Source organism: Hippoglossus stenolepis, chromosome 18 (assembly GCF_022539355.2).
Source record: "Hippoglossus stenolepis isolate QCI-W04-F060 chromosome 18, HSTE1.2, whole genome shotgun sequence".
In the NCBI taxonomy this organism is placed as follows: domain Eukaryota; kingdom Metazoa; phylum Chordata; class Actinopteri; order Pleuronectiformes; family Pleuronectidae; genus Hippoglossus; species Hippoglossus stenolepis.
The window spans coordinates 6,384,716-6,504,531 of NC_061500.1; the positions used below are offsets into that span (position 1 = coordinate 6,384,716).

General features: G+C 42.0%; 2 protein-coding genes across 2 annotated transcripts; one reads left to right on the forward strand and one right to left on the reverse strand.

The window, feature by feature from the left end:
* Nucleotides 1-8,412: 8,412 nt before the first annotated feature.
* Nucleotides 8,413-72,588, reverse strand: mmp17a (matrix metallopeptidase 17a). The gene is made up of 10 exons (XM_035141707.2): nt 72,167-72,588; nt 34,566-34,698; nt 33,485-33,620; nt 23,623-23,909; nt 17,638-17,814; nt 17,452-17,554; nt 15,351-15,433; nt 14,693-14,845; nt 14,317-14,574; nt 8,413-9,271 (listed from the first exon to the last, which is right to left on the reverse strand). The coding sequence occupies exons 1-10, from the start codon at nt 72,287-72,289 to the stop codon at nt 8,946-8,948; spliced, it is 1,779 nt and encodes a 592-aa protein (XP_034997598.1). The 5' UTR covers nt 72,290-72,588; the 3' UTR covers nt 8,413-8,945.
* A 26,482-nt stretch (nt 72,589-99,070) lies between these two features.
* LOC118098190 (tubulin alpha-1C chain) lies at nt 99,071-101,281 on the forward strand. The gene is made up of 4 exons (XM_035141791.1): nt 99,071-99,143; nt 99,734-99,956; nt 100,048-100,196; nt 100,304-101,281. The coding sequence occupies exons 1-4, from the start codon at nt 99,141-99,143 to the stop codon at nt 101,279-101,281; spliced, it is 1,353 nt and encodes a 450-aa protein (XP_034997682.1). The 5' UTR covers nt 99,071-99,140.
* The last annotated feature ends 18,535 nt before the right edge of the window (nt 101,282-119,816 follow it).

Consider the following 119,816-nt stretch of genomic DNA (forward strand, 5'->3'; position numbering starts at 1 on the left):
ATCTTATCAAAGCAACATTCACTTTTTCTATCACACACTACCAGCACTGCCAGTTTGAGGTTCAGCAGCTTGCCCCAAGAAAACATCATCTTGCGGACTGGAAGAGCCGGGGATCGAACCGCCTTGTGCTTAGCGGACGACCCGCTGTACCTCCTTGAGCGGATAGCCTTTCTAGAGTTACGTTCAGATGATACATGTGCAATTTAACAGTTTAACCACAAGCAAACAATCTGATGTGAATTCACAACACACAGATTTCTGTTGTTCTGTGTATTCATAGCAGAAGGGACAAAACATTTACTGAAACAAACTTGGAAATATAAATAAACTTTATTGTCTATACCTTTGTGAAGGGAGAAATTTCTCTTTGCGTACATGTGCGATGAAAGGTACATTAAAAACATCCAACAAGACATATTCAAAAGAAACAATTTCAATTAATGATCGGTGTCCTGAATTTAAAATGCATCGGCTGACCTCAAAATAACCAAATTGTAATTTTCCAAATGTGGCTCTTTTGACAGATTTCTCCAAACGCTATGAGGCTGATGTGTGAAGAAGTTGATGGATTTGTATTCAGGACACTCTCTGTATGTTAAACCACCAGAGGAGGGAAGTAGAGGACTGCAGAGGAGTCTATGCTGAACACTGATATGAAAACATCAAGGAAAACCCAGAAATCTTAAGTCCCTTTCTCAACTTTCCATTTGTGTTATCTCACCCTTTGGATATTAGTTTTCCTTCAAAAAAAAAAAAAAAACACTCCCTCAGTAAATGATGTACAATCAGCGACAGTATCATGGAATAAATTACACCTGGAAACAGAGTGGAAAGTTATTTAAACGTCTTTTTTCCTCGAAGTTGTGGAGGAACATCCCATTCTCTGCATTCTCTCAGTCGGTCCGATAACAAATTGTCTCCTGCTGCTGCACCTTAGCAGATAGGAGGTTCACTGACAGCCAGTTATTTTATAATGCCGGTGCAGTACTGTCCAGCAGCACTGTTTCCCTCTATCATAAATTTAGTCATGGCAGTTTCCCTGAGCCAAGAATCCAGCTACATTCACAGGTCTGCACAATGATGTTCCGCTGACAAGCCGCGGCTGCATTTATTTATGTATACAGAAAAAACACTGATTCAGTTTTTTTCCCTCTGCTGCTTTTCAGCGAGTGTTTTAGTGTGTCACAAAGTTTGACTACACAGCGACAGTTTGGCATATTTCGCTGTGAGCAGCCCACCAGCCACTGTCACAGGTGTCCACTCTGCAGGGGTTTGCTCCGCTTTTTGAATATTTCAGAGGCTCCGTGGCTCCTACAGAATGATTGATTGGCTCCTCCTGCCCCATATTAAGTCCCTGCTGGTGACAGTTGGTGCAAAGGACAGACTCCATAGCCTGCAGTGTCCTAAAATACATGCAAAAAACGAACTAACTACTATATCACATGTCTTTAACTTCTGTTGTATCTGCTATCAGACGTTCACATACACGAAGAGACATGTATTCAACGCTAACTACTCGTGCACATACACACACATGCAAGTCTCTCTATAGTTGTGAGGACACTCATTGACATAATGCATTCCCTAGCCCCTTACCCTAATCTTAACGATCCAAACTAAATGCTTACCCTCACCCTAACCCTAAAACCAAGTCTTAACCCTCAAACAGCCCATTGCTTTTGTGAGGACCAGCCAAAATGTCCTCACAATGTCAAAATGTCCTCACAATGTCAAAATGTCCTCAAAATGATAGTATTGAACCAAAATTGTCCCTAATAACTATAAATAGTCATGTGTGCACACACACACACACACACTGGTTCCTCAACTCATCAGATCTATGCAAGGACATAATGACCTGATTTATCTGTGTGCGTGTAATGCATTAAACAACCACTAATGATGACTCAAGGACAGCCATGCATATGATAAAACACTCTGCATTAGTTACAGATAATAATATTATAATAAAGCTATAATTTATTGTCTCAAAGGTTGATGTGTGTTGTTGCTTTTAGTGTTGGGATGCTCTCTGCATTTGGAATGAAATGAGTGTGGATTGTGTGTTTGCTTTACTTGTTCACACACACACACACACACACACACACACACACACACACACACACACACCACACACACACACACAACACACACACACACAGGAGAATTACCTCCACTCTGGAGACAGAAACTTTTTGTTAGGCCCGGTGATGCTGGTTGCAGCTTTTCTTTCTGCCAATAATCCCACAAAATTTGACTGCACGCTTCCTTGGGCCCTTGAAAACATGCGCACCAAGTCTGAAGCTGATAACATGAAAGTTTCTCCAGATATGTGAATCACATACAGACAGAGATTTCTCAAAATGACAATAAGTGTCAGTCCTCATAACTGAGAAAGTGTGTTGTTGTTTGTTGTCCTGAGAACAGTCGACTCATCTGTCATCCATCAAACTCTCTACTTTGACATTCACCATCCACTTTTTCAGTTAACTACATACACATTCATTTAAAAAAACATATTTACTTATTTAGTTGTCTTTCCTCACCCTGAACATTTGGATCGATATTATTATCATAGTATTAATCATTTTTCATGTGACGCAGACTCCATCCATCACGATCCCCCTTCACCTAGCTAACACGGAGCATTGTGGCATCGCCCCCTGCATCTCTTCAGTCTCACATCAACACATTCTCTCTCCACTTGGTGAAAACACCGCACAGCTGAATGGTGGCCAGTGTTTTTCACGTAGATTGATCGCTGCAAATGCGGCCATGAAGGTCAATGCTTTTTCAAACTCATCCCGGTCGCTGAAATGAACTTTAAAGACTTGATCAGCATAATAGTTTTGTCTGCTCGCTGCATTGCTATGCTGAAGCGTGTGATTCCCTGCCGATAGGTCATGCCAGATAATTAAAGTGAGGAGCAGAAGGAAATTCAATACGCTCTATTACAACTATGGCAGCCTTGGACTCGGGGGAGACCTTCGTATTCATAGATGTGACGTAGCGGATAAAGCATCAAGTAGCTCTGAGTGTCTGTGGAGACACAACTGGTTTGAGCGCTGACTTCAGTCGTCTTACATAACAGATCGGTATGATAACGCTGTGGCTGCACGAAGGGGACACCCTGTTAAATGCTTTTTAAACGACTGCTCTGTCTCCACGTCCCTTGACCTATTCTCTATTCATGCCTTGACTTTAAGAGCTACTTGAGCACAGAGATCGTATTGAAGTCAGAGGCAACGCAGGTTTTAACTTGTTATAAATATGACCAGCGAGACAATGGGAAATTCATTTGAACTAGTGCAGGGCTGTTTGCTTAGTCTGTGGTAGTTATGGCCTGTGGGCCGGCAGGCGCTGGTCACTGATGTAGTTTAGTCAAGGACGTAGATGTCATGTTCTACTCATTCACTGTTTTGATTTTTGCTTTTTAAAAACTCCGGAGCTAATTTGGCCAGTGTGATAATAACATTAGGTGTAAATCAAAACCAAAACCTGTATAATTTAGGCTTTTATTTGTAGCTTGAAGTACCAACATGACATTTGGGTTTCATACATTGCTTGTACCATGTGTCTGTTTTTGCTGCACCCGTCCACACATCATCTTCATCAAGCTGACGTCTCTCATCTCCTGCTCCGTCACTTCTCTGTCACACCAGTTCATTAAAAGTGAAGCCGAAAGCTCCTGCTCGAACTTCTTTCAAAACGAACCTTCCCTCCTGCTGGATCCCCTGACGTGTGTGTGGGCAAGAGTTGAATTCAATATGACCTTTGGTGGAATGTGACAGCGGAGAGCTGCCAGAGCCCGGACTGACAAGGCAGCCGAATGATCGTCTCACCACGCCAGTTTGAAACGGCTCCCTCTGACTCCTGAGTCCTCCCCTTCACAACCTTACAGCACCATGCATCAGCGAGGAGCTGGACTCATGACAGCCTCCCTCTCACACACTGACTGTGGGAACAAATGCACTGTGGCGCATGGCCACACACAATTACATATACAAACTGTCCATCAGTGGACTGCACAGGTCAGTTCTCCTGCACACACTATTTCATCTGTGGTGATCTGAGAGTTTAATATCTGTCAGCTGAGAGGCCTCTGGTGGGAGATGAAGAAGATGAAGATGTTGTTTCACGTTCCTCTGACTTCAGACGATTGAGAGAATCCACCAGTTATTTCTACATATTTCTACAGATGTTAGCCACATCAGTCCATATGTCTTCACACCTGTCTGTTTTTTATTTTTCTGTACGCTCTCTTGCTAAAACCAAAACTTCACCATCAGATCTGTATCAGTGGTTTCATTGGGAGTAACATCTTGATTATGGTTCATTTTTAACTTCATATTTGAGGCTATGTTTTCATCTGTGTTTGTTTGTTCGTTACTTAGCAGGATAACACAAAAACTACTTAATGGATTTCCAGGAAACTTGGTAGAAAGATGCAGTATCTATAGGTCAGGAAAGATTCAAGAACCAGTAAAATTTTGGTACCGATCTGGATCAGTGGGTGGATCTGTCATATTTAGGGAAACTGAATATGAAATCTATAAGTGTGCGAACTTTGGTGCAGCTTGATTGAATTCAGGGGGACGTAATGGTTTTTGACCTGCTGTTAGCTGACATGAAACTTTTTACCCTGTCACAGTTTAGGGGCGTCAGGAGACAGAGAAGTTGGCTGACAGAACTACTGATAACAAATAAAGGATTTTTTAATAAGCAACAACCTTTAATAAATTCCACTCCTCTTATCTAGTAACTACAGTAACACCAGTATATACACAAGTGGAGTTTTAATTCTATCACTTTGGTTTGCTTCAGACATCATCTCAAACAGGATCAGTTGGACGAGCGGCTGTGTGCCGTCTCCCCCCAGGGACAGGTGCTCCCCCGGTGGCCGTCCAACCACACCAGTTAATTAACACCACTCAAGTGTGTCAAGAGGAGGGAAGAAAAATGAGTGCTCTTAGTGGTGTCACAGCCCGACCTGCACCGCCAGACACAGGGAGACGCTCGGGGAATAACAATGAACACGCTTCAAACTAACGTGGTAATAAATTAGGAGAATTCTGGGAGAAAAGGTGCATTGAAAAGCAGAGCAGATGTACAGCCTGTTTACAACGAAACACAATGGCAGGTGTAATTAATGCATGTAATCTCAGGGCTGCAGCACTGAAAATACACTTGTAAATAGAAGAATAAACACTCAGTCAAGGGTCAGTGCAGTAAACACAGTAATTGATGCTTTTTATCTCCATCAAGCAGGTTATGTTTTCATCAGCGTTTGTGTATTTATCTATTTTAAATGTGTTAGTTTGCAGGATTACACAAAAACGCATTTCCATGAAATTTTACTGAGGGGTGGAAAATGAGCCAAAGAAGAATTTGTTAAATTTTGGTGCGGATCTGGATAATGATCTGGATTATGATCTGGATTGGCTGTTTGTTTGTTTGTTAGTTTGCAGGATTAGGCAACAACTACTGAACCGATTTCCTTCAAAGAGGAAGAACCCATTGAACCTTGTTGTGGATTTGGATCAGCAGCATTTTTCTTTCTTAAACATTACAGGTTCTTCCACAGTTTTGTGAATATCTCAAGAAATAATTTAGCGATCTTTGTTGAAAAGATCACACATCTGTAGAGTGCTAATATCTAGGATGAGGGGCAATTTGGTGCTGTGGTAGTGGGGCGTGGTCAGCGTCGGCTGCAGGGGGGAGGAAGTGGAGGTGGGGTTCTGGGATCGGTGCCAGGGAGAGAGTCTGATTGTACACAGGTGTTCCAGTTCAACTAATGACTCTCTCCCCTTTATCAGCACCTGGGGATCGCCCAGGAACCAGCACACAGCAAAGAAGAGACGTGTCTGGTGGTGTATGTTTGTATATGTGATCAACATTGGAAATAAAGAGACCAATAAGAAACCTACCTGATTCCCCCTTGTGTTCATGACGAGGAACCCACAGTGTAACAGGTGTTCCAGTTCAACTAATGATTAGTTGAACTGGAACACCTGTGTACAATCAGACTCTCTCCCTGGCACCGATCCCAGAACCCCACCTCCACTTCCTCCCCCCTGCAGCCGACGCTGACCACGCCCCACTACCACAGGTGCCAATCGGGATAATGACCCAGATTTAGTATTTTTAGAAGGCTGATCTTAATTCATCATGGTAACAAATATTCCTTTGAACGATGTCAGAGAACTGATATTTTGCATGTGTTTAATGAAACGGTTTAAATAGCATTTCTGTGTACAGGGTATATGTATATCTGATGCAATACATGTATATGGAATATGGTGACAAAGGGGCCAGATCAGCCTTTGAATGCCCTTCAAGTTAAAGTTATGGTACCCGAAAGTTTGGTTGTTCATTATTTGATGGAGGTCACCTTCACTTTCAACTTCTGAAATTTTTATAAAAGTGAGTGAGAGCTAAACTGTGACTCACATCGAGCTCCGGTTCAATGTTCCCGACCACTTACTTAGTTGCGACCTACAAATCACTTCCATCTTCAACCAGGCGTCACGTAAGCTGCAGAATTTTTCTATGTCAGGTGACTTTACTGCTCTTATGAGGCAGGGGTGTATATGTATATATATATATATATAAACCAGTCAGAGAATGCGTGTGTGTGAAGTGACCGACGTGACGTGGTTTGCATTCCTGACGACCATTTTAAGAGTAAACACGATTCAGGAGACAGACAGCCTCTCCCAGTTGGTGTCTGCAAGCTGTCATGTCACCTTCATCCGTCTTCCAGCCCCGGCTCCTCTTCATTGACACTAAATAATTACACACTCAGCCCACACAGCCGCAGGACTGAGTACGAGTGATGGACTGAAAACACGTGACCACACTACGCCGATAAAGTCATCCAGGTTCTTTTATTTTTCTACAAAAATATTTTACATTAAAAAAACCACAGCTTGAAATATACACAGTCCACCTGTTATTTTTTTTTCCATTTTTTTGCAGAAACCATGGAATATCTCAACTCAAATATATGTGTCTATATTTAAACTGTAGGTAAATATATCTGCAAGAAGAATACTGTAAAACTATCCTGTGAGGCCTTCGAAGGACGCCACCAGTAGGAGCTTGGGTTGACAAAGAAAAAAGGCTCAGTGAACGATAATCTGATCGAAGCAATATGGAATCATAATCTATCCATATTTATTACCCAAAAAAATACAACCAAACCAAATGCCGCCTCTGATGATGGCAGCGAATGTTTGAAATGATGAATTGGCAGAGATACAGCGGTTCCTCAAACAGGCGGGAGAACAGGAGAGGGATTAACGGGAGGATAATGACGTTAAAAGAAAGTCTGGGATCTCCTGTCAAACAGGAAATCATTCATTTGTCTTCCCTTCCCCACATCCCAGCGTGAACTTTTCTCCGTGGAGCCGCACTGGAAGCTTTTCACCTGTCTGCCTGCTGATGCCGTTCATCTTACCTGTCGACATCCCAGCATGCCGTTCCTGAGTCTTTCTGTCCACATCCCATGGGGCCTATCATCTGTAAACCTAGCTATCTAGAAACTCTACATCCCAGCGTACCTTTCACCTGTCCGCCTCGATGCATGCCAGCGTGTCAGTCACCCGTCAAACTACAGGATCTATGTTTCTAATGTCACTCTTTGCCCTGCTTTAAGTCTTTCAGGCAGCTCCTCCTGTCGGACTGATTTAAAGTCCTGCCTCTTTGATGGATTGATGGACCCGAACCCCGACCGCGGCCGTGACCAAATCCTCGACTGTAACCAATTTCACTGGTGAACGCTGGGAGGCAGCGAGCAGCTTGGCGAGCAGGCTCCGCTCACCAGGCGGCGCTTAAAGCAACAGACATTACAGAGAATACGGTTGTAATAAGATTAATAGATTTAAAAACAAGGCCACACCCGGGATTGGTTCAGCTTGGCTTGACATAAAGTCTGGAAACAGAGAGAAACTATGGACTGTAAAGATGGACGATATGGTAGCTCCCTAAAAGTGAAGCCAAATCATCTTGAACGCCCCTTGTGGCTGGCTACAGTATAGGCCCCTTCTTCCTCCATGTCGTTGGATGGGACATGGACCAAACTAAAAAATCAAAGTACACATTCAAATTTGTTTCAATCACTTAAGGGTTGTCCTTAACACACTGATGTATGTTTTAGTTAAGTTTGGTTGTAATTTGTTATTTAACGCTATTAAAACAGGGTGAAACATCGTGATAGACAGCTGACTCATGATTGGTCGAGCATGTGTATCCACATGTTGTCTTACAGTAATAATAAACATGAATTAAATAGTAATATATATATGTATTTCCCCCTTGTTTCCAGTCTTCATGCTAAGCTAAGCTAACCGGCTCCTGGCTGTCGCTTCGTGTTTAGCGTACAGACATTAGCGTTCGATCTTCTCATCCAACTCTCAGCAACATTTTCTTTAATTTCTTCGAGATAAAACCAGACCTCTGTACCTGTGTCTATCTGCTTACATCCCACAGTGCCATTCATTATTGCTGTAAACTTGTACATGAAAAAAAGTAATTATCATTGGTGCTGATAGAATACTTTTGTATTTAGAGTGAACACATCAAGTCCCAATCATCAATTTGTTTTCCTCGCAGAAACAGTTCAGCCAGTTGAGAAGCCAAAGAATAGAAGTTGTGATTCTGTGTAACTGAATTTGTAAAGTATGGTTCTACCACTGTCATTGTCAGTGACTTGATGGCTACTAGGGATGCCCTAGTATAATAACATGTTAACTGTATGCACTACCCTTACTGGAGTGGAAGGCGCTTTAGATGACACCGAATGGCATGTGAAATAAATAACAGCGAAACAACTGCAAAAAACATCCCAATTGATATTTATATGAACAAATGGTAGAGTTTGTATTTTCCTCTTGAGAGTCTGTCTCTTGCACCTCAGCTTGAGAACTGTGTCCCGTGCTTTGGTATCATAGCAGTTCGGAGCTGAGGGCCAGCGAGAGCGTCCAGAGTGGTGGCAGCAGCCAGAGGGGGGAGGTGGAGGGGCGGGCGCCCAAAGGCGAGGCGGAGTCCGAGGTGCAGGAGCACACCTCGTACCCGTTCTCCGCGTGGTCCGGTTGATGGTGCACGTTGACTCTCGTCTCCGTGCTTTTGGGCTCCGTGTCGGGAGAGTCCGACTGCATCTCCGTGCACAGCAGCCAGTCCTTGGCGATGAGGCGGGGGTAACCTGCCTCCACCTCCATGTCACTGCCTGGAACTTTCCAGTACTCCTTCCCCTTGAAGAAATAGGACGAGCCTTCACGGGGAGAAAGAAGAGAGAGGGTTGGTATATATTTGTGTTATGAGACACAGACAAAACAACATGTCCATTATCTATATCACTCATCCTTTGGACAGGTCACCAGCGGATCACAGGCCGACATATACACCTTGTTTTACACCAAAATTTGCAGGTATATGCAAGTTTTTTAAACACAGGTAAACTTGTTATAAAAAGGCTGTTTTTTTCTCCTGGTGAATCATGTTCGATGTCACAAACGCACCAAAAACTGAGGCGCTCTCTCACTTTGCTGTCTTGCCAAATTAGTGTGTTCACCCGAGGGTTGTGCTTCCATCATGGAGACAATAAGAACATTTGTCTAAAGCCGACTAATTTGACCCAGGAGTACACACCCATTGTACCCATTGCAGACAAAAGGGGGAGAGCGTGCAACCTCCACACAGAAAGACCCCGATCGAACCGTGATTCTAACCGGGAACCTTCTCGGTGTGAGGGCACCCAACAGCGGAAAACAAGTCAATACAATAATATATGTCCTATAAGTCTAAAAGTTGTTCTCACTCTCTCCCGCCCAAATATTATGGACATTTAGTATTAAAATACAGCAAACAGAAATATCTGTGCAAGCCTGTTGAGAAAGACAGATGTACGATAACAATACGGACGCTCCTCCGCTCCCTCCTTCAACTTATTTCTCTCCAGAATTGTTCTTATCACACCAACTCTCTCCCCTCATCATCTTTCATATCCATCTCATAAACCTGTGATTTCTCAGGGGCGTCTGTCTCTTAACACTCCTCTCTCTCACTGCTCACCATCACTTGTCACTTCATCTTACGTAGAGTATATGCAGGCAGTTTTGTTTCTACACACACGCACAAGCGCACACGCACGTCAGAAAGCATCGAGCGGGGACCTGTGAAGTTGGCACAAGCTCCGACACAACACAGACCTCTAAATACAACACAAAAAAAAAGAGCCTCCAGACGTTCAGCTGGGAGCCGCTGCTGGGAGAGAGATGAAGCCGTGCGCTCCCATCGAGGGCGACCTGAAACAAGGTCTGAGCAGCTCCAGCTAATTAGTGGGTTTTATTCCAGTTTTTAACATCTACAAGTTCTTTATCAGACCTTAATCTGGACAAGGGGAGGGAAGTTTTCCTCAGAGGGGACTCGCTGGGTAAAGGCTGCCAAAACAATGTGAGGTAAAGTAAACATTATTAATCCCAATGGGGGAAACGTGTCCAGAGCGTTTGACCTATTATAATTGCTCAGCAGCAGCAGCAAGGAACCTCCCGAGGTCCAAGTCAAGATCCAAAGCTCTAATGTAGTCAGAGGAACACGCTGATATGATCATTTTAAATGGTCAGACAAAATTATCATGATATATCATATTATATCTATAGTTTTCAGCAATAAAATTGAATTGATTTACATCTTAGGCTACATCCAAGCATTACCTCTGCTGCGGGAACTCTTGGCATTCTGCAGAAACAGATGAGGTTAAACTGGATTTCAACTGAACATATGTAAAAAAAAAAAAATAGGTTCTGTTATTAAAATATTCATTTTTCAGACTCATTCTGCACCCGAGTTAGGAGTAAACACAAATCTTTGGTTGTTTGAAAAGTTAGTTCCCAGATATTAATTCACCCCAACAAGATAAACCTCAATAGATTTCTTTTCTTGCTCAAAGCATGAAAAATGAGTCCCTAGAGTGAAAATGGCCTTCATCGCTTCTAATATTATTTGTGACTTTCAGAACTGTCTTATTGATTAATTTCATATTTCTGGACTCATTAAGTCTCCTACGATTGTCCTCCACATCCTCCTGTGCCGCACAGTGATTAAATCGAGTTATGAAACCAGCTCTCGGTTTCGCCCTCTTTAGTCAGGGACTCTAAATCTGAGCTTGTTAATAAACTTTTCAACTTCTTACTCTGGGAGAAACATCAGAACAAATAAGCTGCAAACAAAACAAAGACATTATGTTTACACTCAAATGATGAATATATTGTGTATGCAACCAAAATATCAAGACAAAAATGCATCAAAACACTGAACCTGCGTAAAAACTGTATTCACACATATAATTCGAAGTGACTGTTGATGAATGTTTCTAATTATTGTAATTTACTTTCCAGTACTCACTAATCACGACTCCTCATAATGTGTAATGTCATGCTAATGCCACACACTGTTACACAGGGCCAGCTGTGAACTCACACACACACATAGATAGATTTTTACACCCGCATATGTTTGTGGGGTGTTTTATAGAAGGTACTAGAAATTTGAGAGAAGCTAAAAGGCCGGGATGTTTTACAGGCACAGATGCATCTGTAGAGATTTTACAGATTCAGGCATGACATGATACAGTAATGGTCTCATTACCTCAACTCCCCCAATAAAGCTTTAGCCACTCAGAGAAGGAGTGGAAAGAGAGGAGGGGGTGGGTGGGTAGGCGGGAGGCGGGAGGGGAGGTAGATACCAAATTGATCCTAAAGGAAATGGCTAGGAATCAACTAATTATCAGTAATATTTAAGACAATTCTTAACTTAAGTGAGTACAACCTAAAACTAGAACTACACACAATTATGCATAGGTTAAAGTGTGTTTCTCTGGAGCCGTACAAATAAATATATAAGTAAATAAGTGAATAAAATAGTCAATTATTATAAGAAAAGAATGCTGAAACTTAGATGAGGAAAAACGTAACTTGAAAACAAAACCAAACATATTGTGCATAGATAGAAATGTGTTTTAATAGAGCTGGTATTCAACATATCGGGAGTTATTATACCAAAAAACACGCTGATACTTAAGATCAAGGAGAAGGAGAGAGATGGGAAAGAGAGGGAAACACACACCAGGAGATGAATATGCTTTCAAATAAAGCTTTACATCGGTTTATTAATTGTTCATTAAAAATGTTGTGGGTAAATATTGCCTTGGGCTTTCCTAAATGAAAAGTGTAATTTATTTTGAGTAAACTATTTCACTCACTTGGAAACTGTGGTAAATGTCTGATAGTGTTAATTTGTACATGGAGGAAATTAGAAAAGCAGCGGATCACACTTCTTTCAAAAGACGAATCAAACCAATCGAGATCCAACACGACTAAAGAAGTTTCGTGCTTAGTGAGTCCAACGTGAGCTGTGACCTGGAACTCGCCCTGATTGCCGATCAAAGCTCATAATTGACCGATTTATATTTTGAAAAAGGTCGCCTGTGACTGATGACGACTTTTTCTAAGTTAATGTCAATTGCTGTTTAGTGGGCGACCATATGTCACAAAGCTACGAGCCAATTCGAGGCCGTTAGCGAGGGAACAAGATGCGTGTCGTCCATCTGGCGCCCGACACTTCTTCCCTGATGTGTTTCAGAAATTACACTATAATTATATTCCGGAACCTGTTTAATTATATATGAACAGAAGGCAATGGGCCCGCTGCCTCGATCAAACACCACAAAGGTCTACTTTATCAGGCTGAAATGTTTGGAAATGCAAAGCCCTTCGGAGGCTCTAGTTGTCCCCATACACCACGTATCACCGATATTTGATCAACATCGTTTGATAATTTTTACTCGTGGAAGTTTCAAACAGCAAACATTAATTAGGGATAACTTTCAAAATGAACCAAACATAAATCTTATAAAGCGGTATTATCTGATTTCAGCCACTGAAGCAACAAAACCAGCTATAAAACAATGATCCAAAACAATGAGCTGAAAGACGATTAAAAGCAATAACAACATGAAGGGGAACTGTAGAAATGGAAAAGGACCCGATATGAAAGACTCATTCTAAACAAAACCACGATTCTTGCTTTCAGATTGTACACCAATGAAAAAATAATGTCGACTTTTATATTTCATAACTTCCAATAGATCCTCCTGAGTCCTGCACACTGTTCTGTTACATCTGGCAAAAAGCATTTACTCAACAACGGGTTTGTTACACGATTCAATGCTGACTGCTGTGAGGAAAGTAACTGATACCGATGCAGTCTGTGAATGGGAGTTTCTTTCATTCCCTTTTTCTTGCTCTGGCGCCATTTAGCCCTTTTACAAGCCGACCGACTGCTCGGCCGTTCAAATGACAAACTCCGGTTCCGCCTCGGAGCCGGGCGGCGCTGTATCAGAAGATGGATCTGCAGAACTGGATTGACTGCGAGACATCGATTGTATTTGGGTCAATGCTGGAGGAAGGTCCCGTTGGTGGGACCTCCTAAATTAGATTAGAGGTCCTGTCATGTCGGTGTTTCTCAGACGGTGCGCTCCCCCTGAATCTGACGGACTCCGCTGAGTTCGCAGGGGCAGCATGGATTAACAAGAGGAGGCGGGCCTGTGGATTTATAACAAGCAGCACGGCGCTCCACAGCGTTTGCAGTGTAAAGGTCAGGGCTCTTGTTGGCAAGCTGAGCTGCAGAGTCTCACCATCTCTTTCTGCTACACTGACTTATTGTCTGTAATCTAAAAAAAAGTTGGTTGTCTGGGAAGTTGAGCCGCTCGTATCCAGGAGGTCTCTGAAGGGAACACACGCCGCTGTAGATTTCATTTCCCACAACCGCAGCTCACAGTTTGTGGTCGTATACATCATATTAACAAGAGCCTGTATATCTGTATCTGTGGTTTTTCATGTGGCTGCAAGTGGGTAGTTGGTGTACAGTGTTCATTTGTGTTATAAAATCCTTATTTTTATTAAACAGTTTAAGCGTTTTTCATATAAAAGTTGTTTCCTTCTCAAAGAGTTAATTTTACCTGAGTGACGCGAGTTTTCCCTGATTTTTAACAGCTCCCCTCAGAGTCACATAAAACTCTGTAAATCTGTTCTCACATTTTCATTACTTTTCCAGTGATGAGGAAATTTCTGTCTATCGCTCAGTTTCAAATGTGGTTTGTTTTAACTCCAATGTCTCTCTATAGATGCAGAGCATAACGATTCATTAAATCACTCTGCAACTCGATAAAGTTTAACTTCACCCCTAAGTTTAGGCTGAGCTGCCTGGAAATTCAAAGCAGTATGCAAATGAAAGGGATCGTTTTTGAGGGCTACTCACTGTCCGACCACCTCATGGCGTCGTCCAGATGCGGCGGCAGCCCCTTCCACAGCGTGCTGTCTTTGGGGTAGCCCTGGTCCATGCGCCGCAGGTGGTCGTCGTAGCGCCAGTAGTGGTTGTCCTTGAAGAAGTAGGTTTTGTCGTTGTGCAGCCAAATAAATGCTGCATCTATGCCTTCCAAGGGCAGACCAAAGTCACTGATTGCACGAGGGTAACCTTCCTCCACGTTATTGTCTTTAAACACCCAGTACTTGAGACCTGAGGGGTAAACACAGATATTATTAAAGGGAAAAATAATAACTTTGTAGTTTGGAGTCTATACACAGTTAAAAGACTTATGGAGTATGGATGCAGATATGACACAAGATATGTTCACCTTTAAAAAACACAATTTTGTGGTCCCCAGGTCGCTCATACACGGCATCGACACTGTCCAGATTGGGCGGGAGGCCCCTCCAGAAGCGATGGATCTGAGCCGGGCGAAGAGAAACCAAATGCTTCTCTCGAGTTAGTCGCCAGAAGTACTTCCCTGTGACAGACAGGAGCAGGTTAGAGCCGTTTCATGATATCCTTCAGGAGTCAAGTACAGGAATAATCATAGATGAGTCTTATGCTGATACACATCACGTATCGTTATTTTAACAAAATTATTTTCAATTTGAATTTATTCAACAAGTTTTGGCAAATGGAAGCTGTCTTGTTTTGTGAGTATATTCAGACTCACAAATGAGCCAAAGAGATCCATTTCAACCTCAGCAGATATTAAGGTCCAGACAACCTGGCCACTACAGCAACATTTTGTTTAGGCTGCAGAATATGTGATGGTGTCTGAGTCTGTGCTTCGGGCCCTCGGAGCCACACATGACTTGGATTCCTATCGATCGCTGGAGCCACTCTGTGCTGTGCCCGGTCTCTGTCCCTGTCCCTTACCCATTCACTTTATCTTACTCAATTCACCTCTTTTCCTCCCGTCACTCTCTATCTGTCAGTCTGTCTGTCTCTCTGGTTCACTCTCTGCTCTCAAGCTTGAATACCTTTGAAAAAGAAGGCCTCCCCGCGAATTTGCGCCACGGCATCGAAGTGACCGGAGCATCTGTCTGGGGCGTCTCGTGCCAGGCTGAGAGGGAAGAAAGTTGGAGGAAGGAATAGAGTTAAATACATTTGGACACAAGAATAACCAACCATGGGATAACTGCGCCAACCCACTGACCGTCTGAACACGTGGATGCATGGGTGCACATTGTCCCTACAATTAAAACAGGATATACACAGTGAGGGGCCCCATTGCATTCAGCCCTGGGCCTAATAAGTGATTTAAAGCAGTGATGTGGTTGGCCTGCCAATGATGAAGCCATTAGCACCACAGGGCGACCACTGTGAGTGGGAGGCCGCCAGCCCTTGTATTATCAACAAAGATCTCCATTCAGGGCTCTATTAACACGACACCGCTGACTAGTGGGCAGCATTCGTGACCTTTGTCAAAGCGTAATCCAGCTTTTCCCCCTCGCATCACGTCCTGACGGAGGCGGTGGAAAACAAGTAATGAGGGCAGTGAAAAGCCTGATACTAGGGTAAGTGGGTTTTATTTGCCTGTGCAGTTTGGAACTGCTGCGTAGACTTTGCATGTTTGTGGGGGTGCATGCAGGGAGGTCAGCAAGCGTTGATGTCGATGTAGGTTGAAGCTCAGTTTGATCACTTCCCCGCGTAAGCTGCCCCCTGTTGATTGCTTTAATTCACTGTATCGGAGTGCAGGGATCTCACTGGCAGAGTCTCTGCTTGAGTAACATCTACATGATTAACACTATGCTAAATTCGAAAATTATGGAGCTGTAACTCTGCAGGATAGAAACGGAATGAAAGTCTTTTTTGTCCTGTGAGTTTAACAGGATAGTTCCAGTAATATGAAACCTCAGATTTTAGATATTTACTAGTGGCTCCAGCTGTGAGGAATGACGGGAATCAGCAAAACTCCTGAATCCAGATCATCCCTACAAAATTCATGATTGAGGCGATTTGACTTCACGTCATGTCGTCCATCTTTAGATACAGTTCGGGAGCCTAACTGATGTGTTGCATGTCTCTCTTAGGTCGGGTCTGTTGCACTGTCGAGGTACCAAACAGATTGTCTTAAAATTTATAGTCAATTACTGGCTTCGCTCTTTATCATCTTTCCTGTGGAGCCGCCCTCATGTCACTTTGCCAATAGGGACCATTTATGTTCCCCAGAGGATAATCCCTGAGGTGATCTCACCTTCATCTCCTATCTGCAGCCAAAACATCCACCTCTACATATCCACTCATCATATTTATGGTCCCTTGCCTATATTTCTTGATCATTCTGAATATTACATCCTCTCCCCTCTAATGCCCACCTCAGGCTAAATGATAAGTTAATACCCAGATGGTCGTGACATTTTCCGTTATGGTGGCCAGAAGACACAGTAAAACCGAGTTATTGTGTTGATCCGTCTGCTTTCAGCAGCAGCACATTGTCATGACGCTGAGCACGCTGCAGCTCCCGAGGCAAACAGCCTATAAATCAGATTGTTATTAGATATTTTATATATAGTTCTCCTGGAGCAGTGACTCTAAAACGGAGGGGCACTTGTAGCACAAAGATTACCTCAATTAATTTGCTAAAATATAATCAATCATTTGATCTTTTTCTGTTTTAAACTGTGGAGGAAATTGAGCACATTTTCAAATTAAAAACTATTTTCTTAAATACTGTAACATTGGTTATAAGAGCCACTTCTAGAATCACTAGTTGAACAATGAGCAGTTTTAAAATCAATGCAGGAGCACAATTGGAACACGACAGGTTGTGTTTAACTAACAGGGCTGTGGGGAAACATGGCTCCACACAGCAGTACTTAAGGTCCATTTAAGGGTCTTTTAACTTCGCCTGTCTGTGTACACAGGACATTTATGACGCTGCAACCTTTTTACTACGTCAGTGGACAGAATCACCTGCGGGAGGCTGGACAAGAATCAATCATGAGCTTGTGAGTGTTTGAGAAGGCTGGGAGAAAAAAAGGAGAAGATCGAATTTTGTTGATGAAGAGGCTGGAGTGGATCATTTCATTCGCTTTAGTGGCAGAATAACTGCATTAAAAAGATGCAGCATTTACTTACAAGACAGTTGATCTGTTTTCAGGGAGGTCCAGCAGGACGGGAGGTTCAGCTGTCTGCGAGGGGTTCGCTGGTCGATTTGTGTGGGACACTGAGTCTCTGACCCCTGAGGAGGAAATGTGATTAAAGATCAAATGAACATACAAAAAGAAACGTGATTGTGTAGTTTTGTTTGATGCTCCCTCGTACCGTAGAGCTGCCACACGCGGACCTTGTCCTCATAGGGCAGGTCGTATTTCAGAGGGTCTCCTACGGGACCCTGGTAGTACGGTCTCATGATGGACTCGATGGCGGAGGTGTGGACCAGGCCGATGGCGTGACCGAACTCATGGACTGCAACCGCAAACAGATCCATCCCATGGGTGTCTGAAGGAGACGGAGAGAAGACGATGGATACTGAACATAGATGTAAGTCAAAAGAGATCCTGAACGCAAATAAAAAGGACCCGCAGAGTCCATTGTGTTTGTATGTCTATTAAGAAATAAATATACCACATGAAGTTGGAATAATGACAAAACTAAAAATCGTCCTCACTCTCATGCTTCTGGGGAATCAGAGGTAATGCCAAGGATTTCACCGTGAAAACATAATTCTCACTTTTGATACGTTTCAGTTCTGTCTCAGCTTCAACTTCAGCCGAGATCACCTTGCTGCTTAACATTTGTGTCTCGTGTGGAAGCAACACGACCCCTGTTTGCATGTTTATCCCTTTCATGAGTGAACTCCAGAAGTTGTAACTTCAGAGGCGTGACAGACAGCTCTGGTGGCTTTGAGTGCTGTTAGGCATGTGGTGTGGTGAGATAACTATGGTAATACAGCCCGAGTCCCTGGGCTGCCAATCAAAACCTGTGTGCGGAAAAAAAAACATCCAAAGAGGCTGCAGGTTATTAAAGCACATTCACCCTCGATGTTCGGCGAAAAAAGAAAAGGCAAAGCCTCCAAAAAGTCCTTGTCTGAGTCTGTGAAGCAAAACAAAAACCCAGGCCTTGGAGATTTAGATTTGCAAAAACGCGAGTGCTAGCGTGTCGAGCCAAGCTGGCTTAGAGCTCCTGGGTGGCTGGGCTCAAGTCTGCGTTCTGTTAACCTCGTGTTGGCCTCGACTTGGGAACATCTCGGTGTCGCGCTCTTGCAGGAGACAAAGGACAGTTGGAGACGCGCACTTGCGCTCAAAACACCTGGGGTAGTCGGAAGTCAAATGCCACCTCTAATCTGCAGGAGCACGCGGTGCGGAGAGGAAAGGTGGATCAAAAGAGGGATTGAGGGTGAGAGAACAAGGGCTCAGAACAAAGTAGGTACCATGTCATCGTATTTACAGGTCGACGAAAGGAATAAATCCTTCTGCCAGCCGTCAAAGGCAGGGCTGAGAAATTTGGGTCGATGGAGGAGATTGATCGAGTTGGACACCCATGAATGAAAAGAGAGAGAGGAGAAGTGAGCAAGAAAGAGAGCGAAAGAAAGCTCAAGTGTAAACAGAAGCAAAATTGCATTATTGCATTGTTCAGGGCAGGAGCAGTAACTTATACACTATAGAACAACTCTTTTCATGGTATTATTGGATATTGCATTTTTCTTTTTTATCTCATTACTTTGAAGCAGAGTAGAAACAATATATTAAGGGGTTCGTTGCGCTTGGATTTATCATGATGTTTCCAGAATGCTACAAACATAGCCTGGAGCATCTGGTTGAAAGTTTAATAAGGACAGTGTAGCATACGGTAGATGTAAAAGATGCAGGAGCACGGCAAGCCGAGGGCCATCCTCCTTTTTTTGTTGCTGTGTTTAAAGAAGATGGTGAATGTTCTGGGATAAAAAAGCTGCCTCTCCAAGCAAGGTTATATCACAGTTCTCTACAGAGATCAAAAGTTGAAACAAAGCTTAATATAAGTAAATAGGCTTACTACCCCTTAACCCTACTTCTAGCCCCTAACCCTACTAGTAACCCTAACCCCCCTTATAACCCTAACCGTACTACTAACCCTACTTCTAGCTCCTAACTCTACTGCTAACGCTAACCTAACTGCTAACACTACTGCTAACCCTTACTCTACTGCTAACAAGTGTTTTGGAATTATTTCAATCTATTACAAACATTGATTTTAGGAGTTTATTGTTTAGGGAAAAATATTAAGGCGTCTTCATTTTTACGGAAAAACTGTTTTAGCAGAAGAACTAATGTATCGATTGAGCTTTTTCTTCTGAGACTGAAATAGTTTCATGAACTCCCTAAAAATCAATTCTGGAAATATCTGCATCCACAGCCGGCCCACATACATATTTTACGTCCGCTATTTTTTTTACTTTAAGTGTGTGGATGCCATTTATCCATATATACTATTATTGGATATCACAATGTAGAAGTTTTTTATATTCCAGGCTCTTGCACAGTTTACACTCTAACCCAGACATCATATCTCAATTAGGGGACCTGTTTTATTCTGGGTGATCCGATCACAGGTGTGAACGCACCCAAATTTAGCGTAATTATGTTGGCGTTTGGTTAATAGCTCATTTCTGTGCCGTCCCCCAAGAGGCCAAAGATCTGTCAATGCAGGCTCGAGAGTCAAAAAAGGCGAATTAGCAGATTATTGTAACAGAATAAAAGGCTGCACAAATAAGCCTTAAAATTAAAACTGCACTTGGAGAGCTGTGAAATGAGCCAAATGTCAGACTGAAACATTACTTTAGAGTTACACAGTTAATTGCTATTATACCCCCAGCTATTATCCCTTTTCAGTGCATGAGGAAAAAAATAAGAGATCTCAAATTCTTTCATTAGTAAGGTCCTCCTTGGTTTAGAGGTTAGTCCCAAACTGCTCAAGGCATTTGAGGAGATGGTGTTAAACTACAAGAGTGTGAGAAAGGACAAGCTCGCAAAAAGGTTCTCAGGTCTTTCTGTGTTGAGTTTGCATGTTCTCCCCGTGTCTTTGGGTTTTCTCCGGCTTCCTCCCACAATCCCAAAACATTCAGATTGGGGTTAGGTTCGTTAGAGAGTGTGAGAGTGAATGGAGAGTAAATCGCAGAGACTGACCCCAATCCGACAGGCATTATATCATTTAAAACATTTTGTGTGAACCCGTCTGGTATCCACATTTTAATTCAGGCTGTACCCGCCTCTTGCTCCATGTCAGCTGGGATTGCCCCCCCACCCCCCTGCGAACGGTATAGATAATGGATGAATGGAAGAATTTTACACAAACCAAAAGCAGCAGAATAAAAGCAGTGACACTGATTGGCCATCAGAAACAGGGGGGGGTTATCAGCCCCAGGAAAATTTTGACTTTTTATCATTGTGACTGAAAGAAGCCTTGAAAGCAGAAACATCAACTATCTTAAAAAGCCGTAGTTTTTACTCTATGACCGACTTCCGTTCATTGCTGAGTAATTTGCGAGTGTGATGGTGTTTTCTTTGTTTTATTTCTCAGTTTAAATCATCTCTTGTCTGTGTTGAGGATGACGTTGTTTGAAGAGAGAAGTAGATTGGCATCATAAAAACAAGAAAACACCTCTGAGCCCTCCCTCCCTCCCTCACTGCTCCGCTCCCATTAATCAAACTCCCTTCTACGCAGTTAGCGCTGTAAACTACTACAGCATTAAGCCATCATGTGCTGCCACCGGCCTGCTGGGAGGTCTAATTGAAGCAGATTGAGCTGCTGCAACATATGGTTCAGCGCTTTAAAAGGGCAAAGGCAAGAGGATGGAGTCGGTCCCTGCTGCGTCACGGACTCACCAGCTGGTAGAGTCAGCGTCATGCACACTCAAGACACAAGTTTTTCAGCTCTGTTTCCCGGGAGGAGGACACCACTAAGAGCCTGTGAGCCCGGGGCAGTCTAGTTTTCAGCCTGAGGTTCATCTTTGATCATCGTCATCATTAAGGGATAAGCAGGAAAAAGAAACATGTGTATTATCCACACATGCAAAATACATCATATTTTGTTATTCGGTTATTTTTTTATGATGCACGAATGTGTTGGCATCATTTTAATGTCAAAAATGCACGAGGTGGAAATTCCTTTAATCAGATTATAGTTACGTGCGCTGTTTTCATTACCATTCGTTTGTGGGATTGTTTTTCTGTCCGTCAGCAGAGTTCCTCAATTACTACTGAACCGATTTCCATTAAATCTTGTTGAGGGGTGTTTGGTAAATATAATAGTATATATTTAGTGTTTGTCCAACCTTATCGACCACTCATAGTGCTTTACATTCACACAATTTCACACAGTGCTCCTTTACGCAGCACTTATTCTATAATCAAACATTCACAAACTGTCGGAGGAGCAATTTGGCAATCAAGGACACTTCAGAATGAAGGAGTCAGGGATCGAACCAACGATCTTTTGGTTAGTGAACGACCCTCGCTACCTGGTGCATGACCCAAGGAGGAGGAACCACTTAAATTTAGTCGCGGATCCAGATAAACGTTCTCTAACATGGAGAGATAGGGCGTTAGATTCCCAAGTGCCCTTATAGGTTCACATAAGCTGAAGGGTTAAATGGTTTGGGCTCATATCAGTTGAGTTAATACATCATGAGGTCGCTGGTTTGACTCCCGACTGGCTTCACCACTTACTGCATCCCATTTGCCCTGTTTCCTGTCTCTATCAAATACTTTCATATGAACAACGGACATTCTAAAAAATATTTTGCGGGATAGTTTTGTGCAGAGGTTCTCAGGTGTTTGGTAACTCCAGCTGTTGAAAAAAATATTGAAATAATTCTCTTTAAGTGTCTACACGGGGATGGAAATAAAAAGTAGTACGAAAACGAAATATTCACTGCACTCACTGGACTGGGTGACTTTCCACCACGGTTCCCTCACTTTAAAACAGTGCGTGCACAACCCTGCAGATCTCAGCACTGTCTCATTGTGTCCAAATCACTCTGTTATCGATTACCATTGGAGCAGCTGTTGGCTGACATCACAGATTAGTGCTGCTCCGAGGTCTCGTAGAGACGAATCCTTTCAGCGTCTTGTCGCCACAAATCAAACCGAACACTTTACTTTCAGTTAAAAATACTTAAATGAGCCTAAATTTGCTTTTCTCTCTCTCTTTCTTCTAAATCATTAATCTGTAAAGAAATGTAAAAGACTAACTGCAGTTACAACCATGTTCTGCAATTTTGAACATTCAAGTAAGCTCAGTCATCCTTTGTTCACTTTAAAAAAAAACAAAGTCAATCAGTGGCACATTAGAACAGATTTTGTCTTTATGGGAGTTACAGGAAATGAAATGACACCTTTTATGCCTCATAAGAAGCTCATGAAAACAATTAACCACAGTTTGATTCCCTGCTGCGTCCTGTATCTGAATTGATAGAACTAACACATTAAATATTCATTACAGAATCTGGAACACGAACAAAAGGTGGAAGCACAGCGTGGCTCCATATAACACTTTCAGCGCTCTAGTTTTGGATGTAGACACCTTAGCAAACACAGAGTTTCAAACGGCGTTGAGGCGTTTTCACATGTGATTTTCACAGCAGCTTAAGACTTTAACAAACACGCACTGGACTCAGGATATTTCCCTGCAATTTTCCGCCGGGGCTGGACGTGAGAAGGCGAATGTCAAAGTAAGTGAGCCTCGCACATTTTGTGACTAAGCTAGATTACAGCAGGATACAAATTCACAGTGAGAGAGTACTGGCATTTTTATGACGTTTCTAAAAGGCGACGGATGCAAAACTTAACAAAACTAAAACAATACAAATATCTCAGGAAGAAAAAGATTTGCCATCAACATAGAAGACCCCAACGAAGATGTTTAGATGGAAAGACAATAAGATTTGAGGACTTTTGGCAGTCCAGGCCGACACTGATGTGCTGGGCTTAATTTCTGCAGCTTAATATATACGACATAGCCTCCTGCTGCTCTACCCGGGACATTTCACTGTTGTTGTGAACACATCTGACACTGACAATCTCCTGTATTCCTCATATCTGAAAGGCAAACTCCAGAAAATGTCCGGACACAGTTTTCTGGAGGTTTTCCACAGTTAATTTCTAAAAACAGCCTGACAGTCCCCTACATTCAGTACTGGGAGTCTTGGTAAGACGTTTCGTAGAACATCACTCCTCCCTCACTTACCTTCCGTCTACTTTCTAATGTCCATCAATCGATATCACACATGCATATTCAAGTGCATGCATACAGCACTTGACATTTCCTCACCTGGTGATCTGAAGGTCCACGCCTCGTCATCATCAAAGTGCGTGTCCCCGGCGGTGAACCTCTCCCCGGGGAAGAACGCGTGTGCCACGGTGCCCCCCGGCCCGTCAAACGGATACCCATCGTCGTGGTCGGCCTTGGTGAAGTCGATTTGAATGTCTGCGTCGTTGCCGGCCACCTCGTGGAAGTTGAGCGGCGCGATGTCGCTCCAGACTTTCAAGGCGTAGTACATCAGGGCTCGAACGGTGTCCCTGCCCAGTAAGGCTGAATCCTTAGGGAAGGTCCTCACTCTGAGAGAAGGGAGGGCGAGAGAAGCAGTGGACATTAGTTTCCTCACACTTGATCCGTAATGTTAAACAAGCTACTGAAAAACTTCTTCCTCTCAAGGCACATCTTTCAGCATGTAGAGCAACAAAAATAGCAGCACATAAAGATGAAATAAAGGTCTGATTTGGTCCAAAACTAGTCAAAGAGTCCGTCAGTGAAAGAACAATCGTTCCTTACATTTCTTTTTCTGTATTTAGGAAGAAAAAGGATTCGTCTCATACACTGGAGTGAGTGTTAAAGAAGGAGCACAACAGAAGCAGATAGGAAGCTGAAACATGTTTCAAAGAATTTCTTTTACTTTGAAAAAGGCAGTCAAAGTTTTCTTCTTCTTTTTTACTGCTAATAGAAGATATAAAGTTACTTTACTTTTACTTTATTATTCAAACCATATAGTCACACACACACACACACACACACACACACACACACACACACACACACACACACACACACACACACACACACACACACACACACACACACACACACACACACACACACACTTTAGACAGGAAGCAAATTTTCATGGGGTAATATTGAAAGAGAATTTCAGACATTACAGTGGTAAATTCATGAGGAAAAAAACAAATTCACAAGAAAAGAAAACTTGAATATTCTCTGTGATTATAAAATAAAACATCTGAAGGAATAAAAAAGAGAAAATCTCTGTAATTACCGAGATTTTCACGAATGCAGATGTGATGATATCGCTGGTTACATCACTTAAAATGGGATTTGTAATTAAAGTGTCCTTTACTCCCTTCAGGGTAACCCCACTTTTGCCTGTTTCCAAGCTCGCCGAAAAAAACACACCTCCCCATAACCACCTCATCTTTACTGGTCTCCTGCTCCCAGTCAATCCCCCGACTCGTGCTCCTGAGTCCACGATCACAGCTCTGACTTCTCTAGCTCCTGCCTGAAAAACCCTCATTCCCTCTTTGCCCTCAGGCTTCGTCTGACAGAAACCCTCGCCCCCCCCCCCGTAAATCCTCACTTTATTACTTGTATCCATGTTCAGCATTTAAGTTCACACACTTAAAAGTAACAGACTGTGGACTAGAATCACAAGTATTCGCAAAATCTAATTGAAAAGTACAAGTTTGAGTATTTTTCTTGTAAATGTGTGTATATATATTATAAATTGTACATGGTAAAGGATTTCTCTGTAAACTCTATTCCACATTCGTGCTGTTTATCCATTAATCAGTTAACAAATGTGTTTTTATTAACAAAACACTCATACACAGTAGAAGCAACATGAGCTTACAGCCATAAGAAAATGGGATTTTCCTCATTAAAATGAAAATGTATGCCACGGGGTCGTTTCAAAATCGAATTTAGATTCTATCCTATCCTGAGGGGAGACCAGTGCTGTGCAGTAAGTATGCATTTTTCATGCTCACAAACATGTGCCCACACTGTCCACTTACTCATACTGAGTGACCCTCACTGCAAACCGCTGCTATAGCCAAGGTCACAGCAAATAGCTCAAACTCCACAGACAATTCACCTGCTTATTAGTCCTAATTCAGACAGACGAGGGTGGTTGTGTGTGTGTGTGTGAGAATGTTTATAAGAGAGAAAGAAGGAGAGGCTGCGTGCACGTCTTGGCCAGAGCGTAAGTATGCATATAAATGTATGTGTTGGCTTGTGTGAGTGCAATTGCAGGTAAGTCCTGCAAGGTCGAGGCGTTCCTGTCCTGCATCTCATATAAGGAGAACAGTCCCAGGGAGCGGCTGGTGTTTACATAAGGAGACCGCAGGAGCATGGAAAATGAAGCAGGTGTCACTCCTCTGTGGCGCCTCCCTTGTATTTGATGAACTTAACAGACGGTGACAGGGATCTTGTCACTTTCTTAATCTTACAAGTTGATCGCTATTGATTATGTTTTAATCAAGCTGTCAGATCTTTATTAAAAGGAAATGCAAGTACGTTTTTTTTTTTTTACAATAGTTGTTCTCCTGTCGTAGACTTAAAAGATTGTGATGCGACGATTTAAAAAAACAAAATGGGTGACAACTAAAATCTTTTCAGGAATTCCAGCTCAGTCAAAAGTTCATTCCGTTTCAATTCACTTCTTGTGGCTGTGGCTCAGGAGAGGGAACGGGTCGTCCTCTAACCCAGAAGGTTGGCGGTTCGATCCCCGTCTCCCCGATTCCGCATGCCGAAGTGTCCTTTCGCAAGATAATGAACAAAACTGGCCCTGATGGCTGTATGTCAGATGGTAGCCAGGATGTCCCCAGATTAAAACGGACTAATGCCTTTTTATTCACAAATATTAAAACTATAGTTTTGATGATTAGGAGCCACCACCCAGGCACTCTCCTGACCTTCACGTGACTGATGCTGCATGGAGGTCAGGACCCAAAGCAAATCCACACCCGACGCGTAGCCACCACGGAGCTGCTGCACCACCTCACTGAACTTTGCCAGCGACATGTTTATGGATGAGGCTCCTTCCAGGTCCTCAGACTCTGCCTCCTCCACAGAGGACGCATTGTCTCCGTTCATGTTTGTGAATGTGCAGGATCTCATGAAACTGACAGGTGGATGGGAATCGACAGCAGCAGTGAAGAATCCCTTTCCTGTCACGTCACGTGGTGAAGAGGGAGCTGATGAAGCAGTTCATCTACATGTTGGCTCAAAATAAAACATGAAATGTGTTTCTTATGAATTGCAGGGAGCGTAGTAAGGGATCCACACACTTTATTTTTAGGTCACTACATTAAAGAAAACCTTATTTGTCATCTAATAAAAGTATTTATACTATTGCCAAAGTAAAACAAATGTTTATGAGTTGGGAAAAATATAAAATATGTAAGTTATTGCAGCAGTGTTGGTATTTCTATGTATTCCACAGGTGAACTAAGCAGATATATTTATCTAATACCAACTTTATAATTATAATTATTTTACTTCACATAGATGTGTAGAGGAAATACTGCAAACTCTGCCATAATGTTGACAGCCTGTTCAGATCTACTGTATCTCATCTACTATTAAATCATGTCAGTAAATTCATTGCAGCTTCACCAATGTATTTAATAACCCAATCCAGCTGAGTTGGCTGACGATAAAAAAATAATTAAATAGATTTGTGACTTCTTTGGGTGCAACAAATGGGACATTTATTCATGGATTGGGTGTCAACTCACCGGGAACAAATGATGACAGTAAAAAGTTGTGGTCAAGTGTTTGTGGGGAGCAACGCAGCGGTCGTATCATTGCACGGTTTTCCCTGCTCATCTCTGAAATAATAAACTTGTGGATGATCCGTCTGTGTGATCAAAGCGTGAAACGTTTATTTTCGGGCAATTTCCCGCCTGTGCCTGATGAGCAGTTAGAGAGTTATAATCACAAGAGCCAGCAGCGTTTGAGAGGAGAAAAAGTGCAGATCCAAGTGTTTCTGGCTGCAGCAGAAAGAAGGAGTCGTCAGCCGTAACGTGGCCGAGGGGTTGTTTAGCTGCAGCAGAGCTCCTGAGAGTGCGTCACTGACTCGCAAGTAAATATCAGAGAACAGAGAGAGTCCTGTTAGACGTTTGCACATCAATCAAATCTAATACCTTCATAAAGAGCTGCTTACATCTAAGAAGCCCCGGACACTACTGAGTCGGCAGGACTGACTGTGGATCTTCCTCGGTGGTGTTTAACTGACAGACAGCGAGCAAGAAGAGGACACGGGTGTGTAAGATGGAGAGGAAAAGAGCACGATGGGAACTGGGGTCAGTAATCAGACGATTTGGATAATTATCTCTATAAAAAATAAAGAAAATAATTTCTGCCACATGTAGAAAATGTCTTTTTTGTCTTCTTCGCCACAGAGTTAAATAGAAACTCTGCGACTTGCTTTTAATTTGAAAGGACCAAATGACTTTGCTTCTTTCTGATAAATTGGATTTGTTAAGGTTCTGGCCTCTGTTAATTTCCCCCGGTCTGAAAACCATCGTCTTGTGAGAAGAGAAAAGCTTTTAGCGCTAAAATCTATTTGACTTGTAATAAATAAGAGGAGGGGAAGGTTCGGGAATGGGTTTTTATGAGTAATACATTTTTTGGGGTGCGCAAATTAACATCTGTCCATCGTAAAGCAGACCACACACACAAGACAATCCATAGAGCTGAAGCAACAATACATGTATAATAGCACAGTAAATCTCAATAGGCTGCACATCTAATGCATTTGAATTTTTACTTTATTCCAAGTCGATGTACATCTAGTTTTCTTGTTACTGAAATACATGTGGAGAGTTTTTTTCACAGTTGTAGAGCAGATGAATTATTATAGAAAGTTTTACTTCTTATCTGACGGATGTAAAACTTCCACCTTTTGAAAATCTGTACGAAATCAAGGTCTTAAGCCGAACGTAGAAATGTGTCCTACAGGGATTGATGGGGATTTGGAAATGATGGGCACATTTCACTACATCATAATAATCCTGGTCAGATCATATCTGAGAAATAACAACAGTCCAATTCAAATATTGCATCTTTTTGTTCAGCACCAATTTTACACCCACGTATGTGGATCCATGTTCAACCTCCGGAAACTTTGAACCGATTGAAAGTATCTGAGCACAACTCGCTTCCTTCCAGCTTTATCCGTTGCAGATGAATATGAATCTTGTCTGTGTGGCGCCGGCAGTGCAGGGACCTTGAAGCCGAATAAAGGCGCAGTCGACTATAGAAGGTAAAAGTTGTGAGATTGTTGTTGAAGTTGAGTGTGTAAGCGAAGATTCTTCCACCTCGGGAATCAGCTCGGCACCAGCGTGTTACATACAGAGATATGCAAGGGAAAGGTCCATAAGGAAACATTTTATTTTACCTGTCTGAATATGAAAGCAATAGATCCACAAGTGTTTATAATAAAAAAAGCACAATAACTTCACCATCTGTTTCATGGCAGGAGATCCAGGCTGAGAAATTCAAGGTTCATGTGTATCTCAGTTTGCAGAAACTCTTGGCTGCTTTGGGCTGTTCTACAAATGCGAGAGCTGTGCATTGAAAGGTGGCTTCACTGGACTGAAAAGACAGGTTAATTCTCAAAGCCGAGCGGGGCCGAGCTGAGAGGCGGAGATGATTGGCAGCAGTAGTTTGGCGAAGAGAGAAGGAAAAATAGAAAATGTTCCAGTCATAAAACAGCGGGTCCTTACAGCAGGGTGCATGCTGGTCCCCTGAAGCAGATGTTGACTCCCTAACAACTGTCTCTGTGCAGTGGGATGCTGGATCGCTGCCACCAGGTTTTCCACAGAGCGAGAGCGAGCGAGAGAGAGAGAGAGAGAGAGAGACTCCGTGCAAAAATCACATCCACAACAAAAAATGTTCTGCACCTCAGACTGAAAGCCTCTGGTGGGTGGATGTGGAGGATTATTGCAACAAGGCAATGCCTGCAAGGACAGAGTCACCAGGTAATTTGTTATCAATACGCCACAACCATCCTGCCCCCGGGGACAAGTGATTCATCCCTCTGAACTCTGAGTCCCCCCTCAAAGTCGGAGTCTTAACTTCGGCTGCTGCAAACCAGTGTGGAGCTGAAGACTCTCTCCCTTCACTGAAGAGGGATGGCCGAGCCCAGCACCTGTAGCCAGAGGCTAAAACCTGAAACCTTGGTCAAACTTAAACTAAAGCTGGGCTCAGACTACAGATTTTGAAAACCTGAGCGTTCAGGTGAGGGGTTGTGAATATCTGTTATTTCATGGAAATACATCTGATAGCTATTTAGATATTTGATTCTTGAGGCTATCCTGAGCATTATGGCTGAAACAGTGTATGCAAATCAAGGGCTTTGCAGGATTGTTCAATGCAAAGCGCTAATTATCATAAATAACAATGATACACCAATGTAGTAGCATAGTACATCTCTTTGTATAGTTTGTAGCCTGATGCTCGTCTTGCTGGACGTGGCTTCTCTATTTTCTGCTCCTACAGCACTGCAGCCCCCTCCCTCCTCATCAGCTGAGAGTTCCTGCTTATTGACCTGTTTTCTTTCAATCCTCCAGTGTCCCGATGTTCTGCTTTCCCTCGGCATCTTGCTTCATTTTGCTTCCCCTCTGTCCTGCCTGAGCTCCATTAGCCTCCTCAGCTCATCCGTCTTGTTGCTTTGGCCCCATCAGACCTGTTTGTGTCCCATTCTCCTTAACTGCAAGTTGGTCTGGGCAAAATAAAACCTAAGACTTTCCCTCAGGTACGTAAACACTTGTTTAACTAGTGCTCGTCCACTGAACAGATCTCTGCTACATATGCTGTGTACCCACATGCATTCTGCTCGGTATACATATTGCAACTTACTGCTGCATATTATATCTTATATTGAATTTTTAAATACATCAGCAGGTTCACATTGCGTATTTTGGCTACTTTAGGCAACAAACTAGCAAACCCACCTCGACTTGATTTTATCCTTCAGATATGACAGGAGTTCATGTGTCTGGAATTGGACAAAAGGTAATTTGGTCTTTGTAAACCAAACGAAAAAAACAACCCTCAGCAAAGCAGCTTCGTCATGATGTTAGTTTGCAGGACACACACTCACAAACCAAACTTACTTTCTTGACAAACAGTATCTCGGCCCCACACATCCTCATTGCCAGGGCTCTCACAGACTACCTGTCGGTTCCTGCTGTCAGGTACGCACTGCAGCTTGTGGAGCAACACCGCGCTCGACTGAGAAGCCGTGGTGGCCTGTCAGCTGTAAACAGCCCGATCCTCCACTGAACCAAAGCAGTTTAAACTCTTACACTGGTGAAAAAGGTGGCTCAACACTAGTGGGAGAATAATAATGAAACTAAAATCAGAGAGAAAGAGTCCTGCTACGCATCATCAAATCAAATGTTGCTGTGGTTACAATGTGCCAAATGAAACAGATCCTCTCTACCACAGCTTTCTTGCTTTTCCCTTGTTATTAGCTTGTTAGCGCACCTACAATGTGCAACACATTCAGCAGCTGTTACTTGTCCTTAGGTTGAGTTTTCATACCTGTCATGCATAATTAGAAACTTTGCAGCTACAACACTTGCAGCAAGAACCAGCTTGAGCAATAAAAATTCAGTATAAGCTGAGAGAGCTACTTGATGATGTGACAAATCATGAATGAGCACAGAGCCAGAATGTGTCACAGGTGGTTTGTGGCTAAAATGTTCCTGTTAGTTCAGCACATTATCTTGCTGATATTTACTAATTGGCACAACACACAAAATACAGCTGAGGGATGCAAACAGCGGCTGCAATTTAAAGTGACTTAGACATAATTTCAGTTGGTAATAAGCATCGACTTTATATAAAGATGGATGAAAAGTCTCCACTTCCTCCCATTTGACCATTTGGAGCTAAAGTCCGCGCTGTAGTGATCGTGGTTGAGGTTCTGACGATACATGTTCTCGACCAATCACAAGTCAGTCTCCAGTGTCAATCATTATGTTTCACGCCCTTTTTATAACATCAAATAAGTAATTTAAACCAGATTTACTGGAATATGTAACCATCTTTGAGAATAATGTATTTTAAGTGTCCTTTGACTTTTTAGGTTGGTCTATGTCCTACCATCCAACACGGAGGATGTAGGGGTTTATGACCTATACCGCAGTCAGCCACAAGGGGGCAATCAGGGTAATTTGGCTTCACTTTTAGGGAGCTCATGGAGTCATGTCGACCATCTTTAAATACAAGCTAGTATATTAAGACAACAATACAGTGGGATGTAATTGGGAGATGTTCAAGCCCATGAACGAATACTATTAACACCATGAATGGTTTAAAGAGATCAGCTGGAAGATCTTAATCAAAAGTAGGCTGTCGTCATGACGACTTTGTAATGACACTAATCCTGAACAACCACCTCTCACCAGATGGAGGAGACGCAACATGGAGGGAAATACAAGTCACCATAAGCAGATATATGTGTTTTGCATTGCGTTGTGTTCCTGTGTGTTTGCATATGTTTGTTTGTCTACTGCATTCATGCGTTGTGTTTGGACACATTTGCACACGCAACATGTCCGAGCTCACCACCGCACCAGCGTACATCATCTCCTTGTTGTGTAAACGCTGATGGCGTGTGTGGGTGAATGAGCACAGGACCAAGCATATGTTCCTCCTCCTCTGCTGTCGAGCACTAAGCTGTTTCCCTGACAGATGTTCCAACTGCACTTAACATGAACATGTTATTTTATCATGAACTGTATAAACCACAGACTGACTGTTGATCTTTAGGAGTTACACAGATGCAGGACCGTGAGTTGGACTGCATGGACACGGAGATGCAATAAGTATACATGTTAAAAAACCTCTGTATTCCGTGCATTTCTCTTGCTGAAGTGTTGTAAATTATTATATATTCTATTTACACAGCGACAGGAGTGTGTTTCTTTGTATATCTGAGAGGAGAGAAGCACTTCCTGCCAGTCTCTCTAGCCAGCACGCCACTCTCAACACAATGCTCTTCCTCTGAGCCAAAAAATTGATCCAGAAACTACACATTTCTGCCTTGAGGAAGAGCCACCTAATGTAATTTATCAAGGGCTGCACAGATGGAGAGAAAAGTGGCAAAACAAACGTAATGGTTTATGACTCTGAGTTCCCTGCAGCGCAATAATGTGATGTGCTGAGGCAGAGAGAACCTGTTCTCATTTGACACGGACTGAACTTCACTGAAAAACAAACACTGATACACGGCGGTAAATATTAGTACAAAATCATACTAATACGAACAGCATGTAGTTTATTTGTGTCCTGAATTGTGGGAGGAATAGTTTTTCATTTTCAGCAGTGGTTTCGCTGCAAATATGTATTATATTATTGGATTATGATCATGGATGGATTAATTTATATTCTAATGCTGCTGTTGGGTGTAAAGGTAATAAATAACTACTTTAAGTACTGCTGGGAAGCTTAATCCATATTAGCACATAATCCTTTATTTGTTGATTTCATTTTGTATGAATAAGGTGAATCTGCAACAAAAATATTAAGTACAATTCTAAAATGAATGTTGTGTAATTCAATATCTGAATTATTATAGAGGAGAAAGTATAAAGTATAAAGTAGAATAAAATGGAAATACTACTGGACAAGTCATTCCTATGCAAAACAATTGCTGTTTGTTTCCGACACGAGTTGATATTTGTGAGCTAACGTTCACACCTGTGCATCGAGTAGATCACACTGTTTTGAGGTAAGTCAAATTGTACTTAAGTACATTAATTAAATGAATATATCCACACATGAATTTGACTGATGAGCTTGTTATTTGGTTTGTGAAGAAACACCGTCACCGACCCACCATGGTGTTTATGATGAGATCTCATCGACTCAGTGGTCACATCTCTGTGAAGCTTCATTCAGCAAAACTACAGATGTAAATACTTTATGATTTACTTCAGATGTAAATAATTAATGATTTTGGTTCAGTTTGGGTCAATGCACTTGACCAACAGTATCTCTGCATCACATATTCCAAAGCATTTGACATTTGACATCCAGGATTATTTTATTCTTTTGAGGTGTTTTGACATTGCATCCAGTAAATGTGTACTAAATTCTTCTGTACCTCCAGGAGAGATGCCTCTTATTCCATTTGTTCTGAGGGGTCGAGCTTCGTTTGCTGCGGCCCGCCGTCCCCTCGGCCTCAGACACATCTGGCAGAGAACATCTGGGTGTTTTCATTAGACCCAGTGTGGCTTGGTCTAAAGAGAGGCAGAGAAGAGCATGTGATGTGGGGGTATATTCAACATGTTTTTTTCAAGACAGGCATCTTAGAAATAAACACAGTTGACAAATAGCTACAGATTTTATTGAACATAAAGTGGTTTCATCTAGTGGAAAACATCCGATTTTAAGGAATAAACCTCACTTCAGTAGCTGTGCACTCGCATGAATACACATGTGCATCTAACGTAGGTTGTGAGAGGCCATTAAATCATACATGCTATCTATGAAAACCCCTTTTACATTCACACTCCAGCTCTGACATGCTGCTATTCAGGCCAGAAATTATACTTGAATACACCAGTGCACTATTTTAAAATCAATCACACGTAGTATCAAGCTCTCTGTCGTCTGTAGTCGTATACGTCGAGGCAAAGAATGATGTTGCTTGTAAAGGAGGATTGTGGCATGTAAATGTGAGTGAGACTGGAAGTTATTTATGAGAAACGATGTGTACAGTATATATATATGAGGAAATAAACTAATCAATATGCCGTTATTCAGTATTACAGATGCCACTGTTATCAGTCATATGGTGCAGTGCTGTCATTCCGCCCCACGTGTGTGTGACAGCGGCTGATTGGTGTTTACGAGCTGTCCCACGGTGTTTAGACGTCTTTGCAATGTTATGCAACCCAGCACAAAAGGCGTGAAAAATAAATTTCTACTAATGTTCGCCGGTTGTGCCACAATGATATTGATTCAACTCGGTGGCACTTTCCGAAGCCGTACTTTGTGTTTGTTGTCAGCTGGATTGCGCGATATTGCACTACATTGTGGGGCATGTCTTGCATTTTATCCCTAGGTGCACTTCACATCAAAGCACAATTCATCCTCTCACACCCACATATTGTCGTAACACACACATTGTGCTTCCATCAAAGGGAACTCTCCCTCCTCAAAGCAAAACACAGCCCACATACCGAAGACTCCGGTCTCCTTCAGGCCTCCGAACCTCTGCATGGCTTTGATGGCCTTGGTCAGGGCCTCCTTGGTCTGGAGCTGACCAGTCACTGGGTCGGGGGGCGGGAGGTAGCCGAACCTGCTCAGCCAGTCCTGCAGAGGGAAACAGCAGACGCAGAGGTCAAGAGTCGTCGCAGGCATTTCAGTGACTCCAAGTATCCCACAGCTGCTGAGACGGTCGGACACCTGTTGGTGTTTACGCTCTGTGGATTCAGTGTCTGCACACGTGTGAGCATCCAGGATTTGTGAGAGCTTTGTGTCGGTGTGCGACAGGTTGTGCTCTTGTCTGGAACAACAGACAATAAAGGACTCAAAAATAAAGGATATTTTAAAGCAGCACCGAGAAGGAACAGAGTCAAAATCAATGTAAGTTGGCAGATTGGACATGGGCCAAACTAAAAAGCCAAACTAAATGTCAACCAAATTCTTCTCAAAAATGGTTTCTATTATTTTAGGTAATTCCTAGAACACTGATGAATAGTCAAGTGTTTAATTTTCCAGTAAGTTTGATTCTGGTTAGTTAGTTGATTCTATAAAAACGAGGAGAAACGAGGAACGGCAGCGTTACATTGGCCAGCTGTTTATAAAGTCCTGTTGTTTAATACCGTTATTCTGATAACTGTCAGTTTTGTTTTCGCGTATTGTTCAACTTGCAATCAATGATATACTCCCACTGTTCCACATCTTTGCAAATTGTGTAAATTCTTCAAGAGTCTTTCCTTTGGTTGCTTGTAATAAAATAAGGGATATTTATTCACAGAAGCTGTGAAACTATTTCCCTTCTACTTTCAATTATCATCTGTTCCAATTAAGGCAAAATTCCCTCCCTTTCTTCTTTTAATTGATTCCGGCTGCTCCTCTCTCTTTCTTTCTTGCGGTTTCTGTCTCTCTCTCTCTCTCTGTCCTCCATCTCTCAGCTCTACCTCTCCGTGATCTAACAGCCAGTCAGGTTTTTTAACGGATTTTTGATCAGCGCTCAGCTGAGATGAATGACACAGATCAATACAGAAGCAAACATCACACCGACAACACTGTGAAAATCCCATTAACTTTAGTTTGTCACAAATCTTTATGTTGATGATATTCGCCTCCTCGTGCTTGGCTTTGCTTAACAAACGGGGAGTTTACAGAATACAGATGAAGTAGCAGTGTTGGGGATGATAAGAAAATATAAGACATAGGGTTCAGTGTTTAAACAATAAGTAAGGTTCACTATTTATAGTCTAATTTCCTCTAAAAAAGAAAAGTCATTGTAATCTATTTATTTTTCAAAAACAAACACAGATGCACATCTTTTCTGCATCGTATATTCTGTAAAGAACAAATTTCCATATCGACAAACACCCTTGTGTAGAAAGAAGTGTATTATTGAGCCGACCGATAAATCTGTAGGACTCTAGTGGTTGCATTGTTAAGTATATATGTGTGTCCACAAATTCTTATGGAGCGGGTCTAAAACTCCAGAATCGTCCTGTTCTTATGTGAAATCTGAGTTATATCTCCGATGTGTACAAACTGCAAACTCCCTGCGTAACACACACACACACACACACACACACACACACACACACACACACACACACACACACACACACACACACACACACTTTAATGTCCTGATAAATGTCAGGGACACGGGACACTTTTCACTCACTAATAAAACTGAAATCTCTGTGATGATGTGCTTTTAGTGCCGGCGCTCATGCCAGGTGGCTCGGATATAAAAAGGTAGATGAGCTGAGGTTTATGATTGAGATGTTCTGTAAATATATCACCGCACATCTACCGGTTTAAAGAAAAGGAAAAAAAGAAAATTAGGAAAGTTAATGACCTAAAAAACTATGAAGTAGTAGGTAAAAAGGTAAAAAGATTAAAAAAAAAAAAAGAGAGCTGCTTCGAAAATTCTGAACAGCATCAAGGGTTGAGCCTGACAGAGCTGACATGTGGAACCCTGAATGTGGTCTGGGTGAAAAGCACAGGGATTCTGGGGCAGGTTATGCTGAGGTTCTACAGCGAAGCACTTTGAGGTTCAAAAGCCAGCCGCCCTACTTCTCAGTGCCTGAGTGATATGTCAGCAAACTGAAAGCTCTGGCAGAATCTGCAGCAAAAAATAATGATACCGTATTCAGAAGGCGATATTGTTCCCTCGGTGTCAAACTTCCATGTCAGTTTTTTCCTCGATTTACAGGGCAGTCACATCAAAGGGTGAGCGAATATCAGCGGCTATAGATTTGGTTTCTTTCTCAAGGACCAGCTCGCTGAGACCAGAAGGATGATTTCTGCCATTTAACTGTATGTTATCTAGAAAGACATCAGTTAATACCATGGGCTGCATATCCAGACAAGCTTTCTATGTCTCTGTGCGTCACACAAAGAAAAAAATAACACAAAAATACCACCATACCATTAGTGGACCTTTTGACTACAATTGAGCAGTTTCAGCACATTGTTGAAACCACTAAGAGCATCAATCCCAAAGTGCTGTTGGATCTGAAGTGATAGTACGATAATAAAAGCAATTCAATGTGCCTTACGTAAGGTACAAAAATGCAGTCAGACACTTACAGGCACACTAGAGAGGAATCTTATCAGTTGAGGTAAGTAGGAAGTATATTAAATTACACTAAAACGACTGAAATGTTTTCACCCCTGTTCGTTGGCTTGTTCTTTTTTGTTGTTTTGCTTTGTCAGCACAATTACGCAAAAATGCTGAATGGAATTTCACGTAAAGTAGTTGAAAGATGGGACATGGGCCAAGAAAGAACGAGTTAGACATGGATCCGGACAAAGGGGCAGAACCAGGGTTGTCTTTATCACTTTCTTTAATATTCCAAGTTTGTTTTTGACATTATGTGGACTGAAAATCTATGAGTGTTTGCAATAGTTTTGTCACCTTTTATTTGCAATTCGAACATTCATTTGAAAGTGGCAGGTAAAGATCATATTTGAACTGTAATGACCTGTTGGAATTCAAAATATACAGACTAGAAGACCATGGGACCACCTGAGGTAGTTTGCCTCATGATCCACCTGAGGGCGCTCACAACCAGTATGTTATGATTTTGTGCTACAAAAATGGAGCATGCTAGCAAGCACGACTATCCTGGGTGGACAGTCTCGACACCAAAACATCTGAGATGCGGTTTGTGGAAGTATCTTGTGTTCGGCAAAGTAACAAACAAAGGTATGTTTTTTTTGTTGACCTCGTACCATGCAACTGTCTTACTCTTCAACGACCTGCAGGCTCACTTGTTAGCTTCCCACTCAATTGAGGCAGCGGAGGAGGAACCACGGACGAGTGGAGAAACGTCAAGTGTTCAAAAGCTTCTGATTACGTACATGCATGTGGGTGACGGGGCATATTCAAATGCATTACAACTAATTCTCTGTCATGTCAAATTCGTTCAAACTTCATTTTTGGCAAGTCACAGCGCTAGAGTGCAGTTTTGGTGCGGCTACTAGTATATAGTACTTCATATAGTCGTAGGAAACCTGAAAACAATGGAGGCAGTATACAATATGCAGATGCTCAGATGACACGCAACAGATGCTCAGTTATAAAAATGCATTCACTGAAGGACACATTTGATTACACTTAATTCTCAAAGAAAAAGAGGAAAAAGTAGAGTGGAGAGGGCAGACGCCTCGCTCAGCCTGTATATGATGAGAGTACTGAAGCCGCACGTGTGAGTTTCTCTGTAAATCTGTGATTAACAGCAGCACGAAGGGACTGACGCAGATGGCCAGGACGACACTCTTCTTTAATCACCCACCATTAAGTCATGCATGAGACAGAAAACTACAGCAAACAATGAGGTCTAACACTCCGGCTATCACATATTCTTCAAACTGAGAAACATATTCCGGAAAACAAAAAAACATCCGGCCAAGCCAGCAGCACTGAAGCTCTTTATCCGAACGATCTAAATCACTCTTTGTCGGACGTTGTCATGTTTCAGTTGCTCTGCTGACGTCGGCGTAAATGTGTAGAATCTGCACTTCTGAGTCACCACTCGTAGATAAGAACCAAAGAACAACTGTAAACAGATAGTAAATAAGGATCACGTCTGTGTTTATGCATCTCCTCTCACGTTTGGTCTTTTCAGCCAATAATGCTTGTGATGATCGCAAGCTCAACACAAGTCCTTCCTGTCTCACGTTTCAAAATAAGAGCCATTTTAACAGCAGTCCACCACAATAATAAATTCCTTATATGCAACATTTCTGTGGCACAATGTTCAACCAATTTGAACATTGTGCATTTGAAGCCAATGTGAGAACCAACAAGGCCTTAACTTGACAAGACGAGAAAGTACAGTGTGTACACAAGTGGTCAAGACAGAAAAGGGTCCTTTACCACTTTGTCACTGAACATCATTAGAGGTTGTGCAGATCCAATATCAAACTTCAGTTTAGCATAATTGGACTGTCTATTAAAAAGCTGTCCATCGCTGTGACGCATATTCATTGACACAAGGTCGTTGTTCTACGCCGTCGAGAACCACAAACTCCATCATCTATCCAACTGTCAGGGCTGCATGCTGCTGCTCAGAAAGTGACTGTGCCTATCAGCAAGTACAATACGGGTAAGTAAGAGTGTGTGTGTGTGTGTGTGTGTGTGTGTGTGTATGTCAAAGAAAAGAAAGATGGCGAAAGACTCGGGTAGACGGAGGAAGACGAAGAGTCTGAAGATACTCATCCTCTCAGGAGCCTCCCGTTGTACAGCCTTGTAAACATCAAATCAAACCACTGGCTATAATTTCACGCACACAAGGAGATAAACGTCATTCATGCATGAGCAGACTGAATGACACTGACCCCAAAAGAAGAAGAAGAAGGAGACAGACACACACATCAGCATCACTGGCTTTATTCCAGCTGACCTTCCTAAAGGTGGATTTATGTCCGTGGTATGAAAACAGGCCAGTGTGAAACAGGTAGCCGTGTCCTCTCATGTGTGTTTTATACCAGCTGGTAGTGTTTAGAGGATATAGGACTGTTTTAGGTACTTCTACAGCCAGACTGGTTTTATGTGTGTATTTATGTACTTTAAGTTCCTGTGGACGTTTCACTTTCCACTGTAAAAACTTTCTTATTCAACCTCTTTACAGCCACATTTCGAGCCAAGAAATTGAGAGGATTTGTACTGAAAAGGCAAATTTAATGTTTTATGGTTGTGTATATATATCTTAAATATATAACCATCAATGTGGAACGTGTTTAGGGGAACTAAGTGGAAACAGAGACTTTCCACCATTTTTTAAAAGGGGATTTTATTGTTCATTCAAGAGTTTGATGAACACAAACAGTCATTTGTATCAATTTTAGAGAGTTTAATCCAGAATGTGCTGGAAGAATAATGGGCCAATAAAAGGCTTAAAGAGGCAGCGAGAACAAACAAAGACTGGGTCCTTCACAAGGAGAGAAAATAGTGATGGGAAGCATTGGATCAATCATCTTAACAGGATATTTTTATCAAGTGATCAATGATAGATTCCTCGACAGACGCAGCTGTGGGGCGTCATAAGAAAAGAGTGTGTGGCGGCACACAAGCTGTGTCCAAATGATATGTGGAGATCAGAAAAATACACTTTATGGTTATGGATCCAACTCATTTTGCCCACAACTCTCCTTTATTAATATTATGAAATGTTGTGCAGACATTCATGCTCCCCAGATGATGAATCCAATGGGAAGAAACAAACCAAGCAGTTTTTCTTGACGTATTTTTTTATATGTCAACACTTAAAATGTCAACATACAGAATTTTCCATAAAGATTTGGGGTTTTTATATTAAGAACAAATAAGCAGCAATTTTTTCAGTAAAAGATTGCGGCCCAATGATTGAGAAATGTTTATTTGCTTATTACATTACTTTGTTTTAGTTTTATTCTTACTATTCCGACACTGGGCTGAATAAGGAAATCTACCACAATCGTAAAAATTGTAAAACATTTGAATTGCAAAGACAGACAGGATCAATTGTTTCACTTCTACCTCAGCCCACTCCCCCACATTTTTGACATGTCTCCGAACACGACTTGAATCAGTCCCCTGCAGAACAAAGGCACAGGAGAAAGAGAAAATAAATAGGAGTACAAAAAGGAGAGAGAGCGAGCGAAGAGATGGGGGCAGCTCAGACGTTGAGAGACGGGGACCTAAAGCTGGTTTTGTCAGCTGCTCCTCCTTATCGCCAGCAGGTCAAAGAGCCAGATGGACAAAAGGGAGAGCAGATCTTAAGACAAGAACAAAGACAGCGAGGGAGAGACGGAGGTGACGGGGAGGGATGTGATGTGCTACAGTGTAAAGATGGAAGACACCGTGTACTTCTTGAGCTGCATGGGAGAAATTGGTTGAATTTATGCCATGAGTTGCATAAGCATTACAAAAATTGCTCTGAATTCACCGGTTTAAGGTGTTTTTTCAACATGTTTGACACATTGCTGCTTTTTGTTGGATTTGTATCGGCCTCCTGATGAGAAACTTTGCTCTGCAGCATTTGCTTTAATTTAGAAATTAAGCAGTGTGGAGGAACCTCAGCAGCAGCAGGGTGAAGATGAAAGAACGTGAAATACAAGAATGCACGCAGAAGCAACGTTTCATCCAGAAGTGGATTCAATTCAGACTTTTTTTTTCCTGGTTCGTCTCGTCACACAGTTGCATGCTTGGCACACACGTGTGTTCCGCCGTCTCCAACACATCAAACCACTTTGTTCCCAGATTAGTAAAACCTGTTATGTAATGATGCACAGAATCCACAAGGATTAGTAAAAGCAGTGAAAGCACACAGCTAAAGTGAAAAAAAAAAAAAACATTTAGGAAGTGTTCAACGATGACAGTGATTATGTAATGTCATTATATTTCCCCATCTCTGGGCGCACAGCTCACTGCTTCAATAAGATGCACTGATTTTCACACGGCGGCTGTAAAACACTGCACTGCTGCAATATTGAGGGGAGCTCCACTGTATGTTGTACAACAGGGGCTGGGAAACTCTCTTCTATCAAGGGCCATTTAAATTTTTATAACATCCTTCGAGGGCTGTACTAAATTATTGAACACATATATTACACTAACCTCACTAATACGATGGCTGGAGCTGCTTGTGGAGCTGCTTCGGCGAAGCATCTGGTGTTAAATGGACGATACCAGAATAAGTTTCTTTCTGGGTCAATCAGTTTTGAGCAGAATCGGAACTTTGCAAGGGTCTGTTTTGAAAATAACTGCTCACAGCAAACATACATAAACTCTAACTTCTCCTTGTAAACTAGAAATACTGCACTGCGGTTGTATTCATTTACCAAACCAGTGCAGTTTCCGTGCACATCCCTGTGACCTTTGACCACTGAGATCGAATCAGATCATCTTTGAGTCCAAGTGTCAAAATTTGAAAAATGAAGCAAGTCTTGAGATATCGTGTTCAAGAGGCCAAAAACATGTTTTGTAAGACTTTGACCTTTTACATTTGACCTTTAAAAATCGTATCAGCCAACCCATGAGTCTAAAACAGCATTTGTGCCAAGTTTGGATGAATTCTATCAAGGTATTCTAAAAGATATTGTGTTCACAAAGCAGGTAACTGTGACCTTGACCTTTGAGTCCAAGTGAAGGTAGGAATGAACCAACTTTGAAGAAATTCCCTCAAGTTGTTCCTGAGATGTTGCATCCACAAAACAAAACAACGTGTTAAGTACGGTCACAGTTAACTTGACCTTTGTCCACCAAATTCTAATCAGTTCATCCCTGAGTCCAAGTGAACGTTTGCACCAAAGTCGAAGAACTTCTCTGGAGGTGTTCCTGAGATATTGCGTTCACAAGAATAGGACAGATGGACGAACAACCCCAAAAAATATGTCGTCTCATTTAAGTCCTCAGGATGCACATACAGTGAATAGGACTCCAGCAGGGGGAGGTTGTTGTACGCAGCCCTGAGCTTGTCGATGCTTTGCAGCTCAGTGATTCCATGTTGTTGGTTGTCAGGCACATCGGCTGCTCCCACGTTAAACGGTGTAGCAAATGTGTTGAGCTCCTTGTGTTTACTTTTCATGTCCTGAAACCTCTTGCCAATTGTCTGGAGGAGTTTTGCAAACTCACCAGCATAATTCAGATGTCACTTCAGGCTTTTGTTGTGGGAAAACACACAGTGTTTGCACACAATGCAACATTTGACTTTGTGTTGTTAGAGCAGCTTCACAGCGGCAAACAAGGCTCCTTCGCAAATTCTTCTTTCAGCATCTTAGCCATTAGCTCGATCACCCAAAAGAATCCGCCTGCACAGCATCGTCCCTGTCAGAATGTCGTCAAAGAGCGCTGTATTTGTCCCTGTAAGTCAGACAATGCAGCTGCATGTTTCCAGCTGTGAAGATGCACTTGATTGAACTTGTTCTCGCCGCAACTGCATCCCTGCAAACTAGGAGAAATAATTGCTGTCATGAGATTTTTTGGTATTTATAAACTGTCTCATGGGTTGGTTAAATTTGCCTCTGAGGGTGTTTACAGCCTGAAATTCTCCACCGTACGTGAAACAAACTAAACTGCAAACATTTTACTGCAACCCCTGGACAGCAGAAACCACCTGAGCTTGCAGCCAGATACTAATGCAGAGGCGCTAACATATTGAGTCATGGCCAAACAGCATGCAATTGGTTGCTTATCATGCTCTGAGCAAACGTGTTGTTGGGAGGATAGTCGACTGCACCTTGAGGATTAGTGCGACGGTAATTTGGCAACAGCGTCATCCACAAAAACAGCAGGTAGTCTCACATCAATGCCTGTGAATAAATACAGAGCAAAGGATTGATCTAACAGAAACAAAATATGTATGATCTCCTGTAGGTTAATTTATCATTTAACTTTCATGTTTAACTTGAAGGAGACATGTTGTGCTTTTTCAGGTTTTCTTTCCTCTGGTGGCTTATATGAGGTTTTTTGTGTATGTAAAGGATCTGCAAAGTTAAAAAGCCCAAAGTCAAGGGAGCTCCTCTTCCCTCAAATACTTCTCCTGAAACACCTCATCAGGAGGAGAGAGGAGCTGCAAAAATGGACAGTATGAGGACAGTGATGTGTTTTCTGAACATTAAAGCACGCAAACCTTTTCAAGTAATAACCGAAAGTAAAATGATAAACCTGAACAAAAGCCTGATACGTCTCCCATTGTACAAACAATCAGTTAAAGTAGCGGTTTCAGTGTTTTGCTGAATCCTCTATATCCTCTTGATAGTCTCTTACAGTTTTTAACTGTGTACCTATCCACTGTTATGAATCAAAACAGAAACCAAATTAAAACAGAAGCCCCAAGGTCTTGCACGACACCGTGTAACTCACTTGTGTAATATTCTAAACATTTGTAGATGCAAGCTCTGCAACATTAAAGTTCTTTTTTATCAAACTTGAGAACCGAGGAATGTTTTTATTCATGACTCTAAGATGAAAAACATGAGGTCACAAGATGATTATCGAGATGCACAAAGAAAAATCTTTCAAAAGAGACAACCTGAGAGGGGAAAGAACGTATTAGAGGCTTTGAGTCAGAAGTCGCCCACTTAAATTGACACAAACTTAACTTGTGTAGTCGTCAGTCCAGGTCTCAACCTTCTAAGTAAACCAGAAAACATAAAGCAACAAGTGAAGTCACCAGAGGGCAAATCACAACTCTTCTGATACAGCTCTCCCCAGAAAACAACAAACCCCACTTTGCATTTGATCCAGATTTCTTTATGAGAAAAGGGAGCTGAAAATCAATCTCTTTGCACTTTAGTCCTTCTATGATCTAATAGCACATTTTCTACGCTCCTCACACACTCGTACAATCACCGACGGCATTAAATCATTTGAGGTTCTGTTTGTTCTATTTCATGCTACATTATCCGTGGAAAGAAATTAGCTTGGTCTCGAAATGCGGAGCCCTGGTCATTGCAATCGCATTATATCATGAGGATTGAGCAGGTAAACGGCTGCAGTAGATATTTCTGGTTCTTTCATTTCTTTCATTACTCCATTTCTCTATCCCTATTTGTCATTCTCAATTCTCCATTTACTCGCTCTCCCTACCTGTGTATTGGCATGTTGTGATGAAATATATGAATCATACTCCCCATAGAGATGAAAGAAAAGGAGGGAAATGGAAATAAGTGTCGACACAAAATGACAGAGAGGGGAGAAAAGCCTATAAACAGAGCATTCTGTATTTAACTCCACAGCATTTCTTCATCGTTAAAGTCAAAGAGCAAGTCATTTGAACGTGCAGCACATCCCATCAGATGGGACGAGCTCCCTTCCCCATTCAGCCAAAGGTCAAAGTTCACCTCAGCCTCTGTAAAAGGCTTAATTTGTTTTGGCCCTCCTGCATTCGAGCTCCTGTCTGACAGAGCCTCCCTCTGTTTTCTCCTCCAGACCAACAGCTGCTGAGTCCCCTCAAAGCCCCGGCCTCAGTGACAAGTAATGAGTCACCAGGAGACGTTTAACCCCGCGACCTCAATGTCTCTCAAAGTTCAATGAAGTAGCAGCGGCCACTTCAGTGTTTACATTGTTCTGAGATGCCTCTGGGACGAGGGCAGACCTTGTATTTCCTGTCGGCTACATGGTTGCTGAGCAGCGGAGAGCTAATACAAAGCAGAAAAGAGGAAACGAGTTTGTATCAAGAAGCATTTGAATGGGAAAATACATTCTAGGAAGTTTTCATCCTCAAAATGGTTCCTATATATTAACATTCACAAGATCTGGGGGGTGTATTCATGAAAGTTCTTGAAATGACATTAAATTCTCTATAGATCCAACTAAATATAAAACAATTCTTAAGGAAAACTTTCACCATTGTTCTGGGAATAAGATTCAAAAATAAAGTTTGTTTACTTAAGGGCTACATGTTGTTAAGAAAGGTTCTATAAAAATAAAGTTTTTTTTTTTTTAGTTCTCCCGTTCTCCCAGAGCAATGTTCCAAATCTCTGCTTGTGGAAATGTCCTCTTTGAATTTAAATTGAATCCCGGTGTGATATGATATTAACCTAAGTATATTTAGTATAATCCTAACGTAAGATATCAAAACTATTAGCCACAGTATCACACATAACAAACAGTGTTGTCTGCAGAGAACATCTCCTATACTCCACCATCACTGTGCCGCCGTCTGTGGATCAACACAAAATCTCTGCTCTCAGCCAAGCCGATTTCTCTAAACTGTTGCTCGCCATAACACCCGGGGAGTGTATGCAGTAGCTGCTGCGATGCTATCGTTCTCCAAAGCAGTTGGAGTAGCTTTCCATTTTATATCGGCGGCTTATAGTGAGAAATCGTTTACTCGAGGCATTACACTGGGACGATATAACAAGAGGAGCAGTGGTATCTTGTGTGTTTGACTAAGGAGCTCATAAAAACATTGGAAACAATGACAGACTTGGAAAGCAAATTCAGTTTCCTGGAGGAATGAAGGATGTGGTTTCACCTGTGCAGGCAGAGGCGAGGAAAATAAAGAGGATATAAAAGATAAGAGGGGGAGAGGAACAGCTGGTGACACACAGGAGTGGTTGCACAGTCATTTTCACACCTGAGAGTCTGGATGAAGGTCCAACACATTTGATCTGGTTAGTTGTGGTTTTCACATTTCAATGTAGGGATTGACATTGATTGGTTTGGTTCATTTTGGTAATTTCGTTGCCAGTGCAATTATGGTATCACCACCAGCAGAATGAACATTGGTCTGAGGCACCTTAGACCTGGAAAGTCAGAAGGTTTGGACCAAACAAGCTATGATCACAAAATATCACATAGTGAGAATTAAACTGACCTTTAGATATGTCGTTGTGTGTTTTCACTGATGCACTTCCCACACTTGTTGTCTCACTTCTCACAAACAAACAAACCGCACTCTTGTGATGAAGTCGACTTCTTGCCAACTTGAGAGCCAGACCACATCTGTGATTTAAAGTTCATTGATTAAACGCCTCGAAACAAATTTTTCATAAATCTCCATGATCACAATTTCTTTGCTTGGATGTAACTCAAAGCCTTCGCCTCATTTAGGATCCGCAGATCTACGACTTTTACAAATTAGATGCACCTCAATCTCCACCCATCACTCAACGTGTTCTCTTTCTCCGCGCCAACAAAACATCAGAGAGCATCGGTGACTGCAAAGAGAAAGTGTGTGCAGCGGAAATTACCACTAACAGACTTACCTAGTGTGAACGTGCCAAGTGCGAATGAGAATCCCTTAATAAATAAAAACTATTCTGATGCCAGAACTTGGTTTGTTATAAAATGAGCTTCTTAAGCTTCGGTGTGTGGTGGATGTCTGAGTGAAATGGAATCCGCCAGCACCTTATTTTGAGAGGGATTTGATCAAATTGGTCAAGGATTAAATCAACAGAGAGTCTGGGTTAAAAAGCACAACGCCTTCATCAAAAAATTAATGGAGACGACTTTTCCCCTCAGCCAGGACGTGATCCGGATGAGAAGGAGAAGGGAGACGTTATTGAATTAACACACATACCTCCAACCTGTGCTGCTCCACTTACTGTGACCTGAAAACCAACAACATTTATGTACATGAAGCTGAAGGGATCATCAAGATTAATACATTTTTTTAGCCTCCACAGATTGAGGTGTAGGGCAAAATCAAAAGCACCATTCCCATAGGACTTTTTACATGATCGTCATGTTGTAATTAGAGCTCAACAGATTTTTGGAAGTTGATGCTGAAACTGACAAACCGAAAAAAAGTCTGATATCAATATATCAGCCTTTGTATAAAATCTAAAAAAATGTAATGATTATTAAACCTTTAAGACAAAAAAAATGTAATCAAGGGTCGATATTATTATTACAGTTCAACCACAAACTCTATTATAAATAACATTAATGTAAACATAAATTCACATCTTTTGTGTATTGTTAACATCTTTGTAAACATTTAATTTATGTTAACATCTAAGAAAAATCTATATTAGTAAAAACAAATTTCGTTGAGAACAAATTGACACCATTTCCAACAGCCAGAATGTTTGTGCATCTTAAAATAAAAGCAAGATAAAGATTTTCATATCAGCGCATGTCCACAAACATTAACACAGATACCAACACGTCTGTGACAGGCTCAGATCAATGATTTTGAAATAATCATAGTTTTGAGCCACAGCCTCCAGTTTATTCCTGCACACCACGACCAGATGATAGCCAACCAACAGAATCCCAGATGTGAGTCTTCGACAGTCAACACACAACTCTCTTTAATTTCTCTGCAGAGAATAGAGTTCATCTCATTTCATGGCCCTGTCTGTAAAAAAAATAAAGGTCAGCAATTCACTAAGGCCCTGATGGGTTTTTCTTAACTACAATACTTCACTTTAACCTCAATAACCATCTTAGCAGCCATTTACCCGCTCGATAGAGTTCTTGATTGTCCTGTTATTATGTTCTAATGCACATTTTCATGTAAGAATGTCTTCAAACCAAGTCCAAAGAAAACCAACGCAAGCGTAAAATGCAGAAGAATCAGCTCCCGGATGTGTCACTGGTTAGAGTGTGTGATACAGTGTGTTGAGTGAGACACTGAAACAGTGGAGCCGTGTGTGTGTGTGCGACACCAGCAGCATATGTTGACCCCCGGGGGTCACGCTTAATCCGAGATGTTCCTAAAGTATGTGTCTCTGTTCGAGAGTGTGTGCGGGTGACATGCACAGTCGTATGATGTCAGAGGGGGTAAGAGGGACGAGTTAAATGGAAACACAGCGAGCGGTGAATCATTCCCCTCTTCATCTAATGTTATGTTTGCTTCAGAGGACAGAGACGCTGCAGAGGACTGGAGGGACTGCTCACACGCTCCGAACAGACATTACCAGGGACCTTGCATCGATTTTAAGTCTTCTTCTATTACTTACCAGCTTTCTTTCTTTAAAAAAAATTAAAATGTGAAGCTCCAATAATCAATATTTCCTTCATATCAACACTGGATCAGGGGCCTTTTAAGCTTAGAAAAACAAATAAAGTCCAGTGTTCACAACTTGCTGGCAATCATTAAGAGCCAAAACACCTAGCAGGATAAAGTGCCAGATTATTTTCTTCGGAGTCGGCGGAGGCAGAGAAGGAATATTGAGCAGAAGGAGCACATATCTGATTTACATTCATCATGTTGCCAGAGCTGTGACTCTGAATGAATGCTAATGTTCTGGTCTTTGTCTGCTGGATGTGTGAACGGGCAGTTGTTTGCTGACTCTTTCACCAACAACTTTATAAAGCAACAATATTGTGGCTACGTGCTCAGATTTGCTGCGGAGTCTCGAAGGGGCCAAAAGAAAAGCAATTATCACAACTTTAACTACAATTTTACATTCAGCCTTTTCATCCCTTGCAATCGCTTTCCATTTCACTTGTTTTGCCATCTTCCTAACTGTGCTGACCTCTTCCACTTTTGAGCTGAGTCCTCACACCAGGGACCTCCTCTGTTACGTCATGCATATTCATTTTAAAAACAACGCTTTAAATGATTTAAAACAAAAGAATCCATTGAGAGAAGTGTTTTCTGCTCTGCGTCAAAAATAATCTGCATTTATACAAGGGCTGGGCGATATGACTTCAAATCGACTTTTACCTGGATTACGATTAATACACGATTATTTCTGCACATATTGGGTGGAAAAGACCAAAACAGGTTGTCTCAGTTTCCTTCCAACCAGACTAAACCCCATCCCATAATAATTTCAAACTAAATCAGAGCCTGCAGCGATTCCTAAATCTCTCTCTTAGAGGCCTGAAAGCTGCAGAGTAATGTGGACACCAGACATAAACGCTGCAAAAGTGCTGCATTTTAAACCTAAAATGAATTAGTGTGGACGTGGCCTTCAAGGTGTGTGAAGGTGATGGAAGATTTAAACCCCACCTTCCAGCCATTGTCTTGGGCAATATACATAAGGTTAAGGAAGATAGGGAGCGAGATGGATGGGCTCTCTGCCCAGGTCAAAACACAATTGGAATATTAGCAATGCGGTTTTATCTGCTTCAGAGAGACGCCTGCAGGAGAATACCACACACTCCAGAACTCAACTGGCAATTTTTCAAAATGTGTGAGAAGGCAGGAGGAAAAGATTGATACGAATAAAAGACCCCAGCACCTTTTTTTATCCTGCTAGTTGCTGCAGGATCCCAGACACACAAATACTTTGCTCTAACCTCAGCCCTGCTCCCTCCTCTCCACTTTGACCAACTTCAAGTTTTTCTACAAACCTTAAGTGACAACTCTGAGTTAAATGAGTCCTTTAACTTCTACCTGAGGCTGAGAGAAGGAGATTAAATATCACATTTACTCTCTACTCAAAAGAGGCGTCAATTTTTTTTCTTTGAGTTGTAGAGTTTATACATTGTCTGTGGTTGAAGTAATGAAATTGCTTGTTTTACAAATTCATTGTTAAACAAAGCACATATACATAATATCATCTGTTTAAAGGTATTAAAGCAGCACATATTTAGTATATAGACTGTATACAGTGAAAACTACGTCTCTTATACATTTATGCATTATATATATTTCTTTCAGCATCATACTTTGATCCCACAGATGTGACTGTGCTGAGATGGTGTAGGATCTTACGACCGTGCTCTGTGACATTTCATTAACCCTGTCCTGGCTTATTTATCATCTTTTGCTGTGTTGAAAATGAATTTTGCTCCTTGGTGGTGAACTGTGCTGCAGCTGCAGGAGTAAAAAACCCACAACACAGCAGGAAGAATATTATTGTTCTTTATGATTATAGTAAATATCATTTGAATAAATTGCAGATTTCCTTGCCTGCACATTGCACTTAGAACCATCTGAAGGTAAAATCAATTCTGCACAAGAACAGTGGTAGGTTGTTTGTTTACTTCTGCCAAGGTGGTTATGTTTTATTTGTCTGTCTGCATAATTACTCAAAAGTTAATTAACCAATTTCCATCAAATTTTGTGCAGGGGTGGATAAAAACCCAATGAAGAAGCCAATACATTTTGGAGGAGATCCAGATAAACGGTTAGATCCAAGGTATGGTGTTAGCCATGGTGGAGGTTTGCCTTCTCTGAGCGCCCCTTGAGTTTACCATCTTGTAGAAGTAGTCAAAAAGGAACCAATAACTAATCGTCAACAGAAAGGATCTCATCTCAACCAAAAAATGTCATATTACACAAAGTCCCATTCATTGGCTATAGACCGTGTTCACAGGACATTGGAAATTTGTCACATTCACAGAAATATTATGTGTTGTGGGCAAAACTAGAAACCTCACCTGAGAATTTCAGTGGATATGTTTGACCTTTTTTTTTGGAAAGATTGTGTCACATAATTTCTGTGGGCTGCTCTCTATCTGTCCATGTCACCCATCAAATGAAGATCTGACTGAAAAACACGGCAAATTGTCATTAACTGACATCTGAAATGATGATGTGAGTTCTACCTTGAAGAAATATTAAACTGGAGCAGGCGGAAAAAAAAGTGTGTAAATGCCTGTCTAGACGTTATCTGTCTTTCTTTGCATCTCTCCATCATCCCTCCGCTTAAAAACCTCTCTTGATGACTCACAGAAACATTTCAGGAAGGTGTTTTGACTGATGTATCCGATTAAAATAGAATAAGAAACAGTTTTTTGATGGATGCTTCTGTTGGTGATGAAAATGAAGCGGTTATCAAGCATCCTTCAATATGACTTATTCCCAAAATGCATAATTTACACTCAAGCTTTTGGTACAAACCGTATAAAATATCAATAATAATATCAAAGAGCTGCGCGACAGACGTTCATTCCTCCATTTGTCAGGAAGAACAGCCAGATATGCAAAAGCTTCTTTGTTTTGCACGATCACATAATAAATATGATTCAACAAAACTTGCTTCTGTTGGAAGAACTTGCTTGGGATTCAAGAAAGATGCGTGGATCTTCAAGGTTATTCATACAGTTGGTGGATGAAGACTGACAAGCACGGGGATTCAACTTAATACATTCATAATAATCACAATAAGGTGTGTGCAGCTCTTGAAAAGCCACATCGACCTCTAAATCTTAGACTGTTTAGTTATTCCTCAAAGAAAGACCTTGTTCCAAAGCTTTCCCGGAAATTAAAGTGTGCGACGAGGACGTCCATATGCAGGGATAAGTTATCAGAAAAGGTGTGTGCAGATAAAAGAAAATAAGAAACAGTTCGATTTACAATAGGAGGGGAGAAAAGGAGAGAAATATAAGTGACAGCCTGTGGCCTCCAGATTGAGGGCATATTACTTCTAACTTTGAAAGGGACAAACACAATGGAGGAATTATGGGTAATGGACTGAAATACCGGGCATTCATTCGAGAGGGGATTTGAGCTCTGGCCTGATTTCAACTCTTCTTCACTTCACACACTATCAATATTAAGACCATTTATAAAGGGTAATGATAATAATCACACGTGAAGCACTTTCAAGTCTAAACACATTTCCGTCTTCATACACAAGATGTCAATCAGCGGAGGTCCAGTTAGATTCATGACATTCAGCATCCACACGATAGGCTGTATATAAAAATGGACATCCTACCTGAAACCTGTATTCTTTAACTGACCAGCAGAGGGCAACTCAAAAATACCGTCAGTTTCTATCAAAGTTTCTATGAAAAAATGTCTCCTCTTCTCGCTTAATTTCTAACTGTCCAATGGGTGCAGGTAGCAGGCTGAGGCTTACCCATCACTTCTCTAAATATGGTTACCTCTATTTAAAAACTAAAAACAAGATGGTGCTGGACAAAAACCAGAGGCTTCGAGACGACAGCTCATAAACCGATGGGTGACGTCTCGAAATTCTCGAAAGACATTACATTCAATTCTGATGATCTTCTCGCAGCTTAAGTTCCTGCAACATTCATCAATTTCTTCATTCAGCAAGTATAATTCATGTTGTAGCAGAAATCCTTCAACTGCTACTCGATCAGTAATCTTTATCTTTTAATCAGGGTTAAAAAAAATGATAAACTAAACTCAGAAAGGCCTTGTAAAGTACAAGATAAGTCAAATTCAGCTCTGAGGCTTCATACATTTTTTCTTGCAACCAACTTCCTCATATTTATTTCATCATTAAGTCGTCCAGCTGTTGCGTTGCCCCTGGACTGCGACGAGTTCAATCCAGGGGGCAACTGGGCAAAGCACCAAACGTTCACAGCCTTCAATGCAACCTCCTCAAATTTGCATCATGCACATCTCATCGTTTCCCAACGCTCTAACCTCCTCTTGTTCTCTCTTGGCTCCGAGATGTAAACATACAATTTTAAATGAAACTATTTCTTTATTCATCAGCTCACTTCTTTGTGCAGTTTCCAGTGGATGCGAAATAGATCTTGGGTGGATTTCATTCCGAGGTTTAAAAAACATTTTTTTATGTAATATTAAAAGGATATGATCGCGATCTTTGATGAGGATCTTGTTTTTTCTTTATATAACACGATTCATCCTGATGCAGGGACACTGGTGTTGTTTGCCTAATTCAAGTCCGAGTTTATCATCTTCACATATTTAGGGGGTTTATTACTTTTCGTTTTGTTTTCGTAAACGTATGAGATCCACTGTCCTGTTCTCATCAGTAAAATATGCATGAAGACAAAACTAATCAAGTAATATAAATAAATAAAATCTCCCATGTAGGCGGACTGCAACACTGTCAAACTCATACTTTCTGCATTTGCATAGAAAAACCATAATAATGCATTTGATGGAGCACAAGAAAATGAAGAGTAGGTTGAAAGGACATTTTCAGCGTGTTTACCCACATGAAGCAAACATAACACGGGGGTGAATGTGCAGAGAAAAACTAAGTGCGTGCACACACGCACACGCACACACACATTAATATGCTTCCAGATAGTGCTCTCACGGTCCAAATCTGATATATTGCAGTCATTATCTAATAAAAAGCAGGCACCAGAGATGATACATGTACGCTCTTATGTGCCTTTACAAGTGGACGCCAGAGAGTAAATAATCACCAACACACTGCAGCTGCAACATGCACTACCTGTGCTTCCCAGTGCAATGGAAAATAAAGAGACACAATAATCTTTATGTGCAAGGCTGGGGGGGGGGGTCTGACAGTCGTCGATAACCAGTATACGTTTATATTGGCACGACCCAAACAGAGCTACAAATGTAGAAGGAAGTGATGAATAAGCAGTAGAACCAATTACTGAAAATCAAAGTTTCAATGTTTATCTTCGTCTTCACGTTGCACCAAGACACAGAGTCAGAATACAATGGTAGTGATTCTTCATTTAAGATGTTGTATCCATATAGTTTCACTGTTTGCTTCACCTGGCTCCAGGGCTGCAAATGTTGATTTCTACAAAACTTAGTGGAAGGATGTGTATGAGTCAGGGAACACATTCAATTTTGCTGCGGAAAAAAAAAGATCAGGCACATTTAGGGAACTGATACGAGTGTGAAATTGGCTGCAGCTAGATGACTGAGTGCAAGGCTCAACAGTCCCCTTTTGAAATCGCATTTAAATCCAGTACATCCATATTTTTATTTGGATCAGTTTCAAATTCCACACACTCATGGATGTATCTCATGGATGTTTTTTTATTAAAATAAACGAATTATTCTCTGGAAAATCTGTGAAAATGTCACAAAACCTCTCTCGCAATGTTACAGGAAATGAATCCGCCTCTTTATCCGGATCGACCCTAAAATGTAATTAATTCTCTTTTGTCTAATGTCCCATCCTTCCAACAAGTTTTGTGGAAATTCCTTGTGTAGTTTTTGCACAATTCTGCTGACAAACCGAGCAACAAACCAACGGACAGGAGCAACTCTTAACCTTCTTGGCCGAGGATATTAATGATCTGATTTTCTTAACTCATTCTCCCCCAGAATCCAGTTTTATTTCTTCAAACTGCTTGTTTTGTCTGATCAACAGTGAAAACCCCAAGAAAAAAAGGCAGTAAATCCTTTCATCACAGAGGCTGGAACCTACAAACGTCTGGAGAAGCGTGGGCGGTGGATTCGATCCAAGCTACTGTACGTGCAAAGGGATCAGTGCAGTGGATGGTGAAGACAGCCAAGGACTGACATATAATAGTCGTCATCTGTTGGAATCAAAGCTACAATGCCGCGAGCAGATGGCACGCACCCCAGCTCGCTGAAGCACTCAATCACCTCATTAGACAAGTACTTCCACCTAATGTGCTTATAATGGAACACATGGCTGATTTGTTGTAAGGATATGTTCTGCTGGGTGTGCTTGCTTCAACACCCGGTTCCCACTCGCAGCCAAATGTCAATGTATAATTGCAGATCTCAAACTCTCGGTTATGATTCAAATATAATTCAATTTGGTGGACCCATGTGAATCAACAAAGTGCGAGTGTGTAAGAGAAAAAAGCGAGAGTGTGACAGCGAGGATTAAAGTGTGGCTGATAAGTGAATCATTTAATCCCTGGTTTAGAGACAGCTGGTACGACAGAGAGCTGAGACGCAACTCCTGTCTGTCGAGGAGAGAAAACGAGAGAGTGAGTGAGTGAGTGAGTGAAAGAGGACGAAGAGGAGGGAGAGCTGTAAAATTGGTTCCTCTACCTCTCTTAGATCTTCAACACTAAGTGACCTAGACATTCCTGGCTAATGGAAGCTACCATTTCTTCAGTCCTGTTAAATACAGAGCACCGGGGACTGAAGGATTGATGGACATCCGGTAATAGAGTGAATTGATCTGAGAGTTAACCCACCGCTGGAAGTAACTGGCAAAGACGCCGGCGTGACATAATGTAGGTAATGACTCAAGCTGTGCACATGGGGGCAGAGGGACCTGGTGGTTATAGTTTGAAACCATAGACTGTATTTAAAGATGGAGGTCGTGCCTTCACTTCCAGCCAGTATCCAGTAACAAGAGCAAAATATCTCCTATACAATACGCTGCCATCGTGCAGAGATCACGTTATTTGTAGGCGGAGTCTGCACAGTAGCCATCAGAGGATGGAGCAGAGGTACTTATGATTATGATTTGGCTTAACTTTTGGGGTGCAGTCATGATGTCCATCTATATATACAGTCTATGATTAAAAAAACTACAATTTCTATGTAGTAGTAAATGCCGGGACAAGTCACAAAAACTATCACCATCACTGTAAATGGTATATTTGGTTATTTTTTATCTGAGCAAGATAAAGCACCTCACAGCACCTTTCATTTTATCACACTGTCACACAGTGTTAGTGATCAAGCTGCTATGAAATGCACTGTTCTGCTGTTGGGGTTCAGCAGCTTGTTCCAGAAAACCTCGGCCCAACACCTGAGCCACATCAGCCAACAGCCACTCGGCTGTAGGAGACTGTGTCCAGCTCTGGTTCAATGATGCCAACTGTACTAATACAGTAGATATTGTATTGGAAGACTTGCTGAACTGAGTGAGTTTTTGAAGAAGTGTAACTAAAGCTGAGATCCATAGTAATAAGTTCTCTTGTCAAAACAGCACAAAAGCAACGACGAAGGGGAATGTTTTGCATTCAGTGCTGGTAGTCGTGACCGATAAGAACCAATTAGGAAGCGAAGGCTGGTGACTGCATCATCTGTTTGCCCGTCCAGACTATAACGCAGGCCTGAGGTTTCCAAACTACAACGAGAACAGTAGCCTTCTCCAAAACACTGCAGTAAACGTAGCAATACTGACTCATTTTACTACTAAAAACATTAAGTGTGTGGATGTAGCCTACGAGAAAACAGAAGCACAAGAAGCGCAGCCAGGCTCCATCATGTATCCACATTACTGACCCAACTCAGGGGAAAACCATGTGTGATATTAAATGTGTTGATTCTAGGAGTAAATGCCGACTATACGAGCACCGTAAACAGCAACTTTTTTAAAAACCTGCCATAAAGTCGTTCCCTCTGCTTGCCAGGAGTCATAACATGTTTTCATGAAGCAGAGCTTTAGTGGTTTTATTGGAAAACCTGAGGTCTGGACTTTTTCCTCCTTTACAATTATGCATCAAATAAAAAAAAAGCTTTGGCCATTGAGATTTTTACTTCGAAAACATGGGATCCTGTTTCTGCGTGTCCCTCTTTGCCCTCCCTAACGTCATTACATCTGTGTTTGCTTAAAAGAGCGAGATGGAAAAGCAGTGGGCATATTCCTCTGAGGTAAAGTAAAAGTTAAAAAAAAGTGTAGTCGACGTAGTGAAATCAATTGCATTTGTAAAAAACTTCGAACACTTTGCGTATTGCAATGCAACATTGAGTAGAAATTGAAGAAAGGAAGTCAAATCCATTGTGTTGAGAGTCCGAGCTTGCGTGGGTTTACAAATCGTTCTTGAAAGTGTGGAGCACAGCACTTGCTCTGCGAAGGTGTCAGTCTATCCACAGCTGTCAGAGTGCTGTGAACTTCTGAAGAATATTGGACAAAATTATCCACCAAATAGCATATTTTATTTAGCTCCAGAGGGTATTCAAACAGAGTGCACGCAGTGAAAAAAAATAAGTCAACCTCGGTTTAAAGATAAACAAACTGATGGCTTTTTGAGCCAATTAGGCCTTGTCCCTGTAACTGAAGTTTATTTTAACAAGCAGAAGATTCTGTGGCCCCCACTCGGGGGGGGAAAGCCCCCAAACCTTCTTTGAAGTTCCCCTCTCTGTGGCATGGCACCGAGTCAAGGCCCACAAACACATGGATTGAATAACGCCTGACCAGTGTCCCTGTTGTGGCATTCACCCCACATGCCACAGCAAAGAGGAAGTATTCAGAGTCACACAGATACGGATACTGTCGTACACACACACACAGGATTGACTTTAATTCATTATCGACCAGAACCTAAAAACACTGCACATCTTAACCTTTACCTCAACCAGGACCTCAAAAATGCCACTTTGCCTCATTAAGACCAGGGTTACATCCCCATAAGGTTTCTGTGTTTTTGCTGGAAAGGGTCCTAAAGAGACAACAGAAATTAACACACACACACGCACGCACGCACGCACGCACGCACGCACACACGCACACACACACGCGCACGCACGCACGCTTGTTTGCATGACAGATCTGCTCAACTATCGCACACGACATCCTCTGCCAGGACTAATCTCTTACTTCTAAGTGTGCACTCTGAGAGCGTGAATCTGCGATTGGATTTTAGTGTTCACAAAGTTTTATGTGTGACAGTCAAAACAAATCCAGTGAATTAAGTTAAACGTGTTATATTTTTTTATTTAGCTTCACTCGTGGATTTATTGGCTCGTATTGCATTAAAGTGAAGTTATGAGAGATGGTATCTCTGTCGGCTCCGACTTCAAACAAGCTGAGGGAATTTATATATGTATATATACACACACACACACGGTAAATATATGAGGGTATTTATGGATGTTGTATGTAATTTATAGGCCCAATGGTTAAGCTATGAGGCAAGTAAATGACAACACGCACTGAGAACTGGTGGCAACTGGTCTGAAGCACACAGGTGCACGCTACACACACTTCCTGCCATGTTGGACTTTGGTGACCATGGTTTTGATTAGAGGCCGACCATGTAAAATCTTCGATACTGACACTGACGTTTCCCATGTATGTATAATTAAACCGTGTACTTTATTAAGATGAAGAATATAAAGAGAGATCTTTTCAAAATGAATGCACATATTTTCTAAATGGTAGAATCTAGCTACGAGTATTAACACTTCTGGAGTGTTTACTGATCCAACCCAAAGCTTGTGGAACTAGTTCAATGCTCAATGATACATGCGTACAAATGCATCTACCTAGAATGAGCTCAAAGTATTGGATTTATCCAGTGAATTGAAAAGGCAAAACTTGAACAAGGTTTAAATTAGAGTTTGCTTCTCCTGAACTCTTTTTCAGGCAGCACCCAGAGACATTGTCACCATGAACGCGCCATGCAACATCGTGCATGTGTGTTTGTCTATGTGCTACATCACATGTGCTGCTGTGTCTGAAGAGAAAACCTTGTTACCCGTCAGACAAACTTCTCATCCCTGCAAGGCTGCAAACTTTAGTCGGTATATTTTCACACTCACAAGCAGTTTCACCTTCCAGCAAAAAAACTTCACAGCCTGCCCCCCCCCGCAAGAACAGGAAAAAAGAAGTTCAACAAATAAAAAACAACAAAGAAGGATTTTATTGAGGAGCCCCCCCACAGCTCCCAGCTGTGAAAAGTACAACACACACCACTTGGTGATGAGAAGTTCTTGTGACACTGAAGAACTATCTGAGAAAAGAGGAGCAGCTCCAGAAGGGGAAAAAAGAGGTGGTGGTGTGTGTGTCTGTGTGTGTGCGCGCGCGCTGCACCTGCAGAAAGGCATGAGCTGTCTGGATGTGTGTGGTTTCATTAGGGAAAAGAAGCTGAGAGGAACTGTGCTGGACCTACAGCAATAAAAGTGCTGCATATAAATGACAGGCCCGCAGTGGATCAGCTGATTCCTCCACAGCCAGACACTGAGACTCTGCAGCAGGGAGCTCGTTCAACACCAAAGTCGAACTTCAAGGCTGAAACACAGAGAGTTGAATTGGACAAAACGAGGTGCAGAGGGAGCCGGCTTGCTTTGCAATTCGACACGACTGCAGCCTGGAAATGGGGTCAAGGTTCAAACTTCTCTTCTGCGCTGTGATGTAGCCGCAGCTCCGCACTCAGACAGCCGGCGTGGTCGTGTGAGGGAGTGCATTACCATGAATTTATTTCATGGGCTGTATATTTCTCTCCTATGACTTCATTCCTGGTGCACATCCCTCCTCGTGCTGCACGTCAGGCTGATGGTGTGTGTCTGTTTTTCAACTCATCTCCTGTGGATAATGCTGTGATGCTACAAGGCAGTAAGATACTTTATGGGCATAGCGGAGCCCAGCTGCATAGCTAAGTCTGAAACTGTATACCGAGACATTTCTAGCCAGTAAGTGGGAGAGAAATCCGAGTAGAGCTCATCTTACATTCGCGTCAGTCATGCGGCCAAGGCAAAAAATGATTTGAGCTCAATTACAGTTGTTTTAAAATGGTTGTAGACGGTAAAACAACATGTTTACAGGTGAAATAATACGTATACAGTCTTGTAGTTATGTGCAAACACAACAGAGAAGACATATGGTTTGAAACACCAGAGATTTGAATTCATGCACTTCCAATCCCTGTTAGATAAGTTCTGGCCTTATCCAAGTACAAAGGTGACATATGATGCTTTTTCAGTTCTTCTTTCCTCTAGTGTGCTACATAGGTTTTCTGTGAATGTAGAAAGGTCTGCAAAGTTAAATAGCCCGAAGTCTGCAGTGAAGGAAGCTCCTCGCCCACACAGAAAACTCCTGAGACACCTGGACAGTAAACTCAGCCGATACTTTAAATGTACTCACATTTGCATAATGGTTTCTACCGGCTAGTCTGGCACGCCCACTAACAAAGTCAGGTAAAGCCAGAGCTGAGGCCGAGATTTCCTACATGTGATGGAAGCGTTTGACCAATCACAACAAAGTGGACCAGCCGGCCAATCAGAGGAGGCTTTGCTTTAAGCTAAATGTCACTATAAATCACAAAATGTTAAAATGAGAAGACAAGCATTATAGAATCGTCCTTATACGAATCCCAATTCATACTGTATTGGCACATTACAGATAAGTTTTCTTGCAGAGACATCACTGCTGATTCACTTGTACAAAATCCACAAAACACCTGTCACCTGCACAGTAAAAGTCATTCAAACTCACACACACCAAATCAACCCAAGCATAAAGACCAACTCACAAAGCCAAAGCCACAATACATTCATAAGCAAGTACACATGTACATGTACTGTTTGCATAGAAACAAACTATCGTCACCTTAGGCGGAAATTCATTATCAAGCCAAATCTGCTTGACAACAGAACAAAGGATCAACACAAATAAAGATTCCCTCCGAGCCAGTGTTCATGGGAAACAGACAGAGAGAGAGTGGGAGATAAAGGAGAGAGAAAACCCTACAGTCGTGGAAAATAACGAATGTTTTTATTATCGTGCCGCCTCAATCTGATAAAAACTACTTGGTAGGTGTGGGGAGAAGCCGAAGAAGTCTAAGACGAATAATTGAGTGTGTGGAGCTACAGGGTTTGTGTTTACTTCAGCAGTACTTCAAACAATAGAGCGGCTTTGAGTTAGCACACTAGCAAGGAATATCTGCAGTGATGTAAAAATGCAACTTCATACATACAAATGCATTAAAAACTGAAATGCAGTTCAGAAACTCCACATACAAACGAGACCTTCAAGCATACCTAGAAATACAGGGTGTATAATGATGTCTTTGAAAGGATTGGTCGATTAAGCGAATAGTGGTCTAAGGGAAAAAAATAAACTTTAGAAAAATGGGTAACTTACTTTTTCACGTAATTTATCGTTTACATACAGGTTTCAGCCTCTCAGAGTTAATCATTTGCAGTACTGTCGTTGCACAAAACCAAAATATCCTGGATAGAGGTGCCACCATCTTGTGCTTTTGACGTAATTTGGAGCCAGAGTCTGTGCAGTAGTGGCCGTGGGGTCGAGGGGCGGATCATGACTTTTCACCCCATTTTATACAATCTAATTATAGTTAGAGCAAATATGGCAACTAATTAGAAGCAAGCTTAGCAGAAAGATTTACCCTTGAACAAAAGATAGAAACATCTTTACTTTGCTTTATTTGACAGGGACAGTGCATATTAATAAGTTAGGCTATTTGATCTGGGTTTCTGTAAATCATCACATTCAACACACAGAGGCCAATAAATATGTCAAAGATCAATGTCACGCAGACACTGCTCCTGAGACTCTTACACGTGCTCACATCTGTCGGTCTCATCACTTCTGCTGCAGAGCTCCACAGACCATGGTGAACTACTTACTGGCTTCAACCCTGCACCTGTATTGATGACTGAGGGTCTCAGCAACCGTGCATTACTGACAAGCTGTCTCTGATCTGAGGATATGTTTTGCAGCTACAAGGTAAAAAAAAGAATGTCAGCATGTGAAGACGAATCAGTAGACACTCATCGGTTGTGTTAAACACCTCAGACGTCTTTTAAATTCACGTGAAAATACTGTGAACTGAAGATTTTCCATGCAGTGATTCATCAGCGAAAGAATATGGTTTGATTTTCTTTTAAATGATCATAGTCATAAAAATCCCCCAAAAATTGTCTTCCACTGTCATTTAAACTCACAGCAAAAAACGTGTTACTTTTAATTACTTGCAGGTTGTGGTTGCGTGTATAAAAACATGTGCTGCTGTGACACTTGCTCGAGGGTTTGTCATCATCAACATCTCCAGCTCCTGGTGGAAAGTTGTAAAGTGAAAGTTGTATTGCGGAAATATTTTATCTCCCCATGACCCAGTTTACACACTGTACCGCTTTTATCCTGCTTTGATTCCACCGTTCGAAATGTAAACTCCATTTGGGCTGCTGGAAATAAAATAAGAAAACTCAGATTCAACCACAAGGAAACAGCTGCAGACGCTCAAAAACTCATCAGTGAGACAATCGAGAATATTTAATGAATCCAAATGACAACAGAAGAAAGGATAAAGTAATTTATTATAACCTGAATCAAATCATATTCACATTTGCACCGAGTGACGTTTTAGTAATTTTTAAGGATCGTGAAGAATAAAGTGGAAGCAGCACTTTCAGGATCAGTTAATTAAACTGGGTTAACCTAAATGGATCAAGGAGCAGAGTGGCTGTGACTTATTAATGTTACATTCATCCCAATCATTTAATAACTTTGCAGGATTCTCGCCTCCTCCACCTGAAAAGGATCTCATCACGGTAAATTAAAAGAATATGACAGCAGACGGCAGAGGTGAGTAGACGAGTGTTTAGTTAGCAGCTCGTGTTTGAGGAGCACATTGAACTTCCATATTTAGTCATGATGCCTTTTATATCTTACAATTGCCCTGCTATTGAAATGTACTATACAAATAAAGCATTACTGTCTAATTCCAGTCTAATCATCAATTTAGTAACACATTTCTTCCCCCCCATGTCTGCTGGCTACCTGCCACAAATCACCTCTGCTGTGTAAATCTTGAACTTTAATCGAATTTCTTTTTCATTCATGCAGAGTTCACTAAATCTTTTTGTGGAGGGTATGTAATTAGTTTGATTGTCACTTATTATTTGTCTCCCATGGGCTGGAGAGAGAGAGAGAGAAAACACACTGTGGATACATAATTAGCCAATGAATAATAACTGAGCTAATAGGCACCTCAAGATACAATCTTTAACATAACAGTCACTCTCCAAATTAATGTGGCTGTGTTTGGAGCTGTGGGACAAAATGATTCAGCTCTCGGTAGCAACGTCTGATTTTTTATGCCTTAATGCTTATTGCATCCAAGCTTTTATTATGATGCTGTAAACACACCACTCACAGACATTGGCCAAAACACTCGATGCCTTCCAGTTGTGTAGTTTGTCTCTCAGTCTGTCTCGCTCCGTCTTTCTTCCCGTTACTCAGACACACAGACTAATGTGTCCTCATTTTGGGTAGCGTACAGTACTGGACGTTAATTCCAAAGCACACATCAAACGCACCCTCAGTTTTTCCTTCCCCCCCTTAATTTCTGCTACTTATCCTTCAGATTGATAGGAAATAAACCAACAACCAGCTGTGCCATCACTACTGTGCCGATGTCAGAGATGAAAATCAGTATGTACATCACTCTCCGCAGAGGCAACAGCCTTTTGCTTCTCCTCGCACGCATTCAAACACACATACATACTCCACTTATTACAATCCTGCCGCAGTTTCAGAAGGAAAACTTCAGAGGAGCGCTGTTGTTGCTTTGGGGTTTCCTTCAGTTCACTTGGAGGCTCCTCTGGATTATTTTAACTTCTACGTGCGAGCAGCACAACTCCAGAAACCACCATAATTACAAGATCTGGTCAGTCCTTTGAATAGCATTGGTAACCAAAACCTTGATCTGGTCCGTGACTACAGGGGGACGAGATGCCTCGGTTAAAATAGAAAGGCCACATGGAGTTGATTTGGGGTTTTCTACACAGGGAGCTCGCTTCAAAACCACAGTTACAGTAAGCCATGCAACCAATAACAGCCTATGGGAGACGGCAAGGATCAAATACAGTGGAGGAAAATACTTCAGTACTTCTCCAATACACACCTACTCTGATAAATAGCACCAAAACTTTGTGGATAAGATTAAAACTCTGATGAGGCAGATATCTGCAAACGTACTGTGCTTGTTAGATTTATGAGGCCATGCATATGTATGGTTCGTTTTTTATAAATCCTACTCATTGTGAAACTGGGCACATTTGCACAGGCCTGATTTCCATTCCCACAGTTAGCCATAGATGAATGTACATGGCTTCAAGCTATTGTTTGCATATATAATTCACCTATCTGCTCCTTTGCTCTCTCACTGAAATATATTTTAACAAAATTGCAGTGGCACTAGAGCACCAGAGCAGTAATCTCTATATATGGCTATGGGACGCTATAAGACCCATAGGGCACTATTTTCATGATGGGGGCAATGATTAGCACAAGCTGCCCTCCAACAGTTTGTTTTTTTTCTGGACCCATTTGCTTTTGCCCATTTGTGCGGTGTTTCGGTGCCAAGCGCGGCAGCACAGGTGGAAGCAGAGGTGCAAGCAGGTGGTAGGTTCATTCAAATGAGAGAGAGCAAAATAAAATGTCACTTTTCATGGAAAATATGTCTCAGGCGTAGAAGTGGCTGCACAGAATGACCAAAATCTCAAATCCAGAGAGGCAATTTCATATCCACATAACAATACACATATTATATTTGTGTGTGTTTTCAGTGAGTCATATATTTGTAGAGTAAATTGTGTCTCATTTCTCAAAAAGACAACAGCATAATATTGGGAGTATATATATTGGCCATCAGCCATCCTGTTCTCTAAATATCTGCATCAGCCACTGGAAAATCTATACATCATTACTATGAATAACATAATTTAAATGATCCTTATTTCCCACAGAGGTTTATCTACAGCTGCTTTCAGTTCATTAGCCCTCTGCAGCCATCTGAAGGTGGCAGGTATGTTGCAGAGCCATTATGGAAAACCACTCACTTTGATTATATCACATACAAATTACACCAGGCTGCTATAGGATAACCACACATATATCTACAAACCTGTATTCTGCATGTTTATGTGCAAAATGTTCAAAAGGCTTTAGTCTCGAAATGAAAGAAAAAGATGTGACCATTTACGATGTGACATTCAGTGGCATTATCACAGAATTAGCTTTGGACTGAAGTGATCATATAATTATCATATGATATATTTATGTTATTTATTACTACAATCTTTACCTAATCAGTCCATATGCCAGAGACCTTATTCCTGCTGCACTTTCATGGCTGAAATACGGCTGAAAGTGTAATTTATCTAATAATAAATCAATGTTATCCCAGTCGGCACCAGCAAATGTAAGAAAGGTAAAGATTTCTATCATTCATATTAAAATAGAATTTTGGGCTCTACAACAAAGGACAAAAACTAAAAAGAAGTAAATGGAATTGATGAAACCACAAAGAAACAGGCCAGCATCCAATAAACTGAAAAAGAAGAAGAAGTAGAGCAGTGGATGGCAGTGATGCACCTTGACCTTGGATGGCCCCCGCCAATGGACCAAAGAAGAAGACAAGGAAAACAGAAGCTCTCAGAATAAAACTGGTTTGGACCATAAAAGCAGAGTTCAATATGCTTGAACTTGCTTGACCTAAAAAACTCAAACCGCTTAAAATTTACATTGAGAGTAAGTGGCCAGTATTTATTTTCCTATCTATTCCATTCTACTCAGGAGTCAAGAGTGAGAAACGTCTACAGACAATCGAGTTCTGTATTCCTGCTGTCGAACTGTAACTCAGAACCAGTGTGTTGTCATTGTCTGCAAAAGTCATGCAGAAGCCCAGCAGCTGCCACACATCAGTCCCGCACCCCCATGCCACAGTGCCACCAATGAGGTGTCCGGGCTCCTGGGACCCTCGCGGAATTGGTTTCTGAGGAACTCATAAACTTTGCAGTGTCGCTGACAGTCTTCTCAGAAACTTGCACATCTCTGGAGAACTTTTAGGCCTAACAAGGCTTCTCGTGACAGATCGGACAGGAGTGGATTGGGGTTTCCTGTCTTCCCAAGAAGCCGAGAATGTGCTATATAGTATATTCCAAGCTGAACACGGGCTCTCTGTCAATCTCTGTGTGCAAGTCTTCTCACACATGACATTGTTCCTGAAATAATCTTGTTGTCCTCAATACGAGTCCCACGACACATTTCTACAGACAGTGGGTCACGATGCTTAATGGAAGTGGAACAGCAGCTCTCAAAGTCTCCCAATGATCCAGGCTGAGAGTGTAACCACAGATTTGTGGTGAGTAGCATCTACAGTGATTTTTCTGACATGGTTAAACATTTCTGCATCACCTATGTAACTAGTATTATAACAACCAATCAATCAATCCAACCACCCATAGACAGACATAAGCTGTTTCCAGACAGAAATACAAAAACTGGACATTTTACGTTTTTTCCTTTAACATATGAAGAATGACACCGGAGATTGTCTGCGTCAGGCATGTTCACAACAACAGGAACAACTCCGAAACCATTCAGACGAGGGGTGGCGTCTGGGTAGAGCATGCAGGAGGTCGGCCATGATGTATATATATCCCGCTGAGGAAAATGGTGTTTTAGTTTACGGCACATTGACGCCAGCATCTGCCCTTATCACCACAAGCTCTCGATTGCTGTTGTGTTTCCATGTTGACATCTTTGTCAGCGCCTTCTCCAAGATATTTGTATTCTTCCTGTTTCCAAAGAAAGAATGAGCTCACTCTGATGTTTTTTGGACTTTTTACTAAAGGGTTTGCAGGAAAAGGTCTGGACTTTGGGGCATGTCTGAAAGCACCTACAGAAATACTTCTGATTCCACTGTTCTTTGGGGAAGAAAGTGTGTTCAATTAGCAAGTCTTCTTCTCTTGCACCTCAGTCATGTTCCTGCAGTACTCCCTCCATCATACTTTCCCCTGACTGTCACTGCTTCCAGTTCTCTCTTTGAGCCCCCTCTATCTCTGGTCCTCTGGGCGTAATCAGCAGAACCATGATGTGTGGTAGAAAGCCTCCAACGATAAGTGCAGGAAGGAAATGGAAGGAGACAGAGTAAGTGAAGAAGGGACAAAGGGGACTGAATCCCATGCTGGTGAAACGTACCCACATTTCAAACACTGTACTAATGAGTGCAGTGGTAAAGTTGGTAGCCAGACTGCGTTTATTAGAAACAGGGCTTGCAAATTAAATGATCTCACCATTATGTACTGAATTATTAAAGTGAATTATTAAAATGAACATTTTCCAGCTTGCAGACAAGACTAAACACTGCTGAACCATTGTTGGGTGGAGGATTATGGAGGAGGGAGATTGGTACCCCACTATTTTGTTGCTGAATGCTCTTTGAGTTCTTGTTGTGAATCTCTTAAGAATGGAGGCAGTACTTAAATGATCAAGTTACTTACTCATCATAGTAGTGAAGCCCTCTCGACATTTTCCCTCTTGAAACGTGGCTATTTTCAACCTAACAAAATAACCCAAAAGGATTTCTCAGTTGGACAATATTAAGAGCAAATTTGAGCCTTTCACGGACATATCTATGTCTGCGTATGTTTGCTGATATGTGTCAATATGAAAAGCTTTAGATTACATAATAAACAATTCTCAATATTCTTAATCACAAGGGTTAGATAAAGGTGTCTTCTGAATTTTTCTGTACATTTGTATCTGAAATGAGAAAAATCCGTATTAGCATCAGCCCCCAAATACCAATATCAGTCAGGCTCTAGTAAATAGCATCAGAATTGATCCTAAGAACTCACCACAATTCAAGGAATTTGGGATTTTGATCGTCACTAAAATGCTCCTGGGCATCATTAACAGCATAAAAAAAAAAAGTTTTGTGTAAGACTACTTCTTGTCTTTTTGTTTGAGTTGATTTTTTGTTTTTGTTGTTAATGCAATTCCAGGACCTGATAGGAACTCATCATTTTGGATTTGGAGCAGTGGGGGGAAGGCAGAGAGCGGTGGCGGTATGAGAGCAGCAGACGGGGGAGCGCCTGCCGCTCCAGAGGAATTGATGCCAGATGGTGTTTCCATTGAAGAAATGAAACAGCAAAATGAAGGCGAGAAAGGGACTGGTGGGGTGTAGTTGTCCTTTCAGACACACACACACACACACTATCGCACAGTCTTAAGGTTTTGGGATCATTACTCAAATGTGTAATGGTTGTGTTTCTTTAATGAATAAATCTCCACAGGTGGCTGAATATACGGCATTGTAGGTAATTTATCAGCTGCTAATCTGCTGAGCTCACTCTTGCTTATCCAAAGGAAAGCCCTGACTGTTTAGCTGAGTAGTTCCTCTGGGAAAACAGCACATAAAAAAAACTCCTGATATGATGAGTAGAAAAAACACAGGGCGTATTTACATCTTAATTGTTGGGAATGCGTTCCCTCAACTGCTGCTGTGCAGTGGTAGATCAAGCCAGAGAGCACCGAAGCTATAAAACGAAAGCTTTTGATCTGTGCTAGGGTGTGTAGTTCAGATACTTAAGGACTTTGTGGGGTTGGTTTGAAGTGACACGCCGTATATAAGGTTCACAATCATAACCAAAAGCCAAGTGATGGAGCGCCATGGCTATGAAATGTAATGGGTCTGGATGGGAGCAATGATAGAGATGAGAAGATTGTTTTGTGGTTATGTGTTTCTTTTGTTTTTTTCACATTTTTTATGCTGAGTGAATAGCGAATACGATTAGACTCACACTCACACACATTTATCCACTGTGGAGAAAGAATGATGTGTACAATCAGCTGATCCTATCTGTGCTTCACGGCCTTTACAGTGGCGCAGAATGATGCTCTCTGTGTGTCCTCTGGCTCCCCAGTGACATGAAATCAGTCACCGGCCAACTAATCATCATCGGCTCTGCCTGCTCTCATACTCTCTTTGTGTCTTTTCATGATGAACTAGGAGCGGCTGTTAGGTTATACTGTTGAGATAAACTGCCCTCGCTATCAGGGATCACACAGAGGAATCTGGGTTTTTTGCAATGAAAACAGGAGGGGAACTTTTTGTCTCTCAAGTAATTGACAACGGTGGATGTCTAAAATACATTTCACCCTTTATCAGGTATATCCCCTCCTTAAAGATACCACAGTGCAAATGCAACGATTTACATTACTGCCAGTGGGAGCTCTTAACAGTTCAATGCCAGACACCCTTGCCCTAACACTAACCCATCAGCCCAAACAACTGCACTCTAAATATTCAAGTTGGATTTGTTTTGACTCGCCATTGTTGGATCATAGGGAGTCACATTCTGATTTGTGGTTAAGGTTTGGAGTTTGACTGACAATGATATAACCCCAAAATCACAGATGCATAATCCCTCCAGTTGAGCAAATCTGTGCACCCACAGAATTGGCGACTATGCTGCAGTGTGGTCGACTTCATGAATACTAACTTTCTCACAGGGCTTTTCAACATTTAGTATGACCCTGATTTGAGTGGAATTCATACGAATATGGACTGAACGTTTGCCATCTGCCCCTCAATCTCCAGAGAAAGGCAGGGACATATGGCCTCTGAAGAGCAGACAGGAAGACACCCACTCCCTCGAGGTTCAAGAGCCTCTACAAAGAGAGCTTATTTCTGCTCCCTCTCCTGGGAAAAGAAGAAAGAGTCTGTACTCTGACTACTTTTTTGGCAGCCCCCAAAAAACTTGGGAATGTAAGACCTGTCCTGGACCTGCAGGAGTAGTGCAAAGATCATTCCAAGTGCTTACTCATAAGACGTGGTCAAGCTGGGTGACTGGTACAAAATGATAAACTTGAAAGGCACTTTCATGTCTTTGTGGGTTGTGGGCACAGGAAGTTCAAACATTTACCCCCTAGGGTGGACTTAAGGAGTAAAGCTAGTTACCTTGCAGACGCTCTATCGAAGATCTTTCAAAGTGTGTCGTCACAGTGAGAATCATACTGGGGGTCAAGAAAATCATTCTGTGTAGACGACCTCATCATTGATGACCAATACATTACGGCTAATGGTTCTATGCTGCAGAGTCAGAGGCAGCTGGGGAACATGGTGTGTGTTCATTTGGTTGTGGAGTTTGCTTTGTGTACGCAACGGGAAAATGTGATTGGTAGCATATAAGCAATATATACTGTATGTGCGAGCGCTCAGTGAAGAGTCAATATTTGTCTTTGCATTGGTACAAAGTTTCTTAAATTCTACACACACGGTGCTTTTAACAGATTTTATAGATATACTGACATAAAAAAACTCTTGAGGTAGCCAGAGAGTGTGAGATTTCTGTGTGTGGGGACCTGCACCAATAGACAAACAGAAGTTAGTGCCAGTCTAGATAACAAATGTGGACATTCTCAGGTGTGTATCCAACCCTGGACTGGCAGTGTTGCTTTTGCATTTACCGCCACATGAACTCGAGCAAGGCATCAAAACAAGAGTAATGGCCCTCAGACTACAGGCTGCACAGAGGCTACAGGACCACTTTGTACTGTGTGTGTCATATACAGCTCTATCTGAAAACGCAGGAAAGCTTCCACCTTGTGTATTATTTTCTCTGTCGCAGTAAATGGAAGGAAATTGCTGCTCTCACCTCAGCTTTTCATCTAGCGACTTATTTGAGCCTTTTTCTCACATTCGCATTACCACTCAAAGCCTGCCCCATCCACTCTTCCATGCATTGCATCTGCCTTGAGAGCTCCAGGTTAGGGAGTAACTGGAGCTGTAGCCAACAGCTTGAACTGGTACGACTCAGGACGCCCATGGTCCTCCACTACACTAATTCCCACTTCAGGTTATTCTGGAGGGGAAAACTCCTCCACTTCTCCTCCACTCTTACATCTGCCATTGCCTTCCTTGTCTCCGTATGCCAAAGCTGTTCTGTTGGGTGTTGTTGGGTGTTGCACTTTAATGATATTAATCCTCAATTTCCCCGATTTGGCATCTCTACTCTGCTAGATTCTCTCTGTTCCACATCACAAGCGATAAGTGCAACTAAGTGAAACATAGAGAAAGAGAAGGAGCCTTACAGACCCACACGAAAAACAAGTATTGCCATAGTTTTTCAATTTCTGTCCATGTATTTTTTAAATTGATTCCAGAAAGGTCAGACGAAGCTGGAAAACACACAGTGTGGTCAGTGCTCAGAGGCAGCAGCATACTTTCAACCAGACAATATAACAAGACAAAGAAATTAAAGTCTGAATGTGGGAGGTCTATTCTACTAATGTAATGGCCTGTTTGAAGGCATTTGGTTGTTTGTGGCCAAAGGGGAAAAAAGAACTGTATAGCGGTCCTGACGAAAACACTGCCGGATGACACTGACCTTTTGGAAAACCACAAAAAGATTGATTCAGAGCTGAGGTGCAGCGGGCCGTGTCCTGATGTCAGGGTTGTTGGCATTCACTTCTGCACCAAGTCTGGCTCTTTCACACTAACTGAAAATATGGATAATCTATGCTTAGTGGGCTTATTGTGTGTGCTGTGTTGGACTTATGGACAATTTCTCTAGATTATGAAACTCAAGAACAAATTTAGGTAACCTACATACATCGAATTCGAGTTTTGTCTCGCCCCCCCATGCAATCTTAGCTGGATTATAAATATTGCCCATTCAAGCTACCAATCAAAGTGTCCGGGACTTAAAGAAAAATAAAGCCCCAGCGATTCAAGCTGGAATTAAAAACCCTAAAGCAAAGAATAAGTAAAATCGTAGAAACTGACCCATTTTAATGCTCTCGTTCTCGTCTTTGTTAAAACAACTTAATCCCCGAGCGCAGGTGTTAAGAAGAGGAGTTGAAGCACTGGAAGGAAAGACAGAGGTTGGGATGAGGAGCAACGAAAACCTAATGTTGCTCAGAGGAGAAGATGATTAACAGCTTTTAGAAGCCCGAGAATCTAAAGTTTTACGAAGACGATGCTCTCATATTCGCGTGCAACCCACACAAGGTATTATCCCTTGATACAGCTGCCTGGAATTTTTTAAGTCTGGACTCATGTTCCTTTAGAACTCATAGAAAAACATGAAGATACATGAGATTCACTGCTCATGAGGAGCTCTGATGTGCTACATGATCAAGGGGGACCTGTCATAAGCAGTGGCAGGCTCAAATGGATTGGATGGTGGAGGTTGCCAGTTTTAATGAATGTGCAGCTCCAACCAAAGACTCCCTTATTATCACATGCATTTATTGATGACAGTAAATAAACATGTTCTGAATTACATTTCCCTCAGAGGAATCAGCATCCACTCGATGCATTGTCCATCTTCCTCTCCAGCCTGGTGGAGCTGCAGAGCGGCGTTAACATGCAGATCAAGTATTTGGAGAAGACAGCACTTGCTCCTTCCCTGGACGCTCAAGAGGAGCAGAAGTAGGACAGGGGAGGAAACCCGCCTCTGCCCCACAGCCTGCACCCCTGGATCCACTGGCAGGTGGAGGGGGAGGGGGAGGGGGCAACTTGTGCATGAGTGGGGTATGCATGAGGGGAAGGTGTGAAACTTACCACCCCGGTGTCCAGCTGCTCTGCGCTCACAGGAGGAGCCGCTCCGGTCCCAGGTAAAACCCACAGGATCTGCACCAGCAGCAGCAGCAGCAGCATCTCCGGAGTCATATTCCTCATCCACATGGGAACCGCTGGAGGAGCCGCGGGCGCCCCTAAGACAGGTGGATCCTGCGGGGCTCACGCACCGACCCCCGGCCGCTGCATCCACGGGCTCGACCCCCACGCCGGTGACACGGGTGAAGTGTCCCTCACTGTGGCGCGCGGACACGTGAAGCACATTCACAAACAGTGCGTGTACTGCTGCGCTGCTCACTCACAGCTGAGTCATATTCACAGAGGTGAAGTCTTCTGCTGCTTCTTCTTCTTGTTGTTGAAGCGCGCGCTGCTTCCTCTCTCTCTCACTGAGCGCTGGGAAATGAGAGCAGCTGCGCGCGAGCGAGCGGCACAGATCAGAGTCAAGGTTACCATAACGACACACTCCAGTTCCGGAGGCGGTTACCAAAGTAAAACACCTCACTGCTGCAACTAAAGGACAAGTCTCTAACTTCCCTGTTCGACTCACACACTCATCTTTTACTGTTGCATTCATAATAACATTGATGTTTTTTTTACTAAGCTAAACATGTTGCTGTTAATTTAGGATTTTCTGCATGTAAACTTTGAATTTTGTGAAATGTTACTATATTTAGTTGGATGCTTCAAAATAAGATCACTTCTGCCTCCTCCTATACTGTTTATTAAGATTGTTCATCTTCAAATGTATTTTTTATTCTGTGTTAAATAAACCTAACCCTAATCTAAAAGTCTGATTCAAGTCTCTAACTTTGATGTTTGCCTCTTTTATTAAATGAAATAACAACTTTCTTATACTGCATTGTTACTTTCAATCTTTAAAATCAGATTTTTTGAATTAATTCTCTTTTTAAATGCTTTTGTGTATTCCCTTATGTTGCGTTTACACTTTATAATGATGTTTTTTTAATACAGTAATGCCAATATTAGTAAAGTAATAATCTAATATTTCGAGGAATCAATCATAATCCTCCTAATAAATATAATAGCCCATATGAGATGCATTATGTTTTCTTTATTGTTGTAGCCTATGTAATAAAATATACATTCTGAAAAGTTAGGGTTGAGATGATCTGTGATGGGCATGAGGCTACAATCAACATTTTAAGGACACAATTAATTAGTAAGTCCAATTTAACTTAATTTAATATGAATTCTAATTCAATATAAATTGTCAATTTAACTCAAATTAGCCTTGAGGACTTAATTCTTCGTTGCAGTTGGTTTTACTTATGTTCAGAATTTCTCACACCTTAGAAAAGACTGACCAACATATACATTCATACAGGTTATATTTTCCATTATCTTTCCACATACATAATGTAAAAAAAACTAATGAAAAACCATGACTTGAAAAACTCATTTGCTTTTATTTTGAAGTCAGATTATGAAACTTGCACTGTGGTGCTACTGGACTTTTTTTCTGACTTTATTAAATCAGCTGAGAGAGAATTTCAATTTGCCTTCAGGCGCCTTGTATTTAATGACCTTTAAAAAGGATTCATGCTAAATTAATGAATAAAGAAACAACAGTAAATGTAAAGAAAGTAATTAAAAATGCTCACGTGGTTACAGTAGTGATTTAATGTAAAATGAAGCAGGAAAATAGATGACAAATTAATTATGAATATCTGCTGACTAATGATATTAGTTTCATGAGAATCATTTATTAATGTTTCCCCTCAGAATAGTTTTCCTCAGTAGTTTCAGTGGAGTTCACTTCCATGGATGTGACTCACTCTCTGTCAGGCATGACTGCCGTGCCCAAGGTTAAACAAACATCCTAAAATCCTCATTTAAAATAAATGAAGTCACAGGAAGCGTCCATGTTAATTGAAAGTCTAAAAGTTAGGAGAACCCGACAACAAGCAATTACATTTTATTTTCTCCGTTCGCACACGTATAGGACACGGTGGGAGCTTAATGACAAACAAGATTCCTCAACTGGAGGAGCCAAGTTCAAGCCCCCAATATGGAAATGATCCACCCTCACGAAAATGTCCTCTGCGAGACTGTGCATCCTTATGAGCTGTGTCGGCGCTGACCTGAGGATGACTCTGCACCACTGCACCCGGGCCTCCCTGTGGAGGGTGCACGCCAAAGAGCACTAGAATTTTAAACAGTAAAACATTATTGTTAGCACTGGTGAGAATCACGGTTAACTGCCTCCACAACATCAAGGTGAATTATCCATTTAGATGTGGAATCATAATGCAGATGCACACACACACACACACACACAGACACACACAGACACACACACAAAGCTCCGTGTCCACCCACATGGCGGCATCTTAACTATCCTGTGTCTGCTTTGATAGACAGCCTCCTTAACCCCACTGCACTGTCATTAATGATTCACAGCTCTCAGTTATTATGCCACCACCTCATGACTCCACTGCAAAGAAATACATAATAAGTGCATGGGCACGAGCACCCACATGCACAAATTAATCTTATCCAGGTGATTTACTGCCGGGGCCATTACATTTCCATCTCAAATAGGTTTCTGGGTAATATTTAATAGGTGGATCATTATTTTTCCGAGTGGCAGGTCGAGACGAGTTGTGCTGCTCGATGTGGGTGTTTGTGGTGACATTAAGGCCCAGAAGCACCAGAATGTGCCGGAGAAATACACATATCAGCAGAAGCACGATTCTTTCAACGAATGTTTCTCTGAAATGCAAACATTTATTTGTTTACCTCTCGTAACAATTTTAAGGTAAGATAAGCAGAAAATTAGCTGCGAGGAAAACAATGTTCTGCAGCTGAAGCAAATCTGTCAGCCCCAATTAATACAAGTATTCGTTTATTTTATCAATACCTGCCAAACAATTCAGAGGTGTTTTATCATCAGTCCATCCACATAACAAAGCCCATAGATATTTTCCTCACCCATTATTTATTCTGCTGATCCATCGCAGCATCATTTGTCACTGGTCCAGAAGAGAAAGACATGAAAAATTTGTTTTTTTGTTCAGCAGCATTAACTTCAGCCGTCTTAGTGCTGAGGGCTCGAAACTTCTCGACTTCAGTTGCTTTCAGTCGCAGTCGGACTCATTCGTCGCAGCATTTTGACGGTTTGCTTGGTCTGTGGTAATATCTCCCTTATGCTGTCAATTTGTCATTGTTTTACATGCTGGACGTTGTGTGCAGAGCTTTTTATAAACAGTCCATGATGCGGAGTGAAGTTAGAAAACTTTGTGTTCATCCTACCTGGTTTATCTGCAAATGAAAAAAAATGAAACTGAATTTGTTTTATATCTGATCACATATTTGGCTTCGTTTATCCGAGGATACTGAACGCACACTGCCCCTCCTCCACTGACAGAGCATTGGTTGCCTGTTTATTCATCTTCTCTTAATATTAACTTATAGAAATTGCGCCATTATCGGCACTGCACTTGCCTGGAACCCTAAGAATGTGCATGTAAAAAGTAAAGATGATAAAATGACCAGTTCACTTACAGACAGACAGGCGCGTGTGGAATCAGCAGGTAGATTGTGGCGTCTGAATATTGCAGCTCACATCGGTCTCAGTCATTCAGTTTTATATTAACAGGAGGTTAAAACATCAGTTTACTCGTGTGCTCATTTGACCTGCAGGGTTTCAACATCTCCACATATTCTCCCACAGACACTCAGCTCATTTTCTTTGCTCAGATCGAAGAGTTATGTGCAAACTCTGTGGACGTGCACCAAATGGAGTTTGTTGGCTGGTATTGTAACACGGTTCAGTGTTTGTTCAGCCTGATGTCGAGTTCGCTGCAGACTTTGTGACATCGCTGAGGTTAGAATTCAGAATATCTTTCCACGCGTCTCTGAATAGTGATGTGAATGTGTTTGTGTGGCTTCTGTTCTCTGAGTCTGGAGACAGAGTCTGATTGTGATTGTTAATCACATAATTCACAGTGTATTATACATTCACACTGTCAGATCCATTTAACAAACAACAAAGCATGTACTAGTCCCTGACCTATATTGTTTGTGTTACACTTTTATTAGTTATGTAGCTTTTTTCATTATTTTGCATCTTATTCTGCACAATCAGCTCAAAATCATGGTTGTTGATGAGGATTAATTGAAATAATCACCAACAAAGACAGTGGAGCAGCAAAGATCAGGATTACGATGATGTTTAACTGTGTATGTAAACATCTACAGCTGATTGCAAGGAATCATCATTTTCTATTTGTCTCTGTGGAATTTTCTTCAATAAAATCAGCCATAACTATTATCATCGTAATTATAATAATGAAATAAATAATACAATAAAAGAGAATTGAAACAAACAATAAAACGAATGTAACAGGTCATGTTTACATAGGAAGGTTATGTAGTGTCATGGCCATTGACTGTATATAAAGATGGAGGATGTGTCTTCACCCTCCTGCCACTATCTAGAAATGAAGCCAAAATATCGCTTGAGGACACGGCCATCTTGTGCCAATGACATCATTTGGAGCCAGAGTCTTGACCAATCGTCAGTCTTGTTGTCAACTGTCAATCATGTTGTTTCACCCTGTTTTTATAGTATCAAAAAACATATTGGGAAAATTAGCACTTGAACAAACATCAGTGTTATAAGAACTCCCGAAAATGACTTGAAACCATCCTCCTTCAGCCAGCAGGGGGCGATCAAGGTGCTTTGGTTTCACTTGAGGAGAGCTGTCATGTCGTCCACCTTTGACCTTGACCATGACCAACCGATACAAGTAGACTCTACAAGGACTTGAACCAGCAACCGCTCGACACCAATGATCACAACTAACTGTTAAAACACAACCCAGCTGAAAGTGCACAACTAGGATGTTTAGTCATTCGTCACCTCGAGCAACCAAAGTGTGAAAACTGATTTTTTCTTTTCCTCTCAGATTTGGCTGTAAGATTTGCAAACTGTTCCAAAAATGATGGACTCGAACTGTAAAATGTGCCATTACCCTTTGGGGGAAATGAGTCATTACTGGGAGATTAAGATGTTACCACTCGAAGTAGCACTGCCCACTGCTCTAAATAAGAGAAAAAAGAACACACACTGTAGAATACATTTAAAAGCTGCTTGGTTCTGTCGTTATAAGTGTTTGTATTTTGTATTTTCAGTTTAACTAAATGACAGGTAGCTCATCCTTGAGCACATTAGTCAGTGTTTCTGACATCGGGATGTAACGAGTGACACTAGCGGTAGATCGGAAGGCAGTGGTTAGTGGTTCAAATCCCAAGAATTTGCTCTATGTTCTACACATGTTTTTTTTTCCGGGTACCATCCAGGTTAGTTTAATTGACTGTATGCCTAAAAATAATAAGCTGGATAGATAACGGGTGGACGAACAAATTCCATTTTCAGAAATCTCTTGTGAATATAATTTGTGATCATGCAGTAATTCATGCAGAGGCATTGACCTCAAGTCTGTGGGAAAATATATGAATTCATTAACATGTAATCTCAATTTTTTAAAATTCAGGTAATTCAATTATAATCACAGTCCATTACTTAGCAGATAAAACTGTAACTTACAATTTTCCTCAAACACCTTCACAACATGCCGAAAAAACATTGACTGTAACTGTGTTGTATAGAAACTCACAACAGCAAACTACAAATTCAATATAATGCGCATACATAAACACAGGAAAAGCTCCTCGAGCATGTTGTGAAAAAATCTCTCCCTTCAAAACACGTCACTCACCAAGTTTCCAGAACACTTAACTATTGAGTAGAATCTCACCTCACATCTCCTGGCATAAATTACCATGTCAGTCATGTGTGAGCGCGTCTCTGGGTCAGAGCGAGTATCAAACAATCGTTTTGTCTGTTTGTTTCTTATCTATTTATTCACACGGATGAGAGACGGGATTTATTAAAAGGCTTCTCCCACACAGAGCCTCAGAAACCAAACTCCTTGTTCAACCTTTTCCAAAAACACTGTGCATCTTCTGTCACTTTCCTTAACATATTCCGTTGCTCTATTCACATTCACCCTTGTGAGGCAGAAGAAAAAAACGAAACATATTGCTCTCATAGAAAAGAGTCAGTTTTACTCCTGTCCTCTAGCAAACTTTACAAAAGCAGCAAAGGGCAAAACAAAATCCTATTTATTCATCCCGGTGAGCGTTGGGCAGAATACAGAAAACAGAGCAGAGGTCATTGGTCTGCGGTGGGTCAAGAGAAATCTGAATCTGAATCAGGAAAAACGAAAAATGCCTCATTCGAATTACAAAATATAGAGTTAGGGAAGAGGAAGTGATGGGTAAAAAAGAAAAGAAAATAAATAACCATGAATGGACAGTGCAAAAAGTGCGATGTAGAATCTCCATGCAGGCGGTGCAGGCTCTTCTCCACTGAATGAGTGAAAGTTGCAGTCCCCAGAGAATGTGAAGAAAGCTCCGAGGTGCAGAGTCTGAAGCCAGCGTCACAAAACAGAGTGGATGACGTAACCCAACGGCTGCCTGGTTAACTGAAGGGTGGATGTAGCCAACCGAGACAGAGTGTGAGAGCTGCTGGATACGAAGTGTGTGGACGCGGCCTCACAGACAACAGTTCAATGTCAGAGCCGCAGAAACTTAAGCTAATCCTGTTTCCCCTTCCGAAACTTCAGAAAGCAGAGGATGGTGGCGATGGGATGTGGATCTTCCTACAGCCTTTGTTTCAACACATCACTCATTCACCATTAAAAGGTTTGATGATGGGAATCGAACATCAATCATCCTAATTGAGGAAAAACTACAGCACAGAAAATTAAGAAAACACATGCAAATAGAAAAAACACGTGAGAATTAAGACGTATGTGCTGCAAAAAGTCACGTAAATACAGAAACATGCTGCAAATAGCGAAAAACGACACTGGGAATGTTTCCATTGAAGTCTGCTACTCGTCAGTAGGGTGGAATGAATGAGGCTGATTTTACTCTTTTATCTATTGGCCAAAGACTGCTTTATTTATTTGTACGACTGCTCGTTGTTTCCTGTCAGTAAAGTAGCTCTGTTCAGACAGAAAAGCAGAATTTATGTCAGGCTGGTGAAGTGCCTCTTCACCGCGTGGAGCACCGTACTCCTCTTACAGTAAGGGCCTCTTCTAAAAGCCGCGTTCGTCCATGAGATTGTTTCACATGTGTTATGTTGAGTGTACTCTGTGTGTGTGTCATCCAACGACAACAAGGTTTTAGCTGCACTGAGCTGCACTGAGCTGCTGTCGCTGCACCAAAATGATTAAGCATCATCCTCATTCTTAGCATCAGCACCGAGGCTATCAATTTAGATATTTATCTACGTCCCTGTCCCCTGCGTCCCAGAGTATCCATTCAAGTCCTACACGAGGGTCATTTTTTAAAATCTCCCCTTGTGGGATCGATAAAGTTTATGTTATATTTTATAGCGGGAGAGCCTGACGGATTTTCTAATTACCCTAAAAACCAAGAGACTTTGATTCATACCAGAGACGTTATCAGGACTTTGTTCCACAGACAGACAGACAGACTGTGAATTAAACTCTTGCAGCGAGTTGTGTAAGACGATCTACACGACCCTATACTCTATACTACTAACAGTTCACTCTGCTCTGTCCAAAGGTGACCACATCTCAAACTCACTAACTGACACATTTCATCTCATTTCTTTAACACATACAGATAATTTCAGACAGCTCCTCAAAATTTAATGCAACTACCTACAATGTCATAATATTTTTTATGTAATCTGACCAGAAAAAAGCTGAAAAAGCAAATAAGCAAATTGTCCGAAAGTTAAATTACAATACCAAAGAATTACATAGTCACTCTTCATGTGTGCATGATGTAGAGCCAGAGATGGGGAACAATGTGAGGCGTGTTTGTGGGAGGAACAGAACAAGTTCCCCTCCTCGCCCCCTAAAGATGGTGTCTGTTACTGTCAGCGTTACGGCGGCTGCAGCCCCACACTTGCTCCCACCTTGTTACAGTGACTGCACTAATAGAAAACGTGCTCTGCGTTAAGAACTCGCTCGTCTCATCGGTAGGACCCCAGCGTGAGCCATCAGTGGGAGTCATCAATGATTTAGATCAACAGCACTCTCCCGGCTCCTTAACAGGATCCGCAGGTGCACTGGCACTATCATTCATCCCCGAAACATTATCAATTCTCCTCCAGTTTCCTGGAGTGGCACTACGAGCGGCACTCCTTCACTCCTCTCCCACACTCGCGCCGCTTCCCTAATAATGTGCAACATGTTTTTATCAATCAGACTCACTGCCCGGTAAACAAAGAGAGCTGAGAGAACACAATTAATGAGCTACAATAAAAAGGGCTCTTCTTTACCTAATAAGCCTTGTGGTCCTCGTCAGACTCCATAAGATGCTGGAAACCGACGAGCATTTTTATTTCCAATTTTGCTTCTATTTATTTATGGATGGTAGACAGAATCACGGAGAAACATGCAAAGACAAGAAATAAAATTACAAATGACAACATCTTTGATTGTTCTGCTTCAGGAAGCAGCTGGAATGTTTCGCCTCATGTTAGGAGTTGCACTGCTGGACCATTAATAATAACACTGAAGTGCCATTTGTTTCACTTCAATCATTCAGCCCCACACTGCATTCACGAAATGGGATTTGTCCTTGGTAGAACACATGTTGATTTGCTCGTTGCTACGTATGTAACAGCAATTTGCATTAATCTACACTTCCTGTCACTATGGCTACGTGGCTGCGAAGGAAGATGAGGTCATTGTGCTTAAAGAGACCACCAATCCAATTTGATTCAATGTGTTTTTGAGCTGTAGAAAACCCCACAAAAACTAAATTATACCACCGTTCTTTGATGAAATACATGAATGCTGGTTTAAAAATAATATTTATATCAATAAAAATCTACATTTACCTTGCAGCACCAATACTTACATAGAGTAAAACATTTGGGACGTCTAATCTATGCATTTCTGAATTAGGGAGACGCACTTCAGCCTAAATCTTAGGGGTGAAGTCACACTTTAATCCCACCCTCGTTGATTGTGTCCTCAACTGGTGGAAACAAACACATTTTAGGTAAATTTGAGCAGAACATTTTCGAGGGACTGACATAAGGTTCCCTTTTTCCCGTTTCAAACATCGGCATCACGAAGTAAACCTAACGTACACAGACCACCAGCTGTTCAGTTTTGCTGCTGAGGATACAGTTATAAGTTTTTTTGCCTTCAGAGCACAGTAAGAGGGTTCTGACTTTTTGAAATAAAACATGACTTGTTCTCTGAACACAGGTGGACACCTTTAACTAGCTTCCCTGCTGTTCCCTGAGCTGAAACAGAGCCACGTTCGGTCAGAGGGGCTGATCCCCGGGGGGCTGAGCATGCAAATGCAAATTTCCCCTTTGCAGAGATGAAGAGACAAGTGGCCGAGCCTTAAGAGGCCTGTAAAAGCGTGATCATAGAACTAGTGTTGCAGCGCGCCCCCACATTATTTAGCTTTCATGACATGCATATTGATCACACAACATACTTCCATGCGTTGTTAGCGGCGACGGTACGATTACAAGCTTGATTAAATCAGTAGCTACAGCAGAGCACAGCATAATGGTATTTGACATTGTGGTTGAAAGAGGTCTGTAAAAAAATTAAAAAGATGAATGTCCGAAGTTTAACATCTACAGTCTCCTTCATCTCTGTTCCCTGGAGTCTGAATGAACGCCAGCAGGAGTGGAATACTTAGAAGAGCGAGGTCAGGAGGTTGCAGAGCTACAAGTTGCGGATATGCAACTTTCATCTCTCCATGTTAATGAGACTTTAGTGTAGTTCCAGTGTGGACTTGTGCCAGGCGGATCTTTTAGCCTTTATCTAACTAGGAAAGTCCCATTGAGAAACAATGTCTCTTCTGCCAGGGAGTCCTCTTTATGATGGGCAGCAAATGATATATATGAGAAAGTTTCATATATAAATACGAGCATGAACAGATATAATACAAATAAACATACTGAAACACAGCGAACAGGCGAAAACACAAAACAGAAACATGCAGAGAGTCAATAGCAAAATTAAGTTACGGAAAATATAAAGCACTTGTTAAAAAAGAATGACATTGATCAATAAAAACTGATTAAAAATTTTGAAAATGTTGCTGCTCTCTTTTGTGCTTCAAGTGTATTTTACAAAGTCGACTGGTGCAATGTGAGAGCAGTGATTCCCATTAATTATCTTGACTGTGGTCGACTTTGTTCTAATTTGTGCTGCCACAGTTTCACAACGAACATAAAAACATCAGAGATCTCTAACTTGCTGTTTTGCATTGTTGCTGCTTTGTTTAGCTGCATACCGCACTATCATCCATAAAGTTTTTACCATCCACATAGGCCGTCAGACCCCGCAGAGAAATTTCATGGAATTTGATCATTTGATTCAAATCATTCCACTGTGTGTATTTGGTCTTTTTGACATTTCACATTTTCATATTACTTACATTAGTATGACATATTGGAATGGACAATATATAATTTTACAGTATAATAACTGCAATGACTGTACAGCACTCTAAACTGTGTAGCGCTTGCTTCTCTGTGTATATCTCAGGGTGGTCTATTAAACTTCCTTTATTCAGTGTTACTAAGTGACAGCGCAGGGAAGGCTAGTTAGCATTATTTGCTCTCCTTCGGTCTGACAGTTCTGTGTCTGTGACAAATAAACTGCCGCACCATGGGGGCTGCAGCAGAGCGATGCATCACAAAAGCGACCGTCTGGTCTCCTCGCCCTCCTTCTCCTCTATATTCTCCCTTCATCTGCTCATCACACACACTCTGCTATTCCTTCCCCATGTCATTCCCCACAATTTGTATTTGTCAGGTGTAGGCCCGCTGCGTTTCCCCTGCAAGACAATAAAGAAAAAACAAAAACATCGACAACAAGTGTTTAGCAAGTAGAGCCGTTCAAAGAAAAGATCAATCCTCCCTCATTTGCATGTGAAGCAAGTGCTACAAGGTGACGAGCTGTTCTACAACCAAAGGAGTTCCGCTGCCCTGAGAAGTCCCCTAATGAACGAGAATGATCATTACAGGAGCACAGGAGAAACCACTTTAAAGAGTATTTAAGGCACAGAAAGAAAAACAAGACCCTGCATCTATTATTATTATTATTATAAGCACACAAATAATTACATGCTCCCTTAAAAGGGCTTGCTGATAATTTATCATGGCCGCTTGGTACATGACTCTCTACACTAAAGTGCTTTCTCACTTGCTATGGAACAGAACTAGGACATGGAAACACCCAGGGAGCCCAATTAAAGTTTCTAATATTAGCGAGTCACAGTAAAAACAGTGGGGTTAATAACTATTTGGATATCCAGCGTAATTATCCAGCCCGCAGCTTATTGTCAGCAATACAGCACTCATGTTTGTACAGGGGCATGATTCTCTCTGATCCTGAAACATAATTCAGGTGCGGATTCATTCAAATATTACAAATTTAACCCTTCAAATTGTTTATTAGCCTCCTTGAAGATATTCTTTAAGAGTGGAAAAGAGACAATGTGACCCAATGAGAGAAAAATCTGAAAATAGAGGGCGAGAAGGAAAGTGAACGTGCCAGAGATACTTTAGAGATTGTTTTTCAGAGTGCCCACAACACATTGCCCATTACACCCTCAGAGGAGTTTACAATGCCAAATGTTTTGGCTCCGGCAGTGTTGCAGGATGTGTAAAAGCCTCGACACATCTTCTGGGAGTTTAGCAAATGCTGAGAAGTGTAAAAGACACTTGGAAGTTCTGACCGTACTAAACTGGCTGCCAGCGCCCTGCTACTGTACGTGTCATCCAAAATCTGTGAGAGCCAGAGCACTGACGCCCTTGGAGAGTAAGAATAATACTGAACAATAAATCGCATCAAGACAGGGCAACGGAGAAGCTTCTGTGTTGTGGTCATACACTGAACGTGCAGATGGACGATGTTACAGTTCCCCAATAGTTAAGGCAAAGCGTCTCAATCGCCCCCTGATGAGTGGCTGCGGTACAAGCCGTAAACCCTGCCTCCTCCATGTGCATGTGTTAGCATGTGGGACATATGCCAAACTTAAATTTAAAAATACATGTCAAATAACGTTTTCTTCAAGGTGGTGTCTGTCATTTTAACTTGTTCTTATCACATTGATGAAAGTCCAAGAGTTCAAGCATGTATCAGCGAGACCTCGATACGCCGATCGTGACTGTGCAGACTCTCCAAACGACGTCATCAGCGTTCGTACCCAGGATATTTCTGGTTAGTTGGAGGAAGTGGAGACACGTCATCTATCTAAAACAGTCTATGATTGCAGTCATAGAGGACTTGTCACTGTGGTAAGCTCCCTTAGCAACATGAGAGAAAAAAGCACCCATGACACCTTATTTTAATCAATAAATCCAATAATTACAGTCAGTACTCGTACACTTATATCTCCTGTCTTTGCATTTCTGATGCGTTAGATACATAATATACGAATTGGGAACATCGTGTGGAGAAACATTGAACAAAGTTCATGAATGTTAAACCGGCTGTGACCTGCTCCCATGAATATCAACTATTTTCTAATTGAAAGACACCCAGTGACTCACAAGATACAATTTGCTCGACAATTCTTGACTTTGATAACAAATGATCAGAGAAAGGCCCAAGTCAAGTCTAGAAACTCACATACACACTGTACTTACACTGCAGCTGCACTGGGATTAAACAAACATGTGGACAAGGACTGTGTTTTTTAGATTTTTATTGAGTCATTCTCCCTGCATGGGGTAGGACCCCTTTGCCTCTTTGCTCTTGTACTAGTATAATTCAGTTTCTGCATATTTTTCAGCTTTACATTTATTCTACAAACTCTTCCACTCTGATCTGTATGCGCTGGGTTGGTTCAGACTTTTCAGACCAATGCAGCATCTTGAATTGATGAATACAGTACTTTGCCACATGGTGCATCATTCTGCTAGAAGCACCTGTGACCGATGTAGAATGCTGAAGTGCACGGTGACATTTAGGTGATCCTCACCAGGTGTTGAGGTGTCCAGTTGGTGAAGAACATCCTCCCACAGCATCTCAAAGATGGATTCATGGTGTTTGTGTTGCATTTTGAGTTGTGTTACCTTAAGCTCCTGTAGCAAATCCACTTCAAATTTCAGCTATGCATGCAGAGTCGCTTAGATCACAAGTCCATGCATGTTAGGCAAATTGAGAGGCAGTGTTTTTGCATGATGTGACACATTCTGATGAAACCCTGGTCTTACCTTATCAAGGAGGTTACGCTTTCACCACGTTTGTCTGTTTGTCTGTTTGTGAACAGAAAAACGCAAAGACTTCAGAACAGATATCTATGAAACTTGGTGGAAGAACAGGACACAGGCCAAGAAAGAACCCATTAAAAATAGGCCATTTTGAAGCCATCATGTTCTTTTCTTTCTTGCAAGATTCATATTTTCACTAATTTCTCCGGGAATAATTCATGGATCTTGATTAAAAAATTCATGCATATTTAGAAGACTGATATCTCCGAATGTGTGCAATTTGGTGCGGCTTGATTACATTTAAGGGAACTGTATGGCCTTGCACTCTACTCAGGGCCATTCCACTTATTAATATTTCCATTTTAAAAATGAGACCTCATCGATTTTTGAATTACAGGCTGCTTTGATTTGAAAATGAGTCTGAGACCTGTACTTGTAATTCAGCAAACCTGTATTTCCTTCATCAAATAAAAACGTTGTTTTAAATATTTGTCAGGAAATGGTTTAACGAAGGTTGTCAGAATCGGTGTAAAAGTCATTATACATTATACTCCAGTTTAAATGCCATTCCATGAATAAATCAATATTATGTTTTATAATTTTTCCTAATTACAAATTGATGGGGATTTGAGATTCATCCCATGCACCCGAGAATAACCTGTCTTAACCTTTTCCCTGATTTCCTATTCATATGAACACGGTTTAGATAGATGTGCGCTGCTCTAGGCTCTCTAAAATATTCCATTTCCTCTTTTGATTTCTCCCTTAAATTAACATTAATGGAATCATCAGAGTGCAAGTAAACAGAGTGCAGCATTTCTGTGCTACTTGAGTGCACACGGATCTGTTCTCGGCTGTTTATCCATCACTTTGGCGTTCGCTCTGTTTTTTAAGCCTTAAACAACTAACTTTATTTGATGAGCCTTTTCTTTTTTGACACGGGGCTACTGAACGACCATCCACTCAGCTCCTCATTTTGAAATCCCATTTGCTTCCATAAATAAATAATGTTATTCTCCCTGCCCCATCCTCATCTCCCCCAAGTCCAGCTTTTAAATTCTGCTTATTTATGTGTTTGTGTGTTTGTTCAATGGATGTGGGTGTCTCGGCTGCTCAGGGGAATAAATAAAGAGCAAAATAAGTTACCTTATGGCTGTTTCAGTCAATTGTAGTGAGAGAGAAATCATCCTGGAGCCGAGTTACACTGCATCGTGGACTTACTTGTTCGAAAGCATCAACTGCATCCACAGCAACTTTTAATAATATTCAGATCCTTTGACCTTTTTCATATTTGAAGTGTCCACACATCTCTTCCTCTTTGTCAGCGTGTCTAGAGACCTGTCCCCAAGATAGTCTAGCGTTGTTGTTGAAATGCTAAAGGACATTTCCTCCAGAGCACGTCCTGTTTAAAAGATCTGTACGTCCATCATACCTCCAACATTGAGATTGTACTACTCAGGGATGCATGGTCCATGACTTTTCCCACATTTACTGCTTGGCACTGGAGCCAGAAATCATTTCCCTCATGCTCCAATGTCCTAAAGTGCCCAGTTATGTGCCATTGGGTGTTCAAAAACCTTGCCAGTCGACAATTTCTTAAAAGTGATGAAGTGTTTCAGAGGAGCCCAGATACCCTGTGTGAGCAGCTACTGGGGTGTCGATTTGTTCTCAAACCAACAATCATCTGATTGTGTCAGCGATAAAGAGTTTGAGTAAGAATTCTGCAGGGTTCAAACTTTTTACATACTTACAATAATGAAGTCCACTGTCCTCCTAACAACCTCTCATCCAACGGTTTCTTTATTCCCTTCGTGATTTATTTCTGACATCTACCAAGGATTCCTTCAACTTGTAAGTTTGCCTTTATTTTCTTAGATTATACCTTTCTAAACCATATTCTTTAATGTAAATATACCATACCTCTATAAAAGTGGCTATCGTGTGCTGATTGATGGGAAATAAAGGCTGAAATATATCGAATTGGGTAAAAAGTGATTCGGTACTCAACATAAACGGCCAACTGTTTGATAAAAACCCTTTCAGACACAACATTTGGACAAGCTGCCTTTTAAGAGGCTCCCATTAGTACCTGACTTCACATAAAGAGCACCGTGGCCCCACAATGGCCTGTGATGCTTTTCGAAAAAGATAAATGTACCCTTCACAAGAGTCAGACCTTCAAAATGTCACATCTTAGATTTAGTGAGGCAAAAGCCTGCAGTTTTAAGCAGCTTCTCTAAGAAGTTGTTGTCCCCCGTAAATCTAGTAAATGTCCTCTGTGCATTCTTTGAGGTACAAATAAGTGGGGACTTAGAAAGGCAAAGGTTTCTGTAGAGATATATGGCTCATTACCTCCAGCGTGAGGCAACATCTCCAAAGGGGAGCTGCTGTAATGTTAACCTTATCGTTCCTATCGTTTCAAACTCAGTGTTTCTCAGCATTTTGTTAAGTTCTCAATATGTCTCTACTCAGATATCACATACATGTCTAGTACATTCTTTTTCACATTGAATGTACACCTAATAATTATCTTAATTTAGTACCTCAGCTTTGAGCGTTGAAGTTTTTATGCATTTCATCTTTAAACACAAGCATAGTTACAAATAGCCATGGGCTGTCTAGACTGTCTAGACCTTGAGGATGCATTAGCTAGTTAGGGCTAACTGCCTTGTTAGCATAATATGCAGTTACCTTAGAAATTACTAGAAACTCGTCTTCTTGCTCAAATCTTACTTCATCGCTGCATATAAATGCAATGAAGACCCAGAGCTTCAGGCATCTTGTTTCGGCCATTCGTGTTTTTTTTGCATATGCAGGCACACCACCGGAATTTATTTTTTTAAGTTCATACTTAATTTCCAAAAGGAGCAAGCAAATTAAGTCGATATTCCACATACCTCAGAGGTTAAAAACGAAAATAACCCATCTGACACTCTGTGATAATCTTGTACACTTATTAAATTAATGACTCCTACAAGTACAGTTTTAAAAAATGACTGCTTTATTCTCCCAAGGAACCAACCACAACACATTTTTACTACTAATACGAAACAAGGTTTTACTTTGGCTGGTTTGACATTTGCAGTAACTGTATCCTCAGCACAACAAAGACAGTTTTTTTGCTGACTTTACATTCAATGCTGTGTCAAGTGCCGTGACAGATAACTGGGGACACTGGTTTGGCCTCCAATTAACTGATTAGTGCAAAATTGATGACGCAACACACACAGAGACACACACACACACACACACAGAAACACACACAGTAGCTCTCCTGTCTAAACTCCATTTAACAGTTCTATTAAACACTAGAGGGTCCACAAAATGTAATGATTTATTTATGGCCAAGCATCACTGAATCACACTTAAAAAACGGTGCCATGCAAACACACAGGTCCATTTTGCTCAATGCACAGCTTGAAAGAAACGTCAGTGTCGTGCATCGCAGGGCAGCGAGTGGTATTTCATCAGGGCAGGACTGAGGGAAGTATTATCCTCAGTCAATCCTAATCGTATGAACTATCTGGCTGCATGAATGTAAGAAAGGATTAATTACAGGATGAACGAGGATCCATAGACATTCCCATTTTTCAATTTAACTGGATTATCATCATCTTCTTTAGCTCCATGAAATTGCCTAAGCTGCCCAGACTGTGATACACATTTGCCCAGACACTTAGTGCCCTTCAGTGAGCAATAGAGGAGAGAGGAGAGGGGAGCCATTATTCTCCACGAGAAGATCCCGCATCCATATCCCCGTTGTTTCGGTCTCACTTTTAATCTTCCTCTGCCGCCTACCTGTTTTCGCTCCCTCTCTCTGTCTCTGTGTCCCGTGTGCCTGTCTTCCTCCCTTGCTATTTCTCCTCATTGCACTTTTCCCCTTCCTCTTGAGCCTTGCTGTCCCACACACAGCTATCCATCATCCTGTTCGCCCATCTCATCCTCCCTTTCCCTCTTTTCGCTGTCATGGATTATGTCCCTTCACCCTTCATCCATCCTTCCATGTTCATCCAATCTCTCAAATTAATCTGGTTAATGGGCCCAGCTTTTGTGCAACCAAGCAGAGACAGTGCCACAAAGACGTGTATGTACCATCCTGCAAAAGAATCTAAGCGCAAGCATGTGCCTCTGCAGCGACACATGAATACATGTCTGCATGCACACTCACGCTTCTCTAAACTGAGAACAGCTTGCAAATGAAACGTCCCTGTCCTTAAGCACATACCCAGGATCATTCAAACACATGTAAGCAGCCATGTAAACTAATTCAACATAATTTATGACTTTCCTGAATAGTTTCTCTGACGGTGCTGCCAGTATCTCTGGGGAAAAAAGAGACAGTCTTTGATTTATGTGTCCACTGATTTGATTGGGTAACCCTTTCACAGACAGCACTTCATTAATTAGCAGCTGGATACAAGTAAATGGCAGGGTGGAGCGTAGCAGAAAGGACTTGTGGGGGGGGGGGTTGGGCTTTCTCCTTAATTACCCCACTAACTCTGGCATCTGAGGAGACAGGAGGGGCATCAAAGAGCATGTGTAATAAACTCCAGAACCAACACAACCTGAGCAGCAAAAGGATAATTACGCCAAAACTTTCTGCAGCTACTGTATCTTTCCATGTTGCAGAGGCTCCCGCACCTTAGATCAGTTTATCTGTGCACCATGGAACTCGCAGGACAAACCATCAAGGCTAAAAAAGACGGTAAATTGCTTTGGTCCAATTACAGTGTTTTTTTCTGGGTGCTTGAACCTATTTGAGGAATAACTCCAGTTTTGCATTTTCTCCATGAGCCACTGCACACAATTAATTTACCCCACACGGTAGACATGGGACGGTCATTGAGGGTAAAACCAAAGCCCCATGGGGCCACTGAGAGCCAGACAGGGCACGAAAGTGAGGTGAAGGAAAGACTTCCCCCGTTCACTGATTTTCCACTGCTTGTCTTTCTGCTTATAGTCTAGTAAACCTGCTCCACCTGGGCACCCTCAAGGTGTTACAAAGCCAAATGCCTTTTGGACATGCCCCAAAAACCCAAAGCCATTCTAATCAGATGCCTAACTCCGATGTTAAGGAGCAGCAGTCTCCAAGGCTGAGCTCAGCCTGCGCAGGAAACATATTTCGGTCGCTAGTACTAATAATTTAGATTTTTCGGTCAAAACCCAAAGCTCCCTACGACAAAGTGAACAGCACATATCAACAAGTAAAATTGAGAGCTTGACCTTCAGGCTTTTCTTTCCTCTCACATCTCCCTACGTCCTGCCTGACCGCAAAGAGTAGACACAGCTCTCACTCCAGTTACGCAAGGACTGAATGACTCATAGCAATGGCCCATGGTTACCCCATACTACTGCAGCACCTCGCACAAGACACCCCAGGGGGACAAGGCTGCGAGCTTTCTCCAGTCCACAAAACACATGCGGAGTACATCGTTAAACTCACATGAACCCTCCAGTCTTCTGAAAAGTGTGTTGAGTTGGTAAACTCAACAATTACAAGGAATTCAAATTGTTCCCCTTGAATCTGACATTTGACAATATGTTGGAGTCTCGTCACTGAAGAGAAGTGTCCCTCAGGGATTTTGACAGGATTAGAGACCTCTACCATAGCTTCCCCTGAGTTTTCCAACTTTTTACACCAACCTGACGTTATCATTCGTCGGGGTCGTCATCTGTTGACTATCCAAGTGCTGCCTCCTTTTCCTGACTCATCTGATAGTTTGGAAGAACCTCCTTGGGTTTAGATTTAGTCTAGTTTAAGTTATGGTGCAACTTAAACTAGACTTACAATCCTCAATGCTGAATAAAAGAGGCTCCATCATTCCTGTTAAATGCTGTTGAAGGAACATTACATGTTCAATCAAGACATCTGAGAAGCTTAGACTTTCTTCAGCCAAATAGCTGGAGGCTTCAACCTCAATGCTTGGACGTAGATCTACATTCAAATCAACAGAAGCGCTGGCCCAGCCTCACTGGGACGAACAGGAAGTCTCTCAGGAAGCCCGACCTCGGCTTGGAAAATGAAACAAATGTGGGGAAAGTATCCCCACAAGCTGTCAGTCAAATATTATTTTGTCTGACTGTCTGCAGACGCTTTGACTGGCGCTGCAGCTCGAGCTTTAACGCTTCAGAACGATCCAGGTCTCCTTCGAGGAAGCGTGTAAGATACTAGAGTTGATTTCCCCAATCACCAGAGTTTATGTGTGGGCTTCCATCTCAGCATTTTAATTATGTTATCACTGCAGTTGAACCCATAGATGTTGGTGACTCCCTATTTTCAATTATGACCTGAACTAATTGAAATCCATGTCCTCACTTCTGTTTGTCAATGCAGAACGATGATGAGTAGGATGTGATGAAGACGTTTTGCCAAAGATCAATCGCAGGTTTCACTCTCTTTTAAAACATTAATTTTTGCATAATTGTGTTGACTATCACTCTGTGACAATTGAATTAGCGTGTGGCACACATACATTATGTAGTAGATAAACATCTAATTTCCTGAGTCTATGAATAATCCATGTTGAGTGGTTTCCCCATTCATAAGCATGTAACTGATTGTATTGATATTAACAATGAGCCGAATCCCTGTCACTACTTTTCCTATTGTCAACAAACGATAGCTTATCATGCACGAGGATTCCAGCAGCTATTGATAAAATAGCAACTAAGCAAACTAAGGACTGACGAGATGTTCTGCATATTTTCACGATTTTAATAGATTATCTGGGGGTTGATTTTAATTAGAACATCTCACAAATGTGTGCTCGTGTGCATCGCCTGGTTTTTGCTTATTACAGCATTAAAAAAATCAGACTACAGGATCATCCTCCAGCTCGTGATCCTCTCCAACAAAATAGCGCACGTCAAGAAGCGTTATGTTCCCGGAAAATCTGCTCACCTCCAAATTGAATTTTCTGAGTTAACGTCCTCAGAATTTAACAATTCTATACTTTTTACAAATGCTGCACAATCATCATTTGCCATTCATGCAACGTCTTCCAATTGAAATGCATCGTTGCTGAGAAGAACAAAGAAAGAAGAACAACAAAAAAAGTTCATTAAAATTAAACAGCGTCTCTGCAAACGGCTCCATCTGTTTGTATCAGTGTGTAGTAAATGGTGTGTGTGGATGAGGGTTGTGGCGTCCAAACAACCTTACAGGTCTGACCACAACAGCTTGTCTCATCAGTCCAGGTATGATCAGTATCTAATGAGTCTGGAAAACAGCTGCTAACACTTCTGTGAATAATAGATGCGATGGGCCGGTGGCTCGGTGTAACAACAGTGGTTATGGTGGAAAGGATCTGAGATACAACTACATGATGCATCTCCTGAGAACCGGAGAGGAGACCACCGCTGCTCAAGGACTTATCAGCACTTATCAGGTCTTGTGGTGATAAGACATTAAGGTGATGACAGGTCCGCGGTGTGTGATGCTGCCACATGGACACGTATAAAGATCATGCTAACTCAAAACCTTTGAACCCTTAAGCCCTTAATCCGGCGGTGAGTTGCCGTGTGGGTCGATGGGCGAGCTCCTTGATTTGGAGCATTTGTCTCGTGGTGTTTGAGTGCACGTGCTCCACATTACTGTGACTTTATGTGACAAGTTCATGATTGCATCGGTGCTTTTCCCCTCGGAGGGATCAGTCGCCCACAGGCTCTGTGAGGAATACCTCATCTTTTATCCCACTCTCCTGGTGCTGGTGCTGCTGGCAGCGCAGAGTCACTCCTGATTCCGCTGATGGAGTCCCTGAGATTGACTTTCTTTTTTGTGCACCGTGTACAGGAGGTCTTTTTCTTCAGGTCTTCAATGGAGGTCTTCAATGGAAATCCTTCACAGGTGAGAAGTTGGTTAATAAAGCTCTGTCAAGTATGTACCTGTGGAGCAAAAGACCTTTTCTTTGTGCTAAGTGACATTTGTGGGGAATTGAATGTTCCTGTGCTGCCACATATTCTTGTTTAACTGACAGAACGGAAGAAAGCTCATTCTTTTTTTTTGTTTAAAAAAATTCAAAATGTTCTGCTGAAAATTACATTAATTTAACTTGTCTAACTCATATTCAGTTTATTAATTTAATAAAAAACCAGCAGAGAAAGTTGGCGACAAGTGGCTGAAGAAAGTGAAACAAAACGTGCTGGATGTTTCCCTCAGGATTTGATGGAGTGAATATTAAACTTATCAGATAGAAACACAACCCTGAATTAATGCTCATGTTGCTCTGTACCTGCTGAATGTGTAAATAAGCAACTGTTTCCTAACCAACAGCTTTTCAAGGGAACCAGAGACATAAGGGACCTGGGGCCATACTCAGGCTGTAAAGTTGTAAAGTTGAAGTGCAAACCTCCACCACCATCCCAAGCACATCACACACACACACACACACCCACACCCACACCCACACAAACACACACACACACACACACACACACACACACACACACACACACACACACACACACACACACACACACACACACACTTAGATGTTCTAGTTTTCAACCAAACCTCGAACACTATGAAGCTTTCAGCAGAAAGTTAGTGGCATGGGGCCTCATTAGTGGGCAATCTCCTGTAAATAGACGATCAGAGACTTTAAGGGCTCTCTCACCAAATCGTCTTTGCTGTAATCAGCTGTTCTTGGGAGACATTTCTTGGCTCAGGGCACAGCACAATATGCCTGGTTTGCTCCTCCCCTTTTACCATGTTTTAAGGTGATAATGTCAGTGTTGTGTTTGTGGCAAGTCAGATAAGTCGCACTCTTTCATACATGTCGCTACAAAATATATAAAATTGTTCATAGAAAGGAGGAGCGATGACAAGGGATTGACATAAAAAAAACCAAACAACCCATTCGAGCTCCACACACACACACACACACACACACACACACACACACACACACACACACACACTCTGCTGCTGCTCTTCGTTACAATCCGACTAAATCAGCACGAACGTCAACAAGCCGCACCTCAACAAACATCCGAGGACAAGTCCGACAGCCCCACACGAAACGGCCAATGCCTTTATACCGATGTGCTATTAGCGAGCTCGCTCATCTGCGACTCACTGGCAGCCTCAGTAGGGATCCGGCCAAATGGAGTATGTGTTTCACTCCAATGGCAGTAAACACAGAACCCCCGTTCACCTCTTTCATTTTCAAAAAGATGTATTGATCCCCTGCGTCCCCCGTGAGCCCATGTGAGCAATCCATCAGAAGCCGTTGAGGTTATTCAGCCCAAATTACAATTGATCTTTTAAAAGTTGACTGCGAGACACCGGGGGGGGAGGGGGAAGTAAAGGACATCTTTTCCAGCTGAAGGAGAGCTGCTCAGTGGAGGAATATCGCAGGGACTCGCACCACCGTCGAGTGAGCACCTCCTCAATTAGAGTTAAGCTCAGACATCAGTGGGATCAGAGGAGAGGATTCGACTGCTCTTCTCCGTTCCCTCCGTTCTTGAGGGGCGCTCTCAGCCGACTTCTACACGAAGCCCCGACTCACGGACCAGATAAGAGCTGCTGTGGTTGAGGTTAATCATCGGTCTTGTGCCTCTGCAAGGACGAACCAAGGACTGTCTGAATAAACACGCGCTCGTCCGTCACTGTTGAAACCACGGTCATCGTCTCTGCCGCCCAGGGGCTTTCGCACTTAACATTCAGAGGCGACTACTGAAGAGACATCACGGCTTGATTGAGGAAGAACTGCTTCCCGCTCTCACATAAACCTGCTTATGAGTCAAGTTGAAGTCTCAAACAAACACCATTTTTTATTCCCGCGCACTGTTAAGCCACACAGGCTTTAAATGCAGATTGATTCGTACAAAGACTTATGATGCATTCATTATCTTTTGATTACATTTCCCATTTGAAATTGAGAACAATTATTCCCTCTTACCTGCCAGCAAAACACGAAGCGGGTCTGGGATCGTTCCCTCGAGGCCGTAACGCAGCTCATATGTTAAAAGTACGGCTTTGGTCTGGAAACCGAAAATAGTTGTTTTTGCGGTGAGGTGGGAATATTAAGAGAAACGTAAAGACTGTGTTTATGTTTTTGAAATATCTCATCAACTACTGGATGGATTGCAGTGCAAATATAATCATCTCTATCCTGTCAGATTAGTATGTATTTATTTTGACGATAAGTAATGGGTTAGAGAAGAAGGCATCACATTATCTAGTGGATTATTGGTTTGGCTTTGTAAAAAAATCTAAAACATTAGCAACCGTTCCCTTAAGAATCTCTGTCTGAGCGTCTCCACTCAGCCCCTCAAGCCTCCTTCTCGAGAACCCTGCAGCATGTTCGCCTCTCATCTCGCTCCATGTTTTCCGCTGCAGCCTCTCTTCACTGGAAGCTCGTGTCGGATTCAGACCTCTGGTGCCGGCGCACGTTCCCAACCCTCCAGGCTATGCTGAGGTCTTAACCACCAGCGTTTTGCTGCGCTGTCAGCCACTTGTGAATTTCGTCTGTGCGATGAACTGATCAATCGGCTCAGGCTGTTCTTCCTTCTGGCTCCACCATAGAGACGTGACCTTTTATTTCACACACTCTATTCACAGCAGCAGAGTCAATCCTCACCTTGTAAACGGGGGAAATATTTCAAGCTCCACACTTTCTTGACTTGCTGTTGTTTATTAAATTTTACCCCATGGCTCAAACGTTATCTTTCTGTGATCGTGACCGTTGAACTCTCTTAAGATAATTAAAATGTTTAATCAGTTAAAAAGTATTCCACTGTTCCACTCATTTAAATTTGCCTTACCTCATAGAATCATAAAAAAAAGTTTACGGGTCTGTGGAGTGAATCAATGATGTTTCCATTAAGGACCCAAAATTGATTAAGCTAAGAACAATTCATCAAACTATTCTGGAGGGTATTTGTACCAAATCCCAAGATAAGTGTGATTTAAGTCGTTGATTAAGAAGAGTTTTGGGCGACAAAATGCCTCAAATGAAAGACATAAGGTTTCAGGTTTGAATAAAATATTTAAAATATCTAAATGTCTATGTCATCAGTTATCCCAGCAGATAGATATTGCTAGATGTAGGATCTGACATACTCTCAAAGCCGATTCCCTGTTAATTAACCATGAATGAAACAACATGCATCCAAAGTGGAACGCATTCTTTCAAACTTTTTTCAACTGCAGATTTGGAAGAGGACCAGGCTGACGATTCATCGCAGATTAAAGTTTTTACGATTCTTTGTCTGGAGGATCCAACCGACTGCACCGACTCGATCGGGGGGGGGGTAACAGGACGTTAGAGTAACAGGACCACGGGTCATTACGCACAACAATCGTCTCGTGGGCCGTGGAGCTGCAGAGGAGAAGTGCTCTCACTGAGGTAAATGTGTGTGTGACTGTGTGGAGCAAGGTCACTGCTTGGTAAAAAAAAGAAAAAGAAAGACGTGTATCCTGGTGGCATGTTAGCACATTTAGTTTCTCTAATCGAGCTGTGCTGCAAACTCAATGCACTGTCTCATGAATTAGCCCCTGTAAACAGTTTATTCTCAGTTTCACTGGTTTGCTCTCGTCATATTTAATTGAGTTCTCGCAGGTTGGCACAGTGGAGTTATATACTTGTTTTTAACACTCTCAGTGCAATAGTCTACAGCCATAAACATTTATTTATCATCCTTATTGTTTACTCACTTGGTTTATGAATGTACGTATAAGCAAACCCGGTCCACGCGGCGGAAACAAACTTTTCCCTACATCCAATCACACTAAAACAAAATGCAGACTTTCAAAAACTCCAGTCTGTGTATATCCAGATGTAAAATGGAAAGTTTTGCGTGTTGCTTTATCAAACGAGCAGGCGCCACAAACAACAACGACACATACCAGCTTCTCTGCGTTTGGTTAGCAGCGCTAGGTCTAATTACAAGTTTTCCGCTAAATTTAGCATCACAATACCAGAATTCACAGGCGTAGCTGCCTCGACCGATATTACTTGGACCAACACTTTATCGCCACCTACTGGCCAAGCAAGCTGCTTTGACCGTAAAATATTGAGTTGAATCTCCGTCCAGACGAGAATCCAAAAGTGATCATTTTGTCTGTGAATAATAAAGAACTCGGTATAAGAATATAAATTCAGTATAACAAGTTGTGTTTAACTGAGACGACCTGGTGTAATCTATACAAGATGTAAAAGTATAAGACCTTATAACTATTCAAAGTTAACCTCTGAGCTCTATACAGATTAGATCAAATCAGATTAAGAGGCGTATTTCACCTACCTTTTTTGTAATGTATACATTTTTAACCAGCATCTGGATTTTATTTTAAAGGAGATGCTTAATGCAGACATAACATTCTTGACTCAATGGACAGTGTGCTTCAGCGTCAAATAAAAAAAGATACAGTGACTCCATAGACTTCTACAGATTCAAAATCAAGAAACACTACTGATATGGGACGATGACTCAAGTAACCACGATGGCGTTTCTCTTATGTCAGTGTTGACTCTGTGCCGGCGGCTGTAATCTCAGCCTGTGAATAATAAACCAGGCGTCCAATTCACACTTAACCTCAGACGAACTCAGGAAAACACGTACAGGAAACGTCATCAGCGTCGCAGTCTGACCCGCTGACCCTCAGACAGTCTGCGCACTGAGCGAATGGCCTTCAGCGTGTTTAACAAGGAACACGAGCCGTTTCCTCTGGTCTGGCATCTTAATTAAGCGCTGACATGGCTGTTAAACCCTCAGTGGTCCCGACTGCCTGAGACCACAGCTGGTCGCGGAAACACCGATGCTGCGCGGGACGCTGATTCCTGCCGCTCGCCACGTTCCGTCACTGACACTGAGGATTTGCCAGGAGGAGGAATTTTCACCCGTAATATTTTAACTGTGCACAATATTGTGTATTTACCTCATAATATTAATATCAAAAGTCAGCGCAGCAGGGGAACGGGTCATTAAACCTGTCATCAGATTGAACAGAAACAAAAAACAGGAAATCTATTCTCTGATGAAAATCCAGGTATCATTTTTAGATCTTGACAAGGAGTTGAGCTGTTGTTAAAACGATGTACAACAATCTGGTACACACGAATGTGGTAGGACTTGGCAATGATGTCAATGGAACATGATGCTTAATGACTGAAACTGGAACACTGCTTTCTTTTCAATGAGTTACATAAAAAGACTCGTATTTGCTATGACTTTACTCCTCTGTCTGAAATGATGATGGTGAGAAGCTGTTATTAATGTATCATTAGCCAATTAATGTTTGTGCCTTGTGAACTTCAAAGATTTTTTTATATTAAAGTCACTTTAACCCAGTCCTTTCTACAATACCTTTGATATTTTTGATGCTTTAATTTAGTTATTGTGAACTGCATTTGCAGAAATAAACTTTCATAAGCCAGTATATATATATATCTGTATACTGGTTTAGTACTGGTATATGTTTGAATAAATCCAAACAGCTCTAGTTGCTCTCAGACAGTGGGCAGCAGTGACAACTGCCCCAAAACACTGGTGGCATCAAAGGCAGCTGCCTCTAAACAGTGTGGCAACAAAGGCAGCTGCCTCTAAACAGTGTGGCATCAAAAGCAGCTGACTTTACACATCAGTGGCAGTTTCTGTTGAAAACAGAAGTGCCTCTACGAGCTACCGCTGCCACGATTTGAGTTTGCAAATCAACATCTTCGTTATTTAATCGTCAGTGTTCTAGGAAACATGGTGAGTAGGAAAACACTCTGGAGTTTAGTTTAGCTCAGTTCAAGAAGCAGCTGCAGCTTTAATACAGGAAGTGAACATGGCGACGCTCCGAGTGACTAAAGTAGCAGAATGTGTGTTTTTCTGTGCAGCCAAATCCAATACAATTAATGTAAATGACGAGCATGTCTTCAAGTTTAAAAAAACTAAATGCCTCCATGCTGCTGTGTGTCCATGCAGAGTTATCTGTTCAGTGGGTAAATAATGAATGTACAGAATCTGTCAGGTGATTTTGAATACAGGGCTGCAACAACTAAAAGATTTAATCGATTATAAAAATAAAAATAAAAATAATCAATTAGTCTGGTCTCATATAATACACATCACGCACTGTGGCAGCGTCTCCTAAGGTGGGGCAGTAAACCAGCCAATCCTGTGCCTTGTTTCGCTCGCATGACGACGTTGTTTCCTCTCTGGAGCAAATGTTTGAAAAATGTCAGAGAGGAATGCAGCTAATGATGCAGCGGAGGCAAGTCCTTAAAAGTGTGAGAACAATTCTTCAAAGAAAATAAATAAATGCACATGGTTGAATAATATTTCTCTTCTTTCCGCAGCGTGAGTGTATCTCCGTGCACGTTGGTCAGGCCGGTGTCCAGATTGGCAATGCCTGCTGGGAGCTTTACTGCCTGGAACATGGGATCCAGCCGGATGGACAGATGCCCAGCAACAAGACCATTGGAGGAGGAGATGACTCCTTCAGCACCTTCTTCAGTGAGACCGGAGCTGGAAAGCACGTCCCCAGAGCTGTTTTTGTCGACCTGGAGCCCACTGTCATCGGTAAACTGTTGTGAAAAGTAGAAACCACGGTTACTCTGATTTCCTTAAAATCAAACTGTTGGGTCATTTCTGACTGACTCTGTCTCTTCAGATGAAGTACGCACTGGAAGCTACCGCCAGCTGTTCCACCCTGAGCAGCTGATCACTGGTAAAGAGGATGCTGCCAACAACTACGCCCGTGGACACTACACCATTGGCAAAGAGATCATTGACCTGGTGCTGGACAGGATCCGCAAACTGGTGGGTAACTTTACATCAGGAGTTAAACTTTTATTAATTTTGACAAACGTCAGACTAAATCATAATATTGTCTCTCATATTTAATCCGTCAACCTCTCTGTCTTCAGGCCGACCAGTGCACTGGTCTTCAAGGCTTCCTGGTTTTCCACAGCTTCGGAGGTGGCACCGGCTCTGGCTTCACCTCACTGCTGATGGAGCGTCTGTCCGTCGACTACGGTAAGAAGTCCAAGCTGGAGTTCTCCATCTACCCAGCCCCCCAGGTGTCCACCGCTGTGGTGGAGCCCTACAATGCCATCCTGACCACCCACACCACCCTGGAGCACTCTGACTGTGCCTTCATGGTAGATAACGAGGCCATCTACGATATCTGCCGCAGGAACCTCGATATCGAGCATCCCTCCTACACCAACCTGAACAGGTTGATCAGTCAGATTGTGTCCTCCATCACTGCTTCCCTCCGTTTCGATGGTGCCCTCAATGTTGATCTGACCGAGTTCCAGACCAACTTGGTGCCATATCCCCGTATCCACTTCCCTATGGTCACCTACGCTCCTGTCATCTCTGCTGAGAAGGCCTACCATGAGCAATTAACGGTGTCTGAGATCACAAATGCCTGCTTCGAGCCAGCCAATCAGATGGTGAAATGTGACCCTCGCCACGGTAAGTACATGGCCTGCTGCCTCCTGTACCGTGGAGATGTGGTGCCCAAAGATGTCAACGCTGCCATCGGCACCATCAAGACCAAACGCACCATCCAGTTTGTGGACTGGTGCCCCACTGGTTTCAAGGTCGGCATCAACTACCAGCCGCCCACTGTGGTTCCTGGTGGAGACCTGGCCAAGGTCCAGAGGGCTGTGTGCATGCTGAGCAACACCACCGCCATCGCTGAGGCCTGGGCTCGCCTTGACCACAAGTTTGATCTGATGTACGCCAAGCGTGCCTTCGTTCACTGGTATGTGGGTGAGGGTATGGAGGAGGGAGAGTTCTCTGAGGCCAGAGAGGATATGGCAGCTCTGGAGAAAGATTACGAAGAGGTCGGAGCTGATAGTTTGGGAGAGGATGATGAGGAGGAAGGGGATTATTAAACACACGCATTCCCTAGTATTTTCCTGAGCATTGTCATTTTGTTCTTAATAAATTGTGTTCGTTGACCGCAGTATTGTTTCCTTTATTTAAATTTTTTTTTCTCTCTCTCTCTCTCTCTAAATATATATATATATTCTTTTTCACAGAGCAGTGGATTTGTTGCACTTTCCATTTTTGGATTTGTTGCACTTTCCATGCTCATATCAAACTGGATTGTATTTGTACATGGCAACAATCACTGATAAAAGTATCAGTTTTACATGTTAGATGTTTTACACAACTTAACATCTAGAATAAAATGTGTCACCATTTAAAAGATGTAATATGCTTTGACTTGCTGTTTGGTTGGTGGTGCAGGTTTTGGCCGTGACAGACGCACACACATGGCCGCTCGGTCAAAAGCCAGATCGAATGCACGCTACTTAGATTAAGAGGAAACCCAGCAGCGCCTGCCAGGCAGAATGAAGCTCAGACAGGTCGCGACCTCACTGTTTTCTTATTTTTTTTAGCGTGGAGAGGCTGGCATGCAATATCAGCTGAAGCAGGAGACAGATGCTGCTGCGGAAGAAAGAAGCAAAAACATAGAACATGGAATTATGTTGCCATGAAGAGGGAAGGTTGCTTTGACCCAATAAAACCGAATAAAACCAAATAAAACCAAAGCCTGAATCCTGAGGGTCTTCTGAAGAGCTGAAAGAATTGCTAAAAATCTTTTTATTTCTCAGCCTCTAAAGCAGATAGAGATATTTGATCGCTTAAACATTTGTCTTTCATTGTAAATCAGTTTCCCTGAGAAAAAATATTTGGAAAAATATTTAGAAAAAACAATAAATCCAACAAATTCACAGAGATCGCCCACTTTTCTTCCTCCTCCTTTACGAACACTGGATCATCGTCTGCATCTTCATCATTGTTATTTTCATTGTCTTCGTCAGTGAAACACTGCTGCTCATTACGACAACATCGCACATATTTATTCCCGCTCTTAAGGGAGAAGCATGGAGACGTCGTACCCACTCTCAAAAGCATACACATGCATACGAAATGGGTTTATCGCTTGGTAGCCAAGACAAAGTTTACGAGATGACGCGGTATTTGGGGTCAGAGGTCAACAGGAGACATGAACACATGGGACCCATGGGACCCATGGGCTCCTTATTGGTCCCTCAGGAGTAATAATCTCCTTAATTAAGAGGCATTCCTCTTCGAGCGGCCCTCGCCGCAGAAGGAAGCAACCACTCTTCCTTTATTAAGGGATATTAGATGTGACTGGGCTGTTCCGCTGACTGGAAGCTCATTATTTTAAAAAGCGGCGTTACCTCAGCAAGCTGTCCTCAACCGCGTCTGTTCACGGAGAGAGAGAACTGGAAGAAAGAATAAAAAGATTCACATGCATGTTCCGAGGGAGGTAGTTAGGATGTGAGAGACCGGTGAATAGGAGCCTTTAGCGTGAAAGCAAATAGGCCAAGACCAACGGATGGGATGTGTACTGTGGGAATGACCCGCTCCCCCGAAATGAATATTCTCCCAGTAAATCCTGACATGCGAGCACACACACACACACACACACACACACACACACACACACACACACACACACACACACACACACACACACACACACACACACACACACACAGACGATGCCAAAGTGGTGCCATCCAAAGCCTTCAGAGGAGACAGACAATGCAAACTCCCAGGCTCCAGGCTCACTGGCCATTCAGCCTCACTCATTAGAGATCTTTTCCAATTACAGTGGAACTGTCCGCGGAGCCCAATGTCACGGTTATTCAGGCGCCATTGTTTTCGAGGGGCTCTGTCCATGTTCCAGAGTTTGGAGCCCGGGAGGATGGATATGAGGGAGTTAATGTTTTGGGGGAACAATGGCCGCAGCGCACCGAGTGGGGTTCAGGGAAGCGGGGCTGTTTAGTCTGTGAGAACAGGCCAAGAGAGTGCAACAGACACCGGGAGGGTGAATAGAAGTGGGCTGGAAACAGGAGCGGCGCCATGGATGCTGCTGCTGCTGATGATGATGTCCTCGCACTCAGGCAAAAACCTCCCACAGTCTGAATGGCCTTCTCGCATGAGAGGGGAAAGACGGGATGAGAAAAGAGAACAAAAGGCCCAAAAATAGGATGCGCAGCGAGATGCCATCAAGCTGAAACGGGTTTGAAAATGCTCTCAGATAAAAACACAATGCATCCATCGAGAACCCGCATTTAGCATCTCCCTTTAGAATACAAAGAGTGACGACAACAAACAGAGAGCGTGAGCGGAGAAAACAGGAAAATACAAAGACGGACAAAGTGCCACAAAGAGACAAGTCGTCAGGAAGACAAAGGAGAGGAGCAGGAAAAAAGAAATAATAAAGTTAGGAAGGTATTGAACATGATGAGACAAAGAAAAGTTCATTCATAATGAGAGTTAAAAGTGCACATGTGAAGGACTAAATCTAATGGCGAAAAAAGTTGTGTGTACAGAGTGCAGGAGTTGGTAAGTGGTTTTAAAAGCACCGGGGAGGACGTCTCCCCGCTGCGCTCGCTCCGCTAAGAGGAGCGGAACAGTTGAAGCGTGCACTTCAGGGCACTCAGACATTTTCAGCCGCAAAACAGACGCTGAAGAGAGAGAAGGTTAAAAAAAAATTGGAGATAAAGTCGAGAGCATTGTTCACAGCTGTACTTACATGTGTCAGGGTATCAGGGGGTGTAAGGATGTCTATGTTTAATGTATGACGGCATCGCATGATTGTCTTGGGTGTATCGTGTTTTCCCCACATGCGGTTCAACACAGGTTCAACATGATTCCACCTTGTTTGGTCCGGGTCTTCCGTCTTTTTGGTTCAATCCAAAATAACAGGTGTGAAAGGTTCCTCGGACCACAGCTCGGAAAACGGACCAAAGTTTAGTCCGACCAAAAGAGGTGGTCTCGATCTGAACAATGGTTTGGTTCATTTGCTGTGTGAAAACAATTTTGGGGATAGTTCAGATGTGCAGAGCGTTTGCAGGAACCTTAACCTCACATTATTGCAAAGTGACATTGATTAATCACTATGTATCATTTAAGTTTCAATCGTCTCATTCATTTATTCAGTCTATTTGATTATTCATGTTCTAATCGGACCCTGACACCCCCACCTGCCTCTCTTTCCCACCTGTGGAGTCACCTGACCTCCTCTTCATCAGGATACATACTGATCCAGTTCCTCTTCCTCTGTCACATTGTCTGTGGACCATGTGCTCTCACCTCACTCCTCCTACCTTCCTGTTCTGATCCTGATCGTGTTCTTCACTTGGCACATGTGTTTTCTGGATGTTTTCCTCAGCCTGGCCCTTTGTCTGCTTATTTTACTTGTAAAGACTTTTTTACATCCGCCCCCTTGAGTCTTCGGTCCCTTTTCTGCGAAACCCCCGACACCGAGTATGGCTTTTCTGCACGCAGCTGTGTCAACGCCATTTCAGCATCAATATGTTCCCTGCGATTTCTCGGTGGTAATTTGGCAACGTGTGGAGGAGTGGGAACCGAGCCGAGGTCTTTCAAACGGGGGGCAGGTAAAGATGCCAAGTCTTGGCAAGAGTGTGTGGAAAAAAGAAAAGAATGCAGGTGAGGAAGATGCACTGGCAGCTTCACACGGCCCCTTATTTAAAAAACTATGGAGCGACAAACAAGTCTGGATAAATCGTTAAAAAAACCTAAATTTAAACAACAGAACAGGTCTTTGTTGCCCTCCAAAATAAACATTACGGCTGCGTCAGAATAACTCATAACAGCATGTTATGGTGTCGGTGTTTTAGGAGTTGGAAGGAGTCGAGTAAGAAATGGAGAAGCCTCTTTGATGAGAGGTGAAACGTCAAGAAACACAAGTAGGTCTTGTTGTTCTATGTGCACTTGTACAACTCCTGCAGATACCGTGACCTGGACATGCTTCGGAGTCACATATTTGCCCACCCATCCTCTCTCAACTCCTATCTGAAGGTTTTCTTGGCTGCGTGACAATATTACGCTACTTCTGGCTTCAAGAGAACAGTCAATATTTGCACAGACGTCTTGTCAAGAAGAGTAAAAATAGTCGACCTTTCTTCCCCTTTCTCCACTTTCTAAAAATGAAAATATGACCAAATGTGTCACGTTTCTCCGATAAAGACGATATATCACCTGACTTCCTAAAACAACAGAATTAATCAGAGTAAGATCCCATCATTCTTCACTGAAATGCAAAACCAATACAACAAATTCTACTTTGCATAGCTCACATTGTTTGTTTGTCACAGTTTATAATCCATGGATCTAATTTATTGGGCTGTTTGCATTATTGTGTCCAGCTCTTACTGTGAACACATAGAGAGCCTGCTACTCTCTCCATGGAACTACTTCAGTGGCCGTATGATTAAAGTCACTGCAGCAGAGACATCAAGACAAATTACTGTACATTTGCTGGACATTAAGCTGATTCTGACTAATAAGTTACGGAACATGAGCCAAATGTTACACTAATGAGGGATTTATTTCCTTTAGGAATGTCTCTCCATGTGCTGCACCCCCCTCCTCCTCAACCCTGCCTTTCTTGTACTTTCCTCATCCTTCACTTTTCCTTTTCTTTCCTACAATCTTGGCTTGTGACTGCGGGAAGGGGAAATCAATGCCAAAACACAATGCTATGCATTTTTCAGATGCCACTCCGGATTGCAATCAGCAGTCCTTTCTGAAATCAGGCCAAGAATTGGTTCGGGAATGCGGCTCGCTCGCGCTCTTATTCAGTGTTGTTGAAAATGATAGTTGAAGTTGAAGAAATTTGCACTTTGATTTAGCAGGATGGAAGGTTTATATCAGATATTTCTATTCTAGGAAAAATATTGTACCTAAACTTATTTATGCTGCTTTTAAATACGAATAAGATATGTCCGTTTCAAACGCAGTAGCCATCACTGATCATATACTTCCATACAACCTTTATGTAAATGATTGTCAAGCAATGCATGCACTAGAGGGCAGTGCAGAGTCGAGTTTCTGACAACAAACATGTAAAAGAAGTTCTGCCAATGTTGAAATTTCCTCGTGTCCGATGATCGTCTCTTTAACTATTAGCTGCACTGCTCCCCTGTGGTTTCCTGTGGTACTTTTCCGTTCCGTCTGTTTTGTCCGTAACCGCAAGCTTTCATAAGATGTGCACACATACGGACGAAATGAGAGCATAGTCTGGATATAAGGCTCAGATTTTCTTCACGTTTGAATGTAACGTTGATCATTAATGTGCCTTCAGGTCTAGAACTTTCTGTCTTTCTGTTTGGGGTTTCCTTTTTAGGAGTTCTTTTACAACACAATCTTAAAAAGTCCATGTCCGTGTCAAACCTTCCACAGCAACGTTCCACCCAAGTTCTAACGAGGACGTGGCTCAAATCAGGGCACAGTTGAAAAGGGGAAGCTGAGAATGGAGTTCATTCGAGGATAATCTCGGCAGCGACCTTCATCGAGAGCGCAGACAAAAGCAGATGACCTATTATAACAAAATCCATACCATCATTTCAGTGAGTCACAGCGAGTCAATAAGAAACAGACCAAGCGCAAACCTCCCTCATTGTGCCATCCTCCACTCCCAAATAACAGGCTACTATATATTCATTGACAGCTTCCATCGTCTGTCAACTAGAATTTGCTTCCTCTCCACACAAGCATCATTACCGAGACCAACCTTTGTCCTCGGTAAACACTAGACTGCCTCTCTAGTGGGGATGGGACTGAAATCCCCTGATGTCTCTCTACAAGTCTAACTTTTTCCCACGGCAGATGGGGATTGATTGATGACCAGCAGAGAGAAACAGTCCTGTATCTGTTGTGTATCCATGATTTGTCTCACATACGGAGGCAAGGCCTGGTGTACGTGTGTGTGTGTGTGTGTGTCAGAAAACGCTGCTTCTTTGCAGACTTAAGTTACAGGAAAAAGGTCAAACGGCGGCTGAACAAAATGAATCCTCGTAGGTTTCTCTCCGGCTGTCAATAAAATGTAGGCAGAGAGGAGTGCGTCTCCGGTGATCTTCCTCGTCAGCGCCGAACACGCTCTCACCTCAGTGAAACTTCAACCTCGGCCAAACACATTGAAATGTAAATCTGGCCCAGAAAACAAAAAGCAGTTGACCGACTGTGGCCTTTCAGAAATTCAATTTGCTAAAAGTCCGATTTTTCATTGTTCTTTTTTTCATTCTCTCTCTCCCACACACACAGAGGCTCTATAACACTGGTTAGGGACTTGTTTTTCTTTTTTACAGATATCTGACACTGTGCAGCTTCAGTATGAAATGTTTCAGTGACTGTTTGACTCCTACATGGTTACTATGGAGTTATTTTAGGATCAGCTAAAGGAGACATATTATGCTTTTTCAGATTTCTTTCCCCTGGGGTGTTATATAGTTTGTTAAAGTTATAAAAGCTCTGTAAAGTTAAAAAGTCCACAGTAAAGGGGGGGGGGCCTTAAAGAGACAGGAGCTAAAACCAAGCGTTTCAGACAGAGGCTGAACAGAGGAGCTGCAGCAAAGGACACTATGAAGAGAGTGATGTGTTTACTGAACATTAGAGCATGAAAACTGTTTTAAGTAATTAGCACAAAGTAAAACTATGAACATGACTATAAGGAAATAATACGTTTACTGTAAAACTCTGTAATGAGAGTTGACAAAACAATCACACCTCAGGAGAAACAGGCATTCGAGGGATTTTGTCAGTATCACACAATCAGAGCTCGTCCAGTTCCACTCCTCTGAGCTTTTAAAGTTGAGATTGAAAGTTTCCAACAAACTTTTTAACATGCCGTACAAACTGCATGATCAGCAGGATTTCAGCATCACAGAGTACTGAGGCACAACGGAAATCCTCTGGACAGACAGTGTATAGATAGAGGACTTATTGAGAGATTTTCTGTCTGCAGGGCGGAATTATTTGAATTAATCGACGACTTATCACCACAAGTTATTAGAGTAACGTTCCGAGTGGTGTGCGACTAATGTTTACGCACACCCATTGTCTTTTGGATTCCTCTGCTTGCACAGTGACGTCAGGACGGAGCCGGAGAGAGGACACAGCAGCATCGTGTGTGCAGCAGCTGTGCCGAGCGACATCTGCATAGACAAGAGATCGCATCTCCCAGTGGATTTGGGACGAGCGGAGGTGGAACACATCAGAGAACAAGCCACCGAGGGGGAGGTGACCACTCGACTCTTCAGATGAAACATGATTCAAACAAACAGTCCAGAAAAACAATTCAAAGAACAGCTGCAGCTGTTTAAATATAAAAGGAAATAACCATAAATCAACATTTATATTTATTTTTGCAGCCTAAATTTATTCACTTTGATAATAGAGAACTTTTTTTTAATTGATGATGAATATGAATATATACAGATGGATTTCTGAGTGGAAGTTTCGATTTCTTCTCCAACTTCCATCTACACAGATCTGTTTTCCTGTCTGTGTCGCTGACGTTGGGTCGGGATTCTCTGCACGATTTGCAGCTTCTAAAATAAAAAGCTTGCCTCATAAATGTGTGTATGGTGTACACCCTGCGGAAACAGCTTTATGCATGCTACTTTATTATAACTATTTATTTGCCTGCTGTTTTTAAAAAGGGTCTGTTTCTGACAGTTTGGTGAGAAACATGCACACCAGTAGCCTGCTGGAGGCTCTGGCAGTGCTCCAACTGTTCCTCCTCGCCCAAAGGAGCAGATACAGGTCCTGCTGGGTTGATGCCCTTCTGCGACCTCTGTCCAGCTCTCTAACCACCGGTCTCCTGGTACCTCCGCCATGCTCTTAACACTGTGTTTGGAGACACAGCAAACCTTCATGTGACTGCACGTATGGATGTGCCTTCCTGGAGGAGCTGGACTACCTGTGCAACCTGATTGGGCTGCAGGTACCGGCCTCATGCTGCCAGTAGTGACAAGGACACCAGCAGAACACAAAGCTAGAGAAGGAAGGATAAGGAGGGAGCAACTGTCTGTGGCCACCAGATGCAGAACTGTTCCCTGTTCTGGGGGAATCACTTGTGCTTCTTAACTGGACAGATTTATTTCCCTTAAGTTTAACTGACTTATACTGTGACGATTAAGTGTTCCCTTAATTTTTATGAGCTGCTGTATTTTCCATGTACAGCACGTCCTGTTCAATGCCTCTTGCAGTCAATAAAACAGTTTGTCATAAACTGAAGTAGAACCATAACCGTGGGACGATGACAGCTCAGACAGACAAGTGAGCTGTAATGATAACAGTCGTCACCACAGACAGTGTCTGTTGACTGTAAATCACCAGAGGAGCCAAGATCAGATCACAGGATTCAGGAAACAATTCAACTTGTAGTAATTACACCATCCAATCAAGTGTGACTCCAGATCCACTGTTCAAAGCTCAGAACAACGTTTGTCTTACATTCTTGGCACACCCTTGTTTTTTCCCACCACATTATGGTTTCCCGTCTATTTTCACTCTTCAATCTGACAAAAAGAAAACGTGTTGACTTTCAGATCCCGTGGGTTATTATCCTGTTGTTGTTGCAGGGAGGATGTGATGCGACTAAATATAAATGGAATAACGACAGGTGTGTGTGTGTGTGAGTGTTTGTCACACTGCCAGCAGTGGAATAAATAATCTGCACAAGCGTCTGCGGCTCCACAAATCTTCGAGTTGAATGATTTCTAACAAATGTTATTTCTTTTCTGACGAATGCGACACAAAGAGGTCACTGAAGTGTTGTGCACACAAACACAATTGCATGTTTGGGAAAGGCTTTGCCGGGATTCTTACTGTAACAGTCACAGACAATAGTTGTCATGTTTTGGAATCGATGACGGTGGATTTCATAAAGAAGAAACGGACTCTTGGTTAAGTTGGCAGGTGGAGGAACCAAACAAAGAAGCAGCATGGAGCAGATCTGGAAACAGCAGGAAATCCAAGCATGTGGACAAACCACTGAAAGCAGCAGGGATTCCTGGGATTTTAACAAACAAACAGAGACCAAGGGAGGAGAATAACTGAACTCAGGTATGAAACATTGGTGCAAAGACAGGAAGCAAAGAAAGAGAAAGACACACAAAGGAAAGAAGCTTCAAAGTAAACTTACAAATCCAAAATGCAAACAGAGACATAAATACAAAAATACAAAACCAAAGTCTAAACACAAGAAGATTTCCAAGGACAAAATCTAAATTCCACCGGTTCAAAAAGGATAAAAAACATAAAATGAAAACTGAGGTAAATAGAAACACAAATCCAAACCAGGTCCACACAAAGAATCTGAACTTCATAAAAGGCCAGAGGCAGATGTAGGATTTTTCAAAAATAATGGGCCATGAAGGGGCCACAATTTATACCAGGGGGCCAATTACATGTCCAACATCCCAAGTTCTGGTGCAGATTTAACCCTCAGCCTTTCTACAGTACAAATTATACACACTTTTACAAAACCCCCCTTTGTTGTGCAGTTTTCTTAAATATTTCTGTTACAACAAGACAAATCAGAGAAGACAGTAAAGTATCAGACACTAATGCAAAGTATTAAAACCCCTAATTGTTTTACGTGATTACAGCTTCTTTTAAAAGCTTATGATGGAAAATGTGCGTATAAATATAAATATAAATTCCTTCCCTGTGTTAATTCTTTCTTGCTCCGTGCTTTTTCAGCCCCTTTGTCTCAGTGTCTTGTTATTTTTAAATCCCAACATATTCACCACGGTGATAAATATTTTACTCTGACACGCTGCGGCCGCATTCTATTCCGCGACATTTAAATAAAAAAGAAATGAAGCTTTTGGTGCGAGTTCAAACAGGAAGACAACCGTCAGCCGGTCTTATCTGCATCACGTCTCGCCGAGGCCTCACCTCTTTTCGCTGAGGAATCTTTAAACCGCCTCTCCGTGCTGTCATTGCAGTCTGCGCCGCTCGTAACTTCGCCCCTCCACCGGCGCCGGTGTCAAGGCCCCATCTGAGGCTTCCTCGGGGATTTCAGATTGGCTGCTATTCACAGGTCTATCCGCCGTAGATCTCCTTAATCGACGGATTCAATGCCAAAGTCTTTATTAAATAAAGGTTCTGCTCTCTTGGATTGAAGTATTTTTTAATATAACTGAAAGATCGCCAGAAAGAAATCCTCCTGAATTTTATAAAATGGAAAATGTCTCTGTGACTCGGGTCACTTCAGGTCAACTGACCACAGGTGGTTTGACCCTCATATACACAGCAGGAGGATTTTAGAGGCACTTAACAGACTTTACACTTTACACAGAAAGGTCAAAATCAGCAGGTACGAGCTGGACATTAAAATCTAATCAGGGGAAAACAAAAGCAGGTTTCAGAAGAGCAACAGGACGCAGACAGGAGTGGCGTAAATTATTATGTCTACATACAACACAAGCTGTGTCCAAATCCAGAGGGCACACCCTTCAACGACTAATTTCGTAACAGCAGCACGACTTGGCTGTCTAATTTCAAAGGTCTCTTCAAACATGGCCGACAAATGCGTCCTTCCATTCCCTAGGCAATGAAGGTTTAAATGGGCGTGTCCTTCTCCGATTTAATTCATTGTGCGATGGTGACAAAGCTAACAAGCAAACAATGCAGGTGGCTGAGCTGCAGTAAGTGTAAAGGCCCAAAGTCATGATGCAACAATGAGGGCAGGAAGAGTAAGTGACGCAAAATAGGAAAGACTGTCTCCTCTTGTTTTGGCCTTCCACCCTGAGGATGTGGCCCCTGCATTTGGTCAAAAAAGTATTGTAAGGTTCTTTGTCCATTTATAAATTGGACCCTGATGCCAGTAGAGCACACGCACAGAAGAAGCAGGTAACACAGGGTGACACGTTACAACATGAAGTATGTTTGCGTATTCGCCAGAGAAGGAAGAGCAAAGAGAGGAGAGAGGATGAGCCGGCAAACACAGCCGGAGAGAATCTGAAAGAAGGTGACGGGCAGAGGAATTAAACTGAGCAGACTGCAAACAACTCCAGTAATGAGTGGCCAATCACACCGGGGACATGGATGCCAAAGTGAAGCCGGGCGTGTCCTGCAAACACAAGTCTGATCATAATAACCTCTGATACACACAGATCAGGTGTATTGTTGCTATCATTGTAATTATTTGACCAATCATAGCAATAAACTGTATTTGAACGGAGCCGTTTCCGCTGCAGTACATTCTTTATTATTTCAGCTCTAATAAACCAATAGCATTGATTACATCAACCCATGCTGGTGTATCTGGCTCTTAAAGGGAATGGAAGACGACACTGTGATTGGTGTATTGCTGATTACACCCAAAACATACCAATGATTAATTAAGAGATTACGTTCCACCCTTTGGATCCATGTGCCTGACATGCTGCAACGATTTCTGCTGTTAAAGTAATTACTTCAGTGGGTAGCACACAAAAGAATTCAATTAAACAGATTAAACTAATACAACTCCGAACTTTAATTTGTGTGTTTCCAATTTAAGTTTTTTTTTAAGTTGGTAACAAATGTTCTTTTTTAAGTGATAGCTAAAGTGGAGGCCAAAGCGTCTTGATCGCCCCCTGATGGTTGGCATAAATCCCGCCTCCTCCATGTTAGTAGATGGGACATGGACCAAAGTAAAAAGTTAAAGTACACGTACACATTTCACACTCATGTATTTTTAAAGTGTTAATTTTTCCGGTAAGTCTAATTTAAATAGTTATTTGATGCTTTAAAAAAAGGGTGAAACGTCTTGATTGACAGCTGAGACTGACTGGTGATTGGTCGACAGCGTCTTACAGCGGGACTTTGATGCCGTGGCTTCAAACAAGATGGCCGAGTTCGTATCCAGGATATTTTCGCTTCATTTCTGGATAGCAGCAGGAAGTAGAGACGTGTCGTCCATCTTTATATTAACTCCATGTTCCATATGTTTTAGACCATGTGTGTTTTCCAGACCTTGTTGTTTTTAACCCAGTGAGGTGGAGTTTTATTTAATAAAACCTTTTGATGACAAGATATCGGCGCCATGCAGCAGGCACCACAATAGATACAGGAGATAAATAGATATATGAACACAGGAGAGATCTCCACATCCATCGCATCCGAACCTCTGTTTACCACCGGGACTCCCTCTCCTCTTGCCACAAGTCTTAATTAGAGCACTGTGTCTCCGTCTGCGTCCGCGGCCAAGGTGCCCCGAGTCCCCGCTCCACAAGCAGCAGCCCCTGCTCGTCCGAGTCGGTGGTCAGACCACATCTGTCAAAGCCACTACTGGCGACCGGGAGAAATAAATTGGAACCGTGAACCATGATTACACTCCGGCACGGCGGCGTCTCATCATGAGGAAACAGAGGCGGACACGAGCTGGAGATCCGGTGGTGGAATCCAAATCACCTCACATGTTACGTCACGGATCTGCCACTTCAATTAAAGCATAAGCTCAACACTTACTCACAAACCCCCCGAGGACTGAATCATCCTAATGTTTGGCCATAAAGTCACGAAAACAGAGCGTTATTATTTTTGATAAACGTGAATCGTGTCTCGCAACGGAACCCTTTGTCTTTATCGCCCAATTCTTTTACCCCCGCCATCTCCTCACATGTCGCATTGAGTTACGACGCGTTCAGGTCCCGTAAAACCAACAAATCACTCGCCTGCCCTCGTGTTTCTCTCTAACTGTTTTCCCAAGTCTCTCCCCCGACCCAGTCAGAGTCTCACCGCACACACTTGCAATCTGTCCCTGCCAGCAGGAGTTAATGAAACTGCGCATGCCAGCAATTTATTCCAGAATCAATCAGTGCAGATGTGATGAGCTCGATTTGATTACATATAAAATTGTGATTTAATGTTTGGCCGGGGCCTTGTTGTTATTATGGCCCCTATTGAAGAGGGTATGAACGTTGAAGTGGCCATTATCACATGACCTATTGATGGGCTATTGGCACTGTTGGGTCAGGGTAATAAGTTCTAAAGTATTTCCTTAAAAACGATGGCGAATCTAAAGCGTTAGAGGAGTTTGTTACTTCTGTCTCCTGTGTTTACGTGTTCAATGATCTACCACAACATTTAAACCTGATATTTTCTATATATTTTCTGTGATCTCGAAGTGAACGTCAGCCGTTTGGGAGATGACCAGTGTGATCTTTGATGTTTGACTTTTCTCGGGTGTCAGGATCAAACGAATTGCAGTAATTGGTTCGGTTCTTTTTGATGTTTGCTCTCAGTAATTCGGTTCCTGGCGAACACGTTATCGACTTGTCACGATACAGACGTCACGATTTTAACTCACTGTTTACCGCTCTGACATCATTTCTCTGTGTGAGTGACCCACCACAGACTGGGGTTGACATTTGTTTTTGTCTTATCTCTGGTTCGGTTTGGGCAACAGAAGTACTTTGGTTAATGTTTGGAGAAGAGACTGGTTTGGTTTTATACAGATAAACAAACTTTTAATGGTTTAAGGCTGAAAACACTTCCTTACTTTTGTTGGAAATTCCGAATATGATGATGCCGCACCAAAACAACGAGCTGAAAGACGCAGGAACGCGGCATAAAACTCAGTTCTGTGTCAATTTTATCTCCATGACAAGAAGCGAAGAAAACTAACTTGTTTGTCCGCTGCTCCATTTCAGTTTCTACAGCGTTTTGCCAACGTATTACAATCAACTCTACAAGCATGTTTTAACCTCGTTGGCCTTAGCCCTGATTTAGGGTGACAGCTACAAAAGAATAATCAGCACGGCACCAGTTGCCAAGTGAGATGCTAAACTAATAAAAGGAGTAAGGGGTGTGAGATCTGCTGAGGCAAACGCCAGACCGCTGCGCCAGTGACCTTTGTCTTGTCTCCCCTTGACATCTGGAATCTGGGCCAAAGGAGCTGGATGTTGCAAAATCTTCAGACGTGCTTGGAAGGAGTATGAGACGGGTAATAAAGGGATCCAGGCTCATCGCTCATTCGAATCCTTCCGCACTAGACTTCTGTTTGACTCGTACTTATTTATTCCTCAGTGATAGCGCACAATTATCTGCTGAAAAATGCTGCATCGGGCATCACCCGCCCGCCTTATCAAAGCCAGTGCAGCTGTACAGACAGATAAAGGGCAAAAGTAATGAAGGAAGTGTCTTTTCAGCGCACCCCGGATCGGACAGATGAACCGCCTGCTGCTTTTTTTGACCCGTACAGAATCCCGGCTGATAAGAGCGAGGGATGCCAAACTTTTTTTTATTCATCAGCTCATAAACAAATGATGAATTTCCCCTTGTCTAAGTTGGGAGCAGTTTTACTTGTCATGCGCCGCAGCACGGTGGAGACGTGACCAACTCCAGACACTGAGTCTGACATGTACAAATGAATGGATTCCTTATTCATCTGCACCTTCGTCGTTATCCACAGAGCTGCTCGTCACTTCTGCACTTTTAATGTCTTTACATTACACCGGGAACCATGAGAAACTTTGCATTATTCATGGCCTTTTGCCCAAATGTGATAAAATAATCAATCTGTGATCTGCAACAGGGGGACCTTGTAGAGAGCAGTTCATTAAATGTGATGATGAGATGAATCGTAGGGAAAAAGAATTTGCTCTTTCTATTTTCTGCTGAAATGTTCAAGGCTTCTGCAGAATTAGCATCAAAATCTGTGGCGTAAAAACAGGTTGTTCTTTTTAAAATCGCACCTGGGGAGGTCTGTACAGAGCGTTCCTTGGAAAATGGGGCTAAAGGTTGTTTGTGGCACTTAACAACAATCTTAACAACTGTTCTTCTACCTCAGGCAAGAGGTTGTCACGTCCGTTTGGTGGTTTGGTGGTTTGGTGGTTTGTCAGCACGATTACGCAAAGAAACTACAAAACATAATTCCACGAAACTTTGTGGAAGGATGGAACAGAATCACATTTTGGCACCGATCTGGACGAAGGGGGCAGATCCAGGAATTTTTCATCACTTTCTTTACCATTGTAATATATAAATATAAATATGTATTTTAAAATTGTCCCAGATTTCACAGAAAGTCATAGATCTTGTTCAGCTTGCTCTGCTTTATTAAATTTGCACAAGATGACAGGTTTACGATGCCTGTGCTAAAACATTTAATATAACATTTGCAGTTGTTGAAGATTCAATATTCATGATGTTTATTGTATGATTGTGTGAAAAACCTTTGCAGGGAAGATCTGTAGCAAAAGTAAACTAGTTCAGTAAATAATTAAAGTAAGAACATAACAATAAACAAAGAAAAACGCATAGTTCTAGAATAAAATAGGTATTTTGAAGTAATACTATGAAACTATGATGAGTATAAATAGATAGACACATTCTTTTAGTGAATAAGATATGTAACAACCTGGTGGGTAAATACTTTCACCTCACACAAGTTTCTTTTTGATTTCAAGACTTTCATCTCAGAATGAAAAGCCTCAATCTTGACTTGTGACTTGGCCTCAAGGACTCGCAACTTAACTTGAGATGCTTCAGTCGACATCTTGGCCTCCTCTCACTTCACATGGAGCCTCTCCGAAAATCCTCCGAAGCAGCTCGGGCAGTTATCTAACAGGCCAGAGTGGAATCAATAAAGAATCTCTCAGCTCTGCCCTGAAGAACCCGCGCACAAAAGCAAAAGTGCTGTCAGATGTAAGACTGTTGTCGGCGCGCACCAGTGTAGCTGCACCTCGCTCTGACCTTTTCTCAGAGAGATGTTGGGCTCCCGCGCTCTCAAGTGAAGAAACAGAGGAATGAAAGTACAGCGAGGACTCTAATGTTACCAGCAGAAAGAAAATGTCACTATTGTAAAGTGGGAACCTCAGAGTGTGTGTCTGTATGTGTGTGGTGATGTCGGCTGACAAATGCCAAACTATCAGCTTTACCTCTTTATTTTTCTCTTTTCAATCTTTTTTATTTTTTCTCAGAACTTGAGGTTAACCCTTCACTATACAAAACATGTTCTTCATACATCTTACCGGCTATTTGAATAATTTTAAAATGTTTTTACTCTTTTGTCATCTGTACCGTTTTGATTCTCATATTTCGACCCTAATATTGTGTAATTTGTTTCCTTTTGCCTTCAATTCTTAATTTTTAACTTGTAAAGTGACTTGTAACTGTGTTTTGAAAGGTTCTGTATAAAGTCTATTATTATTAATTTAATTTAAACCCTTGAATTTTAATTCTTGACTTAAAAAAAACATTTTCTGAATTGACCTTTAGTTTAAGGAGGCGATGTTATGTCATTTTAAAACATCAGTTACATAACTGGATAAATACTCAAGTGAGAATTGTTGTAAGCGATCATTTAAGATCATTTTTGATTAAATACAATAAAACATGATACTAGTGTGAGTGTTGTTATATTTCAGTTTTTCTCTCAATGAAGCTTTGAGTTGAATCAACACGTCTCAGACATGTTTTCTCATGTGAATCATATTCCTCTGCTGCTCGTGTTGTCGTGTCCTTTGCTGCTGTTGCCAGAGGACACAAAGTACTTTGACCCCTGGAGACGAATTTAACAGAAACCAATCCGAGCCTAATTTTTTCCCCCTGTCTGCTCTCGCTCTCTTTGGACGACGCAGCATGAATACAGGCGGAAATCTGTGCAGGAATCGATGTCTGAGTGCTTTAATGGGGCCGACATTCAAAAGTTACAACATGTGAAGTGCCTGAAAACATCTTGTGATGGTTTGACTTGTGATAAATATCAGTTTATGTTTGTGGTGGCTGATAATTCATGTTTTTTCCAAACGTGGGCCTTATTGTCCCACATTTTTGAGTCTCAACACTTTTACCGACTAAGTCAAAATGGCTGCAATGTTATTCCATGAGGAATTTTTCCACCAGAGTGTAGCTCTGACTGCAGTTCAAGAGAAACTTAATCGAGCCCGAACTGCACCCAACATACAGTAAATTCTCATATTTCCATGTTTTTGCTATTCACAGATTCAAATAGCTTTTCCCTCAGGAGGTGGTGGAGACCAAACCAGAGCAAGTTACCGAGGTAGACATGTTTTTAACAGTAACCTCTCTCTGAAATGTAATCGTGAGGTGAGTTGTTGCAAGACGACAAAGGTGTAAATATGAGTGCGAGCAGGAAAGAACTGTCCAGGACGGATTGGGTTGGACATTAAACAGATACAGAAAACTGTTTTCTAAAAGATTCACGTTCCCCAGCTCACCTTTGCAGACAGAGATGTGCTGAAGTTGTGCTACAAATGAATAAAAAACCCTCCTGAACCTCGTGGGCCGTCGTGTTTGCAGGGGCCACGTTGACCGGGACGACCGCTGCCACTCAAACGGAGTAAATCCTACACAAAGCACTTTTTATCCTGAGAGGAGAAACCTGCTGCAGGCGGAATGGAGCTAATGTTATTAGCTCAAGTTATTTTGTTGACCTGGCTCCATCGATGCTGACAAACAGCCCGTGGGGGTTTCACTGCAGGAGTTTCGTGTTTCCTGGTTTTCGCAAACTCACTTAATGTTGGGCAAAACAGATATAATCATATAAATGTTTTATTCGAACATTTCTGCCCTAATGTTGTGATCTCTACACGGCTTTTAATTCTTTACTATTAATTTTCCCTTAATTTTTAACCTGTAAAGCACCTTATGTCTGTTTTTTTGGTGCTAGCTATAAAAATAAAGTTGATTATTATCTTAATTCAATGATTGTGTTATGAGGGATGTTAACATTTAAGTTTTGCATTGACCTTTAATTCGTGGCAACAGTTTTATATTATTATAAAATATCTGTAAAATAATTGATAAATATTCTTGAACGACACAAACGAAGGTGGAGACATGTGAGCACTGACGGTTTGATACAGAAAGCCCAGGTTTTTGTTTGCTGCCGTATAAATGCGTATATAGAATAATAATTTCCAAACCTCAATATATTCAAGAAATATAATGTATAAATAATGAATAACATCAGTTGTAAACAGTGTGTGTGTCAGCTGTTGACGTTTGTCAGGAGGGAAGAGATATTCAGCGTTCTCGTGGCCCGAGGCTCGGAGCACTTCTTTATTTTGTCGGTGTCTAATCTTGTCGAGTTTCCCTGACGGTGGAGGAGGCAGGATTTACTACAGCTGCAGAGGAGGAGGTGCGAACGAGGCCTCCAGGTCAGCAGAGCAGCAGGAGACGCTCTAATGGTTTCGTTAACGGTGGAGAGCAAAGAGCTACAGTGGAATATCTTACAGTGAAGAGAAGAGAGGAGACTGTTGAGCTCCGTGTGACCCGCTCGCTGCAGGAGTCTGATGGGTGGAGTCAGGTTACCATGGAGATTAGTGTCTGATGGCTGGCTGCAGTGTAGGTGTACGTTAGTGGAAGGGAAATGGGTCGAACCAAAACGAATACATTTTCCACAAAGATGGTTTCTGTCATTTTAGGTGATGCTGATTCCACAGATGTTTGTTCAAGTGCAAGTTTTCCCAGTAAGTTTGGTTTGAGTTATTTGATGCTTTAAAGACAGGGTGAATTGTCATGATTGACAGCTGAGACTGACTTGTGATTGGTCGAGAGCACAGACGGGACTTTGTTACCGAGGCTCCATCCCCCGAAAAACACATTTCACCTCCTTTA

Bases quoted from the DNA above. Each gene is read 5' to 3' on its own strand.
- mmp17a (XM_035141707.2), bottom strand. From the start codon at position 72,289: ATGTGGATGAGGAATATGACTCCGGAGATGCTGCTGCTGCTGCTGCTG. The intron at 23,910-33,484 runs GTACAGAAGAAT...CCCTTCTCTCAG, and splicing joins AAGAGGCATCTCTCCTGGAG to AGTGAGGACCTTCCCTAAGG. The intron at 9,272-14,316 runs GTGAGTAGCCCT...CTCCCCGTGAAG, and splicing joins CGCCATGAGGTGGTCGGACA to GCTCGTCCTATTTCTTCAAG.
- LOC118098190 (XM_035141791.1), top strand. The intron at 99,957-100,047 runs GTAAACTGTTGT...CTGTCTCTTCAG, and splicing joins CCTGGAGCCCACTGTCATCG to ATGAAGTACGCACTGGAAGC. The intron at 100,197-100,303 runs GTGGGTAACTTT...CTCTGTCTTCAG, and splicing joins TGGACAGGATCCGCAAACTG to GCCGACCAGTGCACTGGTCT.